This window comes from Astatotilapia calliptera, chromosome 8 (assembly GCF_964374335.1).
Source record: "Astatotilapia calliptera chromosome 8, fAstCal68.1, whole genome shotgun sequence".
NCBI classification, from domain to species: domain Eukaryota; kingdom Metazoa; phylum Chordata; class Actinopteri; order Cichliformes; family Cichlidae; genus Astatotilapia; species Astatotilapia calliptera.
The window spans coordinates 8,433,468-8,555,694 of NC_137429.1; the positions used below are offsets into that span (position 1 = coordinate 8,433,468).

The window sequence follows — 122,227 nt, forward strand, 5'->3', positions numbered from 1 at the left end:
CTGAGTACCTAATCAAAAATAGCATTGCAACACAGAGAAAGTACTCAGGTGCAAGTGAAAATACTACATTCAAAAGTCATAATTACACAGCTTTATTGTAGGTCTTCACCCAACATTATAAAGAGGTTTGAAGTGTTGGTTGTGATTGTGAATGTTGTGATTTGGCCCGATATGAATTGAATTGAACATGACTCCATATAGGTGTTGTATTACTGAATAATTGGATCATTCTTGTCATTGTCAGTTTTTAGTAGTGGAGATATTTTTATGCTCTTTAATTTCTTGGATGATTTAATCTATTAAAAAATACATACTTTATTAGAAATAGATATGTTTTGTCTGTTAAAATGCAAAGTGAAAAGTAATTGGGTGGCTAAATTATTAAATGGACAAGAAATAAAACATATTGGCCAAAATTGGAGATATTGGAAGTAAAGAACTGTGCTGACTAGATGTAGATACTTTGTTTCCACCCCTGTGTTTATGTTTCTAATGGCACACTCATATTTGTTTGCATACTGCATTAAAAAAAGCATCTTCTCCTTTTAATGGTAATACACCTGCAGAATATGTGACCATGCAAACAAGGTTGAGTATTGTCTTCAGACAGTGAGTACTCCCTCCCACAGAGGCAGCTTCTAAACTTTTAATCTGCTAAGAGCATCCTATACGTCGTCTGTATTCTGCTGCTCTCTGTTGGTGACTGCAGGTAACCAGCTGTGACCAAATCATGCTGACCGTCATGTTGATCTATTTAATTAATTAAGTCCAGCAGTGACAGTGTGACTGTTCTGTGACAATGTAATCTGTAACAGAACAATCACGCTGCCACAGCTGTTCTCATAAGTACAGCTAACTTTTATAATCTGCCTCTTTCGATTTATTTTATTTGGATTCCAAATTTCATATTTTTCGGTGGCAAACTGGGTGCTTTGTAGAGCTTTAACTGAATGATTTCATTTACATTAGAAGCCCACAAGAGGGTGTCTTTCCATCAGTGATAATGCAGCAGGCGTGGCCTTCTCATTGTGGAATGAAGAGGAACTATATTGCTTGAGTTTCGTTTAATTAATCTGTTGACAATTTCTTTAAAAATAATTTAGACTTAGAAAAGAGAAAACTGTTTAAAAAATGACACCAACTTTTTGAAATTGTTAAGTAAATAACCGTTTATTTACTTCCTTCCTCATAAAATAGTTTGCATGTAAAACATCAGAAACCATTTTCAAAAAGTTCATTCCAGGCAGCTGCTCTTTCAAAATGTAAAATATAACATGCATACAACGATATGACACAATAACTCTTATTGCTGTAAAAGCTGAGACACACTAAACACATCGAATCAGTTATTAAAAAACAAATAAAATGAGAAAAAAAATGGTCATTTCTAATTGGTGATTGAAATTCTTCCATCCCAGTGAGACATAAGAAAATATGCAGCAGTGTTGGAGTTCTTGCTATGTAAATACTTAAAAAATACTAACCAAGCCCCCAGTCTCTCATATATGAGACTTGTTTAAAAATCAGTGCATTAACAACTGATGCTGAACATTAATTATTCATAAAGGAGTGGCACTTATGAATACATGCAAGATTCGAGGTGTTTATTAATTATTTAACGCGATAATGAACATGCAAGGTGTGATGTGGTTGCAGAGAGGCAATGAGTGACACGAGCTCTAATATTAGCCCGTTGACCTTGACGCTTCTGTCAATGGTCAGGGACGCTAGCTGCTATCACATCTCACTTTACACTTCACTATGGGCCTGAATAAATATGGCAGACAGAAAGAAAAGCAGAGAGAGAAAGTCAGAGAGAGAGAGAGCGAGCGAGAGGCCCGTGACTGGTAGATGTGTGGCCTGTTCAGAGGGGCATTGTTAGAGCTATGAGAGGACAATGCACTGCCCCCGCCCTGAATACTCGCCATACCAGCTGACCAGCCATTACCAGCACTGCTGCACCGTTACAATTCCTGCTGCTCGGACACACACAAACACGTACACACACGGCCTCAATCATAAGTTTGGTCTTACAAGGAAAAAACACACTGTGTGTATAACACTGGAGAGAGGAGAGAAACCAGGTGGGAGGCCAGCACCGCCTGACAAAAGGCTTAAGCTGAGGCATGCATGGGCACACAGACTGTGTCGCCACTATGTGTGTGTGTGTGTGTGTGTGTGTGTGTGTGTGTGTGTGTGTGTGTGTGTGTGTGTGTGTGTGTGTGTGTGTGTGTGTGTGTGTGTGAGAGAGAGAGAGAGAGAGAGTGGACGCGAACATGCGTGTGATTTACAACAAGTTAAGTTTAGACCCTCGCACCTATCTGTTTCTTCAGCAGTAACATTTCTCCTGCTGGAGCAGCAGCAGCAGCCGTAACCACCCACAAAGGACAAATGCAGCACTCACACCATCTTATTATTTCAGTGACAAAAGTCTTCAAAGCAGTGAACAGGAGAGGAGAGGAGAGTTTTCCACTGGAGGATGAGTACAGTACTACCAACAAAAAGCAATTAGAATATATACATATACTAATTAAGAGGCACCTCAATGTTCAATTTAGATCTTAGGGCTGTGTATTCTTAACTGATAAATATAATCTGTGTAAAACTGTAATCTGAAAAGAGAAAATCTGTCAATTTTGAATCTATTGGCCAAAATCTCCTTTCAAATAGGAAATTTTTGCTGCTTTTCTCTCTATAGGTGGCTGGATCAAGTGACCATTTCCTGACATTAAAAGCAATCAACATATCAATCATTAATAAATGCAATCAGCAGTGTTGGGAAGCTCTTCGTTCATTTATTCAAGTACTGTACTTGTGCACAGCTGTGAGGTGCTTATATTACTGATTTAACACCTGCATATGAAACACTTTTTTTATTTGACAGCTTCAGCCCACTTCAAGGTTATTTTTTATATACATGTATAGAATACACAGCTCAGAGTAAACCAGTGATTTCCAACATGTGTGGCTTGCGACTTCTTATGAAAGCAATGTTTCAGACATTTAGGAGCATTTAGGTTTCCCTTTAAACGTCTCTGATTAAAGGATCAAATGTAGGAATAAAAGTGTTGATAAAAGCTTAGATTTTTGCAGTTCGTATTCCATTAATCATCTCATGTCCCCTTAAGCTTATCTTAGAGGCTGGGACTCCCTGCTGTATAGGATGAATACTGCTGTTTTCAGTTGCTTCAGTCACAGTAATATCATGTCTGATCATTTGTCAGTCACAAAGGTCATTTTTCAGAATACCTATCTTTGAAGTTTTGATTTTAAGTATTACATTAAATCATGCACAACTTTTTTTCTAGTATTTTTACTGGCTATTATTTGGCAGTTTTACTTTTTATTTATTTCTATGTTGTCATTAGTTATTGTGATTGATTATTGTTGTGTACCATCAAAAATATAATATTTTCCATAAATGCCTTTTCCTGAAAATGTTTGTCAGCATAACCAGTTTGAGGAGGTGTTGGTGCCTGTGTTTAGTGAGACTGGGAGGTATACTGGGAGAGTATACCCCCCCGTCTGTGTTTGTACTGGTGTACCGTTCAGTTCTGAACGTCACATCTGCTACCCCTGACAAAATATAAGCCGTGCTACCCATTACATAACGAAGGAAAAGGAAAATTAGTACTGAAAACTCGTGAAAACTAAACCAAAAATCGAACATATTTATAAGAAAACCTAAACTGTAATGAACAGATCTACTGAAATCAAAAGAAAACGAATCCAGTAAGGTAAGAAAAAGTACAATCGTCCTCTCTGCAGGACTTTAAGTTAAAAAATAATAATAATAAAGTGCATGAACCTCAAAACATTCAGATCCTGGGGGCGTACACCCTTCATGATTCGAGTGATGGACAGTAACTGTTGTAGAACAGGTGTGCATACCTATGCTGAGCTGTTTTATTGTTATTCAGTGTGTGTGTGTGTGTGTGTGTGCGGGGGTCAGGGAGAAAGAGGGGTGCTGCTTCTCAGGCTGCTGCTGCTGCCGAGGGGACGGGCACGAGCCTCCTCCTCCTCCTCCGCCCATCTCACAGATATCGGCTTCGCGCAGCACGCTCCCGATAGCCCACTCGTCTCGCTGCTGTACTGTAATCATATGATAGTGAGCCGATCCCCGCTGCAGAATACCCACACACCGGCGGACATAAGCAGAGGAGCCGCGGCGGATCAGACTAGTTGATGGTAAACTTGTAACCGCCGGAGACGTGCGCGGAGTCGGGCAAAGTGTCAAACCGAGCTGAACTCTCTCCCCGTACAGGAACTTTTTCAAACTCTGGAGAGTCGGGCAGAGGGGGAACCGTGTGGAAGAAGACAGGGCTCGCATACGAGATATTAACCGAGGGACAGTCGATTTTACAGGAGTTGAGAGTTGAATTTTCTCAGTAGGTGGAGAAGCGGTCAGCGGGTCGCGCTCGGCGGAGTCCTCTGGGATCCTCGCATCGCTTTTCGGGGCGTGTGTTTCTCCCCCTCAAAAAATAATAAATAAGAAAAAAGAAAATAAACCCTTCATCAAGTTTTCCCTGCTCGCTAGGTCACTTTATTGCTTAATCAAAAGCCATGGTTGGGGAGACAGAGGTGAAGGAGAGACCCAAGTCCAACCCGGACTATCTAATGCAGCTGATGAACGACCGAAAGGTGATGAGTTCCCTGCCCAACTTCAGCGGCATCTTCACGCATCTGGAGCGGCTGCTGGATGAAGGTAACCCCCGCATGTGTTTGAAGCTTTGAACTCTGTAGCCACTTGTCACACTACAGGGGGAGATGAGGCCATCTTCTCTCTCTGTCTCTCGTCCAGTTTAGTGGTCAGTGTTCATAAAACGTGGCCGTTATCGACTGACTTTATTGAATTAGTGATTAACTGAAGGAATTCCTCAGTGGCTCCTCAGAAACGTAACAGCAGTGTTACCCACATCACACAGTGGTAAATTATCCTGCTCACAGTCCAATAAGACTGTTTGGATATCAAAACATTTGCCGAGCTGTGAGTGTAAACCCACATTCTTGGCTTCAAATTGTGGATGTAGGGGATGTGTTTGTTGCATGAAGTCACATTTTAATTTGTTGAGAGAAGCAAAGCTCTCTCTCTCTCCCTTTCTCTTTCTCTCTCTCTCTCACACACACACACACATTCACAGAGGGGCAGTTGGTGATGGGAACAAACAGACAGTTGTTAGTCTTTCCCAGTGACCTAATGCGCAGGCTTGTGTGAATGCTTGAGCCCATCCCTGAGCAGGAACGAGACTCTGTCACTGTGCAAAATATTTGATATCTGTATCTGGCTGCTTACACACCCTGAAGTCATGCTTTCTGCACAGAGGATCAATGCACCTGATTAGTTGTACTTGTTGATATGCAAGATAAAAGAGAGGAATCGCAAAGAGACACAGCTCAAATGTCTCTAGTTGCCACCAGCTATCAAGGCCTGTTTTTGCTGCGGTTGCTGCACATCAGGATCACAGAGGTCCCGACTTTGCGCTCTGTGACAAGTCTCGTGACGCAGCAAGGTTGTTCTCATATCAGACGACCTCTACAGCTCGGTAAAGAGGTCGAGTTAACATCTCTGGTTGTGTTCGTGTTAAGGACTGACAGCTGAGCGTATTCATCCCTCAGTGGCGATAATGTGACACCCATGGTTAGCATGAAAGACATTGTGCCATTCCCATTTTTGAGGCTGCCTGTGTCTTCTGCTTGAGTTATGTGGTCAAGCTGCTCAGACGTAAGGCCTCTATATCAGAAAAAAAAAGTTTATGTAAGGCATTGTCAGGCTACTTGACTCCTCCAAGGCTGCACTCTTGCCCAGTCTATATATAAAGTCCTATGACAGGCTGAAGTGTTAAGATAAGGCCTGCTGCAGCTCCCTGCTTTGTCTTTTTCTCCTTGGACTTTCTTGTTCTTCTTTCACTTCTCATTTTCCTCGAGCTACTTTTAACTCAAGTGTGACAAAAGCCGTGTTTGTCTGCACAGATTTGTTTGTGTGCTTGCTTTAATAGTCACTTCTGGTGTCCAATAGGTTAGAATTGGTCATTAGGGGATCATCGGTGTCACTGCGGCAGTGGCTGTAATTATAGCGTCCTACTGTAGTTATTACGGTCAGACTTATCACTCTCAGAGCAGGGAGACGTGCCTGTCAGCGTGCTTAGGTCAGATGATATTTGCGCCTCAAGGCAGTTATTCTGCCGTGTGTGTGTGTGTGTGTGTAAGTGTGTTTGTCAGTGTGTGAGTTCAAACCAGGGGTCTGTGTGTATGTGTCACATATGTGTTTGTCTGCTCCAGTACCAGTTATTATTGTGCTAGTGTGTCATTACAAAGGCATCAGAGGCTAGCATTGGTCATCGAGACAGCACTAAACAAACACACAGGCAGACAAACATAGTCTGTTTTATAACGGTGCTTCTGTAGCAAACCCCAGCCACAGATTAGACCTTTTAAGAAATTAATTTTTACACTTAAGTCAGCTGTTCTGGTTTTTCAGTGACTGCGTATGCTAATATGTTTTATAGTCTCTTCTGATGTTTCGTCGAGCTGAAACGTTTCAGAAAATCATTCGGGATCTATTTTTAAAGTTAATTTTAAAGCCAAATTCATTGATTGTAACTTATCCAAGTGATATTTGGACAAAACAAGATATTCGTACACAAAAAAAATGCTGATAAGTGAAAAAAGCGATTACAGATTAAAATTCTTGCTAATACTAGTATTAATACTAATACTTACTCATATTGCTTTATAAGATACCTTTTCCATATTTGCCTCTGAACGACTGCCCTGCACAGGACCCTCATTGACTGGTAGGTCACTAAGGCCCCCAGTAACTTCTGTTTTTCACTCGCATTATTTACACAGCGATCTGATCTATAGTTGTGTGTGTGTGTGTGTGTCACACAGAAAGAAATAGACAGGAGGCTGTCAGAAATGGAGGACACCTTATTGCAAAGCATTCAGATTTTACATTGTGGTGCAGAATGCTTGTCTCCTGCCTGTTTGTCTGTCAGAGCTTCCTTTAATTCTGGCGACGGTGAGTCATCGTCCTAAGAAACGGACAGAAGAGAAGAAAGAAATGTGAAACTTGCTGTCCCCCTCCTCCATGGACAGACTTTCATAGTTCCTCCTCCTTTCTCTCTTTCTCCCCCCCCCCCCCCAAAGAAATTGGCAGGGTACGCAAAGACATGTACAACGACACGCTGAACGGCGGCATGTTCAACGGACGGGACATGGAGGAACTTCCCGAAGCTGTCGGTCCCGTGGCTCAGCTGCAGGAGAAGCTCTTCGTGCCTGTCAAAGAGTACCCAGATGTGAGTGGGCAAATCAGTGACCTTTGACCTTTCTGTTTACTTTTCACTGTTGTCGCTTTATCTCTTCTTAGTGCAGAAAGGATGCCAGAAAATCAGCGTGGCTCCTGATCACAGGGACATTTTGATTTAGATTTCATCTAAAAGCTGATTTCATTCTGAGATCATCTTTGTCTACACCCAGTGATGTAATCTGAACTTAAAATAGATCAATAATGAACCATAGCCAGTGGGTCCAATGGCATATAAATGAATAATTTGCAGGAATATCTCGGTTTGTTTACTCCAAAAGCCAATATTGTGATGTAAATCTCCCCACTGTGACGCTGTTTTCACCTTTAGGTTTATACCATAAATATTTACAGGAGCTCAAAACAGTGGATTAAGATTTTCCACCAAATATAAAGACAAGTGCACTGCAGCGAAGAGACTTTACCATCCAGCACATCCCTGCTCACGCCAAGTACAGCTAAGCTAAGCACTTCAATATGAGTTATGCTGATCCAGATTGAACGACTCACATGATTTTCTCCACGCATCAGCTCGCCAATCACCAAATACAATGACAGGCTGTCCTCGCTCACATGACAAGAGACTAACAGGACACATGCAGGACTACATTGGAAAATGGTTGAGATCAGGGTTAAATTTAGAGAGGAGTGTGCACACAAACCTGGATTTGTGTGAGTGTAGGTGAAAGTCGAGGGTGACCTTAGAGGTTGAAATATGTTGCAGCCATTACTCAAGTTAACTTCTGGTTAAACTGGAGGGAAGAAAAGGTGGAAGAAGCTGGACAGTTGTTATCAGACAAGTGGATAAAGACAGAGCAATAGGGAATAGTGGCAGAAAAAAAAGACACACACACACAAACACACACAGGGGGGCAGCTGTCCAGTTAATCACTCAGTCTTAGTGACAGATAAGGTTAAGAGAATGTCGCTATCCTGTCATGCCACGAGCACCAGCCAGCACCCATATAATGAGCTATTTTTGTCTCTCTTAGTAACACAAACACATCGCAGATGCACAAACCTCAAAGGCACACTCGCTCGTACAAATACTGGCACGTAGTAAAGACACAGTTTTGGCTTGCAGTGCGCATCAAATCATTTCTTCCTTCAGCTCTGTTTATATCTGTGTGTTTCGCTCTTTTGCGCAGTTCAACTTTGTTGGGAGGATCTTGGGCCCACGTGGACTGACGGCCAAGCAACTGGAAGCGGAAACCGGCTGCAAGATTATGGTGCGAGGAAAGGGCTCCATGAGAGACAAGAAGAAGGTAAACGCACCAAGTAACGCTGAAGATACGTGTGTTTTATCATCACATTTAGGACTGTTTTCGTACATCTTCACGTTATCTTTTTTAAAAGTGAGTCTGATGTACTTTTCTCGATTTTCAGTCATCTCTATCCACAGGTTCAATGATGGGGTTAATTTTAATAGGTCATACCATTGCACCAAAAATGCAACTGCTTGGTTGGTTTCTCTTCTTTGATCTGTGAAATTCTAATTCTGGTTGCGACCTTTGAAGCTCCAACCACCTGCTGATCAAACCTTCTGTTTCTGAGGGGCAGCCAATGAGAAGAAGGCTAGCTAAAAGGAGCCTTAAAGGGAGAAGAGTTAAATGAGCTGTTTAATGCAGAAGATGACCTGAAGGGTCTACATAAATAGCTAGTATAAGAAGGATTACTTTGCATGGTGAATCAGGCAAAGCTACTCTACTAGAATCTGACAGCATGGAGGTGGGAGTGAGCAAATATATTTTGGGAAATATGAATTTGAAAGACTATTGATGAAGGGAACTGGTATAGAATGATTGCACCTCCAATCTTTCCACCTCAGATCCATTGTTCACTTGTTTTTTTACATATTAAAGAAAATGATATAACATTTTAACAAGTGGGGCCCAGGTAGGTGGATTTTATTGCCTCGGGGCATTGCAAAGCTGGCTGTTTTCCTCTCTTTTCAGTCTGCAGCCAATCTAAGCTTTTAGCTGTGGCAGTGATGGTATTCTCTTCATGTAACTCTGGAAGAAATCAAATCAAAGTGTAATAGTGTTTCATGGCAGGTTTACATTCCTTTTAGCTTGAAAGTCGACTTGGAGAAACTCTGGCTGAGGCAAGACATTACTGTCAAAGCTTCATTTTTGGTGTGTTTCCTATAGATCTTAGTTTTAGATGCTTTACAGCTCAACAATGAGATGAATCTGAAAAGCCTTTACACTCCTCCAGAGATTTAAAAACTGCTAAGACTTGCTTTGTAACTTGTTAACAGTACCTGTGATTTGGAGAAAGAATGTTTTAACCCACCACACACTGAAACATGGCTTAAAATTGTAGAAATCTATATGATATATAAGCTGAGTGAATCATCAAGCATCCCCATATGGAAAAGAAATAGAAAAACCTTGCATCAGATGTGGCCTACTTCATATAGTGAATCATATAAGGCTTATATGATTCACTCATGAAAGTGTCCACTTTCATATATTGTTTTAGTAAGTATCCAAAACATACAAGTTTCATTTATATAATTTTTCTAGGGATCTTATATCTGTTTTCACACAAGACAGATACAAACTTTATAAGATTTATATATATCTTTTCCATGTGGGTCTATATAATTCTAAATGAAAAATGTTTATATTAGTAAGTGTAATTTAAAAAAAATATGTTATTTTGTGGTTTAGATGATCTTAGTGTCTAACCTTTAACGAGTAGCTTAATTTTATCCATGTTCAGCAGCATGCACGATTAGCTTCTATGTTCAGGACATTGGGGACGTGTGATAGATATAGAGAGCGAGGCTGAAGTGGACGAAGAGAGACGGGTTTTTCCAGGCCCAGAATGGGACTTCTGAGGTCGTGGGGGGGGGGGAGACAACAATATACGCACATGTGGTTCATGCACAGGAGAAACAATGAGTCCTTTTTCCTTCACTTCATATTTTATTTGCATGTAAAACTCCAAATTAAAAATACCCAAATTTCCCCCTATGCAGGAAAAACCCTGACAGAGAGCAACTAGATGTAACAGTTTTGGAAATCTCGGGGCCTTACTGGGTGAAATGATTAAACTGACGCATAGTTATGCATGACTTTTTGACCACTCTGCCACATCTAGCCACAAACACAGTTTAATGTTTCTCCGAGACCATGATAATTGTCATCCTAACGAGCTGACGTGCACGCAGAAGCAGACCATGTATCCCATGATGGGTCAAAGACATGAAAGACAGAAAGAAGGGCGGATAGATAAATAAAATGTAGGTTATATATAATTTTCTAGCTAATTGGAAAAGGCAGTGAGTTGAGATGAGTTGGCTCAGAAACTGAGAGACAGATTAAGTGGGAGCAAATCTATCTATCTATCTATCTATCTATCTATCTATCTATCTATCTATCTATCTATCTATCTATCTATCTATCTATCTATCTATCTATCTATCTATCTATCTATCTATCTATCTATCTATCTATCTGTCTGTCTGTCTGTCTGTCTGTCTGTCTGTCTGTCTGTTCCTTCTCTCAAACTGAGTTTTGCTGCTCCGTTTTTCTTTCCTGTCCTGGTGTTCGGTCCATCTGTCCTCCCTTCCTCTCCCCTGGTGTCTGCTGTTGGACGGAGTCGGCTCAAGCTTTCCAAACGGCAGGTGGAGCAAGTCCAGCATTCCACCCCCCTCCCCAGTCACTCTCTCTCTCTCTCTCCAGAACATTCCCTACCCTGCACGCCCCTCAGTCAGAGACTCACACATACAGAAACACACAGAGACAGAGAGGGAAGGAAAACAGAGACACAGTGGGAGGCAACTGGGGGAGAAGGGAGAAAGATGTTGACTTTTAGTGCTCTTCAAAAATGATACATCTCACTTGACAAAACAGCCACAGAGGACACAATCTGCCGGAATGCCACACTGAGATCTCGGAATTTCTGTTTTAACTGTAGCTGCACCTCGCAGTTATCTTCACTGGGAAAATAGTCTATTTATAATTTGTAATATCTGGCAGTCAATTCTGAAAAACAAAATTACGATTCTGCTGTCGCGTTAGAAGTTGTGTGAAGCTTCACTCAGAGGATTAGCTCTGAAGGACAAGCTTGCTCATTCTTTCCTCGGAGTTAGATGATGAGATTGCTATCACTTTCATTTCTGTATAACAAATTTGAAACTGAAGAGGGTTCACTTATCTTGGCATGAAGACTGAAAGGAAAGAAGCAAGCCTGGCAACTAAACTGTGCATAGTCAAGAAATGTTTCCTCACATAAGCCACGAATTTGCCATTTTGTCAAACTTTTGTTGTTTGGTTTGTTACTCGGCGGATTTTGTTATTCTAGGCTCGACCCAGATCGCTTGTTTCCCTCCCCTTGTACTACACTGCGAGTGTCGTGTCTGCTTGTTTATTCAAGTTGCTGCAAACAATGTGCTGCTCCTCTATGCACCGCTGTGCTTGAAGCTAAGGCTAACATCAACAACAACAATGGCAAACCAAAGCATTTGAAAAAAGGAAATTTGTACTGACAGAGTTGCTGGAGGAAAAGTTGTAGGCAAAGCTGTAGCGGTTGATGCTGGGGGCGGACGTGAATTTCCACAGCAGTCCCATTCACATGCTGTTTTATTTAGTTGAAAACCAAGAATGTTCCTGTCAGACTTGAGTGGAAAAGATCTCTGGTGAACCATGAATGCCTAAGAAAAATCTGAAACCTTTGCTCAGATATTTTAGTCTAGACCAAGGGTATCAAACATGCAGCCCGGGGGCCAGAAGCAGTCCATCAAAGGATCTAATTTGGTCCAATAGGTGGATTTGCAAAGTCTGAAAAGTAGTTGGAAGTTCAGCAAAGATACTTACTACACAGGAGAAGGAACCTGCTGTGTGAAAGTAAAGAGTATGTGTATCTGCAAATAAGTTGTGTAAATCTTAAAAAGTACACTAGTATTGTTGCAAGTGAAGAGTTTGTGGCTCTCCACTGTAATCTCTTAATTTCTTATCCACACAGAGTGAGTATAGGCTTACATGTGGAGTTGAACTGAAATCGCACCTTGTCTTATGACATCTCATGCTGCTCATCATCCATTTTCTAAATGGATCACTTATTAAATGTGAAAATTATTAACCAAGATCTATGTCTTGCTTTGTCTGGCAGATTTTTAAAAGAATGGGGTCAGTGTTCAGCTTTTAGGAGGAAATCTCCAGAATGTACTTATTTACATCACTAAAGAAAGAGAAAACTTTGGAGTGTCAGAGTTCTGGTATTTTCTTTTAATAAATAAAGTTTTAATGTAATGTTTTTAATAGTATGGCTGACCGAATCACCCAACAGATTTTGCCAACCCAGGTGTCCATGTGAGGCTGACGATAACAAGCTTATTCCCAAACAGACTTTCTTCAAATTGCTTGAATTACATGATAGGAAATTGCAATTCACCGTTTTCAGTTACATGACTGGCGCCTGTTCCAACATACTGGACACACTCCATTAAACTCCAACACAAGCCTGTTGGTTTTTCCATCTGTTGTGAGCCTTAAATATTTAGATGATCTTCCCAAAAAATAAAAGATGTGTAAACAAACTGCAAGTTTTGGGTACCTGCAATCCATATACTGCATCTGTCACAGCATTTCACTAAAAGCTGTGAAGTCTGTGCCAGAGCTCAGCATTTGCAGTGTTTTACATATGTGTTGTGGGTTATACCTTCTTTTGGAAGAACAGCAGTTTTACGTACAGTTTATTCAATCTGAGCCAACATTTATGACATTTGGGAGATGAGACAGGAAAAGGACTTGTTCCTTGTCAAAGCAATAGTAAGGACTAGTTAAGGGAAGCATGCCATCTAACATGGATTGGTTGTTGTTAGATTGAGAGTCATTGTTCTGGGGCATTAAAAACAAGGCAGTAATATTTTGAAAAGGTTACATGACGTTTTTTAATCAAAACCCATGTCTGATGTCGGTTTTAATGACCCACCATTGACAGAGTTGCTGTGATCAATTGGTTTGCATAGCTGCACTCTGCTCTTCCCTATCAGTTGCGAAAAAAACGAGTAGCTCATTAGTGCATCCGAAAAACCGGCTATCGGGCATTTAGGCAAAACAAAGCTGGTAAAAAAATAACTCGGGCAGTGTAAGAAAGCTTTGTGTTGCCCTCCAGGTGGGCCCTTGTATAATGATGTGTCACATGAAAACTATGAATTATCTGTAACACACAAAAGCAGATAATGGAGCTATTTGGAACACAGATGCATCCAAAACATGTGTGTAACCAGGTTTACCAGGAAACCGACAAATGCAATCAGCTGCAGTGTCGTTGGTGTTTTACTTGACAACGACTTCATAAGCGTTGATTTATTAGTCATTTCACTATCAGTTTTAACGAAGTGACAGAGCAGGGAGAAGGGAAGAAAGGAGGTGTTAAAGACAAAAGAGATTTAGGGAGATGTTACACAAAAACTCGAGAGTGCAAAACCTTCAGTTCAGTTCAATGCAACACCAATCTTGTGTAACCACTGAAGAACAGCACGTTGTTCCACGAGTTTGATACGCCTCCCGAGTTGCATTAGACAACCTTGAGCCTTGTGTGTAGTTTGAGGGCGAACCAGAACCAGAGCCAAAGAAGAAAGAAAAGTGAAAATCCTGTTCCCTCTCCGTAGCAAAAGGACCGAGGTTGTGTGTGGTGCATTCAAAAAAGAGCTTCTTTTTTTTCTTAAACTGTTTGTGTGTTTCAGGAGGAGATGAACCGAGGGAAGCCCAACTGGGAGCACCTCAGCGAGGACCTCCATGTCCTGATCACAGTGGAGGACACACACAACCGCGCCAAGATCAAACTCCAGCGGGCCATCAACGAGGTCAAGAAACTTCTCGTGCCCGCTGTGAGTATCAGTATAGCGTTTTACGTACAGAACCGAGGGAAAAACTGTGTGACTGGATCAGAGTTCGCTGTGTTGGTATGCATGGAAGGGGGAAGGGGGATTGTCAGACCAAAAGTGTGTGTGTATATGTGTGTGTTTGTGCCTTTTTTTGTGTGTGTCTCTGTGTGTATGAGAGAGTATGTGTAAAGGGTTAGGGTAATTAGGGAACACGCATAAAGGGGTTTCCATGGAAACCCCGGGTTGTTTGAAAGGCTGAGGGAATGAATGGAGAGTCTGTTCACTCGTTCTCCCCACTCCATCACTGCTTTCACTCGTTCACAACTCACTTCATTCCCAACTACTGGCTACAGTATTCCTTTTTCTCCATGTTTTTTCTTTTTTTTTTTGTCCACACAAGAGAACATTTTGATTGCACTCCTCAACATTTCTCACATTCCCCAGCCCACCTACTGCCCCCCTACAGACTCACATAAACGTACACAGTGATCACACTGGAACATTGCGCACACACGGGCATATAGACACAGGGACACACACACCAATACTCTAAATTATCCCGTGTTTGACACATAACCACAAAGGCACATATTTCGAAATCACAAAGCCTTTCCTTTTTCATCTCTGCATTATTTGCAACAATAGAAACAGAATGAAAAGCCCAGCGGGAGGGGGGGGGTCTATTGCAGCAATCAGCCGTCACTTCCCGTTCAGTCACAGCACGGTACACGCCAGCCCTCAGCTTTAAAGTATGTGAGGAGTGTGTGAAGGCAGTCAGGAGCTAAAACACCTGTTAATCTATGGTTGTGCATGTATGTGTGTTTGTGTGCAGGATAACGTCAATGATATGTGTTAGTTTAACCCAGCTGACCTTCCTCTCGAAATGTAAATCAGTCAAGCTTTTCACCACGCTGTAACTAGAGCTAAGAAGCTAGCGTCGCTGACACTGAATATGTCTTGTGTGGTGGGGCGGCTATGTTCAAGGTCTGCTCGGCTTCGTCACAGGCAGTGTTTAAGATCCCCGACGTTTTTCCCTTTAGAAAACATTTAGCATACTGTAAGATTTGATGACTTCTTGAAGGGAATCTGACAAAAGTTCATTCATTTGCTTGTGAATTGGTCAGTGACAGTCATGGCTAAGGAAGCTGATTGTGCTGCTCTGCTTGCATGTGCTGGTGTAGGCTGAGGGGGAGGACAACCTGAAGAAAATGCAGCTGATGGAGCTGGCCATTCTCAATGGGACCTACAGAGACGCCAATGTCAAGACGCGTAAGGATGACATCATAGATACATGTGGAGGAGGGTTGGTGGGTGACAAAGGAAGGGTCTTGGTACAGGAGTCCACTGTATATATGAACAATGCCTCTGTTTCTCCTTTTAAATAGACTGTTTGTTCTCCCTTCTTCTTCTCTGTCTATTGTATGTGCACTTTGTGTGCGCTCACATGTGGGTGTGTGCTCAGATTTTTCATTATTATATGTTTGTGTGCTTTACAGCCACCGCTGCCTTTCCTCTAGGGACCCCTCAGGCGCCTCGGATCATCACAGGCCCGACGCCCGTCCTGCCCCCCACCCTGCGCAACCCCGCCCCTGTCACCACACCTACACTCATGCCTCTGATCCGTCAGATCCAGAGCTCCACTCTCGTGCCGGGAGCCAATCCACATCCGGCGCTGGTGCAGCAAGGGCCCGAATCTGGAATCATCTACACGCCCTATGAGTATCCCTACACACTCACGCCCTCCATATTGGAATACCCGATTGACTCAACTGGAGTATTAGGTATATAAAAATGGAAAGTCCTGCACTGTCATGCGTAGTCAATGGATGTATTATGAGAACTGGATACTGGACTCCAATAAAAGTTTCTTACCAAACATTAGAAAAGAAAATCCTTCCGTAAGGGTTTCTTTTCCTTGCCCTTCCCATTTACCCCCAAAATTTCACACTGAAATACTGAACAGGGCCACAGCAAAGTTCTGCACTAGCATCACCAAACCTACATTTATAGATTTGTGGTTAGCAGAGTCATATAAAAGTGCACATTATTATTTTACTACATTTAATTTAAAGATAAGATTATCACAGTGTAGCTCACCGTGCAGTGCTGTCAGAGGTGCTGCTTGGGGCTCCCGGCCCCAGGGCTGACGAACTTTAAACTACAGCAATGGAAATGTGCATCCTTTATGATGACAGTAGGAGAGACCTGACCTCCCTAACAGGGCCTCTCCTGACTCCACTCACTCCCCTTCTACTGTGGCACGCATGAATCTGTTTAAACAACCCTACTAACGACTCAACGAAAGTGTCCCTCAGAATATAATGCTAATTGCTAGTCTAGCTTTAACGCTGGTTAACGGACACTTAAATAACATAACTTCCTCAAGCATCAAATAATTTGTTTTGTTTACTTTGATGTTTGCCATTTGTTATCGTAGCTAGCAGAGCAGCCTGGTGTGTCCAGATCTGCTGGCCATGACGTGACAGTTGAATGTGAGTTGGGAAGTCTGTTTACAATTTACTTGTTAATGTAAGCTGCAGGCTAGATGAACGTAGAAGCTAATAGTTACAGTATTAAAACGTCATAATCAGTCAGCTTGGTGCTGTTGCAAAAATAAAAATTAGATTAATGTGTTACCTGTTTGTTTTACAGGACTGCTGTTGGTGTTGTATCAGATTATTTAGTTGGAGAGGCCCTGTTGTGAAATTTTGTCCAAGGGCTAAAAAGATTCTATAATCGCCACTGGACACTATCACTATACAGTTACAATACAGCAATTGTACCAATCTTGATGCATTTCAAGGCAGTTAACTACGATAAATCATGATAACTGTGTTTCTAAACCCTTTCAAAAGATAAAAAGCAGGAATAAATTATTTATTCACTGCACTTTAGCGACAAAGTTTTCAGTTTAACTTAATTAAAGGGCCCAGTTTGCCACAGGGACAAATTGGTTACCATATCCAGTTCTTGTAATACATCCACAGCATATATAGATGCATGCAGAAGCTCATTGCTGGGCTAACAGTCCCTTCTTCCTGTGTTTTTGCAGGTATGGCTTTCCCAACCAAAGGCTAAGCGATAGCAACCCTTCCTAGCACACACACGGACTGGCTTGCAGAGACCCCTCCTCCCCTTTCCTCCTCCTCTCCCTCCCATCCTCCTACACACTTATCCCACAGAGCAAACATGCAAAGTTTGCTTATACTTTAGGATGACAGATTCCTCAACAGTCATTATGTAGTCAAGTGTCCATTCCTGTTAATTTCCTCTTTGTATTAGCACACTAGTGTTGTGGTGTGACAGCTATTTAACTTTTTTTAATAGTTCAGCTTCCGCTTGTAATTTTTTAACCTATTTTAGTGAACCCATAGATATTTTAGAGCTGCTGTTTGTGATTTAACCTATGTTAAAGCTTATTTTGATCACAGAGCTATATAGAGTGACTTTGCTTACAGCTGATGTTGAATCTACTAGTGAAGCTTAATGAGAAATTAGTGGTTTGGTTTAATATTTTCTTTAGAGAACAGAAGACCACAAAACAACAAAAGATTCTCTCTCTTAGAAGCGAGATGTGTTTGACTTATTTTCACCCTCAGCCTTGAACACTTTGTAAATTCCTGGTTTCACTGATGTTGGTGCCATGGGTGGACTGTCTGATGTCTTTCTGATGAGTAACCTTCTGTGTTCTGTTTTGGCGATGCCAATGGCTGTTAGCAGGTGCCATGACCACTAAGGTACGACGCCACGACAAGAGAATCCATCCTTACCAAAGGGTAGTGACCACAGACAGAGGTTAGTTAGCTCACCAGCCACTTTATGTGTATGTGTATCTGTATGTGTGAGTGTTAGCGTGTGTGCATGCAGACCAATGGACCAATTTCAGTTTACATGTGTCTGTAATATGGCATGCCTAAATAAGAAGTAACTGTGTCAGGCGAAAAGGTCACAATGTGAAACAGTATTTGTTGCAGTGAAAGTGAAATAAGTGAGCGGATTGGGAGGAACCATGTTAGGGGTGACAGCTGCAGCGGTTATCTGTGCTCGCCTGTTAACTTAAACTGGATGGCTCTCAGGCCGGGAACCTCTCAATTAGAATGGATCGTTCCATTCATGTGACTCGGTCCTTGTGACTCTAGATTCGGAGTCCTCTCTCAGAAACTTTTATTTTTTTTTTGTTGTTGTTGTTTATCTCTTCAGTACTACTTTTGACCCTGCAAATACTGTGGGAAACATATTTATACCCAACTTCATTCCACTAGATTCCACAGATATTTTTTTATTACTGATGAAATCCTGTGTTACGCCCACTTACTACATGACACTTAAACGGATTTTCTTTCTTCTAAAGATCTTTCAATTCATGGCGATCTTTAGTTTTTACTACTAAAACACAGCGTGTGATAACTACTGAAGTCTGTGTTACAAGCTCTTTTGTACGAAATACTGTTGTTTGTGGTCTTATCGGTCGCCCACTGGACTTTATCATTGGGGCTGTTTACATCTTTCATTTATTTCCTAGCCAGAGTGGTGCTGTTACCATGTATTTAGCTGCAAAATAAATTTGTATATAGGGATTTTAAGTAAGGATTTAAGTGCTTATATAAAGCTTATGGAACAAGATCGCTTGGAAATACTTGTAGTTTGTTTTTGTTTGTTTTTTAGTTTGTAAATTTTTATTTTTGTTTTTATGGTATGCTTTTTATAGATGAAGTGTCTCCATGTAAAACTTTATTCAAAGTGTGTAGCTACTACTGTTTTAGTCACCGCGAAGGTGGCAATGAAGGCAGTGTTTTGCTCTGTGTATTTAAGATGAGGTGACCTTCTCGATTCACGGGCCTCGTGACTGTTTTATGCAATAGAAATGGACTTAGCTAGCTACAATATATGTGTGTGTGAGCGGTGGCGCTCTTGTTGTACACAATGGACAAAAAAACACTAAAAGGCAATAAAGATGACTATTGAAAAAAAAACAACATCTCTAAGGAAAACCAAAGCCTCTAAATTCTTGCAGATAGACTTGTCTATTGTGAAACTGTTTCTTAAGTCCCTCTAAAATCACCATCTCTTAACCTCTCATTGCTGTCTCTTACGGTGCCTCTTTGCTTACTGTAGTTTTTAGGCGCTCTTCTAATACTTCATAGCAAATGGATCAAACCATAATCAATAATCAGTTAATCACCAAGATCTTATGCCTGCTGCTAAACATGAGCTCCACTTGTGAGTAAATGAAAGTTTTTCTGAGGCCTGAGCACTTTTTTCCTTGGACATAAAGGTCACTCTCTCACCCACATGAAACCATGCCGTCTCCCTCTCTGTCCATGGTTTCACTGTCTGTCTGTGCTAGACGTAGCCCAGCTAGCATGAGTAGTATCACTATAGCAGCAGTCTCATGACAGGAGGGGCGCCTCCTAAACCTCAGCCCTGCTAACGCATTCATGAGCACATGTGAGCATTGCTAACCAGCCATTCCTTATGTCAACACCCAGAGGTTGATGTAAGTTTGCGCGAATGGTTATGCGGAGCTCATGAAGGTGTTGTGCAGCTCTTGTGTAATGCGCCTCCTGCTGTGTGACTGCAGTAGATCTGCCTTGTTGTCATCCCGACGCCACTAGCTGACACTAATCTCTCTTCTATCTTTTTTTCTTTTTATGTCCCCCCTTTTATGTGCCCTTTTTGTTTCCTTTCCACGTCTGTCCGTCTCTGTCCGTCTAACTCTAGCTGCCACGGCAACTAACCCATGACCCCTTGACCTTCTGACCTTTCCGTCCACTGATGACCCACCCATCTCTGCCCGCTGGCGCGCTCATTGGCCCGCGGCCCTGCCACTCCCCCAAGCTCAGCCAACCAGAGACCAGAACATTGGGAGCAACCCAGCTGCTTCTGTTTAACCAACCAACCAGACGACAGCGATCATGGGAATAAACCTCAGGACCCCGCCCATCACCGAGTCCTAACCCAAACTTTACCAAACGTGCCTTCTTCCGATAGCCCAAAGCCAGTCGAAATTACAACCTTAAGCAGTAGACTTTACTGAGGATGGGCCACAAACTGGTGAAGGGCTCCTAAATAACCCCCGGCTGTGCCACACTGTCTCTCTGAGCTGCCATGCCTTCAGTCCATTTGATGCAATAATAATAACATGGTAACTAAACTGATAATGGTGATACTTATCCAGCACAGAAACCCTCCATAAATACTAAACTGACGGAGATATGTTGGTGTTTTGATACATTTTTTTCCTCAGCGGGCACCTCTCTTACCTTATTCACATTATAACATTTATAATTCATTTACAAATGCTCACGTATTGTCATGCTTTCCTTTTAAAAAGACGGTTCCAGATATGCATTTGACAGGTCAGATACTGCACAGCACGTACCGTCAAAAATGTCTCTTACTTCCTCTTGGTAACACATAAAATGCCAACGTGGAGCTTTTTAAAAAAAACTTCTTTCATTATAAAGCGACAGGTGCTCGATGGGGAAAAAGAACAAACTGGAATCCAAAATGCCAAAGTATCTCTGAGTGTTTCCTAATAGGTAACGTGTCTTTATACTGAGACGACGCATACAGGACGAATGCCAAGCCTGTGCAGTATGAATACACACATAAAGGGGAGGGAAGGTTGAACTCCTTTTGTCAAATTCTCGAGGACTTACACAACGATGCCTTTTTTTTCTCCACACTACAGTATTCAGCGAGCTTGAACAACAGTGCCTTTATTTATTGAGAGCAATGGAACAATGTTACACCTAAATCTTTTACTATGGCATCATGGCATTGTGCCCAGCTTGGTATTATATCATCTCCATTTTTACGACTTTACATCCACGGCTCTTCTCAATTCAAATTACAGTGCCAAGAGAATAAATAAAAATAATAAAAGGTGGCTCATTTGAATTAGAAGTGCAGCGCAGTATCGAAGCTACGTCTGAAATGTTTATGTGAGGTTCGGACGCCTCCGTAGAACAGTGTTACATTTTATGTCTTTGTTTTATTGTTTCTTTTGGGTGATTGTGCTGCTGGAGATGAAGTCGTCCTTATGTCTCTGCATGTGTTGTTTTTTTTGTTTTTTTTCGAGGGTGTGGTACGGTTTTACAAACACGCGCACACACACACACAAGCCAAGTGATGCCTTGATATAAGAGAAAACGTGCATTCGTAACATCTGTAACAAGTTTATAATGTATTTTTATATCCTATTTTGTACGTGAAAATAACATTAAATGACCTTTTCAGATGAGAACATTATGCCTTATTATGGAGAATAATTTGATAACTATCACTATCCTTCATGTGTCATAAGTAATCTTGTCACAATGTCCTGATAAACTGGAGTCTCTGATGTTCTCTGTATTAACTTGAGCCTCCTTTGCTTGCCTTCTGTGCCTTTTTGTATACTATGAGTGTGACAATTAACAGTGTAGTACAACATTAATCTACTCTTCAGTGCCAAGTGTAGGTTACTAACTGTTACCACTTCTGTGATTATTAACCTCTTTAATGGTATCTGTCTCTGCCTTTTAAAAAAAAATACATGTGTGTCTAAAAAGAATTAAAATGAAAACAGGAAGATACGTGTTGAACGATGATCTTTTAACTTTTAAAGTATTCTGAGCAGAAATAACTCTTTGTAAACGATTAAACTCATAGTTATAAAACTAACAAACTTTGTTGCTTTTTCTCTGTAGCACTTAATTATGCAAATCGGCTTCCTTTCCGCATACTAATCACAAAACACTCCTCAGATTCACAAGGGGTGGGGAAAAAACCCAAGCTGATACTTAAAGACAAAAAGGAGGGAAAAGGGCCAAAACATGTTTTTCCCACTTCTCCTTTTTTCTTCTTCCTGTGTTCTGGCTCTCTGTCTTCCTCTGTTATTTAAGTGGACATTACACACATTGATGTGTGTAATAAGAGAGAAGAAAACACCCAGCTCACCATGGTTTCTCACAGGCATGCACATGTATAACAGAAAAAAAAATAAAACCGGCGTGTGGGTTTCAGGTTTGGGGGACGAGATGGCTGGGGAATTGAAGGGAAATTGATTGTGCAAGCTCGCCCTTAAACATCTGCAGAGTAAATATTCCACATGATCACGGTCCGTCCCTGAAGCCTCAGAAAACCACAGCTAATAACCCACATGCTGTGTGTCATGGTAGCTATTGCTTGTTTTCATTTAAACTGAGAAATTTGAGCCTGTCGACACCTGTAGTTAAGTAAAAGTTCTTTTTAAAACTGCAGATTTAAAGTTTCTCACATGCAAAAAAAAAAAAAATCACATGAGGGTTTTTTCTGTGGTGAATGAACCCGTGGGTGGCTCATTCGCCCTCTCCCTGCCCTTCCTGCTTTCATTGTGGAGTCGGGGGGTGAGGGGGTGGGGGGGTTGATATTGAACTTCAGGCTTGGAGTTGAGCCTGCACTGTGGAGGCAACCCCACTGATCACAGAGAGAGAGAGAGAGAGAGAGAGAGAGGGGACATAATGTGACCGCTGCTGACAATCCTCTGGACAGGAAGAAGCAGAGTGGAAGCACTGAGTGGACATAGCAAGAGAGAAAAAAAGAGAAGAGAGAATGTGTGTGTGTGTGTGTGTGTGTGTGTGTGTGTGTGTGTGTGTTTATGTTTGTGTGTGTGTGTGTGTGTGTGTGTGTGTGTGTGTGTGTGTGTGTGTGTGTGTGTGTGGATAGAGATGGGTGGGGGTGCGTGCATGTCTGGATGGGTGTGTACCCTTGTCTTCGTTTTTCCTGTTTTCACTTGAGTTTTTGTGCTTTTTTTAAATTCTTGTTCTCTGGTATGAAACACTCTTTAAGCATCTGGTAATGTATTCTGCAGTCAGCGCTCCCCATTGCCAACACTGGGGCCCAGGGCTCCCAGAGCTTACAATCAAAGTGTGTTAGCGTGTGCGTGTGTGTGTGTGTGTGAGAGAAAATGAGCAAAAAGTGAGAAGGAAAGACAGGTTGATTTACATTGCTATGTATGCACAGCATTCTCCACATAATGAACAACCCCTGATTTCCTCTGCTTGGTAAATATTTGATGACTGAGCGGTGGAATGATTTTAGCTGAAATTCAGAGGACTCCTACAAGCTGCTTAAAAGTTGTATTTCAAACCCCTCTCTCTCCCTCTCTTGTCCTCTTCCCATGTAAATAAGGCCAACTCCCCCTAACTCCACACACCCTTCTGAGGCAGTTTAAAGACCCAACACTGTCTCCTTGTATCCTTGGCAACCAGCATACACTGGGGTCCTGTCGTGGCCTCTCTGTCTTTTGTGTTTGGGAGCTCAGAGAGACAGAGAGAGAGAGAGGGAGAGGAAGAAGAGAGGAGAGGAAGGAGACAAAAACAAGACTTACTGAAAAAGACAACAAAGATGACATCACTGCTATTTTATCCCACAACTGAAAATTTGGTTTGTAGCCCAACAGTGATGATGACTATGATGATGAGTAGCCAGAGGCACAAAATGGGTAGCAGCTCAATCTGAGAGAGAGGGGGGGGGGGAGAGGCCCAGGGCTGAATGGGGCATTGTGGGAAAGACAGTGGGCACACTGGGCAGTAACACAGAGAACACTAACTCACAGATCATGCCAGAGAGTCTGAAAACACCCACACTGGGCGACAATGGCAAACTTCATCGCTCCACTTGGCCCCCTCTGAATACACACATACAATGGCAGAATCCAAATAAGATGCTCTGTTATTCGTGAAATTTAACACACTACATTCCTTCAGTGCCTCCATCCCTTTGGCCAGCAGCAGATGGCCTGGTCCGAGCTGCACTGAACGTGCACGTCATGTGTTGCACGACAGGTAGGGCACCCAGCTGGCCTGAAAGGTGTGACAGGTGTCGTGGAAGTTGTTTTACCTCCTCAGCTCTGCTTCCCTGCTTCAAGTAAATGCAAACGGCGTCATGCAAATTTAACTTGTATGTGCCACGACTGGTAACAAATTTAACCTAATCAGTTAATTAAATCAAGCCTAATTAGAGCGAGGACCGAAAGGACCAGAACCAGCAGGTTTGACCCTCTGCAACCGGTTTCATCTGTACGGTGGGCTCTCTGCTGCCGCCCTGTGCCGAATGTGAGGAATTGCACCTTTTACTCGCGAAATGTTTGCAATAAACCGAACAGGTAAGGAGTTAAAAGACAGGAAAATAAAAAACCCACAGCATGCGTCAGCAGTAGAGCTCAATTCGTTATCTGATTGAATGACTAGTTCCAAGAAAGGTAAGACAATGAGTCTTGATGGGGATTTTTTTTTCACAATTTCACAAACTTCTGATAGAAGGATTAGATTAGAAATAAAATAAGTAAAAGTTGCAGTAAATCTATGAGAATTAAATAATGATTAATAATCATGGGGTTATCTGTTGTACATCTGATTTGTTTTATTGCACCATATGTCAAACATCTGAAATTCATCTACTTCATCTGGTGATGTTATCGGTTCATTCAATAGATGTGAGTCTCAGACAATGAGGCATAATGATTGGATTTTTAAGACGTTCAAGTTTTTATACCCATTAAATAAAAAGAAGTGTGCCGTGAGTATTTTGTACATAAAATAATTGTTGGTATATTTGCAAATTGCTCATTAAAGCATTTTTGAAGCTGACAATGGATACTTACAAATCATGAAGTCAAACTTGTTTTCAAGTGCAAGAACAATATTATATATTTACCAGTTTATACTGTATAATCATTATTACCAGGAGTAGCAGAATGTTAAAACAGATTACTTGATTGTTCCTCTTTCTCTTTTTTTTATTATATTTGACCATTATTGACATTTTCATATAATTACTTTTACTTACACGGAATATATTCTTGTACTACCAATGCAGTTTCTATCTTAAAAACATTCTATATCTGCTTTTATTATGCAAGGAATCATGAGGCTGGCTGCAGAACAATATGGATTTATCCTAGCCAATCAGCAAAGATCAGGCTATGTGACAGATAATGACATTATTGCATGCAATCAATCAGCAGTGACCTGGGGTATTTCACACCTCAGTGTTCTTTCAGGAAATTGAATTTTTCTACCCCCTACCAACTCCCACACCTGCGGTCATAACATTGAAACTAACAGTGGTAAAGTTGTTCTATTTTTTGTGCCATAAAAATGGTGGCACCTTATTTGATCACAGGCCCTGTTCACCTGAAACTAGTGCAAGCAATGGTAAGAACATTTTTTGACATACACCGGATGGATCTGTGAACCGTACTTATTTCGTATTTCAGACATTTTCAGGCTATAATAGTTAAATATGTGTAATTTTACGTTTTTTTTTTTTAACCTTTTAGCAGTTTTTATTATACTTAAGTTGCATATATTGGTGTTTATTTTCCCTGTTAGTCTTATTAATGCTAAAAATGATTTAGTAATTCAATATTTGTGATTTACTTAATTTTGATTTGATTTACTTAATTTTGATTTCATTACATGTAAGAAACAAACTGTACCACCAGTAGTTCTAATGTTTTTTCACTTTGTATTATATATTTAAAATTTCTGCGTCAATATTTTATCATTTCATTTTTGGTAGATCTATTTTTTTTTCTTGTTTCTTTTTGCAGTGGTCTACTTGGCTCTTGTATGGAAGCTTGCCCATTCAGTACTATGCAAGAGAATAACATAACATATTTGGGTTTAGACAAAACTGTGTGACCGAACTTACATTAACTTAAATATTTGAAGAAATGTATAAATCATTTGCCAAATTATCTTACTTGAGATTACAATAGCTTCACCAAGTACCATGAAGCAGTTGGCTGTGACTGGTGATATGCAGGTTTGTGTGTAAATATGTTATATACCATAATAACCACATTGTCTTATTGGATACTACTACCTTAGAGTAGTTTCACAAAGTATCACAAAGTCTGTCACTGGTATATGTAATATTCTGATTCATCAGAATTCTGATTTATCAGAATATTACATAATATGTAATATTCTGATAAATCAGAATTCGTATTATTATATTATATGATCTCTATAGGGTTGAAATTCTGAATTTCCATAGGTTAAAAGGATCTCGTGTCCACAACTACCATGCAGTCAGTTTTTTATGCTCTGCCTGCTCCTCAAGTTTGCCCTTCAGTTAAGTCAACAGATCCCAGATCCGTTGAACTGTCGTAAAACCGTGGTTTTATTAACGACATCAGAAAGACTTTTTAGTCGACTTATCACTAATAGATACGCAGTAGTACGAACTTTTGGTGTTAAAAATAAGTCTGAGCCGATCTTTTCTCTCATTTTTCACAAGTTACTGTGGGTTTTGATGACGTAACGACAGTGCAGCACCGGTCATCGCTTTACGGCGGAGCGTGCTGCTGGAGGTCAGGGCATGACGATAACGCGAGATTGGTAATATCGAAGCAAAAAAGACGTAGTTTTCGCTCCAAAAATCCAGCAAGACCAACAAATACGACCTGTGTTGACGTTTCCTTTTGACAGCAGTGAATTCAGGAGCTCGTCTGATATACGTTTGTCTAATAGCTTAAGGGTTTCGACATATCTTGCTAACGTTAGCCAGTCGGCTGCTGTAGCAGCTCCCCTTCAGCCTCCTGTTTGACACTCGGAACATTTATCCAAGCATGGATAACAACTCACAAGGATCAGGGGGTGTTAAAGCAGGCCTGGGGAGTCTTTTTGGAGGGGGTGCACCTCAATACTCCAACACAGAGCTCGCAGGTGTCCCACGTAAGTGTCATGTAATCTAACTGTGATGCTAGCTGCTGTTACATTACTTCAGTGTTGCTGTACTGTCATTCAGTATCTGAAAAATCAACTCGGTCGATAATTGATCGTTTACATTACAGTGACTGGAATGAGCCCATTGTCCCCTTATCTGAACGTAGACCCACGTTTTCTGGTTCAGGTAAAGCTGAGTCTGTCTCCTTTTCTTTGCTGTGAGTGAGAATGTTTTGGATTTTTTTTCCGGGCATCACTGTTTGAATCTTGTGTTTTAGGACACAGATGAATTCATCTTACCTACAGGGGCCAATAAGACAAGAGGAAGATTTGAATTGGCTTTCTTTACCATCGGAGGCTCCTGCATGACTGGTAAGAAACTGGTACACTGACAAAACGGGTTTAATGCTGAATATGACTTGGAAATACAAATTAAAGTACTGTATAGTACAGACTAAGTACAAGTATGTTGATGTCCTTGTTTTGTCTGTCCAATTGATCTACATTTTTTTCTGTTGAGAGCGACAGCTGTGGTCAGAAGATTACATAAAGGAGGAATGATTGCACTGCATACATCTTTAGTGAAATCAAGATTTAATTTATTTTTGACAGAGTCTAAATTGCACGTAGAGGCTCAAATATAGTATACCAGCTATTATTTGGTTAGCAAGTTCCACCTGGATCAGATGCTTTTGGTTTCCATCAACAAGCTTCTGGTATAACTGTGGCTGGATATTTGATGACACTTCTTGGCAGAATTGATAGAGTTTATTTGCTGTTTCCCGCATGGACCTGGCTTTTAAGCAGAGTCTGTAACTTTGGAACATATTCATGTAACATTTACAGATATGTTCATATGGGTAACTGCAAATTTAAGACGAGCTTGAAGGTTTTTGGAGCAGGGGATCTTTCATGGTTGGCACTTTCTCAGCCCATGGTAATGTAAAACTGGCTTTTACATTGAATTTGACTTATGGACAGTGAGGCTGGTGTTTCGGTTTCCAGTTCATGGTAGGCTTGAGCCTTGGTGGTTCCTAGGTTGTTCCTGAATGTGTTAACCAATTTCCTGTCATATGAGGGTGACAGTTTTGGTCATCTTCCAGACCTTGAGCTTCAGCTATGTTTAAAAAGCAAAACAAAACAACAAAAACACAAGAGACAGACATAAAGTGTGGGCATCGAAACACAAATGCAACAAGAACACACACAGTTAATGGCATATAAATCTGTCCATGTTATTTATTAAACCCAAAGCATGATGCAGGTGGAATAGTGTGAAATAATTCTTTCACTGACTCTTTGTTGACCTGTTCTGCATCCTTGTTTGAAATGCAGGGGCGACATTTGGGGCTTTAAATGGCCTTAGAATGGGCTTGAAGGAGACCAGAGACATGGCATGGTCCAAACCACGTAACGTACAGTAAGTTTGGTTACAGAATTCAGTTTATCGAATGGTTTTACGCTTGGATTTGGGTTGCATATTGTTCAAATGTTTATCTTCCCTTCCCAGGATTCTCAACATGGTGACAAGGCAGGGCGCTTCATGGGCCAACACTCTGGGCTCTATTGGTAAAGCTTTATTGTTACTTAAAAATGATGTAGAGGTGTTACTGTAACAAGAATATCTATGAATCCCATGGTTGGAAGATCTTAGTGTTACTGATTTAAATGGATGGATGTATTTATAGGATTTTAAGTTTTCTAAATCAGTATATAATCATACTTTAATTATTTTGTTTTTCTTTATGTCACTGCAGCCTTGCTGTATAGTGCTTTTGGTGTTGCAATAGAGAAAGCCAGAGGAGCAGAAGACGATATCAACACAGTGGCTGCTGGGACATTAACGGGGATGCTCTTTAAATCCGGCGGTTGGTGTCTTTTCCTTTTTTCTGCTTCTACTTTATATCTGGCATTAATGTATATTAATGTACCTCTGTGTGTTTTTAACCTTTTAAATATTAGTTTTTACAAATAAATGATCCAAACATTAGTTTTAGCAAATATCAGGCTGTCAGCAAGCAAAATGGCATTTACCAATGTTGGTGTTCATCAGTTATTTGTCATTTATTTTGCTCTGCAGTTTGATAAAGACTGAAAATTTCTTAGGTCCTTGTTTACGAAATGGGTGACAACATAAACAAAGTAAACGCAAACATGTATGGAAATGCTCAGTTTGTTAGGTAAGCCTTGCCGGTACAGACTTGGACCCCATTTTACTTTCAGAGCTGCCTTAATTGTTCGTGGCATCGATTCAACAACGTCCTGGAGATTTTAGTCCACACTGACATGATAGTATCACACAGTTGCTGTGCATTTGTCAGCTGCACTTCCACGATGACTCACCACTTAGGTGGTCTGTTGGATGGAGATCTGGTGACTGTTGCCATTCAGCTGGCGGATTAGACAGTTGCGTTAACAAGCAGGTGAACAGGTGTACTAAATAAAAGGGCCGGTGAAGATGCTGGTTTAAGTTGTCAGTTAGCAGACGTTTAAAATCCTATTAAAATGATAGTTTGTTCAAAAGAATTTGTTAAATGTGACACATACAGTGTTCTTATTCTCTTATTTGAAAAGCTGTTAGCAGGGATTCTTTATATTAAATCAAGGCTAAATTTTGAACCACATGTCGTAATCATTAATACTGCACTGACTTTTTCATCTTATGCTGTATAAATGTTGTGTGGGCATGTTGTGACTTACAAAGGGCAGTACAGTGAATGCGCAGGCACTGAGATTATCTTTGGAAAGCACCTAAACTTTGTGTTATTAATTTACTTCATGCTGTTTGAAGTATTAGGTTTATCTTTGCCCACCTGGTACTTTGGCTAAGCTGAAGCAATTATTGTTTACTGTAATTAAAATGATTATTGTGATGCATGTTAAGCCGTATGACTCACTCTGTTTGTTTTCTCAGGTGGATTAAAGGGCGTAGCCCGTGGAGGTCTGGTCGGTTTAGCCTTGTCTGGTGCTTACGCTCTCTACAACAACTGGGACCATCTCACCGGCTCTCCTTCATCGAGGCTGTACTAAACTCCCCCACACAGCTGCTTCAACATTAGGGCCAAATATTTTGAGGACACAGCCTTTAACCACAGCGCTAAAAGACATTAGACTCTGGTCAAATGCTTTTTCTTTTTTTTTTCTTTTTTGTTTGATTTTTTGGGTTTTTTCATGGTGCGAATTGGTCGCAGTTCACTGGTTTCCCATCATAGCTGTTTTCCAGGAGCATTCTGGGAACTATGAGATGTGTCTTGGAAAAGTTTTGAACTGAATTAAAATGAAATCCAGACGTAGACCATCCAGTGACAGTTCTCCTTTCATTTATGTTGATTCTCTGAGGTGTTCCTGTCACTGATCTGATCAGTAATGAGAGCACTCTGTGAGGATGCGGTATAAAAATATGACTTTTTGTGATGATTGTTAATGTTACGCTAGATTTTAAACACCCATGATATTTGAGTTCAGTGAGTCAATTTGTAAGATGACCTCCAACATCTGTCGTGTTGTTTAGCCCTTGAATAACAACAGATTCATGTTCTGATTCATGTTGGACTGAAAGACTCTTCTGTAATAGAAGAACAGCTCAGACCTGCAGTCAGAGGGAAGCCTTGGGGTCAGTTTACTCTTCTATTTATTGAAACGTATTGGCTTCTGGCCCACTGTGGAAGAAGAAATCTCTGTAAACTGTACCTTGAAGTGCATGCTGTTAATGTGTCCATCAAACCCACTGTATTATAGATTAAAATAAAAAACAAAAACAAAGGAGCGGTTCAGAGCTTTTGCTTTTAACCAATTTTATTGCATAAATGAGATTGGATGTAAAAGGTGGTGAGCAGTGTGTACTATGCAGTGCTTCACCAGAGTATAAGTATATACTGTAAGAAGATGACAACACATTCAGAACATGAATTAACATCATGGAGTGGAAAGAACTGGCTGTGAGACTGTCTGTAGACGTCGGACATTTAACGGCAGAGCTTATGCTTGCTGCGAGCGCTCAGTGCAGGAAGAAGTCCCTGATGCGCGTTGCCTCGATCCAGGGGATGTAGGCGACGGTGCGGGTGAAGACGCTGGGTTTGTTCTCCACAGTGCAACCGATGGGGCCGAAACTCACCACGCCATGCACCTCCCAGCGGTCCCGGTCCAGCTGGCACAGCAGAGGACCGCCAGAGTCACCCTGAGAAAGGAGGATGGAGACAGGTGTTGGAAGATGAGATGAGAATTGAGTCTGGTGGATGAAATTTGACTTCAGGATAGTTAAAAGTGTAGTCCTACCTGGCATGCAGCTGGTGGTTCCTCGGTGTCTCTGAACCCGGCGCAGATCATGGAGTCTCGGACGCGGTCTCCCCAGAATTTCTTCTGCCGACAGGTTTTGAAATCAATGATTGGTAGGCGGGCTTGATTCAGAGCTTCTGCCAGAGACACGTTCTCCTTCCCACCTGAAAAATGACATGATTTAAGAAATTATATCTCTTAACGTCTTTCTGCTCTTCTTGACTTTTTAACTGTGTTTACATTATATCAATGGACATTTTCTTCGGTGGATGAATACTTCTGACATCCCTTAAAGCACCAGCTGGAATCTGAGATAGAAGGCTAAAAATATTTAGCTTATTATACCAAACATGATCGTTCTTTAAAAAGGTGTTGCTGTTCCTCTACCACTAACCCTCTACCAATAACCCTAGACCCTAGAAATTTTCCTAAAAAAATGCATTAAGTTGCTTTTAAGATTTAAGCTCAAAGTTCTGTCATTGCACAGCATCTCAGTACCTTTCTGCACTACTCACCCCGGGTGTCTCCCCAGCCGGTCACCCAGCAGTAGTGTCCTGGTTTGAGGCTGGTCTGCTTGCGCGGCAGGCAGGCGTAGCGGATGAAGTTTGAGGGGACGATATCTGTGGCAGACTTAACCAGGGCAATGTCGTAGTCCAGCTCGCTGTGAGTGGGATAGCGGAAGTTCTCGTGCCGGTAGATCCTCTTCACCGGGATAATCCTCTCTGCAGTCTCTGAACGCTTCAGCTGGTGCTTCCCCAGGACAATCCTCCAGCTCCCAGCATCCTCAGCTTTACCCCTGATAGACGAAAAACACGTGTAGTTTTTGTGTAGTTGTTGAATTGGTATAAGCATGAAATTATAAGTGTACTAAATGTTTTCTTACTTTTGGAAGCAGTGAGCAGCAGTAAGGACCCAGGTCTTGTGGATGAGAGTGCCTCCACAGACATGAATGTACTGTTTACTTCCTCTAGGCCGAACCTGTGAGAAACAACCAGCTCAAAAAACGTGGCTTCTTACTGCTCAGATACTGAAATTAACCGGCTTTCCTTATTTTTTTTAAAAAAAAAGAGCCTAGTCATACATATTTCTCTCATCACTAATAAATGTAAATTTTAAATACTACGTTCTGCAAAGAAGTTCCAGAGCAAATAAACTGAATATCACATAGAGGAACTCATCAGTTTCCCTTGTGAGCAGCAATTGGCTACAGTAAAGAGGAGAGTCTCCAAATTCCGAGTGGGCGACCATCTGTCTCGCCTGGTTGGGGTGTGAATCAGAAACAAAACTGCATCTGCTGATCAAGTAAATTTGTTTGTGATTTTTCCTCCTTGTGTGGTGGTCCAAAACCTGAGTGGAAATTAGAGTCCAAAAATTATGTAGTTCTGGGTGGAAGGCATGTGCTGGGTAATTGGCTAAATGTTCAGGTCATCTATGACTTTTGACTGTTTTCGGCCAATTTGGCAGATTAATATTACTTGAGATGACAATAAAAGTGAAGACTGTGTGCTTTAAAGGCTTTTCATGGTCACTTCTGAATAAACCAGTGATTCTCAGAAGCTCCTAAAATTCCCATCCCTAAACCACAATTGAATTCTCCTTAAGAATACAGATAGGTTAGACATATCACTTAAAATGATAATGAAAATAATGATTAGTTACAGTCTAGAACTGATATGACCTTTTTAGGTCAATGTAAGACCTCCAGATTCTTTGAATACTGAGCCACGTCAAAGAGGTTTACCTGCAAAGAAACCTGCCAGGGCCAAGAGTGAGGCCTGGCCTCATTCCCAGACACAATCCTTTCAGCCATGTTGGGCTTGAAGTGGGCCATACCACAATCCTTAGGCCAGTCTAAAAAGAGAAAGGCAGAAAATATGAGCACCAAATATTTTGTTTTCCTCATATATTTAGAAGTGTTTTCAAGTCCTCACCCAGGTGAAGGATTTTATGCTGTGGCTGTTGTTCAGAGGTGAGTGTGTATGCAGCTGCAGGCAGGGACGCCTTGCTCAACAGCAGCGGCAGCAACAGAGACAGCAGCAGAAGCAGAGGAGGTCCTGGTACAGCCATCGTCTTCCAGAGAATCACCGGCCGGCCTGCGTTCCACGCTTTTTATACCAAGCACATGCAGATGTACATAAACAGGTACACACACACGCAAAAACAACACACCTCCAGGGACAATGAGCCGTGTCACAACAAAGGCTGAGCGCTGGATAGTTCTCCTCTAGCTTTGGAGTTTCCACTGTAAATGAAAAACAGGGGATTTTGGGGAGTCCCATCAGCACTTTCACACACATATAGTTTGCTCACATGACACTAATTTGCATGCAAGACAAAGACAACATAGTACTGTATGCAAACAAACATCACATCATGTCACGTGACTTAAAGCAGTGACATAGTGACCTGAAAATGACCTTTATCTCTGCATGTGGACTATTTAGATAAACTGGTATTCCAAATAACCAGTGTAGTTCTCACTGTGTAAAGATGACCCAGAAGAAAACATGTTTTTACCTTGAGCTCCTATGATTAGTAGTGTCCCTCGAAACTGGCAGTGGGGAAATAAAAACTGGGGTGGATTCTAGAGGACAAAATACAACACCCAGTGTATAAATGACTCATATAAACTCAAACAAACTTTTACTCTGGTCAGCTAGAACACGTAACAGATCTCACGCTGTCAACATCATTGTGAAGAGATGTCAAATATTTCAGTTGTTCTCATTTTTAGGTTTTTAGATTTTCAGGTTTTCTTACACATACAAATTTTCAATAAGATTAAATTCATTTCTCATTACTTACAGAAATACATAAAAAATAAACCCATAGCTTTTGGCTAGACTGGCATAATATTTTGTGTGAACATAAATTTTTCGCAGAGGATGATTCCTACGTCAACTTCCCGATCATAATGTCCACAATCAGGTCAAAATTCCACTGCTTTACATTTAAATATCTGTTGAACTAATGATAGCATTATCAATAATTTTAATAGTTTTGCAAACCTCTCTTTTTACAGGAAGAAACCTCCATCAGAACCAGGTCTGAGAGTTGCAGCCATCTACCATGATGGTTTGGAGGCGTCACCATCTGGTTGGAAAGCAGTTTGAGCTCCTATATTGAGGTCTTCTCTGGTGGCTGAGAGGGTTGCTTTCCTATTCATTTGTGAATGGACCTTGACTGTTATTTGCACTTGTGTGCCAAATCACACTTCCAGCCTCACAGAGCTGCTAGGTTTATTTTTGAATTGTCACTCACCTCGTGGGTATTTTGGTGAAGGACGTTAAAAGCCACAAGTGTTTGAATACTTTACATCTTTATTAAATTTTATGAACTTTTAAATAGCACAAAATATATCAGCTTTAAAGAACCATTATTGATTCTACTACAGTCCGTTCACCCAAATATTAACAACAACGTGTTCATGTGTTTATGTCACCTAAATTAAATTCTTTTGACAGACTATTTTGTAAATTATTTATAACTTATTGGCTTATCAATTTTCATAAAAATACAAGTGACCCTCCTGCTTCTTCTACACACAAATCCAGATCTGTGAAAATATGACAACAATAACTGCAGTAGAAGCCACTAGTGAGCTGAGCCTTTTTACCCTTGGTGAATGAGAGAGAATGTGCCTGCTCATCTGAATGGCAATGCCTGAATGGCCAAAACTCACAACTGTGGTTCACCAAGTTTACATACAGTTGAACGTTGTGTGTGTGTTTTCCCCCTGCAGTGAACGAGTTGAGTGAGGTGATGTGTTGCTTCAAAAGTTCAAACAACAAAGTAGCCAAACAATTACACATTTTAGAAAAGAGACCAAAATTATAAAATGTGTATTTCTGAAACATTTTCATTTTATTATTTTGTTGTTGTTGCTGTTGTTGAAGATTTTTGTAATAGGTTTTGAAGGACTCAGACCTTTACTCCAGGTAGCACTTTTTAAATAAAAAACCCATTTACAAACACATTCGTGCATTCATAGTTTTAACACAAACGCGCAAAAGTACATTTTTAAGGGATTCGTGCTTAATAACATAAAACACATATTTGTGCAGAGAGCTAACTTAGCTACTGTGTATATTCCTTTGTTGTGTTTATTAAAGTCATAATGTGCAGAGTGGTTGGTAACCAGCAACCTGCCCAGTACATAACAATTATTTGCAGTGAAATGTCAATGTATGTATTTATTTTGCTTGAACTAAACAAACTAAGCAAAAAGAGTTGGGCAATAGTTCGACTGGCCCCCAACTCCAATGTGTGTAGGAACATCAATCCATCCATCAATCTCTTTTCTGATCTGGTTATTACACTAGGGCTCAGTGAGGCTAGAGCCCTGGACAGTTACGAAACCTTCAAAGGGCTAACAGGCTGTTTTTACACATGTACTTTTGACTTTACCCACAGCGGTGCATTTGAAAATACAAATGGCCAAGTGGATCAGACATTAACTGGTCTTATGGTAGCACGCCAATTCTCTTGTACAAAGTCAAAGTAATGTCAGATTGTAGCGGTGTGAGAATAATAATGCATTCACTGCCAACCAGTGGACAACGTGTGTACTGCCTTGCTAAAGGCTACATCAAGGAAACTCCCTGACCTAAACAACAGAGTTTTTCCAGTAGTACGAGTATGTCTGAAGGAGAGTGTGGAAAATATCTCGACTTGGGTCTCACAGATGTCTGAGGCTGTGAATTCGATAAGACACATAAAAAATATTTAGATTCAATTTAGAATGACGAATGAACCCAAAAAGCATGTCTTTGCACATAGAAAACTCTTACCCTTCACTTCTTATCCTTATGTCCATTGTGTTGCTCATTTGTAGTAATCACTCACAAACCAAAGAATTTCAGCAATGGACACCAATATTTTATTGTACATCTACAGGAACAAGTTTTAGTGATGACTGTTGACTTTTATGAAAAGTTTAGCAGAGTTACATCTATCTTCAACTAAACAGTGAATACCAGTGAGAGAGGAAAACATTACTAATGTTGCACCTGTTGAAAGATGTACCTAATAACAGAAAACATGCTGACAGAAAGTCTAGAATAGAGCTGAACAGAACTCTGAAACTCTTTCAGCTTCAATCCAAGGTTATGAATATTGTGCAACCTGAGGATTTAATTAGTTATCATAGATTTAATTTAGCCAGCTATATTAGTCATCTGCCTTTGTGGAGGCTCCACACCATCTTGGCCTCCTCAGTGACCTTAACACACTCTTCTTCCGGCTGTGTCCATTCCCAGATGAGGGGGACTTAGAATGGTGGCTGCCTTCCTCTCCACAAATCTCTTGCTCATCTTCTTTTGCTTTGTCATCTTCTGCTGTACTCTTTTTCTGTGAAGCTTCTTCTATTTCTATCTTATTTCCCCCTCCTTCCTGCTCTTCTTCTCTACCCTGTTCTGCTTCTGCTGTTCCTTCATTCTTAGGGGACACAGTGATATCAAGGTTTTGAGGAGGTTTAGGTGCTTTCTTCTTCTTTGAGGAACGTCTTGGCGGTTCTGGGCTGTTCTTGCTTTCCAGATGTTTTAGTATGGCTGTGTTCAACTCTTCAGGGTCCACAGATGCCCCATGAACATCCCATGTCATACCATCCTCATCCCATTGCACCTGCTTCATACTGCTCCTCCTTCTACCTAGCTCATCCCTATCCTCTGCCTGAATCTTCAGACACGGCCTCCTGCTCTCCAGATCATGTGAAGAAACAGAGGTAACTTCCAATGCAGGGTCTTCAACTTGTTTTTCCTCCTCCTCTGCACTGCTAACTGGGAACATGCTGGAAGATGCTGATACTAGATTGGAGTTAGACCCTGCTGAAGACTTCAGGTTCAGTCTGGATCCAGGTGGCGAGCCCAAGATAGAATGGGACCCCATGTTGGATGTGGAAATGTTCCTCTTGAGGTCCCACCATGAGCCAACAGGAGAGACCGTCTGCACAGCTGCATCTGCCATTTCTGGCCGTGACACTGGTGGAGCTTCTTGCCTGAACAGCTCTACCTTCATTGCCCTTTCAGTGCCCTCTCTGGCATTTAAGCAGCACCTGCAAGTGTCACCCAACCGTGAGTCACTCAGGGAAGAGACAAGTGGTGACCCCCAACCTCGACCTGTTGCACAGATTTGCTCTGGCTGCCACGGCAGCTCAAGATAGCAGACAGATGGTCCTGTTTTTGACTGCTGCTTTGGAGAATCAGGTGTCAGGTAGCTAAGCATTTGCACAGGGCTTCTTGCTTCTTCACCCTCCAGTATTCCTGTAGGGCTGGACAGCAGTTCTATCACGTCATCAACAGGGCATTCGGGATTTGAAGACACTCCTGCTTCATCTAAACTAACAGAGGACAGGATTGGGGAAGGGAACTGAAATGAAAGGGAATTATTCTCCAAGAAGCCTTCATCTTCTGTGCTGGTGAGCTGGAGTGTTTCAGGAGAGTGGGACTGAAAGCTTGAAGAGTTGTCAATCTTTGGGGATGAGAATGCAGGTGAAAGTTCTAGTAAATCTTCCTGCTGCAGTGAGTTCAGTGGAAGTGGTGAAGAAGAAGTCTGTACAGGTGGTAAAGTAGGCGTGTTGAGCGGGGAGATGAACGGTGAGGGTGTGGTTTCTGGAGAGGTCAGTTTGGACATCGGAGAATCTGGTGCTGCAGAACAAGTGGCTTCATGGATGAGACTGGAGGGGCGTGACACGACTGTGTCTGGAGTGCTGCTGCGGCTATGTGTGCTACCACTACACCCACTCCATCGCTGCATGTTGGAAACCCAATGCTCGCTGAGAGCAGGAGAGCTATTGATGTTAACATTATTGGTTGTGGATGCTAACTGGTGGCTGTTGGTGGTGTTGACATGTTGCCACATGTAAGCGTGCAGCGGCTGCAGTGTCACGGAGTTCTGCTCATAGTGGGTGTTTGTGCTTGAGCTGCGCCTCAGGTCCAGTCTGGTCCACGATGGATCACGCTTGTGTGGCGGACTTGCAGCCATTAAAACATCCATGGAGCTCTTAGAGAGGGAGAAAATCGGTGCCTGATCATCTTCATCCTCCACCTTTGGAGCTCCACTGGAGTAAGAGAGCGACTGACTGACAGAAAAGCAAGCTGGCTGGTAGCTCTCAGATGCAGGGCGCCCAGCCCTCGCCATGGTAACGGCACTAACCTGTTTGGGAAGACACACCTTTTAACATTAATTCACTGTTTTTCACTGATGCAAAAGTATTGGCCACTAAGAGGGAAGCAGCAACACTTCTATGACACAATACTGACATAGAGTATCATCACCATTGTTGGGAAGGTTATTTTTGCAACGTAATAGTTTACACATGACTAAATACCCTGTTGATTACTCAATCAAAGTCACTTTACTATATTTTGATTATTTTTCTTATAAATAGTTGAAACTACTGTCTTCCTTCTCTCACCCCAACCGGTCGCAGCAGATGGCCCCGCCCCTCCCTGAGCCTGGTTCTGCCGGAGGTTTCTTCCTGTTAAAAGGGAGTTTTTCCTTCCCACTGTCGCCAGAGTGCTTGCTCACAGGGGTCATATGATTGTTGGGTTTTTTCTCTGTATGTATTATTGTAGGGTCTACCTTACAATATAAAGCACCTTGAGGCAACTGTTGTTGTGATTTGGTGCTGTATAAATAAAGTTGAATTGAATTGAACTAGTTTTGTGTGTGTTTCTTAATCAAACATTTCAGTGTTAAATGTCAGAATTTTCAACAATAATTAACAACTCTGTGCAGTGATGTCAGGACACTTTTATGATGATTTAAACATTCAGTTAGTAAAAGTCATTGGTCATCAGTCAAAAAGCTATTTGCAGGCATAGCAGGTTGTTTGGAACAATGTGTATTATTTATGGTGTCATACTCAAATTACAGTTTAAATTCATGGATATGTAGGTTAAAATACGTAGCTTATTTTGATTCTAGTAGAGAGGTAGAAAAATTGTTCCCCAACTAACCACTCAAAAAAGTAGGTAGTGGGTGTAACTCTAGTTTTATGTGTTTAGCCCCCTTACAGGTACCAAGTTTGATACTTGTACAGCTCCATAGAGTCAAGGGAAGCTGCAGATTGTCATAATGTCACATGATACAGTTCATTATTGAAAACATCACATCTGACCACCTTACTAAAACTAAATTCAACAGTTTAGGAAATGCATGCCAAGACTTGGATGAGAAGGCCGATGCTCGCACTGAGTGCACGTATATGCTCACCCCCACACATCCGCAGGCACTCCAGATTAGCCAAATAAGATTACACAATCCAGATTATTTGGTCAACGAGACAAAGGGTAAATTGTTTGAGACAGAACTACAAAGCCTGTTTGGGACTCATTTAACAAAGACCCGAAAGAGACAAAGAATGATAACTACAGTGGATGGTGGAGTTTAGAATAAATTACAATCAACCTTTTTTAAATCTTTGATTTGTTCATGCTTTTCCTCTTTTTTTCTTCTATTCATTCATGATTCATAACTATAATGCTACTATTTCTGATAAAAAAAAAGCCTGCATTCTTATTTCATTACCTAGCTGGCTCTGTCCAGCTCTGTCCCAAACTGACCTAGTAGTATTTAGACCACAACTGACCCGATGGTACCCAGACTACCTAATCTGCACAACATAAACTCTTAGTTACCCATAATGGTTATTCACATAAACAAAACAGTATTACATAAGACAGAAAAAAACAAATAGTAAAGTCCTACCTTTAAGTTCACAAGTTATGTCCTGTTTTAGCCTCTGCCATGCCACAGAGCGGGTAGCCCTAAATGGTGTCTTTCCTTCCTCCCCTCATTCCTTCCCCTCTCTTCCTCCCTCACTTCTTAATAAGATCACCTTTGCTGTCTCTAGCATTAAAACAACCCACAGCTTCGCACTCTGTGTCTGTCTGTTGTCAATTTGCTCAAGCTTAATCTCCCTCTCTGTCTTAGCTGGACTTCATTTGAAGCTGGCATCAGTGTAAATGTGATGATTTCCTTTTGTGAATTTGAGTTCTTTGGTATGTTGACGTGCGGGGGAAACAGAGGGGGCCATTACTCTACCTTTAGCCCAGAAGATTAACGGTCATCTTATTAGCTGCCGTCCAATCTCTGAGCAGTCTGAGCGTGTGGATGAATGCGTGTGTGTAAGTGATCAGTGGGTAAGCAAGTGGCTTATTTTGATTCTGAGTTAAGGTCAGGCCAGCTGTCATGACCACCATTGTATGTGTGTGCAGACTATTGTACTAGCAAAAGAAATCATATAGATGTTTAAATTAATTATGTTCGAAAGTCAACCATTCGAGAGATATATTTTACAGAATGCGTAGAAACTTTGAGCTCCTAATGGTTACAAAGGTAAAGTCGGGTGTTTTCATTAAAATCAGTCACCTTTCTTATACCATGAATGTTGATACCACATTTTAAGGGCAGTGCAGAGGCCCCTTCCACAAGATCTTCATTTCAGGATAAAGCAATGTTCTAATCAAACTGTATATAGTGGGGTGGGATGCTGCTGATTTCAACTGAGAATGTAATCAGGCAGTTAAAGGAACACTAAGGAACTCCTCAATCCCACTGCCTTGCCTTCTGCAATGGAACCAGAATCTGGGAAAGAGAGTGACCATCCGCTTCTTGTTGGGGTGAGGTTACTGATGCAGTTAAACAACTGCTCAGTGGCAGAGCCCCTGGGGTAGATAAGGTAGATAAGGTTATCCAAGACTGGCGTGGTGGTTCCCATCTTTAAGATGTCTGCCCCCCCCCGGCAAAGTCTGAGGCAGGGTGCTGGAGAAGAGTTGAATAGTTATTGGTAAATGAACTGGTTCTTATATAGTGCTTTTCTACTTTACTTGAGCACTCAAAGCACTTTATACTTTGAGTATGAAGTGCTTTTTCTGCATAAATGCACAAGTGCTTTCTATCTGACATTCACACACATTCATACTTTGAATGATAGCATTTCACTACATATCGTACTGTGTATGACTGTGTACGTGACAAATAAAATTTGAATTTGATAATCGGTTAGTATCTAGCCCAAGGGTATTTGGCATGCAGACTCACCAACCAGCCTTTTGATTAGTAGATGGTCTGCTCTACCTCCTGAGCTACAGTCACTCTGAAATGAATCCCTGGTTCACCAGTTGAACCTCAGATTCAGGAGGAACAATGTGGTTTTTGTCCTGGTGCTGGAACATTGGACCATCTTTTTATCCCCTTGAGAATACTTAAGGGCACCTGGGAGTCACATACTGATTGTTTGATTTAAACTCAACTGTAGAGGTGTACGGAGAAATCACAAAAATCCTGCCATTATCCAAAATCTCATGGACCTTACTGTTGCTACTCTTATATTAGCTATGAGGTACTACAGAGCCCCCAGTGACACTAGGTTGGATAATTCTTTGAATAAAACAAGTTCCCTCAGATTCAAAGTCTAATAAAGGATCAAAAGAACAGAAGACATAGTCTTGTTTTAAGATGTGATGCAGCAGAGTCACTTCAGCACTTAAGTAAGAGAGACACAAACAAGAGAAATGCAGCTGAGACCAAAATATCCTGACTTATTCTAAGAATAATTTACCACAACACAGCTAACAGCTTGATGACATTAACAGGGTTTTTTTTTCGTGACGTTTTTTAAGGACACTCTTCCAGATCTGTAATTTTGCATGACTGGGTGCTTGTCATGGTTGGGAAACTGACCTTCATGTGTAAAACTGAAGCAATGGCTCACTAAGGAAGTTAATGAATGCCAGTAGTTGCCAGTCTCTAAGCTGGATCACAAAAGACTGTCAGTTCTGACAATGAACAAGAACAAAAATAAATCCTTAAAACCAGAAAGCACCATCAAACCCAACGAAAAAATGTCTCTCTGCAAGGAAAAAATGAGACAAAACCATTTATTAAATGTTTCATCTTTTAATTTATGCAAAGCAAACAATTAACAAATAAATTCCACTCTAAAGCTCAAGTTAGTTTCTGGTTGTTTAGTGAATTAATTTAACTTAGAATTAATTTGAGGCTCCACTGGAGCCCAACGGCAAATTTTTGCCCGGTGGGTCCTCAGGAGATTAATCCGGCCATGCATATAACAGCATGGGAACCAGCCAGATGTGTCGCACCCTCACAGCTCTGCGGAGTCACAAACGGTAACCTCTCACATTAACAATGAATGCTAAGCAGTAGCTTCATTCCTGGTGAGTCTGTCTGAGTCAAAGCTGACAAGGAAAGAAAAGTTATTCACGTGTTGGAGCTGACCTCTTCATGGCTGGTGAGCAGGAATCTAGATTAAACCTACTGCCTGTGATACACCTGTATTACACCCTATCGTTCCTCCTCTTTGTGTTTTGTTCAGATCACATGTTACAGCTTGCTGTTGGTCTGTCTGTGGGTGTCCTGTTGCTGTTGCTGCTGCTGCTGCTGATTCTGATAGTGTGCTACCTAAGGAGGAGGAAAAAAGAGCAGATGCAGTATGAAGAGCTGCTCTCTGCAGTGCCTTCAGTCCCGCCATGCTCTGCTCCAGTGATCCTGGTGTCTCAGGGCTCCTGGGCCACGTTAGTGAGCATTTTACATAAAATATCTACATACGGGCTCTTGAAGCATTAATTTATTAATTAAAAAAATATTACATATTAATAAGACTCAGAGGCTTTCCGCTTTATCACACGGTCCTCATCAGTGATTGCAGGTGGTTCCCAGTATTACACTATGGCTCATATTGGTTTGTCCTTGTGAATCTGTGTGGTCCTGGAGATACCTCCTGTAGCAGGAATCACTAAGGCAGATTTGAGTTCTTCAGCAGGTGTTTGCCAGCACACTAACACTAAAACTCAGTGACAAAACTATAACAATTTGGGTTGTGATTGGGCCCATGAGTACTGAGAAAATATCAATCTTTATAGACTAAAGATTAAAAATGTATTTCACGACATAAAGCCAGCATATCTTCTATTGGCTAGTATATGTTTAAGTCTTTATCTGTTAGATCTTGTTTCTAGTTTTTAACAGATGTTGTTTAATAGCCTATATTTCCCTTTTTTTCCAAGATTTTTTGTGTGAGAACGAGAGCGTCTATTATTTTCAGTTTGTGAGGAATTTAGTCAGACTTTTACTGACATCTCTGACCACTGACAGCTATTTGCTAAAGGCAGTTGCAGCACCACTCAACACTCATTTAATATTATTTGTCTCTATGTGTGGAAGGCCCCGTGAGATCGCTTTCACTCTACCTCCTCGCTTCATCACACAAAACCATGGAGATCGGAAAAATAACGAGCAGGACAAGAAAGAGGAGGAGGATCCCCAGCGGGACGTACTGGCTCATCGTGGGTCGCTCTCAGTGAGGAGTAGGTCATTGCTTCTTTTTATATGACAGCGTATCAAGACAGTTAGAGCCACTTTGTTGGTGCTGGTTTTATGCTTGTGGAAACATAAGAGGATAATAAGAGCATTCACCTACGATCACCTGAAGAAGATATTATTGTTGTTAAGACGTTTCAGTCTGGACAGATGTGGCGCTTTGGGGGGGACCAGCTCACCTACACTCCTTCAAACCAACAGGGCCAGTCCTGGGCCTGACAATTACACCAAAGTATCACATAGCTTTCATTAAGTTGAAGAAAAACTGTGATATTTTGCTGTTTCCTTCAGGCTGGTACCCAGTGGGGACGGTTTTGGCTGGTCTCTACTCTGTACCTCCTCTAAATGAGGTGGTGGCCCCCCCTCCCGGCATGGTCTCCCGCCTCTGCTTCTCCGTGGAGTATCGACACAGCAGCGAACAGCTCATGGTCTTCTTGCTCCGCCTCAGCAACCTCCCTCCACGTTTCCATGGCAACGTCACGATGGTGGAGCTCAGACTTCTCCCTGATGACAGGCGGCCCCGTCAAGCCAAGGCCCGGGGCACGGGTCCAGACCCCGAGTTCACCGACTGCTTCATTTTCCAGGTGAGGGCAGAAAAGTTTCCAGAAGTTCACATCTAGAAGTTAGAGACAAAAGAGAAGACAAAAATGATTTCCTTAACTTTTATTTAAAGCTGATATCATTTATGTTTTTATAATGTTTTGACTGGAGATGTGAAAGGGGACAAATACTGCTACCCAGGTCCCGAGTAATACACCCACTGAGAGAGAGGAAGAAGAGATGGAGGGTCAGATGGGCACAGAGATTTTTCTAATTTTTAGTATAATGATCATAAAATGGCAGCACGGTGGCACGGTGGTTAGCACTGTTGCCGCACAGCAAGAAGGTCCTGAGTTCAATTCCAACATCAGGCCGGGGTCTTTCTGTGTGGAGTTTGCATGTTCTCCCCGTGTTTGCGTGGGTTCCCTCCGGGTACTCCGGCTTCCTCCCACCGTCCAAAGACATGCAGCTTGTGGGGATAGGTTAATTGGATAATCCAAATTGTCACTAGGTGTGAATGTGTGAATGAATGTGAGTGCGAATGGTTGTTTGTCCCTGTGTGTTGGCCCTGCGACAGACTGGCGACCTGTCCAGGGTGTACCCCGCCTCTCGCCCTATGACAGCTGGGATAGGCTCCAGCGCCCCCCGCGACCCTGAAAAAGGATAAGCGGAAGCGAATGGATGGATGGATGGATGATCATAAAATGCTTGAAGGATATCATTCTCTGAAAGTTTAAAGGGAGCGTTGGGAGTTAGGAGCAACAAAACTGAATGCAGTCTGTGCAATTTCACACTTGACTTCAGAATCATGGGTGAAGGTCTAATTTCTGTATTGGCAACAGTATTGTTCCCATTCTGCAGTGATTAAATACTAAGAACAACAATTTATCAGAGTTCATTCAGTACACAGAGAAAGACTGACTGAGGTCATAGCTCAGATAAATATTGTGGATATATGAAATCTGCTTTTTGATGTTGAGGAATGAGTACAATGGCTCCACAGGTGTCAGCGTTGCGTGTGCTTCACAGCACCCTGAGTGTGTGTGTGCTGAGTGTGGAGCAGGATGGTAAACGCCATGTGGTGGGTAGGGTGCTGTTTTCTCTGGAGGGGGAGTTCGGTCAGGCTGGCAGGGTGCTCTGGAGAGACCTTGAGACTGAGGAAGACCCACAGGTACACACCAAACAACCACACACACACACACACACACACACACACACACACACACACACACACACACACACACACACACCGTACTGCACATGAGTGCAAAGCTAAAAGTTCATGATTGCTGTGCTTGTCAGTGTTCAGAGCTGGGGGATGTGCAGATATCTCTCAGCTACAGTACGTCCCTGCAGCGCCTTTCAGTGGTGGTTTTGAGGGCTCGAGGCATACAGCTGCTCACAGACGCAGGTACGAGATGATTTATGGTTGTGGATGGAGCTTGTGTGGAGTACACAAATCCACTGTTTATCTACAAAAGAAAGAAAGTATGAGATAAATCTGGTTATGACCAAAGGAATGTCCGGTAATACAGCACCTGTGTGTGTTTCTAAGGTGTGTGTGTCCAGGTGAGCTTACAAAAGCACACTCAGGTGGTGAAGATGAAGCGCAGCTGTGTGGTGAAAGGTGAAAATGACCCCTACTTCAACTTCAGGTCGACCTTTAAACTGCGACCTCAGCACCTGGACGAGGCCTGCGTGAGGTTTGAGCTGCAGCAGCCGAGCAGCGTCCGCTCAGGTGACTGTTGGATGGGCTGAACTTCAGATCTAAACTTTGTTTGGAGATTAATGGAAATGATCAATGTGTCAGTGTTTCATAAGATAGGCATTAAAAGCTTTTCATCAAACACTCATCTTTGTCATTTTAAAATTTTAATTTCTGACATATAACTTCTGACAATAACAATAAGACCTCACCTACCTGACATTTAAAGAATGTCGAGTGTTTTAGGGCTTCTTTTAAAGAAGTAAAATGTTAGAAAAGCTCCAAGTATACTGAAAAGCATGTTTCTTGTTTATAGTTATATTATTTATATTTATTGAGTTTTTTGAGTTGTTTATTAGTAAAGGTATAATCATATTTAATAAAATGTTATCAGTCTGGAGAGTCCAAGGTTAGGCATTACTGTTAATTTGTCTTTAATGCTTTAAGGGTTTTTACAAACTGTCCATTGGAAATAAAGGTTCTTATTCAAAGTTTATGTGTAACAGAAAAAAACTTATTTTTTCCCTTTTTAAAAATGTTTCCTCTTAGGAATTTATTATTAAAAAAATAAGTAAAAAACAGCATCTTCAGAAGATAACATTTCTCACTGGTTCTGTTTCTTTTCCTCTCAGAACCTCCGACCCCTCTGGGGGTGGTGGTGTTGGGTCCCTTCATGTACTCCAGGGGTCCTCAGCTGCAGCACTGGATAGACATGGTCAACACGGCACAGGAGCCCGTCACACTGTGGCACGGACTGCGCAGACCCACCTAACGCTAAAAGCATCCTCATATGAGTAGATATCAAAAATGAAATAAAATAAGTATGAATCAATCATCTACCATCTGTTAAGAAAAATTTCTACAGGAAACTCTGGAATACATCAAAGGAAAAAAGCTGAGAAAAGCTCATTGTTTAGTTTTTTGACCTGTAGCTTTACTCTCTTCGTTCACTGCTCTCAAAGTGTTGTTTTCAGCTGCTGCTGTGCAACATTTAGCAAATGTATTTTCAGGTGTCATCTTCTGTAGCTGATATTGAACAAATCAGAACTAAAAAAAATGGACTTAAATTCATCAGATCAGCACGAAGTTGAGTTTTTGCTGCCCCCAAATGGTGAAAAATAAATAAATAAATACATAAATAAATATTTGGGCTCCTACAAGTTTCAGTAACATTTTTTGTGCAATTCTCTGAAGATTCATGTATTACTTTAAAACAAAGGAATATGAATTCTAATGTGAGAAACTATGTAACATAACAATTAGATGATAGGGTTTAATAAAAATGCTGTAATAAGACTCAGATTTTAATATAGATCATCTTAAAGCCAGTGTAGGAAAGTCTTATTTGGCTTGTAAGCATTTCAAATGTAGAGATATTTTCAGTCTAAACCACCAACATAAGAGCAGCCAAACACAAAATATAGACTTTGATATAAACATTCTCATGTTCCTGCTTATTATTCGTCTTTCAACCTCTATGATTTATCCTCAGATCTTTCCGAGTGAACTCCAGAGTGCAAAATTACATTATATTATACTATATTATATCTTAAAATGACTAGTTATTACAAATTGTAATTATTATAATTATTATTTTTATTACAAAAAATCTTACAAATAAGTGGATGGGATAGTCACTTTTTCTTTTTTTTCTCTTTTCTTTAGAAAAACAGAAAAAACTTTTATAATCTTTACGGTACTGTGCAAAAGTCTTGAGCCACTCATCCTTTCTTTGTGTTTTACAAAGAAAATGGGAAATAGGTTCAGCAAGTTATTAAAATATGTGCAAACATAGATGAAAATGCTGTAATTTGAAAATTCTAACTAAAGTCAAAATTTGGTATGACTGCCTTTATTCTTCTACACAGCCTGAAATCTCTCAGGTATCTTCCTTGTAATTTATCTCAGTAGTCTTCAGAAATAGATCTTCAGGATTCAGGAGATTCTTACTTGGATGTTGGCTTCCTTTTGTTCTGTTCTATGTCAAGATGATAACAAACTGCTTCAATAATGTTGCAGGAGGCCAATCAATGACTGGTAGCGTTCAGGTGTGTTTTTCACCCTGCTATGCTTTTACTGCATTGGCAATATGTTTGGTATCAATGTCATTGCTCAGAAATAAAGACACAGTCCTTTCCAGATGGTATTACATGTTGGCAAATTAAAATGCTCGACGCCACTGCTTGACATGCAACTCCAAACCGTGATTTAGCCTCAGCTTTGTTCCACAGATGGCTGTAGACACTCACTGTCGTACCGCTCTCCTCTGATAATAATTTAATATACAAAAATGTACATTTGGATTCATCACTTCATCAAACCTGTTGCCACTGATTTTCAGTCCAGTTCTTGTCTAATTTTGGATACCTCAGCCTTTTCTCCCCATCTCCCCTCGCTAGAGATTAGCCTCTTGACAGCCACCTTTCCACTGAGGGTGAACAGACAGATGAACTGAAGGGCCTGATGCATCTCTCAGGTCCTGTTTCAGGTCTTTCATTGATTTGTTTGGGATATTTCTCAAGGATATGACTTTCAGAAGCTGCTGATAGTTGGTTAGACTTGTCACTTTTTTACTTGTCCACACTGTCCAGCTTCCTCAAACTTAAGGGCACACTGTACATCATGGAGGTTTTATGCTAATATCTTGATACAAAAATGCTACAAAATTTTATACAATTTAAAATCATTTAAAATAGTTTCTTTGCCAAAATGTCTGTTATGTGTAAGCACATGACTGGTTCATCCATGAGTCACAGGTTAGTGTTAGAAGTTTAAACTCCCCGGAAGGACATTATCACTTACTTTGAAACCAAAGAAAATAAATTATGTGCCATTGCCAATCTTAATATCTTACTAGGGAAATTCCACATGCATAAATGTAAATTTCAAAACTCAATCCCAATATTTAGTTTGTTTTTAATTGAAATTGAATATTACTTAAACTCTCTTAAATGAAATTCAAATTAAAAAGGTTTATCATTAATTGAAATTCATCCAGAAATTTTCAACAAATGAGCTGTCACAGATACAATTTTCAAGCACAAAGCTACTATGAAGTCTGTCACATCCCTTTTTTTCTTCTTTATTTATTTATTTACCCCTCTTATTTTCATTTTCATTGTATTGCTTATTGTTACTCTTATTTGCCCTGAATGTCTACTGTACAAACTGAACTGGAATGATTGACTGTTCACTTTACAATTTCAAATAAAGTTCTGCAAAAACAAAACAAAACCTCCCTGCCTTTCGTGCTTCCTAATCCTGTCCGGCAGGTGGCGCCTCCTGTCTGTGTGACTCCTGTGCGCAGCTGCAGGAAGCGTGTATGCGGAAGCGGTGTCTGAGCAGAAACGTGGATCGCTTTTAAAGTTATTACAGCTTCATCAGCGGTTTGATGCCATGAAGATAAACGAGAACACTTTACTGGAGGGACACAGAGTCGTGCTGGTTCCTTACAACGTAAACCACGTGCCCAGGTAACGTGAACAGCTGTTAGTGGAAGCGATCCCCGCATCACAGCTGTTTACTGTCCTCTGCCCCTTTTATTCCTCTTCTTATCACCACATTTTGTTACAATGTGTGTGTCTCTTTATGTGACAGTCTTTTAGTGCTAAGTATAAAACATTTGTTTACAATAGCATTTACAACTGCACAAGGAAAGGCAATACAAAGAATAAAGATTAATCCGTTCAGGTCATATTTACTGCTTAATGACACATTATTTGTCTTTAGTAAAGAGTATGTTTTAAGGCAGAGGTATCAAATACGTGGTCTTTCAAAGGCTTTGCGAAGTGTGAAACCTGGAAAAAGGAGGCATAATCTTAGCCTTTTCTCTGCTTTTGCACTATTAACTATTGTGTTGCAACTCGTTAAGATGTATTGCACTATAAGAGTGTTTCTAAACTGGTCATCCCCCTAAATTAATGTTAGAGATAACCTGTCATATAACACTGAAATAAAATGACTGAGCCACACAGTCATGCAGATGTTTTTCTCTGAGTTCTCATTCAGCTCATCGTTTGTTTTTCCATCGGATGCTTCTTTACATGTGAGTGTGGCTGTAAAAGTTAGTTAAATAGTTTGTCATGCAGCAGTTTTATTGACATAGCCAGCTGGAGAACTCCTGAACAGGTTGAGCCAGAAGCAAGATGCATATCTGCCACAGTTGTCTTCTATTATAGCCTTTTTCACAGCAAAATCACAAGTACCTCCCATATCATATCTGTATTAAAACATATAGTTCATAATTACCGTAATTCTGGCAATAATAGATTTTTCTCAACCCATTATTTATTTATTTTTTATTATTACAGCAAATGTTTCAATTTCTGAGTAATTTAGTTTGATCATAGTAACCAGCTGTCTTTGTTATTTCATATTTCCTGGGCGTCTTTATTAGTGAGTTTAACTTCATCCAGGTATCATGAGTGGATGAAGTCTCCGGAGCTGCAGCAGCTGACCGCTTCAGAGCCGCTGACCCTGGATCAGGAGTACGACATGCAGAAGAGCTGGAGGGAAGATGACGACAGTGAGGAGCCGTCAGTAGACATGATAGGAAAGCAATGCCAAGAAAAGCATTTTCATTGTGTTTGTGTGTTTTTATGTTGCCTTTCCAGAGTGCACGTTCATAATTTTGGACAAGCAGCGGTGGGCTGACCCCAGTGTGGAGGAGGAGCAGTGCATGGTGGGAGATGTCAACATCTTCCTGACTGATCCAACAGACCCTTCGCTGGCTGAGCTGGAGATCATGATAGCAGGTTCTTAAAAACATCTATAAGAGAGCAATCAGTGCATTTTTACATGCTCGGTGCAGACTTTTTGTTCAGTTGTTACATTGTTTTGATTCTGTGATAAAGAAGAAGTGTTCTTATTGTTTGTTTTTTAACAGAGCCCAGTTACAGAGGCAAGGGCATCGGAAAGGAGGTGACACGTATGATGATGTGCTATGGTGAGGCAGCCAGAACAGTCTGTCAGACTTTTAAAGATTTCTGTATGGAAATGAAAGATTTTTTCAGCCTTTTTTTTAAGTACTGTAGACAGTATAGTACAGTTTTTACATTACATTTGTAAAAAACAGTTATTTTATGGTGGTGATTAGCGTGTTTTCCTCCATCAGGAGTCACCAAACTCGGAGTCAGAAAGTTCCAAGCAAAGATCGGGCTGGAGAACCAGGTCAGCATCACCATGTTCAAGAAGCTCCACTTCCAAGAGGTAACCAGATCCCACTGTGTGGAATTGTGGATATGCTCTATAAAATAAACCTTTTCTTTGGGAATTCAATACAAAGTCTTGCTTGCTGCAGGTGTCGCAGTGTGCAGTGTTTAAAGAGGTGACACTCGAGCTGACGGTAGATGAGTCCGTTCGGACGAAGCTGCTGGACGATGCAGCTCACGTGAAGGAACGAGATTACAGACAGACCTGCAGCAGCGGACCTGAACTGCTCTCACAGTGAGGTTCTATACTGAGCTTCTCACTCACCTTCTAAAGACTTCAGCTTGTGAAGCAGGATGATGTGACAGGATGACATGTGAATCTGAAAACTTGCAACAGAATTCTGTATTCGAGTCACAAGAAATGTTATTTTCTGTCACATAGTGGCAAAAAATTCTGATTATAAGACAAACAGAGGCAGACAAGGACAAAGCCATACCTCATTATACAATTTTAAATAAGGAAATCCAGATTCACAATAGAGTTGAATGGGTTCTTCCTTTTTGGATACGCTTCACCAGGTTTGTGGAATTCGTCTTGGTGGTTTTGGTGTGATCTTGCTGGATGTTGGACTTTGCGGAGGAAAAAACCTGCAAATTGTAACCTGAACACTGTTGAAAAACAAATGCATAGGTGTGAATATGACATCAAACTTTCATCCTCACGTATCAAATCGTGTACTGTAGTCGAGACATTGATTTAACCGTTGTCATCTCCGACCCGAGGACTAAAATGAAATGAAAGATGCTGTGGCTGATGTTTTTAGTGGAGCTGGTTCACTTTATATTGATTGCGTACCACCTTAGCAAACTAGAAATCACTTGCCAATGCAAAGATTTGTGCTTCTCTATCTATAAACCAAGTTAATTTGGAGAAGCTTTACACTTAAAATTGAAAGGTGATGTTTTTATGTTTGGTTCAGTATTTCTATTGACCAGTTCTGACTTTTTGAAACTAAACTTCAAATTGGACCAAACTGATGGTTTTAGTCACCAGCTTTCAGCAGCATTAGGCGCTACTTCTTTTTAATTATTCACTCTGTCCCCAGAATGAAATTAAGAGCTTTTTTCCACTTACTGATGCACAGCCATTAAAAACCACAGCCTAATGTGTTATTTACACATCTCTTATACATTAAAGTCTCATATTCCTCTTAATGTCACATATTTTTCTCAATTTTGTTGCTGAAAACTGGTTGGTGTCAAACATTAAATGCCAGCTGCGGGAGCTTTATTGCCATTTTCATACTTCATACTCCTAAATCTCACTGTCCTCCTATTCAGTCAACAATGGACATTCATGAGGTCTTGAGATTCAGGAAAAAGGACTAGATGTTACAGTCCCTGGTGCATTGCTTTAGATGGAGAGACTCTTGAGGGATGGCTGTCATGAGGAAAGGCAGCCCAGAAACTTTACCAGCAGTACACATCGTTCTGTGCCTCAACTTTCGGTCTTACTCAGGCTAATCTGCCATTTTCCTTCCTTGGTTAGGTTTAGGGATTAGAGATCTGATCTAGATGATCATTTTAAAGTTTAGGACACATCGTCAGTAGTGGACCTTGGATTCATCGGGTGTTTCGGCCATTATCACTAGACCCCCTCATATAAGGAGGCCCTGCCAGGGTTGATCAGGCCCTAGAGCGTGTCACTGGTTTATGTTAAACTGTTATTTTTCTTCTCCTTTCTTCTGTTTAGTTTCCTACAGTTTATTTTCTATCTATTCACTGCAACTGAGAAATAATACTTACCTCTTTAGCATTTATGGAGCCTAAATTCTTCAAAGGGGTAGAAATGATGATAGAGAGAAGTAACACAAAAGGGACAAGATAGGAGAGAGCAGAGAGGAGAGCCGGAAGGGGGGCGCCCAATCTGGCTTCCCAGACCTCCCCGCCGGATCGGGCTGTACGCTCCACCTCCCCACTGCCTCCCAGAAAAGGGGAGAAGGGCAGAATATAAGGTCGTAACTAACAAACTAATTAAAATTTTCCTCTTCTCCTCATCAACTTCAGTTAAGTCGTATCATTACTGTGTGATATTAGCACAAGTGTGATACAAGCTAATGCTAGTCTACACCTTAAGGGAGTTCTGCAGTTAGGTCCATAAGTTTTTGGACATGTCATATTTGTGATTTTTGTCCCTGTACACAACCACAGTGGATTTCATATCAAAGAGCAGAGATGTGATTGAAATGCACGCTTTCATCTGCATCCACCTTCAGTTTCTGCTTCTTTGTGGGTCTTTCGGCCTTCAGTAACTGAAGACCATGCTACACTGGGTTCAGATCATGTGACTGACTGGGCTATTGAAGAATACAATCCAGATGATTCTTAAACTGTCAGGATTTCCTTTTTTATAAAGACATCTGTTGATTGCTGACCTGTGAAAGGTTTTTTCCCCATCAAGTTTAAGACTTGAAATCAACTCCAGATGAACTCCAGATTTATCTGCCTAATTTGTCATTAAATAATGATGGAACAGGCCTCATGGAGCTGTAAAATGGATTACTTCTGAGCCCTTAAAATAGGGAAAAGATATATAGAAATTCCAAAACAGGTGATATAATGTACTTTTTTTTTCTCAAAATTACCCTCAAAAAAAGTAATTCTCCCAAAAACATGGACCTAACGAAAAGCAGATTGCAGTGTGGCTGCTTGAATGATTGTTCAAGACTGAAATGATTTCTTTCAGTCTTGTTTTGTTAGACTTGAACTGAGAGGTACTTTTTTTTTTGAAGAATTGCTACATTAACTTCAGTTGTGACACCAAACCTTTAATTGAATTTCCTTCCAACCCTATTTTGGAAAATCAGATTTAGGAAACACGAACCGCCACTAAAGGCACTTTCCACCCATTTTCTTTCTTTTTTTTAAAAACTTATTTGTTGTGGTTTCCCAGACTTCATTCACACAAAATGGTCGTATTAGACAAAAAGCTAATGGATGGCAGCGGCAGCTAAAACGGAACGCTTTGTTGGTCATATTAGGTGGTTTATAGTCTCAGGTTTCAATTGTCCAAGGAGTGCATTCTGAGTAATGTTTGTGGTATTGTTTGCAATTTCTAGCTCGTTTAGTTTAGTTTTAGTCTAGTTTTGGAGAATGGCTCTAACAGCACAGAGTCCTCTGAGGTGTCTTAGTGCAGCTGTAAAAGTGGATCAAGATGTTTTCTTAAACACTAACAATGATCATCAATGGTAACTTGAATATGAGCATTATAGTTCTTTTTTGACCTTCTAAGCTGCATTTCACCACCAAGCCCATCCTGGTGCTTTAACATATAACATACCAAATAATCACATGAGCTCCACCTGTTTGTCACATTGATGTAATAAAGTCAGAAGCTCCAGAGAAGCTACATTCAGGCTCATTACACACTGATTCTCTATTACTTTCTCCATCACCTGAGTACTTTATGTTTCACAACATTTTACAACAACGTTAAACATTTCACCAAACTGCAAAACCCAGGAAGCCAACTATCCAACTTGTTGGGGTTATAACTAAAGAAACGTGTCAGCGTTTACATAAATGACCAGGATGTTGACCATTTCTTCTATTCCATATTGCACCACCTCAACACTATTTTGAATGCTATGCTAAAGCTGAAATACGTCGAATTAGCAGAGGAGAGATGGAACTTAAAAAAAAATGCATAGTACAAGTCCTGCCTTTATTTATTGTCTGCAGCTAATGTCATGAAATGGCAGTGCAGAGACTGAACACTATATTTTACATTAACAAAGACAAAACTAGACCTGAACCTATTGACGGCATTTTCTTGTCACCAAGGTGTTATTCTGTCACAAACAATATATGAGCCAAATATGTTTTGCAGCACATTTAATTATGCCGACAGGAAAATTACACAAAAAAACAGATTTTTTTTTAAAAGGCTTTTTATTTACACTGCTAATTCAATATGCACATTGAACTAGCAGTCTTGGGGGTTAGAAAGACATAGATAGACATGCCACGCTTTTAAAAACAGCACACCACTCTTTCAATAAAGTGAAAATGAATGAAATTCACAACTAAAGATGTTTGAAACAGAATATCTGAATGAGTTTTATTTGTCCTTCACCGCTGCATCTGAATTAAACATTCATTTATTGCGACAGTAGCAAAGCTTGTTTATTGGTAGTCCAGTTTAAAGACAAATTTACAGTTTGTACATTGTTACTGAAAAATTAGGTCTGCGATAAATACTCACAGTTGGGAAGCAGGAAAAATCTATGAAATGATACAATCTGTGCAGGATTTATGAAAAAAAAGAGTTATCAAGTTTAAAATGACCTGTTGTATTAGAATCATCAGCATTGGCTGAGCTTTAATTTATATCAGAACTGAAATTATTTAGTATTTCTAAATTTGCACATTGAGCTTTCAAGGTAAACGTTTGTTTTCTGATTTGCTGTTTTTTTTTAAATTATAAACGCACATAAAGGAAACAGAGCTTTATAGTGAAATGGAAGACATCGAATTCAATCTTGGAAGATGGTTGTTGGGCCACTGGATGGAGGCCATCCTTTCCTATTGATAAAGATCTCTTCCTATGACATTCATACACCATCAAAGTAATGAATTACACTTTATTTATTTGTGCAGACAGATTTCTTGCACGTACTACAGCAGCATTTATTTATTATGCAGAAAAACCGAGATGTGCTGTTGAAATTGCCCTTTTCTTTTATTAAACGGGATTCGATTTGTGGTTAAGCAACTTTACACCGTCAGAAAGGGGATTTTTGCTCTTGTTAAAGATCTGGAAGCAGGAAACAGGATGTACTAAACAAGAGATTTTGCTCTCTGCTGGATAATACCGACACTTTTTCTTAATTACCTCTGATATCTTTGGTATTCGTGTGACTGAAAATGTTTTGCCGGCTGAGGATATAAGCTGTGACAACATAAAATCCACTTCTATCATTTGGACTCCAAAGTGCAAAATTAAGGAGGGTTGACTATATGGCTGGAAAGGCTTTGTATTGACACAGCTTTTACTGCACATGCTCAGACTGCCTAATCTAACACTGGCAAATGGACAACTGTGACTGGCAGCTAACATGTGACTGGTGCAGCACAGACAGGGCCCCCTGACACTTCACTGAACGTCTCTCAAATACAGCCTGTGCTCCGTGTAATGCACAGAAAACAAACCAGCTGGCTGCTGGTCAAAGTGCAAAACATGGTTGACAGGGAGACATTTAAGATGATTACTTCTTCTTCTTTTTTAAAAAACACACTGTAGTACAAAGAGGGTACAAGAGAGACAATTCCATAGGAATTTAAGATGGTTTTCACACCTGTTCCATTGTCATTTATCTGTACAGACCTTTCACCTCCCCAGCATCACAAACATGGTAAGGAGATGCAGGGTTACCCATTTTAATGAGACTCATGATTTCTCATATTTAAAAAACAAACACACAAAATCCCTTGGTTCACAGGTGATAGTGGAAAACCTGGAGCTCTGAGCTTTGATGGAGGCTTGAGTATTTAGTTCTTAGATGTTTGTGTGGATTCGAGAAACTCTTTCGCTGCAGTCGACAGATTCTGCACCAGCTGTCTGAGCACAATCTGCTGCTCTTTGGCCCAGGATAGGCCGTCGTCCACTGCGGCGTTTATCGGCAGACAGAAAGCTTCCTTTTGCAGGTCAGTCAGGTGACAGACAGCGGCGACTCCAGCCAATCCCACAAGCAGCAGGAGGAGGAGCTTGAAGATCAGACCAATGACAGAACGGCGAGGTTTAGGCTTAGACTCCACAGCGACCTTTTTATCTGCTGTAACGAAACACATGCTTGATATCAGAGTGACTCGTCAAACCAGAAATAAAAGATTTTCTGACCACTTTGAGTGATTTGTGCATTTCAAAGAAAAAGGAAAAAAGAAAAGGCCTGTTACAAGCTGAATAAAGTCTTCAAACATAGATACGAATACTTTCTATTTCAATAGATTTACCACCTGCTGCCTGTCCGTTCTTCTTCTTCTTCTCCTCACTTTTCTTCTTCTGTTGCTCTTGTGCAGCCAGTGCTGCCTTCTGAGCATTGTACTCTTTCCTCCTCTTCTCCTTCTCCTCTGCCTTTTCCCGTTTGCGAGCCTCCCTCTCTCTGGCCTCCCTCTCCCTCTGCTTCGCCTCCCTCTTCCTCTCCAGCTCTGATTAAAGGATGAAGGAAATGTGGCCAGAAGAGATGCAATTACACAGATTTATTCTTGCTGGGACATTATAAGCTTGTATTTCAGGGAGCTTTTTCCTGCTGTCCATAAATGAGATGAAGTGCATTTACTTCTTTTCACAGCGGCAACAAGACTCCCATTAACAACGATCCTCTCAGTCTGTTGTTTGCGATACTTTTTCAAATAATCCAGAACAAAAACAACCCACAAAATTATTGTGCGAGTCTGCACTAACCTTTAAATACATTTATCTAACTGAAAACTCAGATTTTTAACAATGATAGATTTGAGTGGTGGAGCAATGCATGACTGAATGAAAGAATTCATGAACACACTTTACAGTAAAGTCGTAAGTATAGTTTTCCTTGTTTCATTTGTCTTGATGTCTGCTTTTTAGATTCATACTATTTAGACTTTTTGTGTTTTAAACCCCCAACTAGGAACATAACATACTTGTGCCTGTGTAAAAATAAACTAGCGTAATAGCAGTCTTATTTTACACATGTAATCATTCTGTGTCACTGCAACTTTTAACCACAATGTTTTAATAGTAAGAACAATATTAATTGTGATAGAATTCACCCTCAAAGTCCCACATTTTCATCAGAATTATTTTTTATTATTCATTCATTTATTATTTATTTTTATTATTTTTCCTGTTTTATGGGGTTTTTTTGTTTTAATAGCACTTCTGTAGTATTAATTCTATAATCCTCCATTTTTATTCAGTCAACATTTTCAAATCCTTTTATAATCTATTCCAAGGGCACAATGAGACTCGTGCTTCATTAATGTACATCAATCGGTGTGAATGCTAATGGTTGATAACATCTAAGTTTCCTTACTATACGCAGAGCATTTTAAATGTGCGTTTTCATAATTTCTACAACCCTGGATCTCAGTAAGAAATACTTAACTTCACTGTATTCCACTGCATTTGTTTTTTTAAAGCTACAGATGAAGTTTCCGCTACATTTCACACAACTTCAAAAATGTGTTGTTTGTGTGGACGATACACAGGATAAATATGTTCCTGTAACACTTGGGGAGGATATGACCCCACTTTGCAAATCAGTTTCTTTTAATGTATCAAACAGTTTTCTCAACCAAATGCAACAGTATACTTGTTAGTTTAAAATAGCTTTTTTTCTCCTAGTTATTACTTTTTTGAAGTTCTCGAATGATTATGTTGCCTACCTTTTTCTCTTAAAAGTCGTTTCTCTCGAGCATGATCGACCTCCTCCTGAATGGCTCTCATGTGCTGCAGAACCTAAAAAACCCCCACGATCTTTAGTATTGGACGCATTTATGGTAATATCATCAATTTGCTGACTCGTCATTCTCTCTGTCACCTTAGTGGCGCACTGTTTGCACTGTTTCTCATCCAGACAGTCTCCTGCTGCCTTGGCCAGGCCAAGCTCCAGTGGGTTATCCTTTAGGTCCAACCATTTGAGACTCTGAACACAAAGACACACACAGAAAGAGCCAAAACTGAGCTTGGGAACCTCAACAACCACACGCTTCACACCTTGTAATTACAAAGTAAGAAAACAGCAAGTTATCAGCAGCAAAGGTTAACAAAAAAGCAAAGGATTTTTGTTTAGAAACATATACTAGCGTCTTCCTGAGATTTAGGTCAAACTCTGGCTATGAATTTAGCTCTTTATGCTAAGCTAAGGCTGCTGGATGAGGCTAACTTAAACAATGGATGCACATCTATCAAAGAACACCCACCCTGAGCTGAGAGAAGCTCACTGGCAGGTTTGTCAGCTTATTGTTGTACAGGTCTAGATGCTGAAGGTTCACCAGGTTCCCCAGGTCATCTGGGAGACCGGTCAGCTGGTTTTTACTCAGATCCACCTTCACTAGGTGGGTCAGGTTGCAGAATTCTGGCTGCAGGAGGATAACCCAGTCAAAGAGACACACAGCAGTTATAAACATCCCAGCTCATTCATTAAGACATTTGAATGCATGCAGGGTAATTCAACTTGTCGCTCCCAGAGTTTCAGAAAATGTAAGTTACTGAAAATACTTCACTAAAGCAAGAGTGATTACTTTTTAAAACAATGAAAAAGTAACTAAGACAAAGAAATACTTAAAACATTTGAAGATGATCAATTACCTAATAAGATAAAATAATTTTGACCTCTAAAACTTCTCAAACAAACAGTCTTTGCAAGAAATTGTATTATTAAGAGCATCAACTTGATCAAAAACAAACAAAATGTTTAATCTGAGTGTTCAATACTCACAGGAAGGGAGGTAATGTTGTTACAAGATAAGTCCACAACTGTTACTTTGGGGAACAAGGCCTATTGGAAAACATCACATTACAAGTCAAGTTTGACATTAGTGGCAGGTAATTATTTAACAGACATTTTAACCAAGAAACAGAAATGGGAACAAACCACAGCAGAGTAACGGTGAGTGTAAAACTACAGTATGCTTTGAAGCAGCTGAGTAACTTACCAGCTCCCTGACTGGCACCTCAGTGAGATTACACAAGCTCAGGTCCACTTCATTCCCACTGATTTTATCCTTCAGGTTCAACACTTTGCTGTTTTTACTCATCCTGGAGTCTGTGGTGAGTAAACACACATCACAAGGACTGTCACAAAGAAATACTGACATGAGTGGCCAGTTTCTGTAGTTTTTTACTGCAGATACTTCTGAACTAGCAACAGGAAAACCCTGCAATGTGAACATTTTACGCGACCTGCTCACCTGTTTCGACAGCTGCGGCACAACTGTGTTAAAAAGTGAAACACGACGAAAGAGAGCGACGGATTCACCTTGTAAATGTGGTTAAAATGCGTTAGAAGGAGAGCTCTATAAGGCTGGAGAAACTGCTTCTGGCAGCACTGACTGCTTCAATGAAAATCCACGTCACTAACTGAGCGACAATACGGAGATACTGAAGCGAACAGCGCCCCCTGTAGCAACGGAGGAAACAGCGCACTGCAACCAGTGCTATCTTTGATCTTATTCTTAAAAGTCATAATATACTAAATTATAAATGATGAATATGATAATATGAAATTATTAAATAAAATATAAATTGTGAGTAATAATTATAAACAAATTAAAATAGTTAGTGTGTGGGGGCAATAGAAATGGCAGTTATATTTGATGTGTCAATCCATGCTTCTCTTCTTGACATCCCTCAAGTGCAAAAGAACCCAAACTTCAGCATCTTCTCTTAAATTTACATAGATGTGAAATTAAGAGGCTTAAACTGATTGTACAAGAGGAAGCTTTAATGAAAAGTTTTGCAATTGTGCAGCGTTTCTAATGGAAGAATTAATGAAAGAGTCCCTTTAGCGCTGAGCCCAAAGACAAATGATCTACTATATCTTTCACCAGGCATTGCTATTAAATTGAATGTTGAGAAATTCTGTAATTCAGAATTTGTGAAAATTTACATTGTGATTTGTAAATGTAAATTTACAAATAATAAAATTCTACCACCTGCAACTTTTAAAATACAACATCAAGAAATAGCCAGAACCAATGTTTTATCAATGCCAACTTTCTAGAAATTGGCAATAGTCTAACACTGCACCAAATTTAAAATATATTATATAATAATAAGAAGAAGAAGAAGAAGAAGAAAGAAGAAAAAGTATTTACCATTTTGGATAGCTTACAGCGTGGAGGTAGATCTCTCTGGACTGCACACTCACCCACACACATACACTCAACAGGAACACTTTCCTTAATTCTCTGTGACACACATTTAGACATTGCTCAAATATTTTGGTTCATATTAACATGATAGTAGGACAAAGTTGCTGTCGATTTGTCAGCTGGACATCCATGATGTGATAATGTTTCAATACATCCCAAAGGTGCTAGGTTGATTGGCTGGTTATGTTTGATTGGCTATTTAGACATTTACAACAACAAGCAGTTAAACAAGTGTACCTCATAAAGACCGCTGATTGTACATTCCAATTTCCATTTATTTAATTTTTTTCATTTGATCACCTTTGATACATGCTCCTGGTTGGTTTTTTGGTTGTTATAGAAAGACATAATGACTACGCATTAAAAGAGCATACAGTTGTAAATGTGCACATAAAGCAGCAGTAGCTACATTGTTTTACATTCCCACAGATGAGCTTTTAACTCAATTTGTCAGCTACACTTACAAAACAATAGACTTTAAATAATTCATTGTGTACTTGAAGAATAAACTGAGCATTTCACATCAAAAGAGTGTAATACATACAGTAATGTATAACAGGTCAGTAAATATTAGATGCATCAGATGAGACAAAATTGACCTAACTGGCCTATTCCTTGGTTTAATCAAAAGGAAATGAACTACAGGTGTGAACAAAGACCACACATAAGTACATGTAATCGGCAATATTTATTATTATTATTATTATTATTATTATTATTATTATTATTGTTGTTGTTGTTATTTCATTGGACTTTAGAGATACTAGTCTTCAGCAGTTCTCCACAATGAAAACATAGTTCCTATAAATACAGTAACTGCTATGATATAGCAAATTAAGAAAACCCTGTTGATGACTTTAACCATTCTGGTCCAGTAGCCGGATTTCTCCTCTTTGCTCTCGTTGCTGTTGAGCAGATTCACAGTTTTCTCAATCTTCTCCAGCTCATCTGAGATCTTTTCCATATCAAATGACACCTCCATCAGTTTGTTGGTGCTACCCTAATGTGGTTTTGTAGAAAGGCAATTAACAAGGTTTTAGGCCATATATGGTCTATTAGTTGCTGCTACATGCAATAAACATTTTTTGCCTTATAATGTAATTTTTTTCTCATTCAGTATAGGGATATATTTCTTCCATGCTTATAATAGCTGTTGTACTTTAATCTAACCTCTTTGGTCACAGGTGGTGCTTCATCAGTAGCTGCATCATAGACAGATGCACAGTGAATGAATTTTGTCATGTCTAAAGGACATACAGAACGCCACATCATTAGAATGATACAAACAATCAGTATATAGTAAGCTCTGAAACAGTCTGAGCTTGTAAACCGTACCTACACATACAAGCCTGCAAGGGTAATAGAGGTTTGTATGATAAGCTTATATGATACTATGGGACAGCGTACCTCTAAAAGAGCACTGAAAGTTGGATTTGCGCTGTTTTTCCCCACATCTCTCAGTCAGGCTTTGGTCCTCATTTGTCTCATTGTGTTGGGCTGTTGAGTCTTTCTCAATCAGATACATCACCAACATTGTCTCCAGTAGGCTGAGCAGCATGAGAGCAAAAATTCCAATACAGTAGATTGCTGAGGAGAGCAGACAGCATCAATAAGATGGAGAAGTAAATAATTATTGAGTCTGTAAGCCAGATTAACCAACAGTCTACAGCAGCACATAACCATTTTTTAAAGTTAAAAACTGCTATTGGTATCTACTAAAGAAACATTGTATGAATTTTGCAGTTTTTTAATTTGTATTTTATTCTTTTCCTTTTCAGAGTGCAACATTTTGAGAGTAGAGTATTAAAATCATACAGATATGACTTATTAAGGTTTGCACAACAATTAGCCCTGAAAAATAACAAAAACACTCATATACTGGTAAGTTTGTTTCCTTTATGTGAAATGCCAGGGGATGTATAATTGACATGATTGGACTGCTCAAAGCACTAACTGTATTGGCTGTGTACTGGTATTTTGATGTGATACAGCAGAACTTAACTGAAGTGAAATTAGACTGGAGCACAGAGTGAAGGCCAGAATCCCAGTAATCACAAGGACACATAATGTGTTGAGTCAGCAAAGTTACTTGTTGTTACAGTGAGATGAGCAGCTTGAAGTGTTTTGCGGGTGGATCAGTACATCTTTGGTTGCTTTGGTCATTATTAAAATTAATTGTGTTTTAAAACAAATAGCTCAGTGTTAAAAGATCTCAACTCTGCAGTAAAACTGGTGCACTATGCACAGTCAAACAAAGGATAGATTCAGCTGCATTACCTATAAGTGGAACCTTGTTTGAAGAGCAGGGCAGAATCTCATTGAGAATAAGTTGCATCACTGTGACAGCGAGCAGGACAGTGATCTTAAAGCCGAGTTTTTCGCCACCACTGTCGGAGATCAGGAAAGAAGCCAAGTCCAGAAACAAGAAGAAGAGGACTGGCAGCAAGAAATTGGCAATGTAGAGTACAGATCTCCTCTTCATGGTAATCTGCCAAATTTTATGTCAGGTGGTTATGTTGGATAGAGGTAACTATACATATGCTAACAAGATAGCCACAGAAAGACAAGTAACAATATCAAACATTTTTTTTGCTGCAATAAACAAAGATTATGTGACAATGTGCAGTAGCAAAAAGAATATTATATTCAGTTCAGTTCATTTTTATTTCAAACATGTGACTTCACAATCATTACAAAATATCATTCCATTCTTTTGTTTGAAAAGGAGTATTCAGAAGTATACACGTATTAGTCCCTACCCCCTCAAATTTTACCTCTCATTGATTTAATTTTCTTTTAGCCTTAAATTAAGCAAACAACATATGAAGCAAAAGTAAAGCAAAGACAAAAACAAAACAAACAAATAAACAAATAAACAAAACAAATAAACAAGCCCCACCACAGAATAGTTACTTTCATATAAATGAGGACTGACGGTTTGCAGATTGACAAATTATGAGACAAACAAACTAAAACACTATTACGAGCAACATTACCGCCCTGGGTTAACCCTGTTTTCTTCATTCTTATATTTGTTAAAAATGTGTTTTTGATATTTCATTTTAAACTGGTTTATGTTGTTACTTTCTTTCATTTCTTCTGTTAGACTGTTCCATAATTTAACTCCTGCTATAGAGATAGACAAACTTTTTAAAGTTGTTCTAACACTTTGTATTTTTAAATTCCATTTCCCTCTTAAGTTATACTCACCTTCTCTATCTATAATCAATTTACAGATTTCTTTTGGAAGCATTTTATTTCTTACTTTATATATTATTTGCACTGTTTTAAACTCCACTAAGTCTTGGAATTTAATAGCTTGCATTTTGAAAAATAGTCTATTTGTATGATCCCTGTACCCTGCATTATGTATTAATCTGATGGCCCTTTTCTGTATTATATTTATTTATAAATTATAAATAGCATCTTCTATCTGAGCATCCCTCCCTTGCACAGCTGTTCCCTATACCGTTATAGGAGTCATATACATGCCGCCGCTGCCTCAGTCTGGACTGGCTATATATTTTTGTTGATTGATACATTCAGTTATTTTACTTGGTAGTTAACAATGTCTGCTTTCTCTGAGAATCAATGCCGTTTGATCGGTATGTAACTTTGACTTGCAAAGATCTTAGCATTATTCCTGTCACCATTGTTATGCTACATTTAAAGGAACATTTCTGTACAACTACACTCTCTTTTACAAATGAAGTATATATATGAGTAATTTATGTATATTAATAAAGTGACTATCCATCCATTCATCCATTCTCCTCCACTTATTTTTTTCAGGGTTGCGGGGAGGCTGGAGCCAATCCCAGCTGTCACAGGGCTGACACATAGACTCAGACAACTATTCGCTCTCACATTCACACCCGAATTCACACCTATGGGCAATTTAGAGTTTCAAATTAACCTATCCCCACTAACTACATGTCTTTGGACTGAGGAAGCCTGAGTACTCAGAGAGAACCCATGCAAACATGGGGAGAACTCAGGGGAGAACTTCAGTTTTCAGGCCCCTCTTCTGTGGAACCAGCTTCCAGTTTGGATTCAGGAGACAGACACTATCTCTACTTTTAAGATTAGGCTTAAAACTTCTCTTTTCGATAAAGCATATAGTTAGGGCTGGATCAGGTGACCCTGAATCATCCCTATAATGCTGCAATAGGTGTAGGTGGCTGTGGGATTTCTGTGATGCATTGAGTATTTCTTCTTCAGTCACCTTTCTCACTCACTATGTGTTAATAGACCTCTCTGCACTGAATACTACTTGTTTTTAATCTCTGTCTCTCTTCCACAGCATGCCTTTTATCCTGTCTTCCTTCTCTCACCCCAACCGGTCGCAGCAGATGGCCCCGCCCCTCCCTGAGCCTGGTTCTGCCGGAGGTTTCCTCTTGTTAAAAGGGAGTTTTTCCTTCCCACTGTCGCCAGAGTGTGCCCCCCCTTAATAAAGTGTATTTATCTGAAATATATCATTGCTAATTTGAACCAACTAACTTGGCAACAAGCACACTGCATTGCTCTACAACTTACTAAACCGCAGCAGCATGGATAGTGATATCCTTTATTTGCTGTAGAAACATGAGTCATCATAGTGTGGCTAAAGTATGCAATGTACCCGATTGAAAAACAACTTTTTTATTCTGCTTTTAGCAATACTTACAGTGTAAATAATCGTAGTTTGGTTGAAGCCAAAATGGTTAACAGTTTTGTTGGTGACTGACATGTTGATGAACAGCCACTCGTACTGTGTGTGCATCACCTCACGAGACCACTCTGAGATCAAAGTACTGTTTTCCTGGTAGAATAACAGAATTTCTTCATCTGTAGTGAAATATAAAAATAACTGTGAGCAGTCCAACAAGGAAGGAATACATGTTGTGGTTTCTGATGCTGTGTGCTCATCAGACCATTGAAAACACATGCAAACAAAATGTTATGGGCTCACCAGAGTGCATGATAGACTTCACGGAGAGGTTGCAGCTCTGAATGTCAAAGGGGAATTTGTACACGTGCATCTTGCAGGTGCTTAGCACTACCTGATCATTCCTAAATTCAACCCAACCGTAATTCCTAATGTTGAGATAAGGACTTGGAGAGGCTTTGTCCTTCTCTGTCCTGAGTAACCAATGAGAACAAATTAGATTATGGTAACTAAAAATAGTATATTATCTGTTACGGACTGTAACAAGCTAAGTACACCTACTATGTAAACAAAAAACTCTCATGTATAAGAATGGTATTTTTTTAGTATCTATAGCATAAAACAGCTAACTAGCTACTGGTGGGAGGAGCTTAAATGGAAGATTCATCTAGCCACATCTTAGTTACTCACTGCGCTGCTTTAAACTGCTATGAACTAAAAATAAACTAGGGTGACCAAAGTCTAATTTCTGAAGTTCGAACACATTTTGATATTTTTTAAAATCAGCAGTTACACTGTCTGAAGGCTGCTGCATACAGCAGATACAGCACAGAAGAGAATATTACAGAAGAAAATGACCTGAAAAATATCACTTCTACATTTGAGAGAGATTTCAAGAGGCTTACAAGGTGAGATAGTGGATAGTTAATAATATTATTATTAATAATAAGAAGGATGCTACCGGTAAAAACTTTGAACAAAGAGGACTTAAACAGTTTTGTCTGCAAAGCAGTGATGTCTGACAAAATCACCACATTCAAGACAATGGATGCACTGTGATCATTGCATCATATTCCCTCTTTGTTTTTTGTATGGTGATTCAAAGTTTCAAAGACAAAATTAATGTCTCAGGTAAAGATTGTTTTTTTCTAACCTTTTCATTAGCTATATTTTCTATTCCATTAGCTATTTGATGACTGAAAGGTTACAGCTTGATGAAAATGTATGTTTTCCCTGCAAATTAATCTAAATGTCTCAGGCTTTTGTCATTTCTAAACAATAAATTTCTTTGGTAGTGACTGTTTGTGAATCAGTGAGTGTTTATTAAACTTACATTTCTTCAATAGTTAGATCCGGCATCCACAAAAGCTTGGTTGGAACTAATATATGATCAAGTCCACAGAACTCATTTGGATCCCACCAAATGTGCTCATTGTCCCATCTCTGCACAGAGGAATGAGAAAAAGAGAGACGAGGTACAAGTAGAGGGGAAAAAAAGCGAGGAAAAGATGAAAATGTCATTTTAAAAATAATACTTTTAATTTCACCAATAGAGTGAGAAATTATGTATTTTTAAGAATAGGCTCACCAAATAAACCCAAATGTAAGAAATGAAGGTCTGATCAGTTTCTCTCTGTGAGCAAAGAAATTGAGCAGTGTTACTTCAGGGAGAAGCTGAGCTTTTCTCAGTGCCATCTCACAGCATCTGATGGCTAATGGCATACGGTTAATTCAGTTCAATTTTATTTATATAGCTGTAGCTAACTGCCACGACTGATTGGGGGTGAGGGAAGGAAGACAGGACAAAAGACACTCATCCGCAAACCACTGTGCAACCAGAGTCCACCACAACCCCCCGTTCCATGTCTTTTCTGACTTAATCAACAACTTTCCATGTAGTCAGAGAGGGGGGGTCGGTCACATACAGATGGAAATGACAGTAATTAATTGACTTAAATTGTCCAGACTGAAATGCAGTATTTAAAAAATTTCCAGCTCCGTGAATGTAGCTGAAAAAGATGGTTTGCTATGATCCTTTTAATCAGCTACAGAGGGAATAACATTAAAAACAAGAGCAGTCATTAAAAATAAACAAAACAGTAAAAATAACTTACCACATCTAGGATGGCAAAAATTTTCATTTCAACAAATATCCATGTAAGATGATTGTGGCGTTTAACAGGCCGGCTCAGAGTGTATTTGTGACTGTCTTGGGTTAGGTTCAGGTAGTTTACAACAGCCTGAGAACTGCAACTTTCATCTGTGTCCATTTGTCTATCTGAAATGAATACACATATAATGCATTAGAGAGTAAATTCCTGCAAGAAAAAGAAAAAACAAATTCCACCTTCCACTCTTCCATGCTAATTAAATTTGCTTTCAAAAAGCACTTCAGTGATCTGGTGGTTATCGAGACTTCAAACTTCATGTTTATCCATGTTAATGCTTATGAGCTAATGGTGTCAATGAACAACAGAACAACACTTCTGTGGGTACGTATAGACTGCTTCAGGAACCTTTTAACAAGCCATGAAAAGCATGGGATCACAAATGTAACCCAGGATCTAGGGGCTTGTGGTCACAAAAAGGCCTGAATTGAGCATGTATATGTAATCAATTCTCTAATGAAATTATTGTAAATGTGAAGATCTGAGCAGACAATTAAATTTAAAAACAGTCTTCATTTAAAAATAAGTTTTCTAAACGCATAAGTTTCAGCAAGTTGTTGTTGACTCAATACAGGCATAAACACTCAACCCAGAATTAAAACAATAACCTGGTTCAGTCTCCACGTATACTCACAGTCTACAATATTAGACAGATTGAGAAGAAAGACAAGAAGAAGAAAAAGAAAAAGAAGAAGTTTTGCAGGTTTTGTTTCATACTTCGCATTTGTTCAAAGATCAGAATATCTTCAGGATTCTTTATCTCTGCCAAGTAATTAACTGAAAGAAGAACATATGGGATGTTATTTTCCACATTTTTCAGTATATGGTATTTGGTAAGTGTTGGTTTAATGTATTTATCTGTTAGTATATTTACCTTGGGACGAGCAGCTATATTTTATGGCATCAAATCCATTTAAAATGCTCACAAGTACATGTGTACCTACTATTTTTTCTTTATTTAGTCAGGAAAATTATCCACAACAAAAACACTGCCTGGCTAAAGAAATGGGAAAGTTTAATGATTACACAATATTTATATAATTAGATTCTTACATGGCATTCCAATTTCTTGTAGCTCAGGACTGGAAGCATTTCCATCTGGCAAAAAATAAACATATAAACAAACAATACACATCTATTAGATTATTCATATTTCATCATCTGTTAATAACATCTAACTATGTTCTTATCCACTTGTACAATTCATTGTCACTATGGGGCTGGCAGGGTATAGGGCACAGCTTGGAGAGGTTGCGAGCTCATCACAGGGCAAACACAGAGCAAAAAAGTTTTGAAGTGTTTGTTCTGTACCATAATCTTGTCTCTCTAAACTGGAGGCATTTCCACCTGAAAGAAATGAGTTTTTTAATACAAAAATGAAAAGCAAAATTTCCTACTTTGCGTATTTTATCATCCAGGAAGGACAGTAAGATGACAATAGTTACAAATATCAACCATATTGTCAGTTTATGCAAGCCACAAAGAAAAGCTGCACTCGTGACTGATCTGGGCTGCCTCTTTTACTGCCAGCCCAGATCAGCTAATTGCTCAGTTTATACCATTTACCCACTTGGCAAATCTTATATATAATATTCTTTTAAAAGTAATAGTTTGTTTGAGCAGGAATTTAGCAACCAAAACTTGGCATGAAGGTTAATCATAGGCCTTTGTGTAAATATTGTCAGTAAATTATTCCAACTGGATACATCACAGAGATGCCTACAAGATGCTTAGAGAAGCAAGCATCTATCCTAGACTAAAATATTTATAATAAGTAAAAACAAACAGTCTTTCTATAAATTTAACACACATGCAGTACACAATAACGTCTCAGCTTACCTTTGAGGAGGAGTAGAAAAAAGAAACCCACAATTCTCATGGCTGTGAGTGTGTTAACCTCTCTATGTTGTCTGCACATGCTGCACTAATCTCACAGTCCTCACTGGAAGAGGGCGGGGCAAATGTAAAGACTTACTGCACATCCATGTCCACATCAATTGTAAGAGCATAATGGCTGCAGCATATTGGCAACCAGTAACACCAATGGTGCTGTTACAAAGTCAGTGAAAAAAAAAACCTGCCTGAATGTGAAAGTAAATAAACAGAGCAAAATCAAAGCAAAATCAATATTTATTAGTAGAAATTAATAAAATGTGATAATCATTGTTTTGTACTGGTGCTGTATAAATTCCACTTAAGACGTGTGGACTACATTTCACACTTACATACAATCTCTTCAATGCATGTGGGCAGCCATCCACTTCCTCATCAGCTTTGCTAAAAGCTAGATGTGGTGAAGGACTTTTTTAGAAACTTTAGCTTCATCTTCCAGCAGAGGAAGATTTGAAGGGGGCAAACTCAAAAAGATAAAAAAGCGAATTCATTTCCCTCCACTTGATATTTGTTTATCATTGTTTGCATCTATTCCCAATTACCTTGTTGTAGTTAGAGTGCCCTGCACCAGCGTGGTCTTAAAGGTCATAACTGGAAAACACAAAGTAATAAATTTAAAGGTGGACTTCCACTTTTAACAGTCCAACATAATAGTTAAAGCTTCTCCTCTGTCTGCAATAAAGGTGGATGGAAAAGAAAGAAGGAGAAGTAAAATGCTTGGCTACAATCTCATCTCCATACAACTGGCCAATCACTCTTTACAGTCACTTTGTTTGTTTACTACTATAAATTGATGCATGCTCAGTAATCCTGCTTTCTTGACACTCTTCGGTGTACCCTTTTAAATAGTCTTAATAATTTTTTTCTAGGACTGAAAAGTGTCAGTTACATGATTTACATTTTAAAATAATCTTTACTTATCGTATACTTGGTCTTGGGGCAGCCCTTCACTTCACCACTGAATGTAACACCACTGTAATAATAATTATTGTCATAGTCCATGTGTGCAAATTCAGCAGTGGCTTTAGCACGGAGAGAAAGACAAAGTACATACTATGGAGAGAGTAGAGATGATTTATTGCAGTGACATATAAAGACATGGAAAGTGAAAAGCAGTGAAAACTAAAAACCAGAATAACTAAAGGTGTTTCAGGGTCACCTAATCCAGACCTAAATACAACTCAGCTCCTCTGGCCACTGCAGGTCTATGAGTTTCCACTGACCCATGTTAAGGATTTGAGAGGAGGATTAGGCACTACCTGCACAGATTGTCTCAGCAGCATTGAACTTTATCGCAGCAAGAACAAGCTGAAAACTTCCCTTCACCTTGTGTTTTGGAAGAATTCACGGTCACCCTGCCAAGCAAGTGATGCTATACAGGGACTCCAGCAACAACAAAGTCTCTGCAGCAGGCATTGAGGTCAGAACCAGCTAAAAGTGGAAGACATGGGGCAGTCAACCAGGTTGAATTGTGGTTGCAGCACAAGCAAGTTTATGGGAAAAGTGGCATCAGGATGAGCAGGGTTTGGAAGCTTTCCAAGGTCTGGAAGCCTGGAAGATGAATTGGACACAAGCCAGGGGCCTCATCATCACAGGCTGGCTGAGGGTGTCTGATGTCTTGATGACTCTGTCCAAGTTACATCAGAAGATATATGTTATGTAACCAGAAATAGTCTGGTTGAAAACTGAAAGTTTTATCCTTTTGATAACAATGGAGAGTGTGTCATTTCTGGATTTAACCTTAACCTAACCGAGTAAACAGAAATAGAGGGAAATATGATCTCTCTTTTCTAGTCCATGTTAGTACACTTGCTACAGCAAGAAAAAGAAACTGATTGAAAATCCAAGGCTTTTCAGGGAGTTTCTAGAATATTCAAATAATACAGAATTATGACAGTGTGGTCTAGAAGTGATTCATGGATGAACTAGGTTGAACTAGTATCATTCTGAGATTGAATGTTTCTAATTTTATTGATATGGCAGAGATGAAAGAAAACAGTTAGTTAGAAAGCAAAACTTTAAAGGATGTCCTGGGCAAAAATGACTCCAGGTTTTCTCACAGTGTAACTTTGAAGCCAAGGCAATCTCATCCACAAGAAGTACTGTATATGGCTAAATTCTCATTTTCAATATTTGGCTAAATCATTTTTCCAATCATATAATTAACCTTAACCCAGCAAGAAAAGTCATTATCACATAAAAATATGCATACACATACACACACAGCAACAGATGTCACTTTACTAAAATTCTCATCAAAATAAATACACATTTTAAATGAATTCAAAGAAAATGAAAGTACAATATAGAGGAGTACCAGTCAAAATTCCAATGACCAAAATAATCATTGAGGTCAGACTGGGTTCGACCCAATGTGTACATATCAGCTTTCGGTACAACATGTTAAAAAAAAACAACAACTTACAGTTTAAAAAATATATATATTTTAAAATAATATATCATATTAATCTAGTTGGTACATTTTAACTTTAACTGTAAAAAGCAATTAATAAATATAACAAACTTGCAACCAGTTTGAACTTTAGAAGCTTAAACAGACTTGTTTTGTAATAATGCTTTAAAAGTTAGTATTTTCTACAGTGGGTCATTTTAAATTTGATGATGCATAATAGATAACTAAACATAACTACATTATCAGTGTGGATCAGACTCCACGTTTACATCTTTGGATTACTTTGTAACATGCCAGTATGAACTCTCACCAGCCTACATTGCATCAATGACTGTTCTGTCTTCTTTGGTTTGAATACATGGAAACTACAGGTGTGAAAACAGACGGTGCATAATGATTTCAAAATGTTTAACTTTGTTTTTAAACTAGCAATTTATTTATTGAGAGGGTTTTTCTTCTACCCATCATCATCTTCAGAACTGTTCCACATTATAAACATAACCCCTAAAAACAGAGTGACTGCTGAGACATAAAAAATCAAGAAAGCCCTGTTAATGATTTTAACCACTCTGGTCCAATAGCCTGACTTCATTTCTTCCTTCCTGTTACTGCTGAGTCGATTCATTGGTTTCTCAGTTGCCCCTGGTTCATCTGAAACTTTTTCCACAGCAAAGGACACGTCCGTCAGTTTACTTCTGCTCCCCTGAAAGCGGTTTTGGAGAAAGATAATTAACATTAGCAGTGCATATTTGCAGATGTTTTTTTCCCACTCCATTTGGAACAAAAGAGATCATTCCAGATATACAAAAATGTTAAGAATAATCTCTTCCATGCAAACACAATGTCTGTTAAGATTTTTTTACACTTAAAAAAATAATAATTTAAAAATCCTTTAAAAGTGTAATATAATCCTCACCTCTTTGATCACCGATTGCATTTCTTCAGCAGGTGCATCACAGACAGATGCACAGTGACTATCTGGAAAAAACATATTAGGCATAAAGATAAAGGCAACACAATTTAAATTTATATAAATAATTAGTTGTACAATGAACCATTATTAATGTGTCTTTGAGTATATAAACCATAACTATACATCCAAAATATACCTGAAATTTCAAGGTTTCTGTGTGGATTGGATTTGTCACCACAGTTCACATCTGTGCTTTGGTCTCTACTAGTCTCGTTATCTTGAGCTGCAGAGTCTTTCTCAATCAGATGCATCACCAAAATTGTCTCCAGGAGGCTGAGCAGCATCAGAGCAAATATCCCAATGCAGTAGACAGCTGAGGAGAGCAGGCTGTGTCATTAATGTGGATATACAGTCATTGTAAAAAGAAAGTACATGGTTTCTTCTAAGGTTTTACATACAGAGGGTAATAAAATGTAATGTGGTTCTTACCAGGTGCTAAAATTAGGTAAATGGTTCAGATGAACAATAATGCATGACATGTTGCACTACGTTGCAAAGTAAGGTAAATACCCTACAATATTACAGAGGACACCCGAACAATCAGATAACCCCGTATGAGCAAGCACTTGGTGACAGTGGGAAGGAAAAATGTATTTTGTAACAGGAGGAAACCAGGGAGGGGCAGTCATCTGCCACGACTGATTGAGGGTAAATACAGACAAGAAGCAATTGCTGCTGCCCATCAGTCTGGGAAAAAACTTTTTAAAGTCCAACTTTCTAAAGTAAGAAATGTTAGTTACAATTGGAAACATTTAAGATAATTGCCAGTGTTGCCAGGAGTGGATGTCCCAATTCATCTCGAGGTCAGACAATGTAGCGCTCAGAGAAACTGCCAAAACACCCAAGAATTACATCTCAGACTCAGTCACAGGCCTCAGTTAGCATGAGTTCATGGGAGTACAGTCAGAAAAAGACCAAACAAGCTTAGAATGGTTGCCAAGCGAAAGCCTGTTGCATCTAAAGAAACCGCAAGACTTCTGGAACACCGTCCTTGGGCCAGTATAATCATAGTGGAGATACTAAACATAATGCACAGCACTACATTTGGAAAATGAACAAACAGAGCATGTTAGTGTCAACTGTCAAACACAGTTGAGGAATGATGATTCAGGCTTGTTTTGCAGCCACAGGACCAAGGCACCTTGTAGTCCTTGAGTCCACCATGAATTCCTCTGTATACCAAAGTATTATAGAGTCAAATATGAGATTATCTGTTTGACAGTTTGATCTTGTCTGAAACTGAATGATAACAGGACAATGATCCCAAGCATTTCTACAACAGAATGGGTGAAAAAGAATCAGTGCTACAATGTTCCAGTCAAAAACCTCAACCTGATTGAAATGCTGTGGCAAGACCTTAGGAGAACTATGCATAAATTAATGAACTAAAGCAATGATGTAAGTAAATCAGCCAGAATTCCACCAAAATGATGTGAGAGACTGATAAAGTCAGAGAGAAAACGATTACTTTAAGTTCTGGCTGCTAAAGGGGGGACTACAAGCTACTGGCTTAGTTTCCTAGTTGAGCAGATAAATAATGACAGTGAAATATGTCATGTGTTGCTGTTCATCTGGGGTTCTATTAACTTAATTTTACTAACTGGTCAGGACCAGATGATCTTCTGATATGTAAATCCTTATAATTAACTGTGGCATGAATATACAACTGCTGTAACTATGTGCAGTTAAATACATTTCTTTACCTATAAGTGGAACCTTGTTTGAAGAACAGGGCAGAATGTCATTGAGGATAAGCTGCATCACTGTAACAGCCAGCAGGACGGTGACTTTGAAGCTGAGCTTCTCACCCCCAGTATCTGAGATGAGGAATGATGCCAAGTCCAGACACAAGAAGAAGAGGACTGGCAGAATGAAATTCACAATGTACAGGATAGACCTCCTCTTCATGGTAATCTGTGAAATTATGTTCAATTGGTTAATCAGATATATTGGTTATCCTCTTATATTTTTGACTGTAACATGTTTACCCTGTATAAACTAGCTCTTTGTGGATTAAGGTTTTACCATGACCAGACTAAGAGTAGTGAATGTTAAGATTACCAGAAGGGGAAATTTAACAAAATTGTGCATATTAAACGATATACTATAGTGTCTAAATGTTTAAAATAACTACCTAGAAGCAGGTTTTTTTTCCCAATCTGAACCGAATTATTCAATTACATCAAAAAAGCAGTTTTTCCATATTTATCTAGGGATAATTAATCAGTTATTCATGACAAAGAAACACCTCCATTTGTACTGGATAGTCTATATTTTGTGGACTTGAAAACTACATTCAACCACATCTTAAAGTTTCTTGTGGGGAAGCTGTTGATTTACTTGTTGGTCTTTGTTCTTATCTTCGTTTACGTTAACTAGCTCTGGTGACTGATATAAGAAGATTTTGGGTACGTGTGGGGAAATGAGCTTCATATGAAGGGTTACTAGGCTCAGCCTTACAGACAGACTAACAGACTGACTAACAACTTGCTCCTCAATGGAGCAAGTTGGGGTGATTTGGGAATCCGAACAGGGTGTTTGATTGATGCCTCCTAGGTGAGGTTTGTTGGGTAGAGCCTACTTGGAGGGGTCCAGGCGGAGCCTCATGACATGCTGAAGAGATCTCTCAGCTGTCCTGGGAACATCCTTTAGTGTTTCGCTGATTTCTAGTCTTTAGCTTTTGTTTCTGTGCCTTCCTTGTGTCCTCTGCGTTACTTCTAGTCATCCTTGTTTCTATGTTCGTGTATTTCCTCTTTCCTATTTCCTCATTACCCTCTGTGTGTATACATGGTCTATGTTGTCTTTTGTTCCTCCTCCTCTGTGTATCTCCCTCTGCATTTTGTCTGCTATTCTTCCCTCCGTGTTTCCACGTTTCAGGTTTTTCTAGTTCTATATTTCAGGTTTTGTGTTTGAAGTTTCATATTTAGCTTTTCCAGTTTAGGTTTTTCTTAGTTTATCTCAGCTCCCCGTGGCCTTTTGTTTTGCAGTGTTTTGTGCAGCCGACAATAAAGACTTGCTTTAAAAAAAAAAATCCACCTCCATCTCTGCTTGTCTGCGCTTTGGTCCACACCTCATTCTCTCCACATGATCTGCCCTCACAAATCGTGATAGATATAAGGTGATTATAATTGTATATTGAGGCATACAAAAATAAGGTCAGCAAGTAGGGTTAAGATGTGAACCTGTGGTTTTTGCTACAAGACAAATCTATCAAGAAAATATAGAAGAATGTGTAAATAAACAGAAAAGGATGGTGTAAAATTCTTAAACAGATGAAGAAGAGCCTACATACCAAATGCACTGGTTTTTAGTTGGAACTATGAGATGTATTTGAGCTAATTCTTCTGTGTAAAACAGACCCAGTTGAAGGCCTGTAACATAGGCAAACGGGACAGTTTCCATTGATGTGTCTCTGCTTGAAAAAATACTTACAGTATAAACAACAGAAGTTTGGTTGAAGTTCAAGCGGTTGGTTTTGTTGGTGACTATCATGTTGATGAACAGCCACTCGTACTGTGTGTGCATCACTTCCCGAGACAACCGTGTGATCAAAGTGTTGTTTTCCTGGTAGTGTAACTGTATATCTTCATCTGAAATGAATATAAAAATAACTGTGACCAACTCAAACATGAAGAAATATGTTGTATATAATGTATATTGTACCTATATGATATCTGATGGTGTGAGTTCACCTAAACAAAAAATGTTATGGACTCACCAGTGTGCAGGATAGACTTGAACGAAAGGTTGCAGCTCTGAATATCGAAGGGAAATTTGTAAACATGCATTTTGCAGGTGCTTAGCACAACCTGGTCATTTCTGAATTCAACCCAGCCAGCTGAGCTAATGCTGAGATAGGGACTCGGAGTAGCTTTGTCCTTCTCTGTCCTGTAAGAAAGCAAATATGGGACAAGTGAGATCACTTGTAGTTTACCATTTTACAGACCATGAAAAACAAGTAACATTGTGGTGTGAGATGCAGTTTACAATGTAAAGCTCCAGGAGGCAAATCTAAAGATGTAATAAAAAAACCCAACAAACACAAACTAGATCAATAGAACAATACACAATTTTTTTTCTGGTTGCCAGGGTGTCACTGACTGGTACTTAGATCTGGATAAGGAGTTGTGAGTTAATCACTTTAAACTATAGGCTAAATGAATTGCCGAAAGAGGTGTCAGGGTAACATATACCATTTTGAAAAGTTGTTATTTTTGTCAGTTTGCACGTACATCATGCAAGTAGGCCAAAGAACAGGCTTAAGCATATCTACATAAGACACAAGCTATTAGTTTGGACCAAATAAATATTTCAAATAATAGTTTTTATACAATCTGGTATTGTCCATATTCTAGATTCAGTATGCACCTTAATGAATAAATGGATAGGCTTTTTTGAGTTTGGAGCAGTAGTGTATTATTTTATGTTTTATACAAGTGAATCAATAATGTTTTAGCTTTGTTGACATTTTTAAAAATAAATGAATGTTCTCTCATTACTGCATGTGGATCTGTCAGTGTGAGTGCATGTGCAAATATATTACACTTACATCTCTTCAATTGTTATGTCTGGTATCCACAAATATCCGGTAGGGACAGTTATGTATTTCAGTCCACAGAACTGATATGGGTCCCACCAAATGTACTCATTTTTCCATTTCTACCCATGAAGATGTACCAGATATATAAGAGGAGAAATACAGAAAGAGGGCAAATAGACACGTTTTCAAATAAATAATTTGAATTTCCACATTTCAGTAAAATATTGTGTATTTTAAAAGAAGAGAATACTGACCAAAGAAACCCAAATGTAAGAAATTAAAGTCTGGTCAATTTCCCTCTGTCAGCAAAGAAGTCACAAGTCAAGCTTAATAAAATACAATATACATACAAATATAAGTTATTGCTTATGAAAATACTTTTCTTTTAATTGTACCGCAGTGGTCCCAAATACAATACAACATGTATGCAAAGCTTTCCGGCTGCCCATTTAACTGTTAAATGGCTGCATGGAAAATACACACACGACATTTATTTTTAATAAATGTCATTTGTCAAATTAATACGTTAATTAAAGAAAAAAAAAATCATTAAAAAAAACTCTAAAGAAGTACAACTTACCATATCTAAGATGGCATAGATTTTCATTTCAAGCACTACTGTCAAAGGGTGAGTGTGGTGTCTAACTGGCCGGCTCATGGTGTACTTATTATTGTCTTTAGTCAAGTTCAGGTGGTTTGCAACAGCCAGGAAAATGCAAAGTTCATCAATTTCTACTTTTTTATCTGAAATGAGATTAGATTTTGTATTAGTGAGGCAATGAGAGGAATGCATAAAAAAAAAAGGAAACTTGAACACACTCAATTATGCTTTTCAATAAGAACTGCAGTGTCCTGGTGATTATCCAGGCTTTAAAATTGATATATGTTCTCTTCAGATCTGCTGAACATACGTCGTATTAAACATGACAAACACAGTAATCTCTGTGGGTAGATATTGACTGCTTCAGAAACCTTTTATCAATCTATTAAAAGCACTGACTCACAAATGAAAGCCGATATCCTGATTCTTGTGGCCACTAAAAGGCTTGGGTTGCAGGATGTGTCTCATCAGTTCTCTAATTCCATTATTTGAAATATAAAGATCTATACAGACATTCAGAAAGGGTTCATTAATAATCTATTTCTTATTAATGTTAAAATTAATATCAGGAACTCCATACTATACACAACAAAACCCTGGCATAATAATTAAATTGCGTTAAATTGCGCTGAACAAAAGTCTTGTTTCATGGCCTCACCATATTCCCCCCACAGCTACTGTCAGAGCTGCCCCCCGTCCGCCTGCTATTAGTACCATCTTACAGCTGCAGCTTCTTACAGCTGCTTCAGCAATGGAATTGTGAACATTGGACAATCACAGACGATGTCTCTGTTGGATTGGGATCAAAGTGTTGTGAGTCTTGGAGTCTTGTGACCCTCATAATAAGTTTGGAGTCTCCTGCATCCTTCCCCACCTGATCCAACTGAACACCAGGTGGTGACTGTTTGACAGCTCAGCTTGTCTCTCTAACCAAGTCCAAGAAATGTGGTTGCTGGACTGATGACATTATTACTAAATCAATCAGCAACCTGTGAACTTAGGAACACCCTTATGCTCAAACATGTTTAGTCCATAGACTAAGTTGATCTGATAGGTTAGTCCTAATAGGGTAACCTCATATTCATAGATGGACTAACTATGGTTTAGTTAGTCCATAAGGTAAATATGGACTAGTCCAGTGTTTCCTACACTTTTGGAGCCATGGCACATATTTCACATTAGAAAAATCACACGGCACCCCACCAAACAAAAATGTTACAAAAAGCATATTGATAATTTTTCCACGTGCACCAGGTATAGTGGAATTGTCTTGGCTTGTCCCCAGTATATCTTTTTTGCTTTCTTCAAACCACTACCCATGCTAGGACCTTCATCTGGGTCGGAATTATCTCCAGGACCCAGGTCAGACTGACTACTTTTTCTTTTCAAATATTTATCTATTGATATTACGCGCTGTCATCTCACTCACAGGATGACTATTATGTAATTTCTACCTTGTCTTTTTCCGTTTTACTGTAAGTTGGCAACCCATTTAATTGGAGCAAGACGTTATACTGCCCTCTAGAGGAAGATAATATAATTGTTCTGCCCGTTACTCATGCCGGTCGCTTAGAGTACCAATCAGGCGAAACCAGATAATCTTCCACAGCAAACCTGATCATTTCTCTTGGCACACCTCTGTACCGCGGCACAGTGGTTGGGAAACATTGGACTAGTCTATGGACCAACTATGGTTAGTCCATAGAGTAAGTTAGTCTTCTTGGTTAGTCCTCTGACTAACTTTGGTTATTCCATAACCCCTGGGGAAAACCCCAACATACTGGCAGCAAACAAACATACCTCTCACCAAGGGCGACTCCACATTGGAAACATAAACTAGACAGCTCCAGATTGCTCCCAGAGCCGAAGTTGTGTACTGAGGTGAGCCTGACTATATCTAGTCACCGTCTCTCAACCTTTTCGTTAGGTCAGGCTCCTTTCTCACAAGAGTGCTGATGTTTCATGTTCCAGGAACTAACAACAAACAAGTGCCCTGCACTGCCACTGAACACTTATTGCACCTGACCTATATGGTGCCTCCTGCGGGTGATCAGCCTACAAGAGAAAAATATAAATGCACACATCTATAACTTCTGTGATCTCAAAGTTAGTTTTACTTACCTCTGGTCATGGTCTCATTGGGCATCAGTTGAGCATCATCTTGTAGCTCTAAAGTGGAGGTATTTCCACCTGAAAGAAAATAGTACCCCTGTTTTTTTTTTCAACAACTACTGTGTTGCAGTATATATTATGTCATCTTTTAACACTATTTATTTTAAATTTCCACAGATAATCTTCACAAGAGGTATGGGCTATTAAATGTTTAAAAAAAAAATCACCTCAAGATTTACCCTCTTATTGTTCCCGCAGTGTTTTTTGCATGCCTGAGCTGGATCCAGACTGGAATAGCAACATGAGCCTGCCCTCCAGTGGGCATACCAGTTACACGATGAATGGTAGAAATTTGGTGTTATGTGGATCTATTTATATTCAGCAGTGGTGAGCTGACTTTTGTTTATTTATTTATTTATTTAAAAGTTAGTTAATCTGACCTCTGCTCATAGCTTGGTTCTGAAACAACTCAGCCGTAGAAGAGCTAGACTCTATTCCACTCAGCATTTCCTCTCTCCTATTATCTCCTATTTCTATTATAAAGCTTCTGTACTAATCACTGTTTGACCATAAGGCTGTTGCTAAAGCTCACTTGGCACCCAAAACCGTCAGACAAAGACTGAAGTTTAGTTTTACATTGCACCATCGGATGTGCAGCTGGATGTACTGGAGACTCAAGTAAAGAGAACAGTTCAGCTGTCAGCTAACTGGTGGTAAGTAAAAAATGCTGGATAGGCCCGACATGCCTAAATGTGCAAAGGATATACACAAAAGGGCTCACAAAAAAACAAGAAGGTACAAATGGGGGAAAACATGCAAGAATGTAACAAAATACATACTTTTGGCTAGGTTTCAAACAATATGAGACCTGGCAACATCGATAAATCCTTGCTTGGCTTCCCTGAGTCTCACTTCTGGTTTCCAATTACTGCAAAGATTAACTCTAAATGTTCCTCTGTACCAACCCAAGTGTTCTGTCCAGCCTGCACCGTCCCAGCTCATCTCCAGTCACAGATTCTCCTGTTTTCTTTTTGTGATAATAAAGACTGAAATAACATGTTTTGTGATCTCCTTCTCAGTTTCTGGGTTCTTCAACCATGGCCAGGTTGTTTTTAATTAGTTTTAATTTTTTCCACAATGTTTTTTGTGTTTTATAATTGTTTGAGAAAAGTAGGAAGATTATTTGGACAGTAGGTTTTATATATGAGTTTCATATCAAGCAGATTAAGCAGGAGAGCTTCTATTCAAACTAAATAAATGTTTCTATGGAGAAAAAAAGAAAAGAATAAAACTTTCTTGGTAAAGCTGAGTATCTAAATGTTACCACCTCATCATTATGTTGTCCCGATCCTCCTAATAACCAATTAAAATTGTGTTAAAGAATGAAGCTCACAACACAACAGATTTAGTAAATTGAAGCATTTAATTAACGGTTGTCAGCTGGTAGCTACTAGATGCTAACATAAGCCATTGTCTTACACTGAAAAAGATTTTACTGGTCAAAGCAAAAACAGTGTTTCTTAATTGAATTAAATGATAAGCTGCATGCATTGTACAGAAATAGTGAAACTTACCTTTGAGGATGAGGAGAAAGAAGAGAGATACAATCATCATAGCTGTGAGAGATCAATGAGCCCTGTCATGCTCTATGTGCTGTCTGGAGAGGCTTCCTGTTCTGCTAATGTCACTGCCACATACTGGAAAGGGGGGAGGGCAAATGTAATCACCAACTGTGTGCCTACCACATCCATCCTTAGAGAGTAATCACCATCAACAGTCAAAACAGCAGCAACTGCCAACTTTTGCTGTTACAAAGTCAGTGAACAGTACTGCCTGTAGCAAACACTGAAACTTTTTTTTTTACATTTTAAAGATAAAAAATTAAAAAAAAGTGTAACTGAGACCCAGCAGAGCCGTTGTTGTAGCTTCTTTCATGACAAACCACCCATGTCTTGTGAGCCACAGTGTTTTTTAGCCTCCCTGTACTCCAAACAGGTACAGAGGATGGCTTTAACAATCCTTAAATATGGTCCCCATCCTCTAAGGGGTGAATTTCAGCTTCTTTCCACAGGACGGAGGTTTCTTTTTCCAAGCTGCAGGACAAAGCGTTATAAAAACAGCTTTGTCCCTGTTGCTGTCACTGAATTAAATAAGAACTGCTTTTGTTTTTGATTCAAAACGTTTAAATTACTATATATGTTCTACAGTGAGGTTTATATTTTTCTTTTAGGTATGTGTGTTTTTGAAGGGATGCCAAATGCTATCATTTTTCTGTAAAGCAAATTTACCTTGCCTATGGGTATAAATACAGTTACCTTGAAACACACAAACACAAATTGACTGGTTCTTTAGCACGTTTCTACTCATAGAGCTTAATGCACTTTTTTATACAACTTGCCTCATTCATCCTTTCATATAAGCACTTTTTTAAAAATGCTTTTCATATGTAAGTGATTTCTATCTTGTCCAAGGATGTTTGGCATGCAGACTGGAGCAGACAGGGGTCAAACCACCATCTTTCCAACTAGTAGGTGATCTGCTCTACATCCTGAGCCACAGCAACCCCAACATACTCACAATCACACATAAAAAGAACACAGCAAGATTTTTGTGAAGTTTGTACATCCATTTTTCCCCTCTTAGCTGTGCTGAGTAGTTGATCTACATAACAAATGAGCAAATTATGTTTTTCAACATTTGAAACTGACATTTTTTTTTCTGCTAAACTGATTGCACACTTGTTGGAAGCTGTTGGAAACCCTTTAATGAAGACTTCTTGACCTGAATTAGAGGTAAAAAAAATTTTTGTTAATTGTCAGTCATTTAGTCATTAAAAGGAAATAGGAATAGGGGTTAAACTCCTGGTCCTGATTTGAAAGTTAATGGACCGAAATGCAACAACCAGGCTTTCTTTTTTTTTTTTTTTAGCAGCCAGATTAATCTATTTTGGACCAGCTGAAGGGAAGCTGGGAAAAGCTTAACTATATGTTTTTTTTGCAATTGAAGGGACTGGCTTCCTTAGCCTATTGACATTTTTGCCACATTCAAAGTTTAATGAAGTTAAACATCCAATCTTTGATGATAATTAAACATTCACTGAGGTAAGATACCTTTTTTAGTTTGTTAGGTGAAGCATACTAATAAAAAGTTTAAGGAGGTGGCTCAAATGTAAAATATAAATAAAATAAAAAAGAACTGGTCTAGGGTTTGACCCTAGACTAGTCCCATCTGCAAATTCTTCAACTTATATTTGTGATTCCAATATAATCATAGAAGAAGTTATAGAAATGCTGAGCGGAAATGGGAAACAAACTTCCATGATCATTACCTTTACATGGAGTGCACTTTATAATTCAAAGAGTCAGTTGGTTGTGCAACAAACACACAAACACACAAAGATATACATAAGAAAAAAATAAAAAGCTTTTTAATGTTTATTCCAACAGGATACAGATGTAAATGAAAGATATACAACACTCATGAACTGCATTGCTTTATATTGCCATGCATATAATGTGATGTGAACTAAAGTTACAGTGAATAAATGTGAGTTCAAAGTGGACCGAAATATGAGGTCCATCACACAGTACAAATGTTATAAAGTGTAGGAAAAGGGGTCTAAATTAGGGCTGGTGAAGGAAATTGCCTTCCCGGGTTTCCTCCGTGGCGTGAGCGATAAGCAGAGTTTGTCCTTTCCTTATAAGACTCCTAATTATTCAAAGTAACACTCAGGTATGCCATTCAGCGTGTTAGTACGAGCTCGGGAGCAGCTTGGGAGAACAAGAAAACAGAGACTGCTTTAGGTTGCCTTCCCAATCGACTCAAAGGTTTATTTGATACACAGCAGTTTATATAGATGAAAAAAGGTTCGTGTGTCAGCTTTCCCAGTTCAAACCGGTACAGACCAAATAAGGAAACGTCTTCCTGCCTTGTGAACAAAGAAGTATCCTGTGTGTAGTTTATCAGTTCAGCTATAATTTATGATCATCCCAGCAAAATACACTCCTAGACATAAAATACAGAGTTCTTTCATCAGTGAATTCTGAAACAAACCACCTAGCCTTTAACGAGCCTTTTCCAGGAGATAAGGAAAAGGGAGGATGGGAGTAAAGAAGTGGTCTCATCTCTGTGGTGTTTTTGACCTTGAGGTACCAGCCTGTAAGTCTTACACATTAATTCTTGGGTCACAGAGAAAGAGAAAAACAACTAGTAGATCGGCCTTATTGAGTAACAGTTTTCCTGTATAAAACAATATCCTGTAAATGCTTACCGTGGTATCAAAATATCATAACAGTTCCCCTCTTTTATTATTTTTTAAAAATAATAACTCAAATAGAAAGGAAAAATCACAAATGTAATAACATAATATAAAAAGCAAATCATAAAATGTAATAGTTCACAACCTAATGTTCAATATACACATCAGGAACATCATTAATGACATCTGACACATATTCTGGGTCAATTTGTGCCAATTGCAAATACATTGAAGTGGCTGTACTAGTGGCTATACAGGTTATCATTGAACGTACACAGGGTACTACACAACAGACAATAATCATCAAAAACATGCTGCAACGGTTACAAAGGCTACAATTAGTTCCTTCCATCTCCCAAACGTGTCCTGTAGCCACTTATGTAGCCACTGACCGTGACCTGTATTGGCAATTAGTTCTATCTGCAATGCTTCAAGTTTATTCATAGCTTGTGTGAATGAACCGTTAGGAGCGGTATTATTGGGAATGAAAGTACAGCATACATCAACGGTTACTAGACCACAGGTACCGGTCCAATTAACAGGTAAAGCTAATCTAAGAGTATTATTGCACATCCAATAAGCATGTGGGATTGGTCTGGTCAGGCGCGTGACCATGTGTGATTTAACTAACTCCCCCCAGTCAGTGTCATTTAATACACCGTCTGGGGGAACAATGATCGGGTCTCTGCTCGAACTTGAACTGTGTGTGTGTTCCTCCAGATATGATACAACTTCAGCCATAGAGACAGCTAGCCATGTCTCATTACAGCGTGCACCTGGGGAGTCAGAGAAGAATGTATAGTTATCCTTTGTATAATCTATGTGTGTGTCTAAGTAGGCAGTCGAGAGGGCTCAGAGTCAACTGTAAAGCGTTTTTAAAGAGAGCATTATTTCCGCTGATTTTCTCTAGTCCCTCAGTGAGGGGGAAACCGGATATGGGGTATCCTACTATTACCTGTTCTGCATCAGCCTTTGAACAGACATAACAGTTACTGTTTCCTAAATCACGAGCGGCTGTTCTGGCATTTTCATACCAGGCGTTAGCTCCTGTTCTAGAGGGTGCATAAAATGGTTTATTAGTGGCGTCTATGTTGCTATTTACTGATTTTAGGGAACGTGAGGAGTGCATTAAGTAGGTGTCTTGCAAAATGGAGCATGAGGTATAGTCAGCAAAATATGACCTGCAGAAATGTGAACATGGTTGCAGTTTACAATACAAAATAGCAAAGAGAAATCCTAAGGTTAATGCGATAGATATGATAAATAACCTAAATATATAAGAAAGTATATAAGAAAAACAGTTCTTCAGTTGTCTCCTGGCCTGGTCCCAGGTTCGAGAGACATTGAATAAGCGTCGTATGATGACAATGGGCATTTCATTTTCTCCATTATCAGGATGAAATGAGTCTGGCTTTATCAGGTTAGACATCATGTGGTACTTTTGGCTTTCTGTTCCTGCTGGATGTTTGAGTACCTTGTTGTTGTTCTTTCAGACGTTGTGTGTTAATCAGTGATTGCGTGTGTGCACTGGATCCGGGCGCTGGCTCGCCTGAGATGTCGTCTACCCGTGTGTTTATTTGCTCTAGTTCCGGGCGCTGGCTCGCCGGAGATGTCGTCTGCTTGATCCGACGCCTGAGATGGTCCGATTGGGCTGGTCTTAACCCTGCTGGCATGAATCCACTGAGGTTGTCCGTCTGTGAGGATGCTGGTTCTTCGTCACTGCCAGTAAAGCCTGGGGGCTGGAAAACGCGGCCTCCCAGAGTGTCCTTGGTTTTAGTGGCTTCTCCAACATGCGTCTCCTTGTCTCCACTGGTGGAACTGTGGAGGGGAAAAGCTGAGAGAGACAAACTTTCTGATAGTTATTATTCAGTTTTTCTACCAGGTTGTGAACATCAGTGGACAATGCAATATAGATCACCTTCTACTAGCGGTGCCCCTCTGGAAGCTGACCATGGTCTTGGAAATAGTCTTATTTCAAATGGAAATAATTTGGTTACTTCAGATTGAGTCATTCTAATCTCACACAGGACTTGAGTAAGTAATTTGACACAGGTCATTAAAGTTTTAGCACACTTTTGAATTACTTCTAATGTGAATGAAGGTCCTCTATCACTGTTAATTTGGTGAGGTATTCCGAATCTGGGTATTATTTCATTGCTCAACTTTTGACAGACTACTTCTGCAGTTTCTTTTGATGTTGGATAAGCTTCTACTCATTTACTAAATTGATCCACTATTACCAGTAAGTACTTGATGCTTCCTTGTGCTGGCATATGTATAAAATCAATTTGTAATGTATGAAATGGAAAATCTGGTTGTGGTAAATGCTGATGTTTTGCTTTTGAGCTACCTACATTAGTTCGCGCACATGTTAGACAGGTTGCTAATATGCTTTTTACTGCATGCAATGTTTTCTCAATTACAAATCTTGATTTTATTGCCCCTATTACCCCTCTTTGTCCGACATGACTCACACAGTGAAAATGTCGGGCAAGGACTGGCATCAGGGAATATGGGAGGGCAATCAAACCCTTAAGATTTTGTATAGGCCATCTCTGTCATCTAAGGTACAGTCATTATTCTATGCAGAGGCTTGCTCTTGTATAAATTTTAAATCAACATTTGTGTCTAAATAGTCTGGGAGTGTAACAAGTGGCAGCTGTAGGGGCACAGATAATACTTCCTGTGGAGGTGGGAGCTGTGATGCAGCTGCAGCCTTGGCTGTCACGTCTGCTAAGGCATTACCTGTTGCTTCGTCTGTGTCAGCTGTACTGTATCCTTTCGTTTTTACAACTGCAACGGCCGATGGCAGCTGTATAGCCTGAAAAAGTCTTTGAACAAAATCAGAATTTAGCAATTTATTTTCCATCAGCAGATCTAAATCCTCTCTGTCTCCACAATGTGCCAAAGTCATGCACAACGCCAAATGCATAGCGGCTGTCTGCGCAAATTGTCACATGCTTATCCAAATGTAGCTCACAGGCGCGTATTAAAGCCATGAGCTCTGCTTTTTGTGCTGAGTGAAATGGTAATGAGTGAGCCTCTAGTATGATGTCAGGCACTGTTACCACTGAATAGCCACAAAGAAATGAGTTGTCACTCGGCCTTGAACAGGACCCGTCCACATAAACCGTGGCTGAGTCTGAGATAGGTGTTTGCTCTAAATCTGGACGTTGTGCTGTGGATTCCTGTATACGTGTCATGCAGTCATGAACGTCAAGCCTGTCTGAGCCATCCTGTCGGTCAGAAGAACACAGAATAGTATCAATAAATGTGCTGGCGAATCAGGTGTGCTGCTCGCTTTTATAGTGAGATTTGCATATGTTGTTTAGTTATGTTTGCTACAATGGTCGTGACCTGGTGATTGGTGTGTAGAATAGTGTCATGTGAGAGTGTGAGCTTCCCGCAGTCCCTTATCATGATAGAGCAAGCTGCTACTGCCCTCAGGCAGGCCGGCATTCCCTGAACAACCACGGACAGCACCTTTGAGTGGCGGAGGTCAGCACTCCCTTTAATGCATTGAAAGAGGCAGTCATTTCTGTGGACCACAGTATTCGAGGAGGCTTGTCTTTTTTACAACAGTCACGCAGAATGTGGTCATGAAAAGAACAGTCTGGTATCCACTGTCTGCAATAGTTCACCATGCCTAAGAAGGACGACATTTCCTCCTGTGTAGTGGGACGAGGGACAGAGGTCACAGCTTTGACCCTGTCTGCAGTCATGGAACGTTTTCCGTGAGACAGTGTGAATCCCAAATATTGAACACAAGTCTGACAGTACTGCATTTTCTTTGCTGATGCTTTGTGGCCAGTCTTTTGGAGGTGCTGGAGAAGCATGTGTGTAGCAGTTTGACACAGTTTTTCACTTTCAGCACAGAGGAGGAGGTCATCCACATGTGGATCAGAGTACAGCCCTCAGGAGGAGTAAAGCTGTCCAGGGTAGCACGGATCACCATTGAGAAAGCAGCAGGGCTGTCTATCATGCCTTGAGGCAGACGAGTGCAAGTGTACTGCTTATTTCTATGTGTGAATGCAAATAACGGCTGTGTGTCACAGGTACTGAGAGAAAGGAGTGGAGCATAAATCCACCACGGTAAAATGTGTATGCAATGCATGTCAATATGCTGTGAACATCTGAAACGAGAGGTGGCAGAGGAATGTTGACTGCATTAATTTGCCTTAAGTCTTGTATGAAACGCCATACGCCAGGTTTGTTAGGCTTTGGCACAGGATTGACAGGAGTGTGGGCTTTATTACTCCTGTAGTCAATAAATCTCCTATGATGACATCTAGAGCTGCGGCTTTTTCCGTGGAAAGGGGACATTGCCTGACATATACTCGCTTTTTGTTTTTTTAGCTGTGCGTGATAAGGTATGCAGTCAATAAATCCTATATCATTCTCACTTTTTGACCACAATGTCATATTCTGGTATTCAGCTGGCAATGTAACTGCAGAAATAGTACAGTGGATAGGGTAGGTTAGATCTATGTGTCGACATATTTCGTAACTTATGTCTGAGTTATGTAACAAAATCACTGTTTGACCTTCACTTGTGTGAGCAGTTATCATGTTGTTGAACAGTGTGAGAGAAACAAAAGTGTGGCTCCCAGTCATGGGATTACCTGTTAGTGGCGTCTGTACACGTTTTTTTTGGCACAGTGTGTGACATAGAGTACCGGACAAAAAGGATGTTGAGTTCATTCTCTGCTGAGGGTCCAGCTGACACAGAGGATGTTCCTTCTCCATCATGTCGGTACATAGGGCAGAGAAAACATAAGCTGTTATCAGTGTCAGCAAACATTTCACCCTTTTTGTTAAATGAAATACACAAATTTATTTTTGCTTTGGGTGTCTGCGGCTGCTGGAAAACTGAGCTGAATTTGCACCTCTAGCTTGTCCAACAGTGCATAAAGCGTTTTATGAATACTAGGATAGATTCATCAGGCTTCTGTTTACACATAGTTACTGCATTTAAGTCACTTTTGTCTCTGGACATTGTTAGCAGTAATTTCTTTAGATTCTTAAAGAAATCGGCGACTTTGTCATTATTTACCCTCCTTTTGTCCATAGCGGTAACATTTGATGCATCACGACGCGGCATTCTATCATATATTTTCTACAGGACTTTTTAAGCAGACTACTTTTCTTATCACAAATGATATTCAACATTTCTACTGACCTGTTTTCTGGCGATAATCGTTCGGGATAAGGCTCCGAAAAGAAATTAGAATGCATTGAACTTCTTAAGTTGTAAACAAAGTCAGTCACATAAGCACTCCCGCATGTTCTGGATACGTGATCATGGACGTCTTCACCGATTCGCGGATGTAGGTTACACGTAACCGGAAATGGGAGTTATACTGAGCCGTTATTTGAGACTTTATTTTGTATTTTATTAATTTTTGGTTTTACAGGTACTTTAGATTTTTTTATCGGACCTGTCTGTGGTCTTTGAATAATTCTGACCCATGTTCAGTGATTTCCAGAGGGGTTTACACGCTAGGAGGATTTAGGTTAGTATTTTCGCTGCGGCACAGCTGAGGTCACTTTAAATTTATTGCTAGCAATTTTTTGTTTGTGTGAGCAACTCTCACTTAGCGAGCAACTTCTCGCTTAACGAGCAACTTCTCGTAAAACAACAGGCAACTTCCTGTGTCTTTCTGCTTTTAATTTACTGCTTTTAACCCTTGTATGGTAATCGGGTCTGTGAGACCCGTTTTCAGTTTTCTTTCGTTTTTTTTTTTTTTAACAAAATTAAATTTAATTATTTACTAGCTTTCTGTGAGTGAGCAACTTCTCACTTTTTAACGTACGTTTCAAGATAACAGGCAACTCCCTGTGTCACTCTTTGGTGAGCAACTTCTCACTTAACGAGAAGTATTTAAGACAACAGGCAACTTTCTGTGTCACTTTTCTAAGTGAGCAACTTCTCACTTTTTAGCGTACGTTTAATTAAACAATTAATTATTATTATTTTTTAAACAAAATTAAAATATTCAAGACAACAGGCAACTTCCTGTGTCCACCAACACCACACAAGGGTTAATTTACTTTATTCGGGGACTGAGGAAGTCAGTCAGTGTATCTCTCTGGATCACTAAGTGAAACTTCGTCAGCATATCCCGTTTTTTTATGGATTCGGGGACTGAGGAAGTCAGTCAGTGTATCTCTCTGGATCACTAAGTGAAACTTCGTCAGCATATCCCGTTTTTTTATGGATCGATCACTGAGAGAGGTATAATATGGTCTCTATATAAATATGAAAGACACATATTTACCTTCTGTCAGGATCCCACTTCTGACACCAAAATTGAAGGAAATTGCCTTCCCGGGTTTCCTCCGTGGCGTGAGCGATAAGCAGAGTTTGTCCTTTCCTTATAAGACTCCTAATTATTCAAAGTAACACTCAGGTATGCCATTCAGCGTGTTAGTACGAGCTCGGGAGCAGCTTGGGAGAACAAGAAAACAGAGACTGCTTTAGGTTGCCTTCCCAATCGACTCAAAGGTTTATTTGATACACAGCAGTTTATATAGATGAAAAAAGGTTCGTGTGTCAGCTTTCCCAGTTCAAACCGGTACAGACCAAATAAGGAAACGTCTTCCTGCCTTGTGAACAAAGAAGTATCCTGTGTGTAGTTTATCAGTTCAGCTATAATTTATGATCATCCCAGCAAAATACACTCCTAGACATAAAATACAGAGTTCTTTCATCAGTGAATTCTGAAACAAACCACCTAGCCTTTAACGAGCCTTTTCCAGGAGATAAGGAAAAGGGAGGATGGGAGTAAAGAAGTGGTCTCATCTCTGTGGTGTTTTTGACCTTGAGGTACCAGCCTGTAAGTCTTACACATTAATTCTTGGGTCACAGAGAAAGAGAAAAACAACTAGTAGATCGGCCTTATTGAGTAACAGTTTTCCTGTATAAAACAATATCCTGTAAATGCTTACCGTGGTATCAAAATATCATAACAGCTGGGTATCGTCACTGATTTCTAGAATCGATTCAATTCCGATTCACAAGGTCCGAATCGAATCAATTCGATCCACGATTTGATTCAATTTGATTAGTTTAGATTTGAGATTGCCTCAGACAGTCAGAAATATTATAATTCAGATCATGCATCGGTACATCTCCATATTTTTACATCTATAATAAGAAAGCTGACACTTTCAAGACTTTATCAAAGGTGTGAGCATCACAGCAGAAGCCTTTGTGTCAAAGTAGATGAGGATAAAACACAGAAAAACATGAAGGCGATTTTCCAGGCCTCGGATTTTATAAAAATATTCTGCCGTAGATCAAAAACCAAAGAAAAACGTTAATCAACATATGAACATTACCTGATGCTGCTGAAGTGAAGCAGCGTCAGGGACACAGCTAAGCATTTTGCAATTTTGCATAAATTTAAAAAGATTAAATTTGTTCAGTGGCCTATTGAACAGGAGAAATTAGGCTTTCTTTTCAGAAGAAAGTAAAAGGAAAAAAACAGCGGCGGACAGCGCTGTAAACAACGGCAGACTAGTGCATAACAAGCAAGCGAATAATGCAGAAAACAGATTTTTAGACGGGAAACTGTTCTTGAAGTACAAAGAGAGAGAGAGAGAGAGCGCTGTGCATGAAGTGTGATTTTATCCTGGTGGAAGCAAAACAGCAAAAGTAAGAGGGAGTTCATGACGATGTTTATGTGAAGCCTAGTTTGGGTCTTCTTTTGCTGCTGGTTCGGTCAATATTGTTTGGAGAGAGATAAAACTAACAGCTTTAGAATCTAGCGCTAAACACAGAGCACGGACCGGTCGAAACATCAGAATCAGCGAGCTGTCGGCTTTCAGCCCCGACCGTGTCCGTGCTGTCGGGTGAGAAAGGCGACATCTCACTGATTCTGATCCACGGTCCGCGCTTTGTTTTACGTCTTTGTGCAGAATCCGTGTACCTGCTCTCATTTACTGTTTTAGCTGTTTGGTGGTTGTTGAAATTTTGTGAGGTTTAACATGAGAATAAAATATATTTATATTAAAAAATCGATTCAGGATTTTAATGAATGATATCACGTTATCCAAGCTAGAATCGATTTTAATCGATAAATCGATAATCAAAACCGACCCCTAGTCTAAATGCATACTTTAGACTTGGACTTAATAAAGGAACAGAAACTTTTAGTTAAGTAAAGTTAATCCTCATGCTAATGATTTAAAGTAAAGTAACTTTCGGCCTACTCATCTTCAGCACTGTTCCACAATAAAATCATAATTGCCAAAAACACAGTCACTGTTGTCAAATAAAAAATGACAAAAACCCTGTTGATATGTTTTACTATATTGGTCCAGTAGCCGGACTTCTTGTTGGTACTGTGCAGAGTCACGGTTTTCCTAGTCTCCCGCAGGTCACCCGAGACTTTTTCCAGTGGAAAGAACATCTTCATCAGGTTGCAGCTACAACCCTGAAAAAATAGTTTTGTTGAAATGTAATCAATAACATTACATATACAGCCATTTATAGTCTAGTTGCTGCTACATTTCACACACTGATTTGTTTTCACATTGATTTAGTGAAAGTGTTTACTTTCAACACCCATGTTAGGGTTTGGGATAATCTCTCTCTCATGCAACATGATGTCTTTCATCAGTTTTTATATTTCACTTGAAAAACACTTAAAAGTCCAATTTAACTCCAACCTTTATAGTCAGTGGTGGCAGACTGTTGATTGATGTAGACACAGTTGGTCTTTCATCCACAGATACATCATGAACAGATGCACAATGACTACATCTCTTCATGTCTGGAATAAAAAAAATAGACGGGAAGAACAATGCAACACAGCTAGAATTACATAGATAGGTGACAGACAACGACTGCTACAATTAAGCACACCTCTAAAACAGCTGTGAAAGTTGGATATGTCCTGTTTCTCCTCACAGCACTCCACCAGGCTTTGGTTTCCATCTGTCTCATTATCCTGGGCTGGCGAGTCTTTCTCAATCAGATGCATCACCAAAATTGTCTCCAGGAGGCTGAGCAGCATCAGAGCAAAAACCCCAATGCAATAGACAGCTAAGGAGGGCATCCAGCATGAAAGTGGACAAATCACTTAATGACTTGATAGCTTGATTAATTCACTGCATGAAGTCAAAGATGCTCTTCTTTACCTATAAGTGGAATACTGTCTGAAGAGCTGGGCAGAATCTCATTGAGAAGAAGCTGCATCACTGTGACAGCGAGCAGGACAGTGATCTTGAAGCCGAGCTTCTCACCTCCACTGTCTAATATCAGGAAGGAGGCTAAGTCCAGAACCAAGAAGAAGAAGACTGGCAGCAAGAAATTGGCAATGTAGAGGACAGACCTCCTCTTCATGGTAATCTGTCAATTTGCATGTGAGGTGGTTAATCATCCTACTCCTACTCTATATTGGACATGTATTATGGTCACAAAAAGGAAAGTAATGAAAAAGCAGCGAAATTGATTAATGCTTTTTTCCCCATTTCTGTGCAGCTGCTCCCAGAAATACTCACAGTGTAAACAATCATAAGTTGGTTGAAGTCAAATTCATTGACAGTTTTGGTGGTAACTGACATGTTGATAAACAGCCACTCGTATTGTGTCTGCATCACATTTCGAGACCATTCTGTGACCGTATTATTGGTTTCGTTGAATTGTAACTTTATTTCTTCATCTGAAGTGAAACATAAAAATAAAAGATCAGCAAGAAAGAAATATATATTTTTGTATCTGATGGTTTGGGTTTATAACTTCATGAACGGCACGCATATATGCTATGGGCTCACCAGAGTGCATGATAGACTTAAAGGAGAGGTTACACCTCTGAACATCAAAAGGGAATTTGTACACGTGCAGCTTGCAGGTGCTTACGATCACCTGGTCATTTCTGTATTCAACCAAACCACCGCTTTCAATGGAGAGATAAGGACTCGGAGAGGCTTTGTCTCTCTCTGTCCTGTAAGACAGAAAATTACAATCAGTTATAGCCACTCAAAAAAGCAGCATCAGTTATGACAAATAGGTAGACAGAATCCTACTCAAATCTTACTCTCCAGCTGAGGAGGATTAATGCATTAAGCCACCATGTCTTAATTACTTATGTTAGAATCCAGATAAAACCTGCAACATCAAGTGGCGACTTACACAAGAGTTTGTGTTAAATTACTTAATAATTTCAGCTAGAAATGATGGACTAGAAATTCTGACAAAGTTTGGTAACCAATGATCTCTTCCCTCCCAATTGTCCTCAGACACGCCTTTATCCACACCTCATCAAGCTCAGACCACCAGGATCAATACGAATGACCCACACAAACATGCCTGCGTGGGACAAAAATGAACCCTAGGGCTGTTCCACACAGAGTCCAACTGGTAATACCCACACATGGACCACAGAAGTTTTGCCCTTTGTTGCCCTCAAGAGCAAATCATACCTTTTCATCTCTGCTCTGGAGAATACAGCATCTGTTACTATGGAGAATGTACCCCATTAAGAACTGACCCATTTTCGTAGTATAAGAAAAACTAAGGATTTAATCTGTAGTTACTGGATAAGCCATGAGTACCATTCAGAGAAAGTTGGGAAATAGCTTTAAGATGGTGAAAGATGTACCCATAGGCCTCTTCCTTGATTCAGACATGGTCTTTCTTTTTTCATGTAAAGGAGCTACTCTAACTTGCATTCCTCTCTGTGCAGGATGTGTAACTCTTCATCATTGAAAAAGTAGCCACTGGTCTGTAGGAAAAGGCAGATCTAACACAATGTCTTTTGGATGTGTTGTTTTAGGTGTGTAAAAAGAAATAGAGCAGTGGGCAAGCAATCTGTCCATAGGTTTGTTTGTTGTTTTTTTTTGGGGGGGGGGGGGTTGCAAAGGATTTAGCACTAAAACTAAAACTAAAACACTAAAACTTTAGCAACACAAGGATGAACAAGTGCAGGAATATCACTGCGAGATTATCTAAATGACAGAGGGATATCCAAATAACTGAATATTCAGGTGCATCCATATAGATATGTGCTGGACAAAATGGATCTTGGAAAAGGAAGGTTATCATTTCATGTTTCAAAGCCACCTCATGTACCTCATGAATCCTGCTTGGTTTGAGCTGATTGCGCCATGACAAAACAATTATCCAGGACAGCATTTAGTTGCTATTCTTTTTTAATGGGATGGTCAACATAGATATAGTCTTTATTAATGTCTTGGAGGGCTCAACATGACCACATGGACTTGAAGGGCTTGCTGCTCAATTTGCAACATATTTAATGAATTATACAATATCTTCAAGGATAAAAAAAATTAATGATGTTAAGATTTTGAAGAGCAGCATATACGTTTCTAATAATGAATTATAAATGTTCAGCTTTGGGTTTGTTTTTTTTTTAGCTGTAGCTTAATGCCTTATTGCTAGTGACTGTATGGTCTGTGTGAGTTTATGTGCATATATGTTAAACTTACATCTCTGAAATAGTTATATCTGGCATCCACAAATATTCAGTAGGAATTGTTATTTGTTTAATTCCACAGAATTGATCTGGATCCCACTTAGTGTACTCGTTTTTCCATGACTAGTCAGAGGGATACAAATAAGAGGAAAGAGATACAAACAAGGAGAAAAAGACAAAAGATGAAAACACGTAATTTCAAGCAATTTCAATTTCAACAATACTGTGAAAATTGATGTATTTGAAAGAGAAAACTCACCAAATAAACCCAAATGTAAGAAATTAAGGTCTGGTCAATTTCTCTCTGTGAACAAAGAAATCAAGCAGTGTTCAAGCTCAAATGGTTGAGCCTGACTTGTGCCACAGTAATCCTAGAAAGACCTGGGTAAGATCAACAGTATGCAGCCTCCAATAGACAAGAAAAACCCAACATCTGGGAAGTCTTAAATGGTCTTAGACAACTAACAGAAGCATAGAAGGCCACAAAAAGACAGACATTGATGTATTCATAGATGAAGCTTATGGATCTCCATAATTAAGAGAATACCAAACTGAGAGAATACATGACATGGAAAACGGAAATTATGCATATGAAGCAGACAAATATGCACCAATTGAGCAGACTTTTGACATTATTTTATTATCGAAAGAAACAAACTATTTGGTAACAAAAATGTCCATTATCATTTATTCAAACTAAAACACACAAACATACACAAGTAGCTTGAACAACTTACCATATCCAGAATAGCGTAGAGTTTCATGTCAAGCACAACATCTGTATGATGACTGTTGTTTATAATGGGCCGGCTCGCAGTGTACTTAATACTGTCTTTACTTAGATCCAGGTGCTGTACAATAGCCTGAAAATTGCAGAGTTTCTCCACTTCCACTTCATTATCTAAAAGGACACATAAAAAGACATTCTTGACATTGATGTTATGATATGAAAACAATAAAGCAGCTTCTGTGCTTTCATTTCAGATTTTCAATTTATTGCAGGTCTGGATAACTGTGTCAAGAAAACAAAAAACAAACAAACAACAAAAACAGACGACATCACTTGTTGGCATGTACAGTACTGTGGAAACGCCTTCAGTCATCTTTATTTTCTTTATATTTTGCTATTAAAAGTGAAGAGATTAATTGAAAGGTTAGCAAGCATACATGTAATTACTGTATATGAAGCAAAAACTTCATTTATACAATTCCAGCTTGAAATTCAACACTTCGTATAAAAAACAATATTATCCAACATAGTCTGAGCTCTCTTAGGCAAACTTTCTTGTAATTTCTTAAAGTAGTCTTCAGTAGTAGTTTTCTAATCTTCACTAAGGACATTCAAAGCTCTTCTTTGGATGTTAGTGGCCTTTTGTTCTATTATCTGTCATAATGATTTCACATTATTTAATTAATTTCGAGGTCTATCTTTGACTGTTAGTTTTCCATTCTGTGCTTTTGTATCCATTTTATTCTTTTACTGCATTAGCAGTGTGGTTGCCAAGCTAAAAAAAATAAATAAATAAAGATGCTGATCAGCTGCTCCTGTATACCTGATCAAAATCTGACAGTACTTTTCTGCATTCATACTTCAAACAGTTTTGACTGGCTCCCGAACCCCACTGGCTTGAGTGAAGCCCCACATCATAACAAAACCTCCATCATGTTTCACAGTTGGCTGTGGTACCTCTCTGCTGAGCTCCTCTATACATATAGACAAAGGTTTCAATCCAAAAGTACAAATTTTGGATTCTTCAGTCTACAAAACTTGTTGCGACTGATTATCAGTTCTTGTGTAATTTGACATACCTCAGCCTTTTCACCCTGAGCCTCTTGACAGCCTCCATTCCACTGAGACCATTTCTGTTGAGGCTTTGGTGAATGGCAGGTGGGGCTGAAGGGCCAGATCCATCTCTTAGCCCTGTATCAGATCTTTGTTGGATTGTTTTTTGTTTCTTAAAGCCATGAACTTGAGATACTGTTTGTGTGCTCATGTTCGGATGAGGTTTTTGACTAATAGCTCTTTGAGAATTGCTTTGTTGGTGCAAAAATACTATTTTATGTCAGTCAAACTGTGTTATCCTCTGTCATAGGCTTAAGAAAATGGTTAGGTGGAAGTGCTGGAATGAAAACGACTCCCAAGGAGAGAAAAACTGAGAGACTGGAAATAAGAGGTGGCAAAAGACTTTAAGAGAGAGAGAGAGAGAGAGAGAGCGAGAGAGAGAGAGACGCTATGTACCTCTTATAGTGGTCTCACTGGTCATCTGTTGATCTTCCTGTAGCTCTGAACTGGATGCATTTTCAGCTGACAATGAGTGTACTAATTTTTAAAAATAAAAAATGTGTTAATATGACTTGCTTTACTTTAATATGTGGTTAGAATTAATTTGAGGTTTTATTTAAAAATGCAGTGTCATGAATAACTGTGTGGCAGGCAGGATGCTGAACCAAACACAAAACTCTGGAAACAGTATGAACTCAATTCAATTGCTGAACAATGACAAACAAAGGAAGTCCAAAAACACACACAGAGCGAGATATGAAAATTAAAAACTAGGAATAATGGAACCAAGAAACACAGAGCAGGGGAGCACACAGCAAAGTGAGATGACACGGAAAAGGGCAAGAGGAGAGAATATTTACACAAGGTAAAACAGGTGGGAAACAAATTGGTGAAAATGAGACAAAGGAAATGAAATGAAATGAAAAGCACAAGAAACCAAGACACCAAAATCTGTTTGATTTTGGTGTCTTGGTGTCCAAAAACAACCACAGAGTTAAGACTGGAGGAACAGAATGGGGTCATGAAAGAGAACTAACAAATATAAGGAAACATTATGAGCAAAGAAGTAAAGGCAAAAATATCAGAGACATAAAAGCACAAGAATAAAATCATAAACAACAACTTTGATAAAATCCTTTCACGAAGCCCAAAGCAAACCTTGAACCACAAAACTGAAAAACTCGGGTTTAAGACTCAGGGATTATGACACTAATGGATGTTAGATATCACAGGAAAATATATCGTACGGTTACAGTGTAACCTTGGTTCTCTTAGTGGGAGACTATCTCTCCACACCGTTACATATTCCATATGTACGGAGTACGAGCCCCCTTGGTCGTGGTGTGTGGATATTTCTTTAAGACACTCCAGCACGCCCGGCTACGCCCCACAGCTTACGTATAAAACAGCTGTGTGGACGTGACACCGGTGATGATCAGAACGCATCTCCGAGCGGCCTCACGGTGGAGAGATAGTCTCTCACTAAGAGAACCAAGGTTACACCGTAACCATACGTTCTCTAGCATATCGAGACTATCTCTCCACACCATTACATATTCCATATGTACGGGGTAACTCTCTAAGACACCCCGCGAGGAGACAGTGCACCACCGAGAGTGAAGGTGCCGGGAGTCAGTGACAACGCACCAAGAGAGACACCACCCTGGTCAGGGCTTCGCAATGCGAAGGCCGAGCCAGGGGGTGGAGGCAGCAGTCTGCAGACGCTAGACTGCTCTGAACCGGTCATGCAGGACACAGGACCGCAAGTGATTGGCCGCTCAAGGTCAGCCCGGGAACCGCGAGGCAGACCGGCAGGGAACGCAGCACACCGAGCTACCAAGTAGCATCCCGCTGGTCGCATAGGCCTACGACATTAGGGCAATGCCAGACAGAGAGTCGGCACTACAGGCTGGAGAACTCTCACTCGCCACAGCGAGGTCCGACTGGCGTGTACGCCGGCGAAGCGGGCAACACGCCAGGGGAACACAGCCAGCAACCGCAGGTGAAGCTTTGGATGTGACCCGTCCATCCTCAAAGCCGAAGCCACCCCGAGCTGTTCACAGACAGGGAGGGGGGGGCTGGCAGCCTAGCCGGCATAACCCGACGCGATGACCCGAAGGTCCACCCCCAGCACCGTCACCACGTGCTTGTCTGTAGACAGAGGAGCCTCAAGAGTGAACTCGCAATGAGACACTCGAGATCATACACAAAGTCCCAGCTACTGGGCGTCCCCGTGCTGGCCGTGTAAGTCCGTGACACACAGGCAAAGCACAGACAGGGAGCCAGCATCGCAGGCTGGGGGACACTCACTCGCTTGCTAAGGCATCAGACACAGCGAGGATCGACCGGCGGGCAAGCCGGCAAATGCGGCAACATGCCAGGAGAACACAGCCTGCAGTCGCAGCAGCCTATATGCCAGACAGAGACTGGCCAAGGAGGCTGGAGAACACACATTTGCTGGCTGACGTATCAGACATAGCGAGGCCCGACTATTGCTGCATTCGCTGGCTTACACGCCAGGGGAACACAGCAAGCAGCTGTAGTGCAGCCGCTGGAGAGGAGCTCCAAGCCAGGGACGCGACCCACAGGTCGCCCCAGGGCCAAGCGGCACAACACACTCGCTGGCTGACTTATCAGACACAGCGAGGCCTGGCTAACACGCAACGGGTGAACCGCCTGCAGGGAGCCAGGCGCTGTGGGCTGGAGAACACTCACTCGCTGAGCATCAGACACAGCGAGGTCCAGCTGGCGCGTAAACCGGCGAAGCGCGGGCAATACGCCAGGGGAACACAGCCTGCAGCAGCAGCAGTAGCAGCAGCAGCAGAGGCTGAAGCTGCAGTCAGAGCCGAGAAGCCGCCCCACTCGAGCAATGACAGGAGCCCTGCTGGCCGTGTGAACCGCGCACTGCGGGCAACACACTAGGCTGTAGAATGCCACTCGCCGCAGCGAGGTGCGACTGGCGTGGAAGCCGGCGAACGTGGGCAAACACCAGGGCAACACAGCCTACCAAGCCACTCGAGCACAGCAGCTGGCTATCGCTGTGACAGAAGCCCGCGATATGCGGATGATGCCCCAGAAGGGAAGGCGGAGCCACCACCTAGAGAAGTCAAGCCACAACAGAGACTTGCCTGGCACTAGGCAGTGACACAGTGCCAGGGAGAAAGAGCCTGTCGAAGCATCTCGGCCACTCAGTGGATTAGCCCAGGGAGGACGAGGCCCAGGGCCTGTCCCAGGAGTAGAGCAGCTGACCTGCACCAACCACGATAGGGGAGGTGCTGGTGGCTCAGGCCACTAAGGGCCCAAGTGAGGAGCAACCCAAGGTTCATCACCAGTGCATAGCAGCCACTCTGCAGAGTCTATAGACAGGGGGCCAGCAGAGGGGGCCTGATGAGACACTAACGGACAGACGGGAGGTGTCAACTCACTGAGCGGGCACCTGCTGGCCATGTGACCCACGATACAGGGGAAACCCACTAGATGGAGAGCCAGCGCTGCGTGCTGGAGAACACCCACTCAGCGACTGACATATCAGACACAGCAAGGTCCGACTGGCGTGTGAGTCGGCGAACCGTGGGCTATACGCCAGAGGAACACAGCCCGCAGCAGCAGTACAGCTGCAAGACGCAGGGCCAAGGCAGGGATGCAACCTGTAGGGTCCATTCAACCACGGAGCCGCCCAGCCGTCCACAGACGGGGGGGCTGGCAGTCCAGCCCGCTGATGGCTAAGCGGGGACTTAACCCAAAGGTCTGCCCCAGGGCTAAGCGGTCGCAAGCGCTGTCTGCAGACAGGGGAGCAGCAGGTGTGAACTTCGAAATGAGACAGTGCGGCAGGCTGGAGAACACTCACTCGCCGGCTGAAAAATCAGACACAGCCAGGCACAGCCACACTGCTCGTGCCTACCGTAAAAAGGCAAAATGCCATTCACAGACATGTTTGGGACGGTGGGCTGCCATACTTCTTCTACCAAGCAAGGGGGCGGGGCCACACGCTAACCAGGAAGGTAGCCGGTGTCGTGCCAAACTAGATATCACCAACAGAATTTGTTTCCCCTGCGTCGGGAGCACACGCTGGACTGTCCAAATCACGGACAAACAGTATCCCACATTGTTGATTTTTAGTTTACAAACACTTCTTATAATGACTAACTACTCCTGACATTTTTGAGATGTTAGCTCTTTATACAACGAAGTTATAGTGGGATACAAATAATATCAGGCTGATCCTGACACAATTTGTTCCCCCTATGTAAATCACGGACAAACAGTATCCCACATTGCTGATTTTTAGTTCACAAACACTTTTTATTATGAAGCATTACTCCTGAAACTTTGGAGGATTTAGCTCTTTATATAGTAAAGTTACAGGAGAATAAAAATAGTTATCAGCCAAAATGTTAATGGTTTGTTAAAATAATCCCATCTGATACCCCGTGAGCAATAAATATATAATTTTCTGTTGTAACCCCCAAACTGAATGGTAATGTAATGATACTAATTTTTCACTTTTTCACAAAATGAATGGTCAAAATGAATGAAGCGTTGGCCGGCACTTAAGCCTGTTTTTTTTTCGAGGCGATATGCCAGGGAAGGGGGACCAACCAAGGGAAAGCAAGGGCTAGCTAGGGGGTACCAAGCTAAGGGATACCAGGGGAATAGCGGGGAACACCAGGGCACACAGGGGGAATCTACCAGGGGAGAGGCAGCGCCCACGGAGGATGCCGAAGCACGCTCCTGACGGACGCACATTCATACCCCACTCTCAAGGCTCTCTCTCTCACTCACTCTCTCTCTCTCTCTCTCTCTCACACACACACACACACACACACACACACACACACACACACACACACACACACACACACACACACACACACACACTCTCTCTCTCTCTCTCTCTCTCTCACTTACACACACAAACACACACACACTGGTGTCACGTCCGCACAGCTGTTTTATACATAAGCTATGGGGCGTAGCCGGGCGTGCTGGAGTGTCTTAAAGAAATATCCACACGCCACGACCAAGAGGGCTCCTACCCCGTACATATGGAATATGTAAAGGTGTGGAGAGATAGTCTCGATATGCTAGAGAACAAATGTTTAAATTAAGTCATTTTACAGTTGACACTGACAATTATCAGTTCAGTTTGATTGCAACACATCTGAAAAAAGCTGGATGGGGAAAAAACGGCTGAAAAAGTAAAATAACAAAAAAGAACTAGCTGGAGAAACATTTTGCAAACCATTAGGTTAATAGCAGGAAGCCAGTGAGCATGATTAGATGTAAAAAGACCGTCTGAGCAAAGCAGATTTTCTCAGAAGTAAAGCTGGGCAGAAAATCAATAATCTACGAAAAAACTGTATTTTAAATAGTAGAACAACTTCAGAATAATATTCCTCAATATAAAATTGTGAAGACTTTGAATGTCTCATCATCTACAGGACATAATATCATCAAAAGATTCTAAGAATCTTAAACCTCTGGGAATTTAAGACTTATCTATAGCAACACATTTGTAGCTAAAGAGTCCAGGTTCCAAAATGCCTGCCTGCAGTCCATCTGAAAACATTTTGTACATCTTCATATTGAATATACTTTATTAAATATACTTAATATATACTTATAATATATACTTAATATACTTAATATACTTAAGTTTAAATCCATCTGAGTTACTAGATACCAGATGTGTTATCTTTCTTTCTCTCTTTCTTTTTATTTTATATCTCTGATCTATTAATTACAAAAAAGTGGAATTTAATTTAGTAAACAAGATATATTTACTGGGAAATTATAGAGGAACCTGTTCTTGCACTGAAATGCAATCTATTACAAGTAAAGAAGCGTTACTGATTGAAATAAAATAAAATATAAAAATATATTTATACTCATAAAAAATAAAGTAAATTAAATGGTATAAATTGTCATCTCCATTTAATTAGAATAATCTCAGCTTACCCACAAGTAACAGCAGGAAGAAGAAACTTGCAATCATTGTAGCCTTGAGAGACCAGAGAGCTTTTTCACCCTCTCTGTGGTGTCTAGAGAGTTTTCTATTTTCCTCTATTGATGTCATAGCCCTGCCCAACAGAGGGTGGGGCAAATTGTATCTATCCTAACAGAGTGGTAACAAAAGCTTAAACACTAATTTGTTTAAGCTTTTGTTTTTAAAAAAAGCCATGGAATTAATATTTTTCCTGCATTCAACCAAACTCTTAATATTCTATTTTCCAGCTCAAACTTTTACGTTCCTGTCATTAATCTCGTTGATTATTGTATTTTCTTTCTATTTTGAATAAAAGTTAACTTTTTTTTAAACAGTATCAATATTTAATCATTAAAAGTAATTGAATCAGACTGATTACATACCAATCTAAACAATAGAAGAGCTTTAACTCTGGCTTTTAATTAAAAACATTAATAGAAAACAATTGAAAATGTGCTGGTATTATGGATGATTATGAATTAAGAAAACAAAACATTTTTTCTAAATTTATTGTCTATTTCCTTCTGCATGTGTCTTTAAATAGATGTTTCTACAGATAAAATTTCACTAATGTTCATTGTACTGGTCTTGTTTGTGGAATTGGTGTGCTTTATAAGAATCTACAGATGATTTTAGAGCATTTTAGAGCATCCAGGTAATAAAGGCATGTGAATCCACAATTCATGTCCAGGTTGTGTAAATGTTGTAAAACTGTATCAGACTTGCAAACAACAGATCCTATGTCACCGGAATATACAAAACTGAATTATATCTAGACAGCCACACATTTCTTTATCATCTTTCAGATGTTCAGATATTTATCAATCAAAGCAGCAAAATATGAATGTGAGGAGAAGAAAACATATTTCAGTGCTCGATCAGGAGACGCAGTTCGGTCCCATTTGGCAAAAAGAGAAAGTTGATAACTGTGATCTTATTGTTGCTTTATCAGTAATCAGTGATCAGACACTGAAAATATTCAAGTTCATTACGTACTGCTGTTCCAATGTCAGCATTCATTTTTATCCATTAAGATATCAGTGCTTTAAAAAAAATCAAGCATGAAAATTGTGTTTTCCTTGCACTAGGAAAAAGCAAAACAAATACATTTATGTTAAAAGAAAGAATTATTATGTGACAGTGTAGTCTGACCCTAATAGGAACAGTACACATTCGTACATTCAGAGTTGTGAGTAGTGCAACCATGCTGAATGGATGTTAAGGTATGCAATTAGGTTTTGCATCTACAGTGAAGTAGGTAGAACACGGACAATGACATTTCCAGGAATACTTACAGTGTAAACAACTATAGACTGACTGAAGCCAAAATGGTTGACACTGTTATTAGTGACTGACATGTTAATGAGGAGATACTCTCACTATCATATTCCTACATGTAAACAGGAATGTAAAAATAACTGAGCAGATCAGGAAGGAATATATATATTTTGTGGTATATGGTTGTATGTGTTCTTGACACCTTGAACACTCATTGGTTTTATAAGCAAAAGAAACACACAAAATATTTGGCAAAGGAAATATCAATATGAAAACCATCAAAAAATCAATCAATGGTTTCATTTCAGTGATTACTTCTGCAATATAATGAGTGTGGTTCATAATAGGTGTCTTCTGACTGTCTTTGCTCCATTTCCATTTCTTCAGAAATCATATCACGCATGCTGTGTCGGAGATTAAATTCATGACATTAAAACAATGAAGCAATTTCCATGCTTTCATTTTTTTCTCATTAAAAACACTGGAACGCTGGTTGTCATCAGGGATCCAAATGACATAGTCACATGTATTTACACTGATTTGTGTTCATACAGTTATGTGTAGCCTATTTGCACAGTAAAGTGCTATGTATTGAGACATAATGAAAAAAAAGTCACCTGATAATTAAAAAAAAACCCACATGAGTGTGTGGTTGTTTTGCCCTTTCCTTTTTGTATTGCTCCACCCCTAGGTCACAAGACTCCTCCCAGTGGGTGTGTCTTAAGTTAAAAGTTAAAGCACTCTCACTAGGAGGGTGATTATTGTCACTATTTCTGGACCACCATAAAACTGGAAGTTGAACCCTTACCCTGTCATCCTTGATTTTTATTCAGTGGGAAGACTGGAGAGCACTGCAGCGACAAATGGTAGGTGGTGTGTGTGTGTGTGTGTGTGTGTGTGTGTGTGTGTGTGTGTGTGTGTGTGTGAGAGAGAGAGAGAGAGAGAGATAGAGACCATGTGAAAGATATGTGGGTGTATAGATTTCTTTTACAGACAACACCACAGTTCTCCCTCTGGATACTTGTAATAAAGAAACCTCTTCCTCTTCCACCTCTATGTGATTTAAAGGATGCACTTGACTCAGCTGAAGTGCTTTGTAGGAGTAGGAGTGTAGGATGGATGTGGTTATACTATATCTGAGGATTACGTACTCAGTGGTGTTGCAGAGACTGTTCTTCATGAACTGAAGCATTACATAAGCCATGTGTGAGGTGTAAAATGCCTTTGTAGATGATAGTGACGCAGCTTCATATGATTGGAAAGTATTGGAGGGGAATGCATGATATTTAATCAGGTCATATTACAAATTGATGTCAGATTGGATACCTGTCCAGGGTATAGCCAGCCTCCAGCCCAATGCCCCCCAAGTGTCCCCACCCCCAGATTTAAACCTTAGCCAACTTTTAACAATTTAAATAGTTGCCTTGAAGTGGGGTTAGTTATAGACATCAAAAGTTTGGACTAGTCTGTAAATATGTTAATTTTATAGATGAAGCTAGCCACTTTAACATGACAGTCTCATCGGTAATTTTAAATTTGCTGGAAAGATGGGTTAGTTGTGCAAGAAACATACAGAGAAAGGAGAAGTTTATTTATTTATTTTTTACATTTTTAGAACCAGATAACAGGACTGATTATTTCATGCTAATACACAAAGTATCTAGGAAGCAAATAGATTTACAGGAAACATGAGCTACAATGCTTGATGTTGCCAGAAATAAGCAAGCGTGGCTATTGTAGCGCAGGAGGTAGAGCATCTACTAGTTGGAAGATTGGTGGTTCGATCCAGGGCTGCTCCATGCTAAATATCCTAACCCCAAGTTGCCTTCTCTTTTGCCTAAATAAGGCAAGTTGTATAAAGCACTTTGATTGCTCAGGTATAGTAGGAAAGTACTATTTATGATCCAGTCCATTTACCATATTTGACACAAGTCATAAAAGATCTACACTTCCAATACACTGTACTTTAAATATATTCATTAGTTAGAATTGGCAGAACATTAGCATTTTGTTTATTACTTGTCAAACATGTACATAGATCAGTAATTGGTGTCAAAATTAATGAAATGAAATATTCCATTATAGGCAGACATTGCTCAAGTTCCTGTCTGAACGAATACAAAGTTTAACTGAGCTTAAAGAAAATCTTTAAAAGAAGTGGAGAAGTTAATTCACCATTCCACTGCATACCAGACAACACAAACAACGTGTTAGACTGTCTTAACTTCACCCATTGTGTAAATATGTTATAAACCTTATTTAAAGGGAGCTAAAAAAAAAAAAACAGACTTTAAAGGCAAGCCAGCAGGATTAAAGGTAAATAACACAACATTAATACCTAAGACAGAGATAGAGTAGATAATAAGATGGGAGGGAATACTAGAGAGGCTAGACTAAACTAAAGAAAAGAATCAAATATAAAGAACAACTCTAACACCAACCAAAAACAGAATACAAACTAAAAATAATGACTAAGAAGCTTAAGGACCTGATATTACATTGCAGCTAACATGCAGTATCTGCTAGCTGTTAGTTACATTACAGCTAACCACTGGATTTTCCCTTTTCAGTGCAACTAGTCAAATAACAAGGAGCCAAATACTGCTAGAGACAAAGACAGTCAAAGTGGACAGTATATCCTTGGTTTCTTGCAGCCTGAAACTGATCCCCTTAAACTGATTTTTAGGTTTAGTGTCCTTATTTTCCTCCAAGTTATCAATTCTGTCACTAGTTAGCTAAGATAAACTAATGTAAGTGTATTTGCTGCAACCAACCAACCGACCGACCTGGTGACATAACATCCCGTGCTGACAGAAGATGGTGCTAAACATCCTTTTAAAACTTTAAGCAGTTATTTCTTAAGTCCAGCTTCACAGACACTGTTACATCCCTTTCAGTTTTTGAGAGTAGGGCTCCATCCGTAAATATCCTCTTTAAACACTTCTGACTGGTTTTAAAGTAAATTACTGTGAACCATCATCAACCTGCACCTTAATAGAACGAGTTTTATTTGGACCAATGGGAAAGAACAGCAGGGGTGAACACATTAAAAATAAGTTCATGTTGATCTTAATCACTTCATTTTTTTTGTTTGCTTTTTACTTCAGCCCTAGTAGTTTTCACTGTTCCACAATGAAAACATAGTTCCCAAAAACACAGTGAGTGTTGTGATATAAAAAATTAAGAACATCTTATTGATTCTTTTAGCTATTCTAGTCCAGTAGCCAGACTTCACGTCTTTCCTTTTACTGCCAAGCAGATTCATTGTTTTCCCGTTCTCTTCCAGTTCATTTAAGACTTGTTTGAGATTAAGGGATGCCTCCATCAATTTGCTGCTGCTATCCTGTAAAAGTATAGATTTATTTTTTTAAGAAGGAAATGAACAAGCTTGCAAATTATATACAGAAATAAATTAAGTATTAATTTACACATAACCATATCTCTAAGGAAATATATAACTTTATTTGTGGGCAGCTACAGTTTAGATTGGATGGGTTGTTACCAACATCTGCGAAGAATTTCATATCAATAATACCTTTAAAAAAAGATTTACTTAGAAAATTGGTGATGTGTTTAATATTTTACCTGCAGTACATGTATGGTGAAATGACTGCTGGTACTTTTTAAAAACTGGTTTGTTGCCATTGTGACTGGAATAATAGTTTAACTGATATGCAAACACACATTTTAACTTTCATGCAACATGACAACTTTTTATATGGTTTTTTTTATATGGTTGTTAATTCTCACCTCTTTGGTCACAGATTCTGTTTCATCAGGCGATGCATCATATACAGGTGCACAGTGACAACATTTCTTCATCCCTGGAATGACATATTAAACACAAAAAGCAACATAATTGAAACCATAACCAGAAATGTAAACTTGCATACATGATATCTTTTAGATCCAAAAGTAGAATAACTGTTATGATTAAGCTCACCTGTAAAAACAACATTTTAAGTTTTAAGTGCTACTCACTTAGGCTTTGGTCACCATCTGTCTTGTTGTTTTGTGTAGCAGAGTCTTTATCAAGCAGATGCATCACTAAAATGCTTTCCAAGAGGCTGAGCAGCATCAGAGTAAAAACCCCAACGCAGTAGAGAGCTGAGGAGAGTAGGTTGTGTTAATGTGATTAACTAATGTCTTCCATCAAATAAACTCGTCTTCTTTACCTATAAGTGGAACCTTGTTTGAAGAGCTCGGCAGAATGTCATTGAGTATAAGCTGCATCACGGTGACAGCAAGCAGGACAGTCACCTTGAAACTGAGCTTCTCACCCCCACTATCTGAGATCAGGAAGGAGACCAAGTCCAGAATTAAGAAGAAGAGGATCGGCAGAATGAAATTGGCAATGTAGAGGACAGATCTCCTCTTCATGGTAATCTGTGAAATCATGTGTCAAGTGGTTAATCATCCTTCTACTTTGCATTAACTATTAAGGCAGGCACAAAAAGTAAATAAGGAAAAACAAGTGTGCACAGAGAAAAGATGCAAATGCAGAGAACGCTGAGTGAGAAAAATCACCTTCATGCTTATGACACTGACTTTTGTTCTGTCCTCATCACAACTTCAAATTACACTGAGAATGTTTCAGAAAGCCAGAGAAAGTATAGTATAGTATACATGGGTATAGCACCTTTATTTTGAAAATCACCAAATTCTCAATGCCCTATGACTGGCTTCCTGCCCTTCTTCAGCTTCCATAAAAAATAGACCGGATTGTAATTTAAGCCACATGAAGCGAGACTTGCTTAATGCGACACTGCTGAAATGCATTGCGGAGCATCTAGAGGAATTGCAAATATCTTGAATGGATGTAACCAACTCCTGCAGCCACGTTGGCACCAGAACACTTTATTTCCTTCTCTTACAGACTTTCCTTGGCTGCCAGCACCCATTTGGTGCCCCTTGGTATCTCTTGCCTATGCCCCAATGTGCCCCTCTGTAAATAAACCCAACTCTTAGTCTATTTCACCAGTAACCATGATAGAACAACCCGGCCAATCTCCAGGCCCAGCAGACTTGGAAACAGTCCATATACCCGTCATGGGGCCATGTTAGGTGAGTATGACCAAGTTCTCGGTGCTTTGGTCCAGCAACTAAAGCCAACTTCACAGCAGATTAGTCAAATGGATTGTACCCTGCAGGCCATTCACTCTAAGTTTACTCCCACTTTTTGTTACAATGCTCCTTGTTGGTTGAACTCCCTGCTTGAGCTTTACCAAATGATTTCCCATATGGTTGGTCTTGTTGTGGGACCAGTTGTTAGATTAGCCTTGGGCATATTTAACAACTAACCCAACATCTTGAGTTTATTTTGAAAGCTTAACCAGGCTAAACCAGGCTATCGCCCAAAAGCGATCATCTGTCAAAACGTGATTGCCTGTATTTAATGACTTGTTGGCCTATAATATGTGAAACAAATATCAAATGTATCTCTGATGAATTATATTGATTCTTGAGCTACAAACAACATTCCTGTACTAATGTTTTGGCAGACAATCACGTTTTGGCACAATACCTTGTTTGATCACATCCTCTGTGAGGATGAGATTATTTGCCAGCTGTTTGCTCTCCATCTGGGAGAGGTTCAATAACATTAAAATATTTTTGGATTAAAAAAAATCATATAATAATCATTTTATTTGATACTAATCTAGTTGGTTTTGTAGAATTGCTGCAGTATACTATTAGAACGCAATGACTTTTCTGACAATATACTTCTTCCCATAATCATTAAAGTAATAATCAGCAATAAATAAACATTTGGTACATTCAGTATCCAGTGCCATTTTTTTTATCAACAGGGCAAAAATTACTTTGTTGGAGCTTAAGAACGCGGCAACCGAAGTAGGTGTCAGTAATCATAAATGTGGTGAAGAAACCTAGGCATTGAAAGCTGCCGGGGAAAAAAAGCTACACAATGGATTACCTTTGTTTTCATGACAAATGAATTAAACTAGAAATATGGTTTGGCTTGATGCTGTGTGGCTGAAGTGGATAAATGTTTTCAAAATACTTACAGTGTAAACAAGCATAGATTGAAATGAGTCCAAATCACTGGTTTGGTTGTTGACTGTAATGTTGAGGAACTCCCATTCATCCTGTGTTTCTATCAAGTCTTTGGACCACCTTGTTATCACTTTATCATTTTCCAGTGTTTTCAAATTTATTTCTCGAGCTGAAGTGGGAAAATGCAGTAATCACATCAGTAAGGAAGAAAAATATGCCGTGGTATCTGATGATGTCTATTCTTGAGACCAAGAAAAACAAAATCTGTTATGAACTCACGAGTATGTGTCATTGACTTGAAGGAGAGGTTGCAGCTCTGAATGTCAAAGGGGAATTTGTACACATTCATCTTACAGGTGCTTACTACCACATGATCATTCCTAAATGAGACGTTGCCATTTGAATAAATCGTCAGAAAAGGGTTTGTAGTAGCCCTATCCTTCTCTGTCCTGAATGAAAATGAAAAACAAATTTTACACGAGGTATAGTGCAATTCCATAGCATCTATCATAGACCATGAGAAATGAAATTAAAGCAAAAGCAAGCAGCACATTTTATAAATAAATTTTTTTTCTAACAGTCTCCCCCCTCTTTTTTAACACAAAGTGTAGGCACAGTTTTCATATTTTTTCCATGAAATAACAATGTTACAGCATCACCATAACTGTTGGTGGGTCTGTGAATGTGAATACATTCCGACCAAGTGACCGAGTCCTTTTTTATTCGCGGGGCGATCGTGGCTCAAGAGTTGGGAGTTCGCCTTGTAATCGGAAGGTTGCCGGTTCGAGGCCCGGCTCGGACAGTCTCAGTCACTGTATCCTTGGGCAAGACACTTCACCTACCAGGCCAGAAGGGCCGATGGCGCGATATGGCAGCCTCGTCTCTGTCAGTCCGCCCTAGGGCAGCTGTGGCTACAACTGTAGCGTGCCTACAGTTGTAGCATGTAGGCCTCCACCAGTGTGTGTGAATGGGTAGATGACTGGCTGTGTAAAGCGCCTTGGGGTCCCTAGGGGGGACTAGTAAAAGCGCTATACAAATACAGGCCATTTACCACTTCTCTTTAATAGTTGTTCTTGTGTTTCTTGTTTTTGTTTATCTATTGTGGACTACTGCCCCCCTAGGTGGAGCTCAGAATTTTATAGACAATTGTGTTGATAAACTCATTAGGAAGGCCAGCTCTGTTCTGGGATGCACCCTGGACTCAGTGCAGGTGGTGGGAAACAGAAGGACTCTGGCCAAAATAACATCTCTGATGGATAGAGTCTCCCACCCCATGCATGTAAATGTTGCTGAACTGCAGAACTCCTTCAGTGACAGACTGCTGCATCCTAGATGCATGAAGGAGCGTTTCCGCAGGTCCTTCCTCCGTGCAGCTGTCAGACTGTACAATCAAAACTGCTCCCAACAAACACAGATGTTTACATCAGTGCTTCTCCTGTTATAACTGCACATTACTTTTTCTCAGCCTATATATACACTAACTTATTGTAAGTTACATGTCTACTTTTTAATGCACAGGTACAATACACAATCTGCACTTTTCTAATTATTCTAAATATTCGTAACTATTTAAACATCTTTCACTATCCTGCTCTGTTTGCACACTATCTGTACGCTAATTTTAACAACTGTACTGTACTCTGCTCTGCTCTGGTAACTATTGTCCATGATGTAAATATGTAAAAATTGCGTTTTCTGTCCTATGTCCTGTTCTTTTTGTATATGTGTGTTTTGTTTTTTTTTTGCTGCTGATACAACCAAATTTCCCCTTGTAGGACAATTAAAGGATTATTTTTATTCTGTTCTCCTATTCTACATCTAAGAGTGTATGGATAGAATATAAATATTAAGCATATTAATATTAAACTTACATTTCTTCGATAATTAAATCTGGCATCCATAACAGTTCAGTAGGAATTGTTATGGATTCAAGTCCACAGAATTCCTTTGGGTTCCAAGAAATGTGCTCATTTTTCCATCTCTACACAAGGTTTTGTAAAAGAGAAGGGAGGGATGGAAGCAAGAAAAACAGATGAAATCCATATTTCAACAATAGCTTGAAATTGTGTATTTCTAATGAAAAACTTACCAAAAATACCCAAATATAAGAAATGAAGAGCTGTTCGGTTTCTTTCTGTGTGCAAAGAAATCAAGGGTGACGCTAGATTAGACTAGGTGCCTGAGTATTCCATATGTGGTCACAGAAATGGTGAAGAGGTCCCAAAAACAGACCCAAATAATTTTTATTCCAGATGGAAATAACAATTCTTTATTTATAGTGGATCTTATATCTTGCCAGCGATGCAATTAGCAAACTGTAGCTAACAAAAGTGCTGTAAAACTAGGGATGAGTACCAGTATCGGTTCTGACATAAACAGTAGTAACCAGACCGAAAAGCAGCGCACATTTTGGTGCTTTATTTCGGTCCTTTTTTTCCTGAGATGTCATGCACTTTGGATTCTAGCCAATCATTTTACCTTTGCAAGGATAGTAGGCGGGCCCAGGTGCGTACGTTCTTTTAGAGCAGAGCTACAGATTAAAAATGCCCAAGGCGAAGCGGTCAAAAGTCTGGCTGTACTTCACAGCAAAACATGCAAACTCAGCAGCCTGCAACAAGTGCTTTAAGGTGATACTGTGATACTGTGCAAAGGAGGTAACACCTCGAATCTGACGACGAACGACGAGCACATATACTGCGGGTGTGGTGCCTGTTATCGGACCCGGAGTTATCAACATCCCCCAAGAACCCGAAGAGGAGACTCCTGGCCCGTAGCCCTGCCAGTGTAGCAGAAATGATGACGGATGATGATGGCAGCAGTAGCTGTTCTTCTTTGGGGGAGTAGCTTAATGTTGTTCGTGTGTAATTTACATTGAGTAGGCTAACCACGTTATTAAATTAATGCATGTAAGGTGAACTAGCAAACACCGTCATAGTTACATGTGGCTGTCTTGTTGTTTTAATGGCAGATACTCCCTTCACCCTGACCAAAAAGGCTAAAATGACCAAAGAAAAAGTGGAAAACGACTAAACATGAGAGGTTTTTGGACAAAGTTTGTGTTTTTTCCATTGTTTAAGCACTGCTTCCAGCCAAGAGTGATACCATATATGCCCCATAGCTGCAGAAAAGGCTAACATTGTTATCTTTTTACACAAAACAGCTAAATATGAGAGGTTTTTGGACAAAGTTTGTGTTCTCCATTCTTTAAGCACCGGTTCGAGCATCGTTTAAGCACCGGCAACATACTGGTTTGGCACTGGTATCGGATAAAACCTAAACGATACCCATCCTTATGTAAAACACAATACCTTTCCTTGTATAAAATACAAATTCAAAATTTGTAGGGCTCTAAAAACATAGCAATGTATATCTCTCATCATTAAACTTCAGAGTGCAAGCAGATGACCAAAACCTGAAGACAACCCACAACAGTATTAACTAATAATAATAACTATAAGTATAGAGCATTAATAATAGCAAATAACTAGAGTAAAGAATTAATGTTTGGCAGAAGGGAATGATGCTTCATGAGCAAAAATAGAAACTACTTACCATATCTAGGATCCCAAAAACTTTCATTAGATGTGATATCTCTGTAACAGTATTGTAGTTTTTCACAGGCCTTGTCAGAATGTAGTTATCATTGCCTTTGTTCAAGTTTAGAAACTTTACAACATCGTTATAACCACAGTTTCCATTATTGTTCTCTTCTTTTTCTGAAACAGCATCAAGACACTCTGATGATGATATCCATACAATTTAAGTTAAATTAAAATTAAAATGTATTTATAAAGCACATGTAAAAACAACAACAATGTCGATCAAAGTGCTTCACAAATTAAGAGCAAGAACCAACAGTGAGACAACAGCAACACAAGACAAACATAGAAGCCTGCCAAATGATAATCAACTAACTTGAGTCAAGGCCAAAGTAAATAGATGAGTCTTTAAGCAAGATTTAAAAGACTGAATAGTATCAGAAGTACGAATGGCAACAGGGAGATTATTCCATAGTCTAGGTGTAGCGATAGCAAAGGCACGATCGCCTCTGGCTTTCAGGCTAGACCTGGGTTTCATTGAGAGCATCTGATTAGAGGATCTTAGTGCTTTTTTGGGTTACACAAATGGAGAAGTCCTGTTAAATAGCTAGGTGCCATACAGTTTAAAATTTTATAAGTGAGTAAAAGAATTTTAAAATCAATACGAAATTTCACAGGAAGCCAGTGTAAGCTAGTTAAAACTGGAGTAATATGATCATTCATTCTGGCACCTGGTTGTTCATATCCTCTATGTAACCCAACTGTATATACATAACACTGTTTATTACATATTGCTTTTTAAAACTGGCTTCTATATTCTTACATTTCATATATTTTTTCTCTGTTAATACTGTCCATATGTATGTAGTGCTGCAGACCCCCCGAGCATGTTTGCACTGAGAAGGAGATGCTCTGTCTTTCATTGTACAAGTGTATAGTGACAATAAAGGCATTCAATCTATTCTAATTGCAAACAGTTAAGAAAATAGTGTGGGAGACCAAAATAAAATAAAGGGAGGTACAGTAGTCTAGTCTCGAAGTAATGAATGCATGAATCAGCTTCTCAAGGTCCTTAGGGGGGAAGAAATAGCTTGGCTTTAGTAAGATAAGATAAGATAACCTTTATTAGTCCCACACGTGGGAAATTTGTTTTGTCACAGCAGGAAGTGGACAGTGCAAAAGTTATGAGGCAAAAATTAGAATACAATAAGAATAAATACAGTACACAACTGTACAGAATAGAATAAAATAAAATACTATATACAGTAGAATAAAATAAAATAAATATACAATAAGATAAAAATAGAATACAAATACAAATACTATATACAACTGAGTAAAAATACAACGATGACAGAAAGGATTATTGCAAGGATTAGTAATCAACTTAATCATTACCACTCTGCATATTACCCTTCATTGTTGATAGTCATGTACAACAAAATATGGAAAATTATAAATAGAGTTTATTTTCACAAAATTTAAGTGAATCTTTGACTGAATCTGAAGTTTATTTTCAGATAGTCTGCTTAATGAATCAAAAATAAATTGGCAGAGAAAGCAAATTATTGCACATGTATTTAAAAATAGACCTGTACCTCTGTTAAAGGTCCCGTTGGATATCTGCTGATCAACATGTTGTGGCAATAAACCAGAGGCATTTCCACCTGGAATAAATAAATAGATACTGTTGCATATGATGAGTGTATATAACAACTGTATGTATGTAGAATCCCATGAAAAAGTCTTTATTTCCCATCTTATTTCTTAGTTTTTTGCATATTTGTCACACTTACTTGTTTCTGATCAGTAACCTGAATAAATAAGAAATGCATCAAGGGGAAAAAAGGTTCTCTGAACAAACCTGGTCCTATTCCAACAATATCTTACAAACAGTGAAACATGGTGGTGGTAGTGTGACAGTCTGGGGCTGCTTTGCTGCTTTATTTGTCATCATCAATAGAACCATAAATTCTCTTTTCTACCCAAAATGAGAATTTCTAGCCACCAGACTTGGACTGTGAAGTATTTGATCCAACTTCTCTGAATGGCTCAAAGAATAAAATGAAGACTTGGAGTTGCATACTGCAAATCCAGACTTAAATCAGACCCCAGTGTGGTTGAATTAAAACAACTCAGCAAAGAAGAGTGAACCCAAATTCCCCCACAGTGATTGCTTGACGCTTGATTGCAATTCTTGCTGCTGAGGGTGGGACAAAGGTAGGTTGTCCATAACTTACACCCCCACCCCCCCCTCCTGAAATCATCATTTAAAAACTGCATTTTGTAGTTACTCTGGTTATTGTTGTGTAATGTTAATGTTGTATTTGCTTGATGATCTGAAATATATGTGTGTGACAAACAGGTTTCTCATATACATGTATTGTCTTCATGACATATATACTAAATTAACAATATAAACAATAAATATAATCTAATAATATAATCTAAATAGTCAAAAGAAGTAATGAATACATTTGTAAAACAGAAAAGCTAACTGGCTAGATAATTAATTTAAAATGCATATATTTATAATTCCTGACAACTTCTGAAGTGCTCTTTCTGTACCTGTAGTAATGGTGTCATTGGGCATCTGTTGATCATCGTGTAGCTCTACAGTGAAAGCATTTCCACCTGGCAGAAAAGAGTACAAGAACATGTCAGTTTCTTCCCCTTTATTAATGAAATCTGGATGTTTCATTAAATAGTGATTAAAAACATACACTTCTACTGCATTAAATGTTGTAACATTTGTAATTTTAGAGTTTATAAAATATATAACTTATAGGATGAGGTAAAAAAAAGAAAGTAAACCCTACTCATGGAATATTTCACTTCATCACATTTCTTAATTCATTATACACAGTGCTACTTCTTGTAGCGAAATCACATGATATAATATTACACAAATAAAGCACAAGATGATGCCAGGCCCTCCATAACATTATATATATATTTCTATACAATTCTAGATGCCCCCACTTACCAAACTCATACTTCTAATAGGGTTTACTATTGTGTTACTGGTGATGAATTTATACCTTGAATTCATTCAAATGTACGCAATTTTTAACTGACCTTTGCCAGTGCTAAAGGCAGTGGAAATATTGGCTGCAATATACAATATACTCCATGAATTCTCTTAACTCCAGCCAGACCTGGCTGTTGAACAGGCCAAGGAAGATATAGCTTTACACAGTTATTCTTTTTGGACCTTTATAGTTTGTATTTCACTTAATGATTCATTTAATTTCCATTTGCGTTATACAGGGTGGGCCATTTATATGGATACTATGGATATACTATGGATACACCATAGTAAAATGGGAATGGTTGGTGATATTAAAGTCCTGTTTGTGGCACATTAGTATATGTGAGGGGGCAAACTCCTCAAGATGGGTGGTGACCATAGTTGCCATTTAGAAGTTTTCAATAGGAAGAGGGCCATGTGACACATCAAACTTATTGGTAATGTCACAAGAAAAACAATGGTGTGCTTGGTTTCAACATAAGTTTATTCTTTCAGGTTTTATGTGCGTTTGAGAGGCAGCTGAATGAAAAGGCAACCTTGATTTAATGGTGATACTCTCCAATGAAGGCTTATATTCTTGTTGCAGTGTTGTCCTGAATGATGTTGTCATTTAGACAAAAGCTCTAAATCAGTGCTGGTATACGGGGAGAAAAAGACAAAGCTGGAGACAAAGAAATTGTAGAGTTTTAAGGTGGTTGTGTAGTTATATGTAGTAACCTATTATGTTATAAACTGGTTGGGTATAACTAGCAAAAGACTTAATCCTGATATAAATGGTGGTTAAGTCATATCTTAAAATCGCTTATAATAGTACTGATCGCATCTTGTAGAGATATACTTTGACAGCTGATTCCACTTTTGGTCTGTACAGCTAAATTGTTGAACAAAAAGCACATTTAGAGGGAACAGAGTTAACTTCAGCCTGTCAGTTCGGTGAACCACTTGTGCACCTCAATTAAACAACCCCTCCTCCACACCGTCCATTTTAAAGTGATCGACAAACCCCAGCATTTCCTATTTCCTCCCCTGCCATTGTCTGTTGATTTCAGCTGTGTATTGTTTACCCCCTGCTCACTTACTGATTACTCTGTGTGTAATCAGTAAGCATCTAGTAAGTCCCTATGTGTTTCCATGCCATTATTCTGTGCTTTTTCTTGTTACTTTCTTGTCACATGTTTGAATTTTTAATCAAATATCTTGCTTTTTGTTTTGTCTTCCTCCCATAAATGCATTTTGTTTTTATTAATGTGTTTAAAAGCCCTGATCCATTAATATTCTTTTTTAAAAATCTGGTTTTAGTAGGAGCCGGAAAAATGTGCAATTTATCAAAAGGATATTTCTGTTCTTTGGTGGTAAATGGCTGGTTTCAGAGGAAAACAGACTTCATACTGAACTACATACTTACTACTTACTTTTATGAAGTTAAAATAAAGTGTTGATTACTTATATTTTAAAAGCACCATAAGTCAGCTCTATGAAGCTAGATGGAATTATCAGCTTACCTGTGAAGAAGATCAGAAAGAAGAAACCTGCTATCATCATGGCTTTCAGAGATTAATGAGCATCCTCGTCCTCTGGTTTCTCGAGATGCTTGCTGTTCTATCACTGTTGTTTTTTACATTTGCCCTGCCCTAAAAGAGGGCAGGGCAAATGTAAAAAACAACAGTAATTGTCCTCTATTGATCCCAACAAAACAGCCTTTTCAGTGCATTTGATCCATTAACTGAACTTGATGACAGCAACTCAAATGCTGAGACAGGGCCATGTTTACCACTGTATAGTGTCCCCACTTAAAGGTCCATCAATCTAAGAACTGAAAATTCCAGTTATTGGACTTTTGGGAGCAGAATGTTGTCCCATTTTTGTCTGACATAGTATAAGATTCTATCTTCTTAACACTCTTGACTCTTTCAAGGCCTTTTCTTTGCATGATGCACAAAATGTTTTGACTTGGTGAAAGGTCTGGACTGCGGGCAGGACTGTCCAATGGATATTTTATTTATATAGTGCATTTCATATATTATACTTATAAAGTGACTTCAGTACTGGGGTAGCATAGTGAAAGTTCAATGGATGTAAAAGAATTCTAGCTGCTGGATTCTGCAATACCTTGACTCTTCTATTAAGAGGCCATGCTATTGTAATAGATAAAGCATGTTGTTTACTAGAGGCGGGCAGATCAATTAAAATATTGATAGTATCGTAACTAACATTGGTATTTGTATTGAACACACACACACACACACACACACACACACACACACACACACACACACACACATATATATAGCCTGCTGAATTGTGCAAAATAGCTTTTTTTTATGAAAAAAATTGCTCAAACATCAGTTATGAAAAATGTCTAAATCTTTTTGTGTTGACTGTGAGGTGTATTGCATTTAAACAACATAAGTTGTGCTTTAGAGACAGGTACATTTACATTTCAGGTCTCCAAAAATTCCAGTTTCAAAATGTATGAAAACCTGAAAGGTACCCTGCATAAACTGCCTTCATAAGTTAAAAGCATAAGTATCAGTTTTGGTATCTGGTGCTAAATTATTACCAAGATCTGCAGTATTGCACATCACTGTTGTTTACTATTGTCTCTGTAAAATAGCAAGGTATTTCTCCCAAAAAGATATCTGGATGTAACCAATGTGTTCTTGGGTTGTGTCTGACGGTGAAAGATAAAAATAAAGACCTCCAAGTCAATAACTTGCCCGTTCCAGCTCCTCTCCCGCAGGGTAATTGTAATTGTAGAAAAGGGCTCGTATTTATTTTTACATTAAACATAAAGTACAAACTTACATGAAACATATTTGACACAAGATGAAAAAACACCAACACAAAATTTGACATACCTGATAAAGAAAGGTAAAAAGAAAGACCTCCAAGTAAATAACTTGCCTGCTCCTAGAACCAAATATAAACAGTTGAGATAAGTTAGCTCACCCCACTACAACTTCCAAGCTAACTTAACCCCTAAATAAACAAGATTTGACAGCAAGTAAGATCTGTATTAAAGCGAGCCAAAGTGATTTATATAGTTTTCAGCACTGAGAGGTCTGTACTATGCAGCAGGATTTCATGTTAAACAGGTAACTTTCAACATCACAAAGATGGGGTACTGGGGTAGATCATCATACTTATTTATGCTGCAGACGTAATGTTCCATATTAGAGATCAACAATTATTAAATCACTGCCTACTGTTTGAATTGGAATAAAATACAAATGGTAGGCAGAGAGCATAGGCCTGTGGACCGAGTCAAACAAGTCTCATTCATTAACATAGGCACAGCTGTAAGAACCAAACTGGCCATTGTACGTAGATCATGTTTCTGTTGATGACTTTTCTATGAAAACTAATTTGTTTGTAAGAACAATAGTGAATGAAGCCCAGTGGTGTCTGGAAATGTTTCTCTGCCAATGTCTTAATACCCAGTTAACCATACCTATTTTAATGTAGTGGACTTTTGATAGGTACCATCATAAAATATGCGTAGATTATATATTCAAAGTCTTAACAATTTTACATTGCAGATCATTATTCTGTTCCACAATTTATAGACACCGCTCTTGCTGATTGAATCTCTGCTCAACCTGTTACTGGCCTTTTGCCAGTAAACCTAACAATTTGCAAAGTTTTTCTCCTGCTGTTTCTTTGTACCATTACACTGTATAACTACCAACTTTTTGTGCAATAATTTCTGCCATCATTTTCAAAATGGCCTAATAGTTTTCTTTTCTTTTCTTAAAATCGCACAGTTTCTCAGTTTAAACACATGATATTATCTATCTTTAGTTGTGAAAAACATTAGTTGGATTTATGAGATAATTCCAAATTTGGATTCTATTAACATTTTACACAACGTCTCAACACTTTTGGAACTGGTTGTAAAAAGTGTCCATTTCGATGGTCCTGAGCCACATATAGAATTTCAAAATCTATTCAGCCACAGATTTCAGGATGTGGGTAAAAGCTTTCATACAGTCACAATAGCAACGTGAAAGAACAGGGAAGTGGGAGAGACCACAGTTAAGTGCTCCATCAGAAGAGGCAGCTGGGTCATGTTTAAGAAAGGCAAGACAGCTATGTTTTTTCCCCCTCCTCAAGCAGAACATCTTTCATGGCAATTTCCAAGTTCCCTTCATGCTGCCATTTACTTTCACCACGATAAATGCATCCACTTTAGTCAATTACTGACATTATTGGCTCTACTTAGGTTACTGGGCAAATATCTTAACCCTCTCAGGCTCAAATTAAACTTTGTGTTGCTAATGCACAACCAAGTCCTGCAGTGGTACTTCTGAGTAAAAAAAACCTCATAAAATATGTATGTGGGGTAATCCGGTTGTTCGTTGCAAATCGGCAACGCCTGCCTTGAGAGGGTTAAAAGGACATTAAAATAATACTTTTCCATTAGGGATCAGCATATAATGTTGGTTTATTAATAGCAAAACATGTCTTATAGAGGGAAGGATACAACAACAGTTGAATCAATTGCAATATGATATGAGATGGTATTTGCATGCCCCTTGAAGAATGGTGCATATGTTACACTGTAAAAAAAGAGATAAAAAAAATTATGTTTTTAGAATAGTTCACGGACCTTTCCATAAGTGGTAAAATGGAAAGTTCTGTAGATTTACAGTACACTCTCTGTACTATTTATGGACATTTACTTCAACTATACAATGGAAAATTATAAAACTGAACAACTAAAGAAGGCGCTCCTGAAATTTGGGTTATTAGAACAAAACAGATGGATGACCA

The 122,227-nt window shown here is 39.5% G+C and overlaps 8 protein-coding genes, 2 long non-coding RNA genes and 1 pseudogene across 20 annotated transcripts; 5 read left to right on the forward strand and 6 right to left on the reverse strand.

Annotated features, from left to right (window-relative positions):
• Positions 1-4,045: 4,045 nt before the first annotated feature.
• qki2 (QKI, KH domain containing, RNA binding 2) lies at positions 4,046-21,396 on the forward strand. Of its 4 annotated transcripts, XM_026178269.2 has the most exons (9): positions 4,046-4,705; positions 7,150-7,298; positions 8,455-8,571; positions 14,007-14,150; positions 15,329-15,416; positions 15,644-15,928; positions 17,176-17,199; positions 17,868-17,942; positions 19,869-21,396. In XM_026178269.2, the coding sequence occupies exons 1-9, from the start codon at positions 4,564-4,566 to the stop codon at positions 19,889-19,891; spliced, it is 1,047 nt and encodes a 348-aa protein (XP_026034054.2). In that variant the 5' UTR covers positions 4,046-4,563; the 3' UTR covers positions 19,892-21,396. The 4 variants fall into 4 exon arrangements, with proteins under 4 accessions (XP_026034054.2, XP_026034056.2, XP_026034057.2 ...); XM_026178271.2 differs by lacking the exon at positions 17,176-17,199; XM_026178272.2 differs by lacking the exons at positions 17,176-17,199; positions 17,868-17,942; positions 19,869-21,396 and adding exons at positions 16,585-16,639; positions 17,200-17,436.
• A 5,052-nt stretch (positions 21,397-26,448) lies between these two features.
• timm23a (translocase of inner mitochondrial membrane 23 homolog a (yeast)) lies at positions 26,449-30,610 on the forward strand. Its single transcript, XM_026178275.2, has 7 exons — positions 26,449-26,857; positions 26,977-27,035; positions 27,127-27,220; positions 28,184-28,268; positions 28,359-28,417; positions 28,606-28,716; positions 29,763-30,610. The coding sequence occupies exons 1-7, from the start codon at positions 26,752-26,754 to the stop codon at positions 29,876-29,878; spliced, it is 630 nt and encodes a 209-aa protein (XP_026034060.1). The 5' UTR covers positions 26,449-26,751; the 3' UTR covers positions 29,879-30,610.
• A 15-nt stretch (positions 30,611-30,625) lies between these two features.
• Positions 30,626-34,293, reverse strand: LOC113028199 (elastase-1). The gene is made up of 8 exons (XM_026178274.2): positions 34,132-34,293; positions 33,641-33,707; positions 33,055-33,365; positions 32,865-32,974; positions 32,007-32,101; positions 31,639-31,919; positions 31,124-31,287; positions 30,626-31,025 (listed from the first exon to the last, which is right to left on the reverse strand). Exons 3-8 carry the CDS (start codon positions 33,188-33,190, stop codon positions 30,846-30,848), a joined length of 966 nt encoding a protein of 321 aa, XP_026034059.1. The 5' UTR covers positions 33,191-33,365; positions 33,641-33,707; positions 34,132-34,293; the 3' UTR covers positions 30,626-30,845.
• A 1,686-nt stretch (positions 34,294-35,979) lies between these two features.
• On the reverse strand, positions 35,980-39,973 carry LOC113027847 (uncharacterized). Its single transcript, XM_026177671.2, has 2 exons — positions 39,833-39,973; positions 35,980-38,275 (listed from the first exon to the last, which is right to left on the reverse strand). Exon 2 carries the CDS (start codon positions 38,258-38,260, stop codon positions 36,293-36,295), a length of 1,968 nt encoding a protein of 655 aa, XP_026033456.2. The 5' UTR covers positions 38,261-38,275; positions 39,833-39,973; the 3' UTR covers positions 35,980-36,292.
• Positions 39,974-42,215: 2,242 nt separating this feature from the next.
• Positions 42,216-46,853, forward strand: syt15 (synaptotagmin XV). Its single transcript, XM_026177497.2, has 8 exons — positions 42,216-42,377; positions 42,462-42,660; positions 43,310-43,452; positions 43,757-44,049; positions 45,009-45,176; positions 45,308-45,416; positions 45,561-45,743; positions 46,343-46,853. Exons 1-8 carry the CDS (start codon positions 42,371-42,373, stop codon positions 46,480-46,482), a joined length of 1,242 nt encoding a protein of 413 aa, XP_026033282.2. The 5' UTR covers positions 42,216-42,370; the 3' UTR covers positions 46,483-46,853.
• Positions 46,854-48,991: 2,138 nt separating this feature from the next.
• nat9 (N-acetyltransferase 9) lies at positions 48,992-65,305 on the forward strand. 3 transcript variants are annotated; one of them, XM_026178281.2, is made up of 7 exons: positions 48,992-49,183; positions 50,126-50,235; positions 50,324-50,464; positions 50,596-50,655; positions 50,824-50,918; positions 51,010-51,155; positions 65,079-65,305. In XM_026178281.2, the coding sequence occupies exons 1-7, from the start codon at positions 49,107-49,109 to the stop codon at positions 65,224-65,226; spliced, it is 777 nt and encodes a 258-aa protein (XP_026034066.2). In that variant the 5' UTR covers positions 48,992-49,106; the 3' UTR covers positions 65,227-65,305. The 3 variants fall into 3 exon arrangements, with proteins under 3 accessions (XP_026034066.2, XP_080161157.1, XP_080161158.1); XM_080305031.1 differs by having other exon boundaries at positions 49,043-49,183; positions 50,107-50,235; positions 65,079-65,304; XM_080305032.1 differs by lacking the exon at positions 65,079-65,305 and having other exon boundaries at positions 49,043-49,183; positions 50,107-50,235; positions 51,010-52,075.
• On the reverse strand, positions 54,955-59,983 carry lrrc59 (leucine rich repeat containing 59). Of its 2 annotated transcripts, none has more exons than XM_026178279.2 (8): positions 59,813-59,983; positions 59,558-59,667; positions 59,341-59,400; positions 58,823-58,981; positions 58,441-58,545; positions 58,286-58,358; positions 56,876-57,067; positions 54,955-56,694 (listed from the first exon to the last, which is right to left on the reverse strand). In XM_026178279.2, the coding sequence occupies exons 2-8, from the start codon at positions 59,657-59,659 to the stop codon at positions 56,411-56,413; spliced, it is 975 nt and encodes a 324-aa protein (XP_026034064.1). In that variant the 5' UTR covers positions 59,660-59,667; positions 59,813-59,983; the 3' UTR covers positions 54,955-56,410. The 2 variants fall into 2 exon arrangements, with proteins under 2 accessions (XP_026034064.1, XP_026034065.1); XM_026178280.2 differs by having other exon boundaries at positions 54,955-56,691; positions 59,813-59,973.
• Positions 65,306-71,706: 6,401 nt separating the features above from the next.
• On the reverse strand, positions 71,707-81,853 carry LOC113028423 (5-hydroxytryptamine receptor 3A-like). 2 transcript variants are annotated; one of them, XM_080305397.1, is made up of 12 exons: positions 81,698-81,768; positions 80,133-80,201; positions 79,812-80,066; positions 77,991-78,154; positions 77,665-77,709; positions 77,420-77,529; positions 76,589-76,758; positions 76,303-76,460; positions 74,574-74,784; positions 73,007-73,183; positions 72,814-72,875; positions 71,707-72,600 (listed from the first exon to the last, which is right to left on the reverse strand). In XM_080305397.1, exons 4-12 carry the CDS (start codon positions 78,066-78,068, stop codon positions 72,355-72,357), a joined length of 1,257 nt encoding a protein of 418 aa, XP_080161523.1. In that variant the 5' UTR covers positions 78,069-78,154; positions 79,812-80,066; positions 80,133-80,201; positions 81,698-81,768; the 3' UTR covers positions 71,707-72,354. The 2 variants fall into 2 exon arrangements, with proteins under 2 accessions (XP_080161523.1, XP_026034460.1); XM_026178675.2 differs by lacking the exon at positions 79,812-80,066 and having other exon boundaries at positions 81,698-81,853.
• Positions 81,854-83,533: 1,680 nt separating this feature from the next.
• On the reverse strand, positions 83,534-91,347 carry LOC145430371 (uncharacterized). 4 transcript variants are annotated; one of them, XR_013910914.1, is made up of 3 exons: positions 89,561-89,678; positions 86,300-86,349; positions 83,534-86,215 (listed from the first exon to the last, which is right to left on the reverse strand). It is a non-coding gene; the product is annotated as an uncharacterized LOC145430371 (long non-coding RNA). The 4 variants fall into 4 exon arrangements; XR_013910915.1 differs by lacking the exons at positions 86,300-86,349; positions 89,561-89,678 and adding an exon at positions 90,660-91,347; XR_013910913.1 differs by lacking the exon at positions 86,300-86,349 and having other exon boundaries at positions 89,561-90,396.
• LOC145430372 (uncharacterized) lies at positions 90,104-90,882 on the forward strand. The gene is made up of 2 exons (XR_013910916.1): positions 90,104-90,209; positions 90,390-90,882. It is a non-coding gene; the product is annotated as an uncharacterized LOC145430372 (long non-coding RNA).
• A 2,194-nt stretch (positions 91,348-93,541) lies between the features above and the next one.
• On the reverse strand, positions 93,542-99,466 carry LOC113028207 (5-hydroxytryptamine receptor 3E-like; annotated as a pseudogene).
• Positions 99,467-122,227: the final 22,761 nt, after the last annotated feature.

Excerpts from the sequence above, each read along its gene's own strand:
- timm23a (XM_026178275.2), top strand. The coding sequence starts at position 26,752 with ATGGATAACAACTCACAAGGATCAGGGGGTGTTAAAGCAGGCCTGGGG. Across the intron at positions 26,858-26,976 it reads AGAGCTCGCAGGTGTCCCAC|TGACTGGAATGAGCCCATTG; the intron begins GTAAGTGTCATG and ends TTTACATTACAG. Across the intron at positions 27,221-28,183 it reads CGGAGGCTCCTGCATGACTG|GGGCGACATTTGGGGCTTTA; the intron begins GTAAGAAACTGG and ends TTTGAAATGCAG.
- nat9 (XM_026178281.2), top strand. The coding sequence starts at position 49,107 with ATGAAGATAAACGAGAACACTTTACTGGAGGGACACAGAGTCGTGCTG. Across the intron at positions 50,236-50,323 it reads CTGGAGGGAAGATGACGACA|AGTGCACGTTCATAATTTTG; the intron begins GTGAGGAGCCGT and ends TTGCCTTTCCAG. Across the intron at positions 51,156-65,078 it reads GGACCTGAACTGCTCTCACA|CATGCCTTTTATCCTGTCTT; the intron begins GTGAGGTTCTAT and ends TCTCTTCCACAG.
- LOC113028199 (XM_026178274.2), bottom strand. The coding sequence starts at position 33,190 with ATGGCTGTACCAGGACCTCCTCTGCTTCTGCTGCTGTCTCTGTTGCTG. Across the intron at positions 32,975-33,054 it reads GCATAAAATCCTTCACCTGG|ACTGGCCTAAGGATTGTGGT; the intron begins GTGAGGACTTGA and ends TTCTCTTTTTAG. Across the intron at positions 32,102-32,864 it reads CCTGGCAGGTTTCTTTGCAG|GTTCGGCCTAGAGGAAGTAA; the intron begins GTAAACCTCTTT and ends TGTTTCTCACAG.
- lrrc59 (XM_026178279.2), bottom strand. The coding sequence starts at position 59,659 with ATGAGTAAAAACAGCAAAGTGTTGAACCTGAAGGATAAAATCAGTGGG. Across the intron at positions 59,401-59,557 it reads AGGTGCCAGTCAGGGAGCTG|GCCTTGTTCCCCAAAGTAAC; the intron begins GTAAGTTACTCA and ends GTTTTCCAATAG. Across the intron at positions 58,982-59,340 it reads ACAACATTACCTCCCTTCCT|CCAGAATTCTGCAACCTGAC; the intron begins GTGAGTATTGAA and ends ATCCTCCTGCAG.
- qki2 (XM_026178269.2), top strand. The coding sequence starts at position 4,564 with ATGGTTGGGGAGACAGAGGTGAAGGAGAGACCCAAGTCCAACCCGGAC. Across the intron at positions 8,572-14,006 it reads CCATGAGAGACAAGAAGAAG|GAGGAGATGAACCGAGGGAA; the intron begins GTAAACGCACCA and ends TGTGTGTTTCAG. Across the intron at positions 15,929-17,175 it reads TGACTCAACTGGAGTATTAG|TCCCTTCTTCCTGTGTTTTT; the intron begins GTATATAAAAAT and ends CTGGGCTAACAG.
- LOC113028423 (XM_026178675.2), bottom strand. The coding sequence starts at position 81,737 with ATGATGATTGTATCTCTCTTCTTTCTCCTCATCCTCAAAG. Across the intron at positions 76,759-77,419 it reads GACATAACAATTGAAGAGAT|GACAGAGAAGGACAAAGCTA; the intron begins GTAAGTGTAATA and ends GCTTTCTTACAG. Across the intron at positions 73,184-74,573 it reads AAACAAGGTTCCACTTATAG|CTGTCTACTGCATTGGGATA; the intron begins GTAAAGAAATGT and ends TGCTCTCCTCAG.
- syt15 (XM_026177497.2), top strand. Across the intron at positions 42,661-43,309 it reads TCTCAGGGCTCCTGGGCCAC|GCCCCGTGAGATCGCTTTCA; the intron begins GTTAGTGAGCAT and ends TATGTGTGGAAG. Across the intron at positions 45,744-46,342 it reads GCCGAGCAGCGTCCGCTCAG|AACCTCCGACCCCTCTGGGG; the intron begins GTGACTGTTGGA and ends TTTTCCTCTCAG.
- LOC113027847 (XM_026177671.2), bottom strand. The coding sequence starts at position 38,260 with ATGGCGAGGGCTGGGCGCCCTGCATCTGAGAGCTACCAGCCAGCTTGC.